Raw genomic sequence first — 144,179 nt, forward strand, 5'->3', positions numbered from 1 at the left:
ACTACTAGTTCTAGTTTTATGATTATACAATAGGCTATATGTTTGTAGTAGTTTCTCCAGATTAGGATTTTCAAATTGAGTATTAAGTATTATATTCCAGCCAAGTTGTTATTTCTCTGTAAAGTTGTTAAAAAATCTTGTAACTAGGATTTTTACTCTCATAATACTGTGAAAATAATTTAGGAAAAGGAATCTGCACATATGAAGAGTAACAAATGCACAAAAACAAACAGATAAGGCAACATGTTCTGCAGAAATCTCTCCCAGATTAGGAATTTCACCTTCACAATAGATCAATATTTTCACCAAAAATTGTTCTTGTTCTGCAAACTTTTTTAAAAGTAGTGTTAAAATAACTTTGTCACACACATTACAAAGAATTTTACAGCAGTTTTTGCCTCAGATTTTCACCTTTATTTTGTTGACACCTGAATTAAAAATAACTGGAAGTTGTGTTAGCTAAAAATAAAACAGTAGATGTGAGGGTTGGGTCGGTTAATCTTTTACTAAAAGGTTTGGTCGGCCCATTAAAAGCAGAAAAATATTTTTATGGAGAGAAGATCTTTGATTAAATAGCCTCAGCTCTGAACACTGAATACTTTGTTGTTTTTGAGAGTCAGGATTGAACTGTAGACGAGATTTTAGATTTTGAAAGAGTGTGGGAAGTGTTTTTGACAAGAATGTTGTTGTGCAGGAATCTAGTCCTTCATCTTTGTCTTTGTCTCTCTGTGCTCTCTTCTTCTTTTTCTCTGACTTTATTTTGTATTTTCTTCTTCCCCTTTTCTCTCATGAGGTTTTCTTCTCTATTGAGACAGAGTGGATTATTCATGAAGTCTCTTTTCTGGGAATCCATCAATCCCATCTTTAATCTGGATTAATCTGGCCACCACTGATATTTACTGCAGTTGTTGTGATGGTGTGATGTTGCCAAAATAGTCACTTTAGGTCTTTTATCTAATTAAAGTGAAAAATGTTATCTTGCACAAGCCGTACATGGTCAACGTTAGATTTTTGGAGTGATTTGTCTTTGTAGACATCTTGTTCTTCAAGTTGTTCTTCAGGCCAAGTTTAAACTTTGTCACACAAACAGCCGTTGGAAGAACAACGTCAGGTATGTCAACCGACTGACCGGACGGAACTCTGCATAGTTATCCACTGTCATCACACACACAATCACTGCCACACACTGAGTCACTACTACAGCAGGTGACAATTAGATCAGCTGATTTACTCGTGTGCAAATGTGTGCTAACATGTAATTATATGTAATTTTAAAAAAAGACTGATTTAACAGCACCAAAGTATAACATCCAGAAAACCAATTATATACAATGACATTTTGACCTAAAATACCAACACATTTTTCAGATTATTTGACCTTTAACATCTTCTAAGGGGGAAAAAACACACACCTATTTTCAATGTTTTTTTAATTTTCTTTTACACTTTTGGAAAATCAGATGTCATTTTGTTAATGAACGGTAGTGAGAGTCATTATCTGTCTTGATCAGTACATGCTGCTTGTTATTAATCATAACGATGTTGAATTTTTCAGTCAGTCAGTCATCATCTACCGCTTTATCCTCCACCAGAGGGTCGCGGGGGGTGCTGTGCCAATCTCAGCTACATCGGGCGATAGGCGGGGTACACCCTGGACAGTTCGCCAGTCCATCGCAGGGCCACACACAGATAGAGACAAACAACCATTCACTCTCACACTCACTCCTATGGTCAATTTGGAGTGTCCAATATACCTATCCCCACATTGCATGTTTTTGGACTGTGGGAGGAAGCCGGAGTACCCGGAGAGAACCCACGCACACACGGGGAGAACATGCAAACTCCATGCAGAAAGGCCCTTGTTCCAACTGGGGCTCGAACCCGGGTCTTCTCGCTGCAAGGCAAGGCGAGAGTGCTAACCACTACACCACCGTGTAGACATTGAGAATCCTCAATGTCTGAAGAAGACTTGAATGGTTTTTTTTATTATTATTACCCATTATTTCCACTAGATGTCAGTATTGTTTGACATCAGAGCAGCTCACACCTGTAACACCAAGTGCATCATTTCGGGGTTTTAAGGATTTCTTTTCAATGTAATTTATTAAAGTAAATTAAATTACATGGAAAATGTATAGAATAATTTTTTTTAATTTTGTAACTATTATCAACTTCTTAGAATACAAAAAGCACTAATAACCCGATGGAAAATACCAAGTGAATGTATGTGTTTAGAGCAATAATAGTATAATAGTAGACATTTGGGTCCGTTACATGACATGAAAGTTATTGAACAAACGACAAATATGTAAAGAATGATTTTTATTTTTTTTAAGTATCTTTATTAATATTTAGGAAAACTGAAACAGTGCTGTTTGAAAGGTGTTATTTTGAAGTTTAATGTCAGTAAAATAAAACATTTGTTTACAGGCCTTTTTAATATACTCAAACAACCATGTTTTGGATTTATTTTAACATGAACAAAACTGATATGTGGATAAATGTGTGTTCATAGTCATCAATTCAGTTTCGTCATTTATAAATAAATCAATAAATTATATATATTTATCTGTTTCCTGAAAAACACTTTTAATGTTGGAACCATTTCATTAACAGTATTCACAAACAGATAGATAACTAACTTTTAATTAACTAAAAGCTACTATTAACTCATGTTGCAAAAAAGTGACTTGTGGTGTGGTGTAAATAAATAAATCAAAGTTAAAAAGGCACCTTTTTTTAATTTAAAATGTGGTAAACACAGGAATTTGATCGCAACGTTGCAGTACCCACTGTGGCCACAAGTGGGCCGCGGCTCTGGGGAGCAGGGCTCCCTATCGTCTTTCTAAGTTGCGTAAAAAACATGGAAAATAACGCACATGTATATAAAAAAACAATACACAAATGGAGTAATGTGAACAAATAAACTGAATAAAAAAATCAACACCGTAATTTTCAGATAATCCCTGCAAACCGGAAGTTTGTCTTTTCTCGACAGGAAGCTGTCAGCAGTGTTTTGTTGCTAGTGGGGACTGTTGTGTTGTGAAAATGGCGACGCCTCGTCGCTCCTCTCAGCAGCAACAGTCGAACACACTGCTGCCCTCCCATCCCCGCAGCTCCTCCATCCCCGGCAGCCCTTCCAGCTCTCCGCCGGCACCCGCCGACGATGCTACTCCGCTTCCCCGGAGAAGCGCGGCGGAGAACACGGCTGACGGCGAGGCAGCCCCGGCCTCTCCCACCACCACCACCTCCACCTCTCCATCTCCGGCCCTCTCCTCCGCGAGCAGCGGCAGCAGCAGTAGTGCTAGCTCCCCGACCACCACCGAGGGTAGCGGGGCAAGCCCTGGCTCTACGCCGGACTCAGGCAGTGGTAACCCGGGCAGCAGCGGTGTAGGTGCTAATGCAAACGGGGCGTTCAGGGAGCTGTTTGAAGCCTGTCGAAACGGGGATGTTTCAAGGGTGAAGAAACTCGTGGATGCGGTGAACGTGAACGCGAAAGACATGGCAGGACGTAAATCGACACCCCTGCATTTCGCAGCAGGTAACATTTACTAAATAAATCTAATTTCATACAAACTAAATTCCTATTTTTCAGGCTGTTTGTTCACTTGTGGTGATGCGTTCAGTGGTTGTGGGAGTAAACAGACAGTAGCGTTTTTTAAAAACACTGCTCACAATATCAACTACAAACTTTTATCACATTAGTGTTTAATTTTCACAATTATCACATTTGCACATTAAAACAGTCACTTTGTTAAACTCAATATCATTAAAAGCAAATTTCATGTTACTGTAAACTTAATAAATGAGATATAAATGCATAACACAGTGTGCAAGGCAGAAAATAAACACGTGAAAGTATTTAAGAGAATGATTAAGGGTTGTACACATCATTTTCAGTTTTAAAAAATATATATGAAGAGAAAACAAATAAGACAATATGCACCTGAAACTTAACAGGTTGTTACATTTTATTTATGTAAATGTTTTCACTTTTATGGCTTTTTTTTAGTTTTATGTTTTCATAAAGGGTGTAGTCGATGGTAGGTAAGTGAAAATGACAGACCTGTCTAAGATTTGTTGTGTTCAGGTAATAATAATAAGAATTGTATTCTTCTAACTGCTCCTTTTTCAATCATTTAAATATATATATATATATATATATATATAAATTTCATATTGTATTACTGGGCACTTTCATGAAAGGAACTAATAAATGATTGAATAAATACTCAAAAAAAAACAAAAAAAAAAGGATAAAGATGATTTGCATTGCATTAGTTGAAAGTTTGCTAGGGATCCCACAGCAAAAAATAACAAATGAGTCACACTCATAAATTGTACTGTCATATTTAATGTATAAATTACACTCAGGGAATCGACTTTTCTAAATACACTTAATGTTAAACAGACACTAGTACATACCTATATATGTATATATTCAATCAGATATTTTGTCTAGAACAGTCAGGTGCCGTTGTAAATGTTTACTTTTTATTCACCCAGTGAAATAAACTGAAATAAGTGCATAAACTTTGCAGAAATATCCATAACTTGTAAATGTAAACATTGCCTTTAGTTTCAGACACAGACAAGGCTTGACTCAAATCAGGAAAGTTTCCGTGGTTATTTAAGGTGATGTTCACTCTCTTCTTTCAGTTTGGGCTGCTTTTAATTCTTTCAACAGTACAGCAAAAAAACAAAAACATACACAGCTGTTTTATATCTCTGGTTTTTCTAATCCTCGGCAGCTTGAACGAGAACAGATCCTCTTAAGTCCCAGGACACGGTTGAAATGAAGAGGGGTGACATGTGACAACACTTTCCATGACAAATGTGACACATTTTTCACAAAATGAGTAGAAAGTAACGACGGAACTCGAGTAAAGTTTTCGAATTTCAACATAAAATAGGAATTAAATGAGACCTGTAAACACGCGTGGTGAATATCTAAATTATTTTAAAGGATGTTTTCTACTTTTTTTCTTCTAAATTAATCAGATCAACTTTTCTTTTTCTCGTGTCTCAGGTTTTGGGCGGAAAGATGTGGTTGACCACTTGCTCCAGACGGGCGCCAATGTGCACGCGCGGGACGACGGGGGTCTGATCCCGCTTCACAATGCCTGCTCCTTCGGTCACTCTGAGGTGAGACTTACTCACTCGACCCCATGTTATCTGTTTGTGTTGTTTACTCTGGATGGATTATTTTGTCACAGTCCCCCCTCCCCCCCCCACTGGGCAGTCCAGACAAAGTAACACACAAACTGTTTGCGTTTCCTGCTTTTGTCAACTTCCTGCTTTGTCAGGTGGTCGATCCTAAACCACAAAGTGTGCAGTCATGGGTAGAGACCACCGTGAGAAGACGTTCCTTTTCATTGCTCTGGTCATCCCCTGATCCTGATGATGATGATGTTTTGGATTATCTGTAACAGATGTGCGGTTGAGGCTTTGTTGTTCTCAGTTTCATGTGTTTGAGAGGTTTTGATTGAGAGCACTTAACGTCATCGTCAGAGAAGTGCACAGCACTAATGTTGCTTTGTGATCACACGGCAACAATTTGCATCACGATGAGAGTGAAAACACTCCGAACTGAAACCAGTCACTCGGCAACTACAAAGCTGAGGTTCTTAAAGTGCTTGTTTGTCTAGTTTTTGGGTTTTTATTTTATTTCTGCAAAGTAGATGCAGTGACCTTGTTCTCAGACAGTGGAAACACTCTGCTGGAAATCGGATAGTTAAATGGACGGTTGAGGTACTGAGCTGTGTTGTTGTTGCAGAATGTCAAGGCTAAGAACTTGCGTTCTCTTTTACGTCCAACAGAATTCTATCCACAGCTTTAAAGCTGTTAATAATAAAATACTTAAAATATGTGTAAAATAACCCTGTTCTCTGACAGTTATCATTGATCAGGCATGTTTGGTCCGTGCCATGGGTCCCTCAGTTACACGTCCACAGGAAGGACACTCACTAATGAGGTTAAGCTGTTTGTTGATGAATAAAAAACAAGAAGTTATGTATGTATTATGTTAAGTTGGGAAAAAAAAGATGGAATTTGTGAGATCTTTTGTGAATTTTTTCCGTCGTTGACTTTATTATTCTTCCTTTGTTTGCCTCATTTACCTGAAAACAGGCTCTGTCAAGCAAGACTATCAGACCTGACTGAGGGAGTGTTTGTGTGTACTGTATACAGTGGCAGCACAGCAGGGGCGGGTGGGGACAAAAAGCATTTAATAGTGATACATAATATACTATACATACATAATAATAACAATAATACAAATCAGATTTTTAAAGCACTTTTCAGGTCACGCAAGGACGCTTTAACAAGGAAACGAAAGAGAGGTGATCAGTAATAAATAGAGCTGAAACAATTACTCGATTATTAATCGATTATTAAATTAATCGTCAACTACTTTGATAATTGATGAACCGGTTTGTGTTTTTTTTTCATTATTGAGTCAAGCTTTCTGATTTTTCAGCTTCTTAAATCTGAATATTTTCTGGTTTCTTTGATCCATGTTACCAAAACATCATTAAAACTGAATAATTTTGGTTTGTGGACAAAACGAGACATTTAAAAATATCGGCATTTTCAGGTTTTAAAAATATTTTTCAACATTTTCTGCCATTTCCTGGACCAAACAAGTAGTCGAGTAATCGAGAGAATAATCAACCGATTAATCGATTATGAAAATTATCGTTAGCTGCAGCCGTAGTAATAAATAAATCAGTTCAATTAAGTAGTACATGTTAAAACTATGGAAATGCCTTGGTCTTGAGTTTGTCTGTCTTGACATAAAAATAAACGTTTTAATCAGCATGAACTCATTCCTTCGTTCGTATTGGACACACACATTGTATTTATATTTAAAAGGTGTACGTACACTACAGATTTAAGATTGGAAAGTTTTGCCTGTAATGCCCAAAATAATCAGATTAATCTTGATTCTTTAAATCAGGTTGCCACAGATTACACACGCTCATGGTTTAGCACCATTTTTGTTGGGTAAAAAGAGTTGTTTTTTTATTCCTTTATCTAAAGTAATGAAATCTCAAAAAGTCAGCTGGATTTCGTCTGTTGGTAGCTATAACCACGGGGATTCACAACATGGCTTACTGTCACTTTGAAGTATATCCAGCCTAGAGAAGAGTAAAAGAACAAGTGAGGTTTTTATAGTTTCTGGTAAATAAAAAGTAAGTTTTACTATTCTTCTTTCTTCCAGGTGGTGTCCTTGTTGCTGTGTCAGGGAGCCGACCCTAACGCTCGAGACAACTGGAACTACACGCCACTGCACGAAGCTGCCATTAAAGGCAAGATAGACGTCTGTATCGGTAGGTGCACAAAAACAATGCGCTCGGTTCATTTTGTGTTTGAAGAATTGCTGTGACGAGAACTGAAATGGAAAACTTGAGTTCTGTGTGTGCAAGGGAAGTACTTGGTTCCTCTCAGATTTGGTTAAACGTGCTTTTAAAGACATAGTATGTAACATTACATAACAATGACCAGACTTTTGTTATATCTTTCGTTTGGTGATGTACTTACATTAGCCAAAACTTTTTTGAAACACTCTTTAAACCTATATATATACATATATATATATATATATATATATATATATATATATATGTGTATATATATATATATATATATATATATATATATATATATGTATATATATATATATATATATATATATATATATATATATATGTGTATATATATATATATATATATATATATATATATATATATATGTATATATATATATATATATATATATATGTATATGTATATGTATATATATATATATATATATATATATATATATATATAACTTCTATTCAAGGTAACAGACTGTTTCACTGTGCCTTTAATTATGCTGCGTTCCATTAACATTGGAAGTCGGGGGTCACAACTGGGTGTTACATCACCTCTGAGTTGACCTTGTTCCTGATAAATTGCTGCCAAAGGTCTCCTGGCAACAATTCCCATGATCCCTTGTGGTTTTTAAAACCAAACTAGTTGTGTTACATACTGTTAATTTAATTTAGGACTTTTCCTCATGTTAAATTCTGCTTTAGTTTTGTATTCTTTTGTGGATTTTATTTAAAAGTCTTAACCCATATTTCTGTATAATCACACAGTATTTTTTTTTAGAAACAATCACAAACCACCCACTATTGTTTCTCATTAAGCTCGAAACAGCAAATAACCCAAGGCCTGCAATCACCGCGTCAGAGTGCTTAATTCTTAAACTCACACGGGGACAAGAGAGCATTGATTTCTCTGTCCTATATTATATGAGCTCCCACCAACTTGGTTTTAAATTAAATAGTGAAACGCCACCGCAGGCTCGGTTAGCAGCGGTCGCAGTTAATCTGAAGAATAGAGGGGATGCTGTGTGTTACTGATCCCCCGAAGTAAAAAAGATGCATCTTGACAGTAAACCCATGCGAGCAGCCTTTTAGGTGATAATCTTCATGATCCTAATAGAACAGCATTGCTCACTTTGACTAATAATAATAATAATAATAATAATGATAGTAGAAATACTGGAGGAAATCTTCACTGATGGTCGCTTTCATGGGGCTTTGAGTGTCGAGAGCAACAGGGAGGAAAAAGTTACATCAGTCACTTTATGTCTGCAGTACCTGCTGCATAATGTCTGGGCCCTGAAGGACCGCACGGCAGCAGGGGGCTTGTTGTTGCTCTGATTATCACCGCACACAAATTTCATCTTGTTATCAACAACTGGAGCAGGGATTGATGTATAAATCATTTTAAATGACATGGAAATTTAGGCCTTTGGTCTTTTTTTAGTTTTGGTTGGTACAATGAGCATATTTAGTGTTTTTTTGACATCCTTTTCACATTAATGGAAATGTCACATAATTATTTTGTGAATTGCGAATGTTGTGTTCCAGCTTTGCTACTAAATCGTACTCACTTGAACTTTTAAATTCACAATACATGGTTACATGTATTTCAGAAGACACCTCCACTCGTCTTCATTTGCGTAATAAGCTTCTGTTTAAAACATAAAATTAGAGGTCGACCTATGTTTATTTATTTATTTTTTTATTTTTTTATTTTTATAACATGAAATTATAACTGACAAAACAAGATTAGATTAATCAATCTAAATTATACATGTTCAAAAGGGGAGTGGGAAGAAATATGGGTTTATTTTTCTTCATCTAATGTTGGATAACTCAGGATATTCACTGGCTTTTGTTTTTGTCCACCATCTGATAACATTTAAATGTTTAATGGTAACATTAATAACTTAAGTTAATTAGTATTTGAACAACATTAATGCTCTTTCTTCCCAATCTACATTTTATTTTGCGTTATATACAGTTCATTCCAATAAAAATAATGGATAAACTGTGTTTTTAATACATGAAATAGGTCATCAAAAATAAAAAAAATAGTTTTGCATGAAAAATAAAGTTTAACCGTCAACATTTATTGGATTTCTGTGAACAAAAATGCATAATTTGTAGTAATTGGCTAATCAGCCCAACCAAATTTTTGGCCTACCTCTACACAAACCTCCATAAAGCAAGACTCTGGCCTAAAGTATGCAAAAAAGGCTTTTTATTAGGTTACAATAACCTTTATTTTAAAGCTATTTTACACGTTTGTGTACATGTGAATAGTGTATTAATTTTATGCTTATAAATCCTCCCACATGTAAACATGTTTCTATGATTGGCACATGTGCTTAAATGCCTCCAGTCAAAGTTATAAACTGCTCTGGTGTCGTAAGATGTTTTGTTTTGAAAATAGCAGGTCATTTTGAGGATGTCTCTGCTTTAAAAACGCTCTCCACAGATGGTGTCTGGGCTTTATTTGTGCTAATGCATCAGTGTTGAGGTGAAGGACGCAGACAAGCATTGACAATACCGTGGCTCTTCTTGGTCCAGTTGTGAGCACAGACCATTAAGCAACACTTTCTCCCCCCAGAAAATACTACTTGAAAACACTTTGTGAAGCAAGAAGTTGATAAATGCGTTTTTACCGTGCGGGTTCAAAAGGTAAATATTTTCAGGACACATTTCCAATTTGTGGCATAATTTGAAAAGCCTGACTCCTTCTCTGCTCCTATACTTCTTTCGCTGCCCTCTGGCACAAATAGAGACTGCAATACACATTTCCACTTATCATTTGTCCAAGTCCTGAATGTGAGCATTGACTGCAGCAATAAGGGTATTTCTCTGATTTGTGATTAGAAAAACAGACTAATATAAGGCAGGCTTTAAGTCCGTATCTTTAATGACTGGCAATTTTGGGCAAGTCTGCCTGTTTAATTTCCATTATATATAGAAAGTATCTGCAGTCATCGGCTGCCAGGAATGCTGGATGTGTCTGAAACATGCTGTTAAATGTGGGTAACAGTCTAGGAATATGTGGCAGAACTACTTGCCTGGACTATAAAATAGCACCGCATTTGAAGATACTCTTCAAAATTAAGAGCCAAAGTTCATTTAGACTTCATCAGGGCATTGACATTATTGATTTGCTGGAAATCAGTACTGGGCTGTCTTGTGCCTACACAGTATATTTAGCTTTGAAAAACTTCCAAAACTTACTTACAAAAACCTCTCAGACAACATTATAGACATCATGAACAGGAGCCTCCTCCAGAGTCAGGGTGGGAAATTCTTTAGAGCGAACTTTAGCGTTCACCCGCAAAACGTTTGAGTCCCCTCCTCAGCTCTCAGACAGCCTCATCTGGCACTTGGAGTAGGGTCATGGAGCCAAAGAGCCATGCAGGGCAGGGCAGGGCTTTCTGAAGCACTTGTGGCATGTTTCCACCAGCTCTACTTGCCTTGCCTCGGCATGGTTAAGTAGCGTTTCCACTAGCATAGTACCTTGTACTAGGGACTTTTTTTCAGCACCTACTGAGGTTCCAAACGCACTGAGAAGGTGCTATGCGTGACGTCGCCAGATTGCCGCCTACTGATTGGTCAGAGTGCCGTCACAGGAAGAAACGTCCGACACAGAAATCAAGCCAAACAGTGCCGAACTGTCGATCAGTTAAAAAGACTTAACAATCCTAAAAACGCGGGTTACTCTCCGAAAATGACCAGGAAAATGTCTAAAATCTCAATATTTAACAGAGTAGTCTGGTGTATTTAGCGACAGCACTGCTGATCGCGGCCGGCGTCACAAACCCCGCCTCTGTTTTTCAGTCCGGTGACTTTGTCAGGTCATGGAGGAAGTACTGAACAATCTTAATTAAGTGATTATAGTGATTTGATTCAGTTACACCGAAAACAACTGCTTTACTAGTCACGCGTGTAAAACGAAACAAAGTCACATGACTCCGCCCACGTAGGTACTTTTTTGTAGTGGAGATGCAACCTAAACTGTGCCGTGCCGAGGGGAGGCGAGGTGGGATCATAGTGGGAAAAGGGCCATTAGAGAACAGTGGGCGTCCCATGGCCAGGGAACTTGTAACCGGAGGGTTGTCAGTTCAAGTCTCCACCAGTTCAAATGGCTGGGGTACCCCTAAGCAAAGTAACCAACCCCAACCCCTAACCTCCTAATTCTAAAGCCTTCTAGTAGAGGATGGCTTAAATGCAGAGACTTAATTTCCCTACGGGGATTACAAAACAAGAACCAGGATGGAAGAGCACATGTTTTGCAAGTGAACTTAAAAAGTTTACGCTTTAAACTTCCGCACCCTTACCCTACGGGGTCTTTGTAGGTTTGTTATGTTTGAGTTGAAACAGAGAAGAAAAACCTGACATAAATGTTTGTCTTGCAAGGAAAACCAATGCGTGTCAGCAAAAAGTCACGTGACCCCCGGTGGCTTATTTATTGGACAGGCGTTTGGTCAACGGTTGTCCTGCCAGTTTGGAGATTTAGCAGCTGGATGAGTCTAAAATGAAGGCTGTCACGACAGCTCAGCATGATGGGATCACCAACAAAAAAAAAAAAAAGATACTTGACCTGTATCTCTTCAGGCTCAAGGTCCAGAGAAAAATCTAATCAACAAACCTTGGGAGAAGAAGATCTTGAAAAATGAGAACATCCATCATTTACAGTTCAGTTTGTAGTTAAACTGTGTTTGTTCCACTTTGTGTTAAGGGTTAGGGTTAGATGAATAAGCCTTTCATCTTCACGTGAAGCCTTCGCCTTCCTCTGTATAGCTATAGTGTTTTAGCTATACTGGCGTTCATGATGACATTCCCACACTGCAAACAGAGGGATGCATGAATTACGTCATGAACAATAAAGTCCAGGCAAAAGTACAACAGCGACATTGTGCTGGTGAAGCGAGGCGGCTGCATACGGTTTGACTACGGCTGGAAATGCCAAAGTGGATTCTACCAATAAAAATAAACATAGTAATTCAGTAGTACTTCACAGTTGTATTTTAGTGGAGATCAATATTTTTTCTTTTCTCGTTTTCTGATCGTTGGATATTGAAAGTGCATGATCCGCGAGTGGAAGACAAAGCAAATAAAGTGTTCTCTAAAGAACTGCCCGACCAGCCCACAACAATATAATTCCTTTATCTTTATTATATAAGAATGAGGTTTTACTTTTGCCGTGTCAGGATCTAAAAACTCTTTGCCCAAGTGTTAACTTGTACAAGAAGATACTACTTAAAAAAATATGAAGATATAAATTCACACCCGGCTAAAAGTAAAAACAGCCTGTTTAATTGCTGTTATGTGCCGCTCTGTGTCATCAGCAGTACTTTGTTTCCTTGATGCAATCAGTTTTTGGTTAATGCTCATTTTTTCCACAGCGAGTCATAAATTACAAATCTGACGGTGTCCTGAAAACTAATCCTGTCCAAAAAAAGGGATCTAGGTTGTCCTGGTATTTAAAGCTGACAAATGGGGGTTTGGTTAATATGAACCAAAATGTCACCATGATGACAAATTTTAGTTAAAGTTTAAGTTAAAGTTAATATTGATGTCAAGAAATTGGAGGGAGCAAAAATGAAAACAAATATTAGATCAAGTGTTTTTTTTTATTTTCATCAAAGAAATATACAGTATATTACTTTTTTGCCATGCCTTTAAATCACAAGTGACAACTGCAGATGAACAAGAAAATAATTGGTCCTTATCGTTTAGTATTTGCGATAGATTTTACTGGGAACCAGGCTTGTATCACACTGATATCTGCGTTGGTAGATTCTCAAAGTGGTATTTAGACAACCCCTTCTCAGACTTCTCGACTGGCGTATGAAAGATTGATGCAGAGCTAAATCATGTTTTTGTTGAGTGGGTGAATAACACGAGGCACAGGTACGCACACACACACACACACACACACACACACACACACACGCGGGGGCATGCATGCACAGCATCCTGAATTTTAAGAAGTGTGCCTGGCTATCTCCGCTTCTCCCGCTGTGTTTCAGCAGGATGGTTCACAGCGAGTCAGAGGGCAATGTGCGCCGAGAACTGTTCGGCAATAACAATAGTGGGGAAGTGAGACGGAGAGGGAGGCAGGTGGAGTGGTGACATTAGTGCCCTCACAAAGAGCTAATTTACAGGAAGAACTGAGCACCAGCTGAGTTTATTATTCAGCTCATACCTGTGGGGTAGTTCATCTCTCCTCTCTCCTCTCCTTTCCTCTCCTCTCCTCTCCTCTCCTCTCCTCTCCTCTGCACCCACTCTTATGTTTTGCTCTCCCTCCCCCTTTTTGCCCTCTACCTCTCCCATCCTCTCTCTGACTCCTCTCTTCTCCCCTCCTCTCCTCACTCATCTTGCTCTCCGCTGCATCGCTCAGTCAGTTGGAGAGGCGAGAGTCTCTCCGCTCGCACTGCCTGCCCGTCTTGCTGCTGCTGCCGCCGCCGCCGCTGCTGCTGCTTGGATTAGTCTCCCCCTTCCTCACTCATTTTTATTTATTTTCTCAGCTCGAGCAAAGGCTTCCCTCCCTTGTTCCGTGGAAGTGGGATGTGTTTTGTAACCGGTCACGTAGCCCTTTTGTAAGGTCCTCTGTTTCTCCGACGCTGTGGTCTCAGCGTTGCTTTTCGCAGCTCCCGTTGTGACATGTCTGTTTACATCAGCAGCATGGCTCGCAGGGCAGGGGCAGCCGGGGGCAGCCAAGGGAGCAGCGCTAGCAACAGAGGAGGAGCAGCTGGAGGAGGAGGAGAGAAATGTGAAGTAGGACTTGGAGGAGGGCTGCCAGTACAGCACGGAGTCAGAATGACCAGAGGAGGAACAGGGGGGATAGCAGAGGAGCAAGTGGGAGAGAAGGGTCCAGGGAGAGCAGTTTATGGAGCAGAATGTGGTTCAGTAGCAGCAGCAGGAGGAGAAGGAGGAGGAGGAGGAGGAGGAGGAGGACTAGGACTTGGAGGAAGTGTGTGTCGAGGAGTTTGTATGTCAGTTCAGGAGCTCAGCTACTGTCTATGTCTACCCTGTTGTTGTACAGTGTTGCTGCAGCATGGAGCCGACCCCAACATCCGCAACACTGACGGCAAGTCCGCGCTGGACCTGGCGGAACCCTCTGCAAAGGCCGTGCTCACAGGTCAGTTTACTGCCTATGTATCTGCCAATCGCTGCACTCACTCCCACGTTTCAGTCTCACAAGACTCTCTCTTTGTGTGTTGCTGTTTGTTGACTCTGTGCTGTTGCAGACTTGTTTGTCTTTGTCTTGTTTTGTTTTTGGGGATGTTGATGATTCACTGTTAGTAGGGTAATTAACAGAATGAATTAACCAACAATGTCTGTTACTTTTCATCTGTGTGTCATTTCTCTGGACCTTGCATACGGTATATTTACGACGTATACCAGCAGAGGGCACACATCAACACAGATCACTAATGTTATCGGCAGATTGGGTCAGAGGGCATGGACGTTAAGCTAGTTGTAGTGGCCTCTAAGCTTATAATTACTTACCTGCATAGCAGGTGTGAAAGTTCGGCCACTTCCTGTTACCGTCTTTGTTTTTTCAACAGATATAGTAACACGAAAGAAGAAATCCTTACCCTAATTCTAACCCCTAACACGTATCTATTTTAATAGAATAACTACTAAAACGATATAGAACCTTTATATATATATTATAGTTTTGTCAGGAAGTAGCCACATGCTGCACACACATGCATAGAACAAATCGGGTTTCAGGCACGGACGTCGTGGTGACAGAGCTGCACGGCCTGATGCTACTGCTTGTAGATCACTACTTTATTATTATTTAAAAAACAAAGAAACTCTAACTCTCCTCTGGACACAAGCGACTTTTTCAAGCAACCTCCTCATTGTTTAATCAGGATCACGTAACTGCTCATTTATGTGCTGCTAATTTGCAATATTTAAAATTTGAAATGAAAAAGACGGGATTTATTGGTACTGACAAATAAGGTTTAAGAAAATAGGCGGAACAATGTCACCGAACCCACCCACCTCAGAATGTTCACATTTCATTCCTTGTTTTTTCACCAGTCGTCCTTTCCTGTACATGTTGGTCACTACTTTTCTGTTTTTTCTCTGACTCTCTGCTTCCGGCTCTGAGTCAGCTCATTGATCAGCTACTCGATAAACGAGCCCCTTACAGTGTTGGCTTTTATGTGCATGTGTTTTATCTTGTTCCATGTTCCAAACATTGACACAGCTAACCTGTTATATTAGCTGTTAGGTTGCCCAAAACTGCAACACTGTACTTTACCATTCCATTCCCTTAGATACAGACTGTGGGAAACACTTCCATCACCATAGCCATCATCAACATTGTCATTATTGTCCCAGTTGGGTTTATCTGAAGGCCTGTTGTAGTGTTTCTGCACATTCTCACTTTCAAAGCTCGATGGATTTTTTTTCATGTCAAAATAAACCTCCTGGCGTTTTTGCTCGTGTTTAAAGAGCAAAAAACGCCAGTAAAACGCAAGAGAATCAAAAGTTCAGCTCATATAAAACTTCTTGTGACCAACACGGGACACTTAAAGTGTGCAGTGAATCTCGGACTAATTTACGGGGTATTTTATTGTTACGAGCTCTTAAAGGCAGCAGGACTCTTTACACCTGTTCATTGGCGGGAGCCACTGGGACTGCTTGTGTTTGCTGCTTTTAATTGAGGAGCTAATTTGAAACATGTCCTTTCTTAGATGAATTATTTTGTGTGTTTTAATTAGACATCTAAACGTACTGAGACAACAACCTGTTTTCTTTTTAGTCTGGTTTTGTTCTTCTTGGCAAATGAGCACTTCTCGTTTTTTATACTGTTCATACACCTCTCTGTAAATGTCTGCTTGGCAGACGACTTACTGAGGGCACCAGTGTGTGCAGTGCTGACTTTGACGTTGTTTGAGTAAGAAATGCAAGAGATACCGGTCGTATCACAACAGAAAAAACCCTGAATAATAAACAGGTGTTGCCCTAGTGTCATATTTAATGTGTATGATTCCTTTTCTGATTTGTAGGAAAAGTTGAGAGACTTGAATTTAATTTGTTTGTTTGGTTTGCATAAAAAAGAGGATTTTTCACATTTAAAAGTCTCGCTCTGTGTTCTCTGTCGTTCACTTTTCCTCTCCGGGCATCAACACTGGCTCTAAATCAGTTTCGCAGCACCACTTCTGTGTTTACACTGGGTTACATCATCAATTCTCCTTGTTTGGCCTGTGCGCTGGATGAGACAGACCTCAAGATACGACACTGCGAGACTGTGCAATGTCAAAACATGAGTGGGGAATCTCACTGCAGCCAGCCGGTGAAGAATTATTGTCCCCGGCTGCAGGAATTGAAATGAGGTTGTTCGGTGCCAGGATTATTGCACTCTGCCGCATGTGTCGCAGTTAGCCCCCCTCACCCTATTCTATCTCAGTATTAGACATGGTACACATTTTGCAGTGTAATTGTCATGGTAGTGCAATTTATGGGCGGTAAAAAATAAAAGATTTAGCTGAGGAGTACTTTAATTGCCCTCATTCTAAATGTGATAGAAAATCAACACGGTGCACTTAATCAAATGTGTGTGTGTGTGTATATATATGTAATGACTCATGGCAGCTAATAGGCGATTTATTAAGTCATATCAGTGCACACAAAACCAGGACTCTGTTAGATTGCCCACTTGAGATGTGCATTATGCCCATTAGAAGGTCACAAAACAATAATCACCGGGAGAAGATGGTGTTTTAAAATGTACAAACTGTGGCAGAAAATTAAAATTTTAATGAGAACGTGAACAATGGTACATTTACAGGAAAGCGATCTCTCTCCCCCGTTTTTAGCATCTGCTGTTTCACACACAGAGGCACCTGCCGATGCATTCGGGTGAAAATTAGCAGTTAACAGGGAAACGAGTCGATCCATAACAGGGGGCTCTCACACTCTCTGCTCTGTCATCAGTCTCTTTCTCTTGCAGTGACTCGTTCTGTTGTTCTGATCCGTGCGGCTCAGATCTGAGTGGTATGCAGATTCTTGTTAGTTTCATGAGTTATGCTTCCAATGACCGGCACTAATCACCTTAAACTATCATCCCGTTACATTGTCTGCTCACCTAGTGCCAACCTGTAATGATATAACTTTCATAAAGACACTTGCCAGTGAGGCAGTTAAATTAGTGATCTCATAAATGCCTGTGTTATTGCCCAAATGGTGCAGTTTAGATTGAAGTGGTGTAGAATTTAAACATTTCTCAGAAACTCCATAAATGCAGTGTCTGTAAAAAGTGTGACTTTGCTCTCCAGTGACACTCTGTGCTAGCTCTTTCTTCCCTGTCCTATATGTTCATTGTACATGATTTAGGGGTTCTGCTCTTTTCCTCATTTCTGCTGCATGCCAGTGCGGCTTTCAGCCTCAGTCTGTGGTGATGGAAGTTTATATTGACCTATAAATTAGCGCGGCTGCTCTGCCACGTCCAACGCACCGCGCCTAGAAACGACTCTGTTCTCCTTTAGCAGCAGATGTGACAAGGAATGGCAGATAATTTGTTTTTACTGAGCCCCAGAAGCCTGTCACGCTGCTCTAATGCGTGAATTTATTTGTTTTTAATTTTTGTTTTCCTGAACATGGTGAACACCTTACTTCCTAGATTTGCCGCTTTACATGCACAGAACCATGAAATCCTGCAGATTACTGCTCTAATTTATTGCAAACATGATACACTATTAATTGCACTACCCCAGGAGGCAGATTCATTTGCATAAATGCATGTAATCAATTGGGAATTTGATTATAAAAAGCCTTTCTAGTCTGATTTACAATGTTTTCTAGAAAAAGGTCTAGTGAAGATGGATAGATTTAATCATTTACATGTATTTTTATAATAATATTAATAATAATAACAATAACAATTATTTTCATAATTGATTGATCGATATGTTGTTTGGTCCATAAAATGATCAAAATAGTTGCCGATTAATCGTTGCTTTAAAAGATTAGGTGACTCGTTGTTCGTTGCAGTCATACTTTTATCCACACTGAACCAGTTTAACCTCCAAATCCAACTTCTGGTCCCTTCATTAATTCATGTCAATCAAACATCTAACAGATTTTTCCAAGGTTCCTGTATCAACGTGAGAGCATTATCAAAAACCCAAAGTATCCCTTAAGCGGGCTGCTAGTAAGTAATTGCAGAAAACATGCAGTAATGATGTGGAAAAAGCCCCAGAACCGCTAACTTGAGAAATGAAAAGGTTCACCACAAGGATTTTTCTTTACATCTGTCTGTCCTGTCATTGGTGATTGATCTCCCTCTGGTTGGAAACCAGTGATTAGGACACTTTCATCAAGTTGTCTATGTCCTTGACGATTATTTCTCTTCTCCCCTCATCTCTCCTTTGTCTACTCCCCTCACTCATCAATTACGCCGCTGTTTAATGAGCTTGCAAGTACAGCACATACTCTATCCGCCCCTCATCCCCTCACACACCAGCCCTGGTGTCACATCATCCGTACTCTTTGTCCTCTTGCCCCCTGCTGTCTCCAATCCATCGCAATCTCTGTAACAATCAGACTCTCCATTTTTTCCCCCTCTCTGACATTTGTGATCTATTCTCCCTCTTTCTCGCTGCTCCTCACTTGAAATGTCTCACTCTGCCTCGAGTTACCTCTTCAAGTCTGTGACAGTAACATATTTCTAGTATCATATTAGTCTGTAAAGTGGTCATGATGAATCACAGACCTTGAGTAACCCTGGAAAATGTTACTTTACCCCCCCCCCCCCCCCATATTTATATATGTAAATAACACTCAGAGCTAAGATATTATCAGCTAATAAATAACCAAGAGACTAACACAATAGATCAATCAGTAGCTCTGGCTGTTATCTCACCATGGATGGTTAGATAACATACCATATTTGCCTTCAGCACACATTGTATAATTTCCTAGCTGTAAACTAACTTTAGATGTGAAAGTCTGAAGAGTCTATAGCTTGGGGACAAATTACAAAGAAGGAAGGAAACAACTGATTATTCATTCCTGTATGCATTATTGTTGCATAATAAAAATGAGAGAGAAACACTGAAGGGAATAAATAGAGACAGATGAGAGACAGGAGTGAGGAGAGAGTCCATTAGCTCCTATTAATTACCTCTAATTGGTATTCACAGACGAGCTGCTTCTGAGCCTCGGAGAGATCAATTCTCTGCCCTGGACTCAAAACACACATGCAACACAACACAACAGCAACACACACATTCTTATTCAGATCTATGTTTTCTAAATGTGTTCCAGATTGCCTGTTTCTTTAGACACCTGTACAACGACTTATTGGTATAAAATATCTAAAGAGCCACTCGGAACAACTCACTGACTCAGTCCTGGTCCTGGGGCTAGGAAACATCTAAAACATGCAGGGCAGTGGGTCCCCAGGACCAGGATTGACAAACCCTGGAGATGGCCACCTGAAGTTCATAGCATCAGAATGGTGAATAATGGACTTGGTGGTTGGACTTTGAACATGGCATGGTTGTTGTTGCCAGATGGGCTGGTGTGAGTATTTTTAGAAACTGGTCAACTTCTGCCTGTGAAGGTTCTCATTCATCCATCACTCGGCACCTGTTAGGATGGACAGGCCACGTCATACGCATGCCAAACAACCGCCTCCCAAAACAAATGCTCTTTGGCTAGCTGACGGAAGGGCAATGCACCCAAGAAGAGCAGAAGAAGAGATACAAAGGCAACCTCAAAACCCACCAGAGAAAGTGCTGCTTCAACCTCAACAACTGGGAGGAGATTGCTCTCAATAGAGATTTGTGGAGTAGAACAGTCCATGAAGGTGTTGTGGATCACCCATACAGCCACCCAAATACTCACAAATGACCAGACCAACCAAAGGAGGACAATCTGACTTGGTTCGAGTGATCACCAATGATGATGACTCATCTTCAGTAGTTAGCTGTAGGCAACTGGACTTGTTTGAGTTAGGTTTGAAGACGTTTCACCTCTCACCTAAGAGGCTTCTTCTGTTCAGAACTGCACTGCAGCGGAACTGAAGAAGCCTCTGGAGTAAGAGGTAAAACATCTTCAAACCTAACTCAAGCAAGTCCAGTTGCCTTCAGCTATCTACTGAAGATGCTAATCTACTGGGATTTTCACACAACTGTGTATAGGGTTTACAGAGAATGGTTTGAGAAAGAGATAATACCCAGTGAGTGCCAGTTCTCTAGGTGAAAATGGTTTGCTGAGCTTGAAGGAGAACGGCCACACTGTTTCAATATGATAAAAATGCGTCAATAAATCAAACATCAACAACAATTAGTTACAACCAAGATATGCAGAAGATCTCCATATGCACAAGCTGAACCTTGAAACAGAGTTTAAGTTAGTTTGAGTGTTAATGAGTTGAAGGAGCCAAAATGGCATCCAGTAATATGAATTTGAATTTGTTGAAATGAAGCTATTAGATCATCTCCTTCGCTATTCTTGACCTTGGTAGCTATTACTCAGCTTTATTTAACATGGTTTATACCGTTGTTCTAGGAGTCCTCTTGGGTGCAGTGGAATTAGCAGAGTTGTCGCTTGAAGGACTGGATGGAAGGTGACTGGACAGAGACTCAGCTGTTGTGTCTTTGTGCTAAATCTGCCCATTCAAGCAACTGCCAGTTTTTATTGTCACATCAGTGGAGGATAATTCCAACATGAGGATACCCTTGTACAGCATTTTTTATCTAAATTGGTATTGACAAAAACTAGACTCCACTATGTTGTGTCTCTTCACCGCTGATGGCAAGAGCCAGAGGCATTATGTTTTCAGCTAGTCTGTCTCTCCAGCCCAATTCTTTTATCTCAGAAACCGCTTGATGGTATATCTTCAAATATCTTTGGCTCTGATATTTCCTTGGACTCCAAGAAGAGCTGATCTTATTTTGGCGGTCAAAGTTCGAGGTAGCCGTGACCTCATTGCTTTCCTGTTGTTGTTGAGGAATGCCTGCAGGGAATTTCATAACTCCCACGATGTCATGTTTTTTTTTTTTTTGTCGTAACTCTGACTCTCATTGGGAAGCAATTTAACAGGGATATCTGATTGCATAAAATCACGAAATGACATCTTATGTCCAAAAGTTAACTGTGATTTCATAATATTCTGTGATTTATGCATTTCTGGACGCTGTTCAGTGCCATTACTCGGGTACAGAAGAGGACATTGTGACCATATTTCTTGCAGCTAGACTCTTGGTGGAGGCTGTAATTCAGGTCGCTGTATAAATTGATTTGCTCTGAGGTCAGATATAAAATTAGGACACCTCTAATGCCACTGTAAAGATAGCCTTCGATTCTTCTGCCTTGTTTTATTCCTTTTGATGTGGTATCACCGACAGATACACATTCGTTATAGGTCAGAAAGTCCAAGGTAATATCTATGTAACCTTTTACTGTACCATTATCTGCTGGTAGACAGATGGTTAAAGGTCCAGGATTCCTCAAACAATGGGACAGTGTTAAAACAGTGGACCTCAGGATTTATGATTGAATTTGAATATAATATATCTTTTACATAAAACCATAGATAAACAGCATTAAATAAACTGGTAAATGTGTTTCATACACAAACAGATTTTTCTCCTGACCTTCTCTTGACAAACCCCGATTACTTTTGCTAAAGCAATAACTCAGATGCACAAGGAAAATCAATGGCTTCATCTTATAAATTCTTCTGAGTGCAGTTTTCACATTTTTCCTCAGCATTAGATGCTGATCAATTGCCTGAACTGAGTAAAGAAAACATTAGTCTTAACTTAATGACCTGTGCGCAGTCAACATTTGGCCACACAGATGGATTTAAACTCGGAGATTTCTGAAATCTCTGGTTTTATCCTCACAGATCGATTTGATCCCTCCACACTCGTTCTACATAAACGTGAGACACTTGCACTGAAAGAGGAGCAAAGCTAATATTGTGTCGACTTGTTTGCACTCCTTGGATTTGGTCATTTTCTGTGTCTTTGTAGATTTTTTCCATTAGTTAGTCATCTTTTTGTATCTATTGGTTGTTGTTTTGGGTCTCTGTTGACATTTAGTGTTTTTTTGTAAGCATCTTGTAATTCTTTGTCGTTTAGTGTCTCTTTGTATCTGTTTTGTGTCTATTTGTAGTTTGTTTTGACTGGGTCGGTTCGTTTTAAATCTCTTTGTAGTAGTTTTGCCTCTCTGCATTTGTTTTGAGTCTTATTGTAGTTGTTTTGAGTCTCTGCAGTTGCTGATAGTCGCCTTTATAGTTTGTTTCTTTTGTTTCTGCGTTTCGGAGTTGTTTTGACTGCCTCTGTAGTTAGTTGTGGTCTCTTTGTAGTTATGGTTGTATCTAGGTCTTAATGGGTTTTAATTCTGCTCATTTTGAATCTCCTTTCAGTCATTTTGAAACTTTTGTGTCCCCTTTCCCACTTTGTCTCTTTCAAAGTCAGTTTAATAGCTGTTTGAACAAGAAGCCTCTGAGTCCTTGGACCTAGGGTCTGTGCTCTTCAGTGAATGCCGCCAGTTCAATTTTGGAACCATTGTCCTCTCCATCGTCTAACATGAAGGCGAAGTGTGGGGAACTTGAATGACGTGCAGCAGAGTTTAACAACTCTTAACAAGCTTTATTTTCAAGAATCTCCCTTGTCGTCTTTCATCCTCAGGATGGTGACGGACAGTGGTAATACGCTGTCACCACTTAAGAAAGTGTGGCAGCAAAGACATGCTGTTATTAAAGGAACGGACAGAGGAAAAAGATACACTGAGCCACTTTTTTTTTATAGTGTCCCTGTCATCTTGTCATGTGTGGAACTGGAACTAATCTGATTTTATTTGCTGTCGGATTGGTGCCTGTGTCCAACCTGTGCCGTAGTGTTCGTGCTTGTACTTCTCAGCTAAATCTTTGAGGAGCTCTTGTTTCCTGGTTTGCTTTTGCTGTGTGACATAAAAGAAAAGTTTTGTAATAAGTGGTACTTGAATAGAAATTGTGTTTGCACGAGTGTCTCCATTTAAAATAAGTGTTCCTGTCATACGGAGTCTTTTAAAGGCATGCTCTCAGCAAGGACTTCCATTTTATTGTAAATAAAGAGGAAAAATAAGCTGTTGCTTTTTAAGAGAAGTCTGTGGTAGGTTAGCAGATTTACAAAGGCTCGCGGAACATGATGGGAGATTTAAGAGGGCGCGAGATAAAGCGAGTCGATGAATGAGAGAGAAAGCTGTTGACTAAAAGAAGCGAGGAGAAATCTAAGGTGTGATGAATGAAGAAATGCAGAGAGTGAAATGGCAGCGATGATAAAGAACTTTTAACTGTGTTGAAGAACTTATAAACTATGGGCAGGATCATTTTTTTCTCTGTGGAGGGCAGCATTGCACCTCTGTTATTATTACTAGGAGAAGACAAACAGTGGGGGAAAGAGTTTGAGAAACAGGAGTAGAAGGCAACTATGATCAGTCTGTAAAATGGCTTCATATGACAGGATCTACAATGATCTTGTACCTGATTGTGTGTGTGTGTGTGTGAGAGAGAGAGAGAGACCTTGTCAGGACCTGCAGTCCTAACAGAGGGGTTGAGTGTGAAAGAATGGAAATGAATTCTGTGTCTGCAAAGCTTAAGTGTGTAGCTTCCATCCCCTTATCAGTGACATGCTTATTGATTACCGTGATGACTACTGTTCGATTGGTTTCCAGTGATGAATGAGCCCGGACCTAATTTTCTTGCAGACACACACACTCACACACACACACTTAAAGATCACTACATGATTGTTTTGCTGTCTTGCAGTCCAAAAGAAAAAGCACAAAATGTCCTCCCACAAGAAGCAAAACAGATTTATTTATTTCCTGTGTCGATGTGTGTTTGTGTTACTGCCACAGACTGCACGATATTTAACTAAAATCTGTCATTTGGGGTCAGTTTGTCCAATTTATGGGTCAGTAGTTGACGTGTGGGTACGAGCTGGGCAACCTGTGGCTATGGTTGAGGTTAGGGTAAGTCCTCAGGAAGTGCACACGAGTATATGTGATGTCCCTAAAAGTGATTTGTGTGTGTATGAGAGCATGTGTGTGTGTGTGTTCCAAGGCTACCTCATCTCCTGAGTCGTTTTCCTGCAGCTGAAATTGCCTTGTTTTCCACATGGCTGCATAGCTCCAAAATACAAAGTTAGTGGAGACAGTTGGCCACTCTGCAAGAGGAGACTGATAGTGTCTGCTAATAGACTTGAATGTTGACTTCCCTACTCACATATGGGGAGGGAGGGAGGGAGGGAGAGAGAGAGAGAGAGAGAGAAATTCTGCTTATACACAATTCTTTGTCAATCACTGATGAAAACAAACAAAAAACAGTAATTGTCAGTTTTACAGTTGTGGAGGAAGATCATCATGACACACAGGAGATGTTGAGTAGTTAGTGTGTTTTTTGTGGACTGCTGAGTATCTGAAGTGACTGTGTTCTGTTGTGTTTCTCCTCTGCCTCTCTTATAAGAAACAGAGTGATATCATCTTTTAATTCACCGCTAACTATGTCTGTTGCTGTTGTTGATTCGTATTTGTGCTTAACAGAGGAGTGAGGGGGAGTGTGTATCATCGGTATCTCTCTATCAAGTGTTTTGTAATGTGTTGTGGCTTTTCAGGCATGCTAACTAGGTTGGCGATACCATCACCAATTAGTATTGTGGTGGTTTTTAATCGTTATCAAGGAAAGATCCTAACAGCCCTCAGGAGTAGCAGTCAGACTCACCCGGACTCTGTTCAGACCTGGTATTAACATCCCTTTATTAAATTATTAAGGTAAAAACGGTGGGTGCCAGGGCTGGGTATTGATTAAAAACAAATTGTATACCATATCAATATCGATACGTCGACTTTAGATACTGAAATCCATTAAAAAATGCAGAACACATTCAGGTAGGTAAAAATGTTTTAGTTTTGTTTTCTGTTCCATTTTTGTGTATGGAAACACACACACACACACACACACACAGACACGTGCATAAGTTGTATCGTGTTAAAGTACAAATGATTCAGCTTGTGGTTTAGAGAAGTACAAACATATAAACACGTCCACATTCTTGTGTTTACTACAAGGAGGGAGGTGGGTTTGTGGCTTGAAAACCACAATTAATCCAGTGCCGTTCTCTTTAGTGCAACCTATAAAGCAATTAATCAGAGTGTAAGTGATGAGTGTGTGTGTGTGAATTTAGCTGAGCCAGTCGGCGAAGGCTCCAATCCCTCTCTTTTTTAATTTCCTTTCACCTCCCATTTATTTGTTTTTCCGCCATTTGATTGGCCTTAGTGTGCAGAGATCCACTTACAACCTCAGCAGTTGTGACCTTGCGTAGGTTAAAAGTGGATCGCTCCGCTGCTGAAACTGTTGACTCGAAGCCAGTAGTTGTTGTTGTTGTTGTTGTTGCATAACAGCGGAAAAAAAACTGCTTCTACATTAAATGATATTTGATTCGAGAGCACAGACGCACAAAGAAACAAGTGGACAGCTGGGCACCGAGGCAACTCATGGTCCGGTCGGCGTCAGTCAACATCATCTGTGCTTGTGCACTTCATACACTCGGTATAGTGAGTGTAATGGCTTTACCAGGTCCTTGCAGAATGCTCAATTTACTTCTATATACAGTGGGTGATTTGTTGACACATGTGCGTGACCCTGGAGTCACATTGTGCAGGTGCTCACGCTACTTCATGCACACACACGCACACACACACACACATGCTCTCAAGCATAAACCATTGAAATTCAAACAGTGATTGCTGGCGTTCACTGCTCTCTGCCAAGTGAGTGACACTAAGACCTACATGCACACAAACAAACGCACGCACACACACACACACACGCGCACACACACACACACACACACACACACACACACACACACACACACACACACACACACACACACACACACACACACACACACACACACACACACACACACACACACACACACACACACACACACACACATATCATCATTCAGGAGGCAGCAAGTCTGTTCTGAGCTTTAACCTGCCCTTGTCTGCTCTGTTTGGAGTCAGCAGGATTGTCTCTGACGCACACACACACACACACACACACACACACACGCAGAAACACAGGTTTGTGAAACGATTCTTCTTAGGACACTACATTGACTTCCATCGGAACAGCTAAAACAAAGCATCCCTAACCTTAACCTACATCTAACCGCAATTCAAATATTAGCCTTAACCCTCCTTGAGGTTTTGTCTCATTTGGACCAGTTTTTTGGTCTCCATGAGGACTCCTGGTCCTGACAGGTTTATCACAAAAAAGGCCCTAAAGAGGACACACACACATTTTTGACCAGCTGTCTTACTAAGGACACTCATAGACATAATGCATCACCTAGCTCCTTACTTTACCTTAACCAGCACAACTAAGTACCCTCAACCTAACCCAAAACCAAACCTAACTCTAAATCTAACCCTGCAACCAGGTCTTAATCCATAAACAGCCTTTTAAAGGTGTGACGGACAGTGAGGCACAGCCTAAGTGTCCTCGCTTCCCCAAAATGTCCTTGCTTTTTATTGTTTGTAAGCCATAATGGTTCTCACAACGACACTGCATATGCAAGTGCGCACACACACAAACACACGTCCTTTGAACACATTCTTTGCCATGGAGGAGCAAAAAGAGCACAACATACTGTATCGCACATTAAAAAAGAAAAGGAAAAAAACAATTATTCACCACTAAAACCAATGATTCCATTAAAGAAGTGGGTGAATCATTTAGAAAATGATCAATAATCAGTTAATTGTTGCAGCCCTAATCATATATTCATTAGGTATGGAAAGGAAATGTGGATTTATGACACAGATTCTACACATGCAGTTGAAAAAGAATAGTTGCGTTTATCCTCCCATTCATTTGAATAGAAGCCTGGTCTCATTAGCCTGAAATATTGGTGATGGTGAAGTGATGAGACTTACCAATAGTTGGGACTTTGGTTATTTCTTTAAGTGTATTTCTCTACCATTATATCATTTTTGTGAAACTATAATTTTTTTGGGGTTCATCAGTTGAGCACATACTGTATGTAATTGGCTTTTATTCCTGGCCTTTAATGGAGGTGTCCTCGAGTGTTAATCAATACTCCCTTGTGCCCCCCGTTTTGCTACAGTGGTCACCGCGTTGTCACTGTGAGGACAATGAGACTGTGTCCGCAATCACTCCGTCAATTGCTCATTCACCACCACTTCCTCTGTAGGTGACAGTTTACTCAATAATGGGCAGTAAATTGAGACCTGAATGGCGTGTGGGTTTCTCGGATAGGTTTGTTTAACGCCCGCCTTCTCGTCCTAGAATGAGAAGAAACAACTTTTGACCATTTTATGTCTAGGGTTTCTGTTTAAAAACAGGGTTTCATCTATCAGCAGAGATGGTAGAAAGCCAGATGACTCATTCAGTAAATAAAATGGGGACCTCAGCGCCACTACGGCGTGACCTACGATCATTAACAATTCACTTTGTTCATTTGAGCTAATTTTATCGTCAATTTCTGTCAATAATGTTGTATCATCCCACCCTTAGTTGGGAAAACTCACACAAGCTTTAAAGGCTTATGTAGGTTGTTGTGTTTGCTTCTTTTCATACATTATATGTTGAAACTAAATACTATTTTTCACTCTTAAATCTCAGAGGTTTGAAAATTGTGAGACATTAGAAGAAAAAAAACAAAAACGTTGATATCTAGAAAACCTTGTGCGGCACAAATGCTCAATATCACTGATCGCTTCACATATTCCAGCAATAATGGATATCAGTAGTCCATGAGCCCAACATCTTGATTTATACCAACAGAGATTAAAGTGTTATGACCTGTTTAAAGTCTGAATGAACTTCAGACAGTGGTAGAAGTAGGAGAGAGTTTCTTGCAACTTTTTCTTTCCCATTTTCTCTGGCATTTTAATGAAATATTAGCTAATGAATCATTCCCAGAAGTAAGATCACAACTAAATGGAGATTAAATATGACAAATATGTTATGCTGAGCAAGCTGATTGCATTGATTAATACTATTTATGATGACACAATCCAGTAGACCACAATGCCTCCATCTGTCATGACAGTAAATGGAAAGAACGATTCTTGTCTCAACACGTGAGAACGACACCATCAAATTCACTTTCCTCATCTCCTTCTCTCTATGATTTTCTGTTTCCCTTTTTTTATCCGCGTTTTTCTTTCTCTCTCTCCGTCTCTCCTTTACTTCTCTCACTCTCTGAGTGACTTTTTCGCCTTCGCCTCCCTAACACCAATTATACTGTGTCAAATCCATGCATGTCAGTTTCCAGATCCCTAATCATCCCTTCTCTCTTTCATCTGCAAATCCTTTGTTCCTCCCTCACCCCCCCTTTCCCTTCCCTGTAACCTTTCTTCTTCGTTCCTCACCCTGCCCCAGCCCTCCGTCTGCTCTGCCCATCATTCTTATCCTACTTTCATTTATCTGTATTACATTTACCTCTCTATCTGCCTTTGATTTTTTTTTTTTTTTTTTTTTTAAATTCCCTATTTCAATTTTATACCTGCCTTCCTCTCTAGCCCCCCGTCTCATATCCAAAACTTCATTGCATAATGTGCTGGCAATTTTTCATAGTGGTTCTCATGTCTGAATTTGCCCTCAAGTCACTCGTCAGTAGAAGTCGCGGCGGTAATCCTCCCAGGACGGACCTTGTCATGCCATTTTTCTGTGAACACTGCACTTACAGCAGTAACCGCAGTAACTGTCTGTCACCCGCGACTCGACATCAAACTCTTAATATTGCAGATAATAGCGATATCATGTTGTATATGTCACTTTCTCCTTGACGAATAACTCTCAAACTTTATATAGCAACAATAGCTGCTTCACAAATGCAGCCTGAAACGAGTGGGTCTGAGGGTAAAGCAATAGCACAACATAATTCATCTAAATTATTGGTTTATTCAAAGTAGAGGCAGTATATGAATCAGTCGTTACTTCATGATAAGCTGTGAATGAAAGGTACATTAACCATTTATGGGCGGTGTTATTTTCAATTTGATTAAAGAAATCCACAGAGTGACATTTTCACCATTACGGTTTCTGATCCATTCCTGAAACTAAGCAAACGATGGCAGGCGAATGTTGTGAAATAAACACTTTGAGATTTGAAGTTGTATAGCGGGTAAAATGTCAGAAAATGTTGAAAAATGTTGATCAGTGTTTCTCAAACCTGGAAATGATGATGTTCTCAAATCTCTTGTTGTGTTTGTGTCCACAAAATATTCACATTTAAGAAGCTGAAAAATCCGAAAGCTTGTTTTAATTATTGCACTCAACACTCAAACCAAACAATAATCGATGAAACACTGCAGCCCTAGTTAGTTTAGACACAGATTACTGATATGGAGCTGAATGGTTTTATGGATGGATGTCGCCTCAGTCTTCTCATCTTGAGGTCTAATGATCGTTAAAGCCTTTTATATGTTTCCTTAATTAATCGTGTAATTGTCACAGTGGTGCTGACGCTGTTTTTAATTGTATTTTTGAATCGTTTTTGAATCTTGTCAGTCATAAGCACGATACAAACCCAGCATGACAAGGTTTTTGCTGACATCATTCGTACAAACAGTGTCGCCTGCCAATAAATGCACCAAAGGAGTCACAGTGGTGACACTATTTGTTGAAAAAATAAACACAAGCAGCCTTGAATTCTCTCTCTCCGTCAGAAAACAAGGGTATGATTAAAACATTGGCATTTTTTGAGTTTTGCCCTTTTCTTTGAAGTGATGGCTCTCTGTTGACCAATCAGCAGACCGCAGTGTGTCCAGCTCCACCCTTAAGGTGCTGGACCACTGTGCTAGGTTCCCTGACAGGAGGATGCTAGAAAACTAGGACATCGTACAATGATTTGTTGGAGACAGCGTTAAATAAATAATAAAATAAATAAATAAATTCATCATTGTTCCACGTTGCATGTCTGAAAAGGCACTTGTGTATAAAGCCACCCATGTCTTGTTTCCCAGGCGGAGAAGACACATATGGAAAGGTGTGACTGTAGTAGCGAGGGGGGCGGGCTAAGAGCGAGAGAGAGCGAGACGGGGAGGAGACAGCGAGGGAGGCAGGGGGAGGGGTTTGTTTATTTCTGTTGTGGTGTTTTTTTTTTTATGGTAACTGCGCCTCCTGAGCCCACAGGGAAAAAAGGAAGGGGGGAGAAAGAGAGAGTGAGAGAGACAAGGACAGAGATGATGGAGGATGAAGGGAGATGGTTAGCAATATGAGCTGCTGCCAAGAGAACAGGAGACCAACACGGCGAGCGAGAGAAGGGATGCACCGACACATGAACGCATAGAGGCAGAGCGCGCGTCCGTCCGCCGCCGCCGCCGCTCACCACCCAAACAATGAACATGCTGTGGTCGCTGCCGGCAACACATCGCCACGGCAACCGGAGCCAGAGGGGTGCGCACTGAGCGAGAATGGCAGAGAGAGGGTGGGGGGAGGAAAGATAGGAAGGATCCATCTACTGGGGAAGATTCCGTCTGTGTGTGTGTGTGTCTGTGTGTGTGTGTGCGCTGTAGTATGTGTGTGTGTGATTGTTCTCTCTGCTCGATGATGTGTGTCTGTGTGTGGTCGGTGTGTGTTAGCGGCCGGCTGTCTGACACTATGATCTTCTGTAACCATCTAGGTGAATACAAGAAGGATGAGCTGCTGGAGGCGGCGAGGTGAGTAACAGACTCTTTGTTTTCATTTCCTTCTTTCCTCCTTTCTTTCTTCCTGCTTTGTCACATCCCCTCATATTTTTTCACCTCTTCACTTCTGTCATCTCATTTTTCCCTGGTTATTTTCCTCTCCTCTGATCCTGTTTTTTTCTCCTTTTCCTCCTTCCCATTTCCTTGTATCTCCTTGTCTCCTTTTCTCTTGTGTCATACTCTTATTTTCCATTTCCTTCTTTCTTCTTTTCTCCCATTGTTGTCTCATATCTTTTTTTCCCATGTGTCCACTTACCTCTTGATTCCTAACTATTCCTCCTTCTTCTCTCATCCACTCACGTTTGCTCCTTGTTTCTCTTCATCTTCTCCCCTTTATTGTTGTTGTTGTTTTTGCTGCTGCTTTTCTTCCTGCTCAGCTTCTCTGGCATTCATTTCCTGTTTTGTTTTTTTTAATCACATTTGACTCCCTCTTTTCTCTTGCGTCTTGGCTTTGATTTTTCTCTTGCATTTTCTCCCTTTTTCCTTCTTACCTTCACTTATTATGCCCTTTCCTTTGCATCCATCTCCTCTTTTCTTCCCTTTTCTTCATTTCCATCTTCTTATTGCTCTTTCATGTATTGTTATTCCTTTCCTCTGTAAACTGTTTTCATGTGAATTCATTATCATGGACACAAAAACGCACATATTTACACAGGTTTATGCAGCTTTTCTTAGAATGGAAGACTCTGCATTGGCTTCCTAGCCTAAACAAAGCCCTATCCCTAACCTTAACCAGAACCACAATTCAAATGTTAGTCTTTTGCATGTATACATGTGTTTTTCTCTGTGTTTACATGCATGTGTGTGTTTTTTTGGATGGAGGTGAGGGGGTTGTTGGCTGTGGAGGCAGTGAGTGCTCAGCCACCCACACACACACACAATCCCAAATGAGAGCTATGATTTTTCCACATGCAAGAGACAGAACACACACACACACACACACACACACACAGGGAAGGAAGCAGCTGGTCCTGTATCACTGTGCTCCAGTGTGTTATGGGGTCAGGAAACTGTTAAAGTGTGAACTGTGAACCCAGTGTGCTGTTCTCACAGCTGAGCCACTGATGGGCTCATCACCAGTGTCATTTATGTCGCATTTGGTCAAATAACTCCCACTCACAGCTTGTGGGATATCGTTATTCCTCTGCTTTATTTGAGGCCCAGATCACTTCCCTGGTATGGCAGGAAAAAAATCAGAGAGCAGAGCTGGTGTAATGCTTTTTCTGCAGGGGCCTTTACACAACAATTTATTATTTACACTTCCCACAGGCATGGGGCATGACAGTAACATTACTGCTCAACGCTCCACTGTATTCTGCAACCAGTCAATGATTAGGTTTTACTCTGAGAGTTGTGTGAATAAGCCAGACTGGTTAAGTAATGGTTATTGTTCAGAGTGATTCAAAAAGACAATTTGAAATCTGATTTAAAGAGCCAGAGTAAAGCCTTCAGACTGATACACATCTGTATTTCAAACCACCTTCAAATGGGGTTTGAATCAGATAGGATTTTTTTTTGCTGCCCAGACTTTCACAAGCATTTTGGTTAAAAACTAACTCAGCAATCTAAATAAATACAGTACTGTGCAAAAGTCTCAGGACACCACCACTTTTGTTGTTTTTATGTCTGTCAAATTCTGTGATCATTGGTACATGGATTGGAATGATGTGACTGAAATTTGGTCTTATATATAAGCAAACCGCCAACTCAGACAACACGTATGTAATTCTCATGTGTTGAACAAACCTGGAGTCATAGACCTTTTTCACAGCAGATATTTCTCAGCATGGAATAGTAGGACAAACACAGGTTTGTCACGCCATTTACTTTGTAATGAGAGTAAGGGTGTGAGGGTAGTTAGAGGGTATTTAGGGTCACACTAAATACTTGACACTTTAACTTGTAGAAGCTGTTTTTTTTTGTTTTTTTGTGCATACATGTTTCCATATTTTCTGTTCCCATAAAGTGATAGAGAAAAAAATCATACCGTATGGTCATTAAAGTATTACTACAATAACAAATATAGTGGCCTAAGACTTTTGCACAACACTGTAGATTATTTCTGGTCGTCTGAACAAGGCCAATGAGTTTAAAGCTGCTAAAATGAATGCTTTGATTGATTTTTGCAGCAGTGGTTTCTGAAACCACACCTGGAAAACAACACTGTTCAGCTTCAGATCTGAACAGGTGAGCAGTTCTCATGTCCAATAAACAAAGCCGAACTAGGGCTGCAGCTTAATATTATTTCCCTTATTAATTTTCAATATGTGTTTCCATTGGTTGATAATGTGTCTGATCCAAAAAAATGTCAGAAAATTGAAAAAGAAAATGTTGATCATTACTTCCTAAAACTAAAAATAAAGACGCCTCAAAGTCGTGTTTTCTTCGCCAACAAAGATTTTCTCTTTTATTATTTCCTTGGTGAAGAAGAGCAAAACCAACCACAAGATTGTTAACATTTAAGAAGATGAAAAATGACTAAATGAGTACTCAAAAAGTTTGCGATTGTTTTAGTAAATGATTAATAATTGATTAATGGATGAGTTGTTGCAGCTCTATGTTGGAGTCCAACTCACTGAACAGAAACATTCCTTAAAAGTGGATTTCCTTGTTTCCCAAACTTCTTCTTTGTGAAATCACTTCAAACTTGCAGCACAATTCACATTATGAATTGAGACAAGAGCTAATTTTGTGTGTGACATTACATCACGCCAAAGACTATATATTGCGTTTCCAATCGATATTGGTTAGATAAAAGAATTGCAACCCCCCATGCATACATGTTTTTTGCATGAATTCTGCAAATTTATTTAGTGACCAAAACAAAACGTCTGTGGGAATGACTGATGTAAAACCAGCAATCTAAAAACCAAAATTGCTGTTGCTGTACCAAATATGTCAAAGTTCAGAAATATTTCCTTTAGGGTTTCCTTTGTGAATACCTGCAACGACTTCAGTCCTCTCAAATTCAATTTCCGTGCCAGATTCCTGCAGTTTCAGCCACTGTTTATTCTCTTTCGTTTACACATTTTCTCCCGAGAGCTCGTAGCCACTCTCCAAAGTTACTGTGTGCATAAATATGCATTCAGGGTGAAGGGATTAGAATGAAGGAGACACCATTATAAGTCAATTTGCCTTCAATAGGGTTGGGGGGGTTTCTTTTATGGTAAAGCAGTTGCGTAATATTGATTTAACACACAGCTTAAGTTATTTATTATTTGTAAAGCTTTGAGATAACATGAAAGTCTGGATTTAAGAAGCAGCTCCTTTTAAAATGATTCACAGAAATGTGTTTTTCTTTCTGTTCACATATTTAAATCCACATGTATTCAGACATGTTTGTGACTGTCTGTCCTTTCTCAACCACTGTGGATGATTTTTATGAGAAAATACCTCACTTTAGAGAAGCTAATCGCAGACGCTAAACTAGCTTCACATTTACGGCTGTTTACTGCCAGTGTTTAATATTATTACTCGTCTTACTGTGTTCACAGTTTCACAAGATTCCCATTAAACTGCATGGAAATGAATCACCTGTGTCCTGGAGTTTTGTGGGAGTGTTTGAACTGATTGGAAGCAAGTCCATGACAACTTGACCAGACATCCATCCGTCTGTTAAACAGACATGTGTGAACATGCATACAATCCCTTCACCCTGTTAAATCCTCACGATGTTTGTTTATGTCAGAAATTAGGCTCTCCTCTTCTTATTGGAAAGAGAAATTGTGAACAGTGGATGTAAAGGTGAAGAGGAGGGTAAAGGTGGACCTGTCTGGATGAGTTGAGAGCGAGAGGCAAATAAGAAAGAGCAGATAATGGTTGCAGGAGAGTTGGAGGAAAAACACAGAAGCACAGGAGGGAGAGATGGACGGCTGAAAACTGTAGAGGATGTGGATGTTATCGAGTGAAAAATCTATAAACAAAGAAAAGGAAGGAGAGGCCCAGCAGAGGAAAACAAAAGTAAAAAAAAAAAGAAAGTGAGAGGGAGCGAAGGGGAACATAGGAGAATGGAAGAATAATCCTTTTCTCTCCATGTGACAGCCTCTTCCTTTACGGCTGTCATGGCGATGATGGGTGGGATTGGATGCTGCCTTGGCAACACTTCCCAGTGGTCATCCACTGCCAGGGCAGCATGTCTGAGAACCAGGAAACACAAATCAACAACATAAACAAAATCTTAACTCCTCGTAGCTAAGCTAAGTGCTCGTGTCTCCATTGGATTCCATGTAGCTTGTTGCTGTCACGTTTAAAAGAAAGCAGACACACACACACACACACACATTTTTTTGATCCATCCCCTAAACCTTTCTTTACATCGCTCTGTTTCTGCAGATGAAATTTCTCAACCCTTCCCCTTCCAGTCTCAAGCTCCTTATCTCATTCTGCCTCATTTTCTCCCCCACACTCTCCTGCTGAGCGACAGTGCTAATCCTCTATGGTGGTGAATGTTTCCTGTGTGTAATAAGTGTGTCTCTTGTGTGTGTGCGTCATAATTTTGCAGGAGTGGGAACGAGGAGAAGTTAATGGCTTTGCTCACTCCGCTCAACGTAAATTGCCACGCGAGTGACGGTCGCAAGGTAAGAGCAGACACAAGCACGTGCACAGGCACAACAACAAGCTTAATGCTATATTTGTTTCACCCCAGGAAAGACAGTAATGTTACAAAACCATTTCTGAATGTGCTTTAAGGCTTTATTTATTTACTTCAATATAAAACAAATGCTGCTGTTGGCAGCTGCAGGCTTGAGTTGAATCAAATAATCTGACCTCTCTCTATACCAGACAGCAGTAGCAGCAGCAGCCTTTTCTGGTTGTCAGTGTCATTAAGATAAACAGCGAAAGACGCAAAGCAATTCAGTAAATGAATTTGCACTCTTGCTGAATAATAGCAAAAACAGTATGTTTCTTTGCCCAGTTACTGTAGCTCAACTATGCCAGTGACTACATTTTTTAATTCTTAATATGCAAGTTCTAGGTAGGAATAGTGTCTCTGCCTCCACTACAGTAGATGGCAATATGCCCCCTTTCACCTTGTCAATATAAAGCATTTTTGGTTGACCATGTGCATCACCTCTCTGCGTCTTTCCAAAGATTTTTCTAACATCATGTAAATGTCACACTCATGGATGGCTCTTTTCTTCTTCCTGAGACAAAAAAAAAGAGTTGAACTGCAAATAATAAGTCTGTTGTTGTTTTTTGTGCCTTTTTCAGTTGATTGGTGAATATATGAAATGGGAAGAGGCTCTGACTTGGGAGAGCTTTTACAAAATAATTAGTTTTGCATAGAGTCAGGCGCAGACAGCAGTTGTCAGAAAGCAGGTTTCTCTCAGTGATTGTTTGCACAGTTATTTTGGAAAGTGCTTTATAAATAACACTTGACAATCGCCAAGGATGGAGTACGGGTTTTTACTTTAAAAGATGACTATAATAACACTGCCCTTTGTACCAAGGCCTTCTCTTTGGGGTTACCCATGAAAAGCTTGGTTGCACACTGACAGAAAATCTAACTTTTATGTACAAGAAACATGAGAACTTGACTAGATGAAAATCAGTAAAACCCTGTCTGCTGTCCACACCCTACACTACTGTAGGCTACACTAATGTGGCTGAATTGCTGGTCATGTAACTTCACACAGACCCAGTTTCCACTATTTAAGTAACAACTTAAAAATTTAAAAGGTTGAATGATTTTTTTTCCCCGAGATTCACATTTTGGGGCAGTCGGTCTAATAGAAATTCAGTTAACTGTGTTCGGAACGAACGGTCATCTTGGAGCAGTTCTCCTGAAACAACCGTGGTGTGAAGGAAAGCCAGGCTAATTAAGAGCCATTCAAGTGTGGATTCATTTCCAGTGGCGTGATGCAAAAACAATTTGGACACTTTTGAGGGCGGTTCATTGAACATGAATGAGTTTCCTGTTGCCGGTCATGTCTTTATTGTGTCGAGTGTTTAATTACCTTTATGCCATACTTGCTCGAATAATAGTAGATCAGCGTAATGACCAGCAAACGCTGTGTTTGCAAGTTAATTCTGATTCTCATTAGGGTGCACAGTGAGACTTTAGGGCATCAGAAAAATGCTGGGCGTGCTTAATGGAATGCTAGGTAACATTAAAAAAGTATAAAAGTACATTGGCCAACAGAGGAAAGTGCTGTATTACATCGCTTTGACTTGGAAAAAAATAAATAAAAAATCTGTGAGCACAGCATCCCTTCACGCATCCTCAGGGAGAGTTGAGCCTCAGGCCGAGCTCTGCTGCTTGTGATTAATCCTTTGGATGGAAGAATAGAAGGAAAATCAAACTACTCTTCCAGGTTTGTGTTTTCCATCTTTGGTTCCTCACATCTTCCGTGCCACTGCCTCCACCTGTCAGGTAGAGAGTTGCAGATCACTGCTCTCCATGGAGGCCCCACAGCTATGGTTGCTACTGGTTAGCTGCAAGCCGAGCACAAATTATGGATCAATGGCTTCATTTGCTAATTTACAAAGGAGACCGCTGCTGGGTCTGTGCATGGAAGCCAGTGTCATTCATGCAGAGCCCACAGCATGTTGAGTTTAGAGAGACATTCAGTGAATGTTGTAAATTTCTAGGATAATTATAAAATGTTTTATAAAAAATCAAAATCACTGCAATTACTCAAGTCGCTGTAGGTGCTGTATTTTTTTAAGCCCAAATGTGTATCAAACTACTGTTTTAGATTAAATATTGTTTCAACAGACTTGGACTTCTCACAGATCTGCACAAATGCCACACAATTATTTAAAATATAAAAATTACCATTCAATCTTATATCACTAATTAGTCAAAAATAATCACAATTAGGTATTTATTCAAAACTGTTCAGCCCTATCAGTCTTTAATTCTGCAAAAACAGAAAAATTTAGGTAATTATTTTGGTCATTGGACAAGTATGGAAACACACTTAAGTTTTTCAATCAGTGCTGTCATTTATTAAACATTATTTAATTTAATATATATATTTATTCCGGGAGTGTCATGAGAGTGATTTGGTTTTTAAATGCTTTTATCACTTTTGGTCTTGCTCTTCATCTAAAGCCCAGACTTGCGACATTGTCGCAGGTTGAGACACTTCAACAAGCCACTCTGTCATGAACAGGTAGTTTAAGTTCAGTGATTGGGTAGTTTACCTGTCATAAAGAAGAGCCTACTGTTTTTTATTTGTTCCTATGACAACTGTGGGAGGCAAAGGGAGCTTTTTAATCAGCACTTTTGGTAAACGCTATGAAGAGGAGGCTCCTCCCTATAATTAAAGGTGCTTCAGTGCGGTGGCGGAAGATGCTCAGCTGCAGCTTGTATCCGTCACATCACCATCGTACCCAGAATTGTGAGGGAACAACCTTTAGGCTATTATCAGTACAGGTGTCTTGCTTGGAACATGGTGGCCCAGAGGGAAAAACGTGTAATCTGAAATTGTGTGGAGATGCTGCGCGGACAAACACGAGAGATCATTGAAAGTTGCTGAAATGTAATGGTTTAAAATGACATGAATGTATCCATGTCTAGGATATGAATAATGTGCTCAGACTATATTTTTCTCTGAAATGACCTCTTCCACACACACACACACACGGGTATATGTGATGCATTACAAATGCTCAGACTGAAAGCAGTCATGCACAGCAGATGGAATGCATTTTCACACCAGTGCCATTTCATCCTCATTATTGTCCCGGAATAATTTAATGGGGTGATGGGGATTTACTTCCCCCCTCTGCTTACAGAAAACCATTGTCACTTCTGCTTAGGAGAACATGCTTCCACATCGTCATTTTTCTTTCTTTGTCATTGTCCAAAGACAAAATCACTGGTCTGGAAAAGCTGTTTTTGTAAATCACATAAACAGATTAGAAAAAAACAGGGTTTGACCCACATATCAGTTAAATGTCCACTGTTTAATATCCATAAATAAGTGTATATTTGCTTTAAAATAAGTACAAGCCTTGTAAAGGTAAGGGGCTTACTGTTTGGAGGCCGTCATCTTAAGCCACCATGTTTCTACGGTGGCCCCTAATGAACAAAACAGCAGAAGCAGAGCTTGAGTTTCCCGTTTTGAAGCAAAAGCATGTCACGGAAATGAAGGACAGTGACATTGTTTGTGGTATGTGAAGGCAACTGTATGAAGAAGTGTTATAATCTACAGTCCCAGTAGTTGTCAGTAAATCTTACACACTGGACCTTTAGGCCACATCTACACGAAACCGGCACGAAAAGTAAACAATCTATTTCTTTGCCATTTTCAAAAACTTCCCCCGCACACATGGCATCATTTCAGGAAATGTCTCCGCCCACACTGATCCCCCCCTAAAACTCACCTGTTTCTATGTGGACAGCCCCTTAATGTAAAAAGAAAAAAAAGAAAAAGTCACAAAATCACCACAAAGACACTTCTTTCAAATATAATCACACACAAGACAGTGTGTGACTTCACTCCTCTGCCACCTCCTCCTCCTCCCCCTCTTTCTTCTTCTCTCTGAATTTAATCTAAAGTGGCACAGGCTCTCGCCTACACCCACAGCCACCCACTGCCCCCCAACCCCCAAAGTCCCGCACAGATCTGGAGCGGCGTACATTTTGATTGCAGAAGCCTTTTTGGTGAATTAAAATGCTCTGCTTGTACACAGCACACACAGGAGGACAGAGAGGGAGCAAAGAAGATGAAGAGAGAGAGGGAGAGAGAGCAAGGGAGAGCATTGAAGTTCTTGGCTGAGAAAAATATGTGGACACCCCCAACCACTTAATTTTGAACTAGAACATTTCCTTCCTTGCAGCTGATTGGAAGGTAATCCACACAACTAGGTTGCTATAATGAGGAAGGCATTTAACCAGCGGATTTGAGGGACTATTTATGTGATTAGGGCTTTGTGGGTGTAATTTTCAGGTGTCCACATACTTTTGGCAATGCAGCGGTTTCAGCTCTGTGCCAGAAAAAGGTCTTTTATTTTTCTTTCACAACCCTATTTTCGAGCTTCTTTCTTTCTTACTGCACTTCTGCGGTACGGGCAGTATGAGCTGTATTGTGTGTGTGTGTGTGTGTGAGAGAGAGAGAGAGAGATGATCAGAAAATTGAGGGCCCGTCAGAGTTGGATATTGTTAGCACATTGGAGTGGAGAACTGCCTCTATTGAAACCTACCGCTTCCTCCCACATACATTTAGCCAAGCGCGCACACACAGGTTTGTGCAGCTCTTCTTTCAGGGACACTGCATTGCCTTCCATTTATTTGGACCTCAGCCTCAACAAAGTGTCATCTCCTTCCTTAACCCTAACTTACTTACCTTTACTCTTTGACCTTGTCCCTCTCCTTTACTCTATTGGCACTATTCTACTCTATAGTTCTAGCACGACTTGACTTGGCTCTACTCCTTTTTTTGCTTTTACATTAGGGATAGGGCCACACGGTGGAGTAGTGGTTAGCACTCTCGCCTTGCAGCGAGAAGACCCGGGTTCGAGCCCCGGTTGGAACAAGGGCCTTTCTGCATGGAGTTTGCATGTTCTCCCCGTGTGTGCGTGGGTTCTCTCCGGGTACTCCGGCTTCCTCCCACAGTCCAAAAACATGCAATGTGGGGATAGGTAAATTGGACACTCCAAATTGACCATAGGAGTGAGTGTGAGAGTGAATGGTTGTTTGTCTCTATCTGTGTGTGGCCCTGCGATGGACTGGCGAACTGTCCAGGGTGTACCCCGCCTATCGCCCGATGTAGCTGAGATTGGCACAGCACCCCCCGCGACCCTCTGGTTGAGGATAAAGTGGTAGATGATGACTGACTGACTGACATTAGGGATAGTATTTGGTACCTGGTACTTCTTTAGTACCTGCTCTGGCGAGATTCCAAGTGAGCTGAGCCGAATATGACGTAGACAGACTGATGGCCCCTGATCGGTCAGAGAGTGTCGTCACAAGAGTCGTGAACACGACATCCGGCAAAGGAATCAAACCGAACAATGCCGAATAGTAGATCAGTTAAAAAGATAAGAAAAAATCCATTTCTAAAATCTCAATATTTATCAGAGGAGTCTGGTGTATTTAGCGACAGCACTGCTGAAAGCCGGCGATTGTGAGCCAAATCACAACTGTGCTCCGTTTTTCCAGGAAGTACTGAACTAGTGTTTTTAATTCACTGATTCTAATGATTCAGTACACACCGAAAAACAACTAATTTGTGTTTGTCGCATGCAAAAAACATTCAAGACATGAAAGACATTCAAGCTGGGTTTTATCGTCCACCCTCACCCTCGCAATCCAAATCTTGACCCTGAACTTAACCAGTTCCTCAGAAATGTGGTCCTGTCTCATTAGGACGAGGTGTTTATGCCAGAAAAAGGTCCAGAAGGGCCGTTCTGTGTGGGCAACACAAGTCATCCTAACTTCAAACTTGTTCCATCCATGCCACACATCTCACATCTCAAACCTTCAAATGGGCCTTTGAATGAAGAGGCAGAAAACGAGTGCAGCCAGCAAATGTCCACACTTGAAAAACCTGCACTTGTGTTCTCTCACACAAACACACCCACACTCGCGGGATGTGGACCGACATGGATGTAGAAATCCATCTTTCCTTCTTCTGTGCTTCGTCTACCCAGCGTCTGTTCTGTAAACCCAGTTTTCTGTTCATCTTTCCCAGAGAAAACATGTCGGTGTTTTTGTCTCTCTGTCGAGCTCCATCTGTTGTAAATCCGTGTTTGCATTTGTTTACGAGCGTATTTGCGAACATTGCGAGCGTTAGATCTATATTTTACCAGCGAGAATCGTGGCACCCACTCGCGTCCTAGCTGGCACGCAAATCAAAGAAAATGACAAGTGGAGAGCAAGACCGAGATTCCGATTCAGAGAGAGGGAGAGAGACACTTCCATTGAAGCCTTGTTTAAATGTTGATTAAGCGATCTTATCCTGCTGAGAGCACCAGGGCAACTGGCATCATTCCCAGCTGCTGGAAAACATGTTTCTCCTAAAGGAAGCTTTTCAGGAGTAGAACACAGAATACTTAGCTTTGAGGAAAACTTGATGTTGAACTTTTCTTTTGGCTTATGACACAGATCCATTGCTATAATAAAGGTCATGAGACAATTTGAAAATTTAACCGGATAATATGTTAGAGTCAAGCTTAGAGGTTGACCACAAACAGGATTTCCTATGGCTGATGCAGATCTTAAGAAATCAGTGCAGCTGATGGTCACCAAATGATGCAGAATTAATTTTTTTTGCTGCTATGTTTGGTTGGTTTTTTGTTTTTCCACCATCTGATAAAAATGCTTGACTTATTTATTTAAAAAGACTTATTTGTCACCCAATTGGCATGTTGTGTCTGCGCTGCAGTGCACTCTTATATTTTAAATAAAAATAATGCGAAAAAAAAACAATGAAATATTCAATACATGTGATCAAAAAACTAACTAAATCATTTTTGGACACAAAAATTTAATTGAGTGACTTGGTAACATATATCCAGTTCCTGAAAATAAAAAATGTCTAACTGACATAAATAAGTGATAATGGCTGATTAATTAAATAAATTAGCCATTTTTAAAAAAAACAAAAAAACAATGAATTACTCAGATTAAATCCATTTTCCTCTAGTAAACATACTTTTACTGTAACCTTTAAAAACATATTTTTCCTTTCACAACCATAACACTAAGGAAATTCCCTCATATTTGATTGTTATTTATGAATGTTTTAATAGCATCAAACCGACTGAACCACAGATTTCTAAGTAACTAGCACCAGCACATGAACAAAAGTGTGCACCAGTAACACAAGCGTTGACTAAAATGTGCCTGCAGCAGCTGGTGTGACCAGAGAGACAGTTGGTAAGCTGTGAAGATTTGCCCTTGGATCAACAAATGACATTCCTATAAACACTTTAAGTTGCCCACAAAATGTTTTTCTACTGTTCAGGATACGTGCTTTTAGACCCCGACCCGCCTCTGTGCTGCCGCTGTATACAGTCAGGTCCGACAGTATTGCTTGACAGTGCACATTTTCAGATGAGGCCGCAGCATATAAATGATGTTACATTGATTCTGTTCACGATGAAACAGAGGCAGCAAAAAAAAAAACAAGCACCTAAGGTTACGTAGTGCATCTTTAATCCCTCATTTGCAGGTGTCCCCAGTGACCCCCTGCTCTTAACAAATGATCCTGGTCTTAACAAAGCCGACTGTACGTGCACAAGGCCGTAAGAGTGAATGTAAATTCTGCATCATAGGGTGTTTTTTTCTTCTTCTTTGCAAATGTAACCCGATGCCCCGCCCGAGAGGCATTACACCTCTGCTCTTTTCAAACACGGAGCGAAAATATCCACAGGCATTTGTTAACCGTTCAGTTGGCAGATGACAAATAGCGTGTGGGAAAGTTTTAATAAACTTCTGTCAGTGACAAATTAAGCGTCTTGCTTCTGTGTAAGCCCACGGCATATTGTTGTCTGAGGAAGATGTATACACTTGCAGCCTGCAGGTTCGCTGCTTGTTTATCACAGGGAATCAGATGTCACAGTCTGTGGTTACCCAAATTAAAAACCTTGAATCAAGTGCTGAATTTGTGATTCATTTGTAGTGTTCTACCACAGAAGAAAGAAGGCAGTTCAGATGTAATTTAATAAATCATTAAGGATTATCTTTTAAGAAATCACATTTTTTTTTTTTAAATACAATAACCTTTCTAATTGTTACCTCTATCTAGACGGTTATGGCTTGATGGGTTTTTAAAAAAAAGGAATATTTACAGGTACATGCCACCAACTGTTATAGGCAAACCTTTAGTTTAATACAGTAAATGAACTGTTTAATTTGGTGAATGCATGTATCTGGACGTGAACCCTGGACCTAGGCTTCGAAGTGTGACTCCTTAGCAACTGAGCTAATAGGGAATGCACACTAAATTTGTTATGGTGGTAAATGTTGGCCGAAATGCCAGGGCCGATTTCCTGTCCCAGACCTTCACTGGCTGTAAGTAATACATTATAAAACTGAACTGAAGCTGCGGGCTGTATAAAATCTGACCGGGTCGGACTGCCTGTTCTATGCCATGCGTTCTCAGTCAATTAAATTCTCATCCTTGCAATAAGAGCGTCCGTCCATCCATCCTCTACTGCTTTATCGTCAACATAAGGGGAGCTGTGCTAATCTCAGTGAACATAGGGCAAAAGGTCAGGTATACCCCGGACAGATCGCCAGTTAGAGACAAACAACCATCCACACTCATAGTCAATTTACCTCATCCCCATATTGCATGTTTTTGAACTGTGGGAGGAAACCCACGCACACACAGGGAGTACATGTTCTGACCAGGTCACAAACCCAGGTCTTCTTGCTGCAAAGGCAAGAGTGCTAACTGTGTGGTCGCTAGTTAATCTTTTGTTGGAATCTTGCTTTTAAATTAAATTGAGATGTAGTAAGGCATATCAAATTACTCACAACACAATTATTTTTAACAATTATGGCTCCATAGAATTGATTAATTGTTGTTTATTTCTCATAACTATCTGGCTCAGTGAGCACTGACATTTCACATTCATATCAGAGTTGCCTCTCTCCGTAACCACACTCTTTCCAACTGTACCAAAGTGTACATTTTCTCTAAAGTCAATTTGTGCTAAAAATGATTGCTGTAGCATAAGTTAAAGCAAATAACTCTTATCAATTTATTTCTGTTGGCTGACTTGTATCCGTTGCTTCCTGGGATGCATCACAGTCTCTCCTTTGCCTCCGTGTGGGAAGCAACATTCAGTCGTAGAGAGCGACTTCACATTCGGCATCACTCTCATGATATACTAATAACAACACAGCTTGCTGCCATAACTATCTCCACCTCCTTTTGTGCTATATTTGGATTGGTGGACTCAATGCTTTACATATGTTTATAATTGGGGATTAGCTCAGCAAGAATTATCACGGCTGCTCAGTGTCACATCAAAAAGCCCACACTGTATGTTGTTCAATATGGTTTAAGGTTTTGACTTGTACACTTTGACATTTTGTATTCTTCTAAAAAGACAGTAGAACCCCTGCTATAAGGATATGGGTTATTTTTCCTGTCAGTCGATATGATATTTAAAAACAAGATGTCCGTCTGAGATAGAAAGTTGTTCCCAAGCAGTGTTTTCCCAATGTCTTGCACACACACACACACTATATATATATATATATATATATATATATATATATATATATATATATTTATTGGGTGAGCTGCTCAGCTTTAAACCTCCCATGGAGCTCTCACCTTTGCCTCTCGTCTGGAGAGCAGAGCAGGGCAGATAAACAGGTGATAGCTGAGATATCACTTCATGTCTCTGTGAGTCTGACTGTGAGTGCACACAGAGAGCTTAGGATGAGACGACTAGCTGTAGGTTATTTATCTTTCAACCTGTTGGCTGGGCTGAACTGTCAGCTGCTTGATGTGTGTGTGAGTGAGTGAGTGAGTGTGTGTTTGTTTGTTTGTGTGTGTGTGTGTGTGTATTCGTGTCTTTGTGAGTTACAGAAAATGTAAAAAATGTAGGTACACTTTCTGGGGCCGTATAAGTGCTCTTTCAGGGTTAGGCACTTTGTTGTGATGGCCAAGGTAAGGGTAAGGGGGCTAGGGGATGCATCATGTCCTCTCTAGGATATCAAAACATGTGTTTGTGTACTTCTGTGTCTCAGGCTGTGCTCACGCGTATGTTTGTCAGGCAAATAGCAGCTAGATTTGATTATTTGAAGGTTAAAGTAATTTACATTACATAAATACAAATAAAGTGTTTCAAAAAAATAAAAAGGCAAACTAAATTAACCAATAAAACCAGATTGATTCTTTTAGTTTTGTTCTGACACTAAATATCTCAGGTACAGAAATCCAAGAGAATATCATCCCTCCAAAATGTTTTATTTCTCAGTGAAAATTGGTGCTTTTCCATGCCGCCTCACATTATAACAATAAAAGTACAGTATGTAATCTCTGCCACTGGGAATATCTCAGTCAAAACAATAACAAAAGACTTGGTTTGACGATGTCGGGAAGCGGCGTAGGATCATGGGAATTGCTGTCTTGTTGTCTCGTTTGCTTCTTTCACTCATCTATTAGTGGAGAGTTCACATAATAAAATGAAAAAAATTAAAGACAACAACACACTGGCTCATTATTTATACCAAACGTTTCTGTCCTCACTCTGACATCTCATAGGGGGTTTGCCTGGAAATAATCGCCGACACGGGTGGTTGATGTCATTAACAGTTGGTTAAAATTAAATAATCTATTACTTTGAGTAGAAACTCAAGTTTCTATTAATTTAAGTAGTGTTGGAAACATTTTGGGTAAAGGTTGCGTTAACCTATCTGGGGTAACTGTTCGTCAAACTCACTATTTTTATAATCAGCCGATTGTCAGCAATGTACTGGAGCAATGAAATGGACGTGCATCTCATTTCCAGTAGATGTAGTTTGTTCTTTTGTCAGGCAGCTGATGGATTGCAAAGAAGCTCTTCACCATTTCTCACAGGTGAAGATATTTATGACCTCGGCGCTCATTCGTTTGCTGATTGATGCTCTCGCCGACGCTGCAGATCACAGTGCTGCCCCTCCAGTTTCCACACTGTGTGTGTGTGTGTGTGAAAGGTTTATATTTTTAGTTTCAGTGCAGGTAGACAGTGAGGGAGCTATTTTTTTTTTTTTTACAGGCCGGCTTGCATGATTTTGCCTGCAAAAATAAATTAAATCGTAAGTCACCGTAATGTTTGTGTTTGAGGAATTCTCCAGAATCTCTGGTGATATCTGTGGTGTTGTGATGAGGTGTCGGGAACCAAATGAAGTGCGGTGTTTTTTAAGGTTCATGTACAATTGAGGGACAACACCAATGACACTATTCCATTCTACACTTCTAGCATTACTCGGCTCGACTCTACACAGTTTGGTATCAAGCACGTTGTTTTCTATTACTATAGTACCTCCTCAACGTGGGCGTTAGCACGGCTGCACAAAACTGTTGTGACGTTATTTTAAACATGACACAAACAAACTAGTGAAGGGCAAAGCAGTTGTGTAAAACAACTGAACTGAAATACGGCTAAACGGGTTGTGATTCGGCTCAAGATCACTGGTCTTCAGCTGTGCTGTCGCTAAATACGCCAGACTAAATACACAGACCCCAGATATTGAGATTTTAGGAATTTTCCTTTGCTAAATTTTGGAGATTAACACATGTTTTCAGGATTTTTAAGTCTTTTTGTTAAACTGATCTACAGTTCGGCATTGTACGGTTTGATTCTTGTGTCGGACGTCATGCTCATGACTCTTCCAGTGACGACAATCTCTGACCAATCAGTGACCGGGAGTCTGTCAACATCACATTTTAGTATCGGCTCAGCTCGTTTGAAGCCTCGCCAGAGCGGTTACTAAAAAAAGACCAGGGACTATCCGCAGCCGAGCCGAGTTGTGCTGGTAGCTTAAAAGTGCCGTAAGCTACAGTGTGGTTCACAGGCTTAGAGGTTAGCTGCTCTGGAAACTGAGGTCATACAGTTAAAGGTCCAGTGTGTGTGATTTAGTGACATCTAATGGTAAGACTGCAGAGGGCAACAAATACTCCCCTGCTCATGCCTTCCTTTTTTAAATTTGTCAAGGAACTACGGTGGCCCTCAAATAACTATATTTCACGACTCTCTCTGCTGTTTTCTTGCATTTTCTGACTTGGTTTATGCATCGAATTATGTGCGCGGAGTCTTTCTACCATTTTTGCGTAGTTAACTTCCATTTCAAAATGTGAAAACATCAACGTAAGATGGTTGCCTCCAAAGCGCAAGCGTCTTTCCTAACATACATGCATATCAAAGCACTAAGGCAATTTATTTATTTAAAACAATGAAACACTTATTCAAAGCCAACAAACAAACCTCAGTGACATGCTTGTATGCATGCAGACACACGTGCGCGCATGAACGCTACATCCATGCCGACAGAGCTACGCAAAATGGCCCAAATTTTACCATTCACCCTCACAGATATATTATGTCTCATTGCTATAGCAACTGCTGACAGCTAGCAGTCACCGTTGTCATGGGAACAACTTGACAGGCTCCTAAGGAGGAGCGAGGGGGGGTGTTTTGGGGGGTTAGAGAAAAATGGAAACAAAAAAGGAACCAACACAGCAGATGATTAAAGACCACATGTGTTTTTAAACGATGAGTTAAAATGCGTGAATCATATTTGACTTCAGGTGACAAGTCGAGTAAACTTTATAATGTGCACCCTTTGAATTTGCAGCCACCATTTAAATGTTGTTTAAATAAAACACAAATGCTATCAAGGAAAGAAAGTATTTTCTTTTCCATCCAAACCTGAACATGCCCCTCCTCCCAGATTCTTGTGCTTCATTTGTTTTTGCTCCCACACTCCTCTCTTTCATCTCCTTCCCCTCCTCCACCTCTCAAAGACGGCTTTTAGATGATTAAAACACAACGCCGAGAGTAATAGAGTATTTTTTATTACTATTGTTCTCTTTCAGCTTGCCTCTCCAGGTGCCGATTGAATCTGTTTGAAATATAGTCCACTAGGTTTCACTTTAGGGCAACATATTTCATTGAGTCTTAGGTGACTTTAAAGAGAGGGAGGAAAAAAAACAATACAAACACAAAGCAGTTGGACAGGTGCAAAACACAAACTACATCTAGTTAATTAACTCGTAACTCCCGTGTAGTGAATGAACAGCCACTCTAAAAAATGAATGGCATTACAAAACCTTGCAGACAGAAAACAAACAAATCAAATAAAGAAAAGAGCAAACCCTCAAATTAATTATTAATTACGACACAATAAAAGCCTCTTTCACGTGAAGATTTGTGAGTATAGCCATGAATTTTAACACCAAGACCATGTGCTTTAAGAAGTGTAGGAGTTTGACCTTCACGTAATGTCTCCAAGGTCATTCTCATTCTTTGGGTCGGCACTGCAATGACACATAATTTTCCGCATATACATATATTTTACGACACTTGTAAGAGACAATACCGGTTACCAACTGTAGGGGGACCCGAGAACAAATCCTACATTGTGTGACTTTAACACCTTTTCCATTGTTTTGGTTGTTTATTTTTCACGCCTGCGTCACCTCGGAGTAAAAATATGAAGTCACAAATGTTATTTCACTTAGTTGAGTTATTTTAGTCTGTGCTATGCTCTCTATCTTATTTGTTTTAAACATGTACTATAAGGCGGGCCACGCGGTTGGTGTAGTGGTTAGAAGACCCAGGCTCGAGCCCCGGTTGGAACAAGGGTCTGTCTGCATGGAGTTTGTTTTCCCCATGTTCCTTCCTTAATATGGGAATTAGGTAAATTGGACACTCTAAATTGAGGTGTGAGTGTGAGAGTGAATGGTTGTTTGTCTATATGTGTGTGTCGCCCTGTGATGGACTGGCGAACTGTCCAGGGTGTACCCCGCCTATCGCCCTATGTCAGCTGAGATTGGCACAGCACCCCCGCGACCCTCTGGTGGAGGATAAAGCGGTAGAAGATGGATGGATGGATGTATTATAAGGCCAAAGGAGGAGTTATTTACATTTACATGACTAAAAAAAAGCCGTTTTGCTTCATAAAATGGCAGCTCAGATACTTTTGATTATTTACACAAATGGCATGTGGGTGCCGAGGTCAGAGGGTCATAATAAAAGTTTCAACTGGAGCTGTTTTTTTATGACTTGACTTTAAATAAGCTTCTGTGGGAAAATGTCAATAGTCGACACACACACACACACACACACACACACACACACACACACACATTGAAGAAAGATATTGACAGATTGAGGAGCTTAAACTACTCAGTCTGACCCTGGCAACATCATCATGGTGATGCAGCAGCGTGTGTGTGTGTAATGGAGAGGCTGAAGTGATGACTCACTGGTAGACAAGATGCACTTAAAGCTATAGTGTTGTTGTTTTTTTTTGTTCTTTTTTTTTTTTTTTTTTTAAATGTGTCACTCTTTATTTATATTCACAATGATTTGCAAGAACAAGAACGTCGACACAGAATTGACAGTGCATAATATGAAGTGAGGGTTGTGACAAACTGAGCACTGTGTACTGTTCCCTGCAACGCTGTTGTCACATTCTGTAAATACGAGTGAACCATCTGTCCTCCCAGCTCTGCCTCGCTGCCTCGCTGCTGCTGCTGCCTCGCTGCTGCTGCCTCGCTGCTGCTGCTGCTGCTGCTGCTGCTGCTGCTGCTGCTGCTGCTGCTGCTGCTGCTGCTGCTGTGATCCACAGCAGATATCGCTGTTAATTTTTCAAGATGTACTCTAAAATCTTGGCAAATGGCACATGGACCAATTATGGACCCTTCATTGCCAATAATTGCGTTTGCTCTCCTGTATAAGCTCACGTTATTTTTCACCTTTGTTCTTTTTTTGAGTGACTTATTGGTTTGTTCTCTTGTACTTTGCCAGAGAATAACCAGGCCGCGTAATTTGTGGTATAATTTTTGTCCCATTGTTGGTCAGTGATGACATTCTTTTTTTTCTTTTTTAAAAAGAACGTTTTTCCTTTCTGTATCATTTTCCTTCATTTTGTACTAAGCCGTTCCCCAATGTAATGGCTAATCCTGATCCAAATAAACTAAAAGAAGAAAATAACTCATGTTGTGAGCTTTATAAGAAAAAATTAGCAATAACACTTATGTCAAAAGTGGTCAAACCTCTGTCGTTAATTCAAACTCTATTTTTGTTGTTGTTCACGGTGACATTGGTAGCAGTTGGCATTGGCAACAATGGTGTGCCACTCTGTAGCCGTCACAACATCTTCACTCTATATTCACACTGAATATTATTTTAATAATGCATGATTCAAAGCAACTGTAGTAGGTTTTTGTGGAGGAACATTGGAGGTTCGGTGTTTTCCTGGAATACAGATTCGCTCCTGTTATGAATGCAGCTCAGCCTGACAATCAGTTCATGGACAATCACACACGTTTTCTTTTTTTCTCTCATACATACAGTTTGAAATGATCTGTACATTAAAGTGCAATTTCTCTACTTTCAGGTGAGTCGGGTTTTCCTCAGCTTAGACAGAACTGTGTGGGAGATTTGACCCTTTTAACAGGGACTGCGTTCAAAACTCTTTTGTCTCTCGGTCTGAGCAGCTGTGTCTTCCTGTGTCACTTTATACTCTGAACTTAAAGCACCGTGTTAAAAAGGGCTAAATCGCCCACACACTTCTGTCTGCGCCAGTGATGACCTGCTCGAGTCAAAGCCGAGACTTGGCACTTTGATGTGTTATCCATTATTCTATTTTAAAGCAAATGCATTAAAGCGCAGAGCCTTAAAAAAACAAAACAAGAAGGTGCAACTGTCCAAATACTGACTGTCTTGACTTTACATGACAAATGGAAATAGGGATTTAATCCTAGTCCTATTCATAATATAATTTCAGTGTCAACACCCTCACTTCATTTCTACTCCAGTATTTTCGCTGAGGTCTTTGCTGAGAGCAAATCACGAAAACAGTGCACGGAGACGTCATAAAGCATTAAGGACTGCAGCTTTTCACCGGTTTTATGGTGGACATGCAGTTCGACTTTGTGACTGTAGAAGAAAAAAAATCCCATTTCTCCTTGAGAAGTCCTGCCTTCCAGAAATATTCCTGTTGCTCAGCGGAAAAAAAAAAACCCAACCCCAAATGTCCAAATGTGTGCTTCCTCCTTGTATACATGACTAGTCATAATGAAATCATGGTGAAAAAGAACATATGGACTAAACATTTACTCTTTTCCCCCCCTCCCTTCTCTCTCTCTCTCTCTCTCTCTCCAGTCCACCCCGCTCCACCTGGCAGCAGGATACAACAGGGTGAGGATAGTTCAGCTGTTACTACAGCATGGAGCAGATGTCCACGCCAAGGACAAGGGGTATGTACGATAAAGGAAAGTGAAATAAAAATGAGATTTTAAAAGGAAGAGAAGTTAAAAAAGAGCCCAGAATTTGAATAAAAGGATGTTGTTCATTATAATTAGCGCTGCAACGAACGATTGTTTCCTGTCGATTATTTTCCTCAATTAATGGAATAATCGTCTGGTCCAGAAGGTGTTGAAAACCTGGATATGACGATGTCTTGTTTTGTCCACAAACCAAAATGAATTTCAATGATTTATTTGTTATATGGAGCAAATAATATATTCACATATAAGAAGCTGAAACATCAAAAACACTCAATCTGATTAATTGAGTAATTGATTCAGCCATAATTATAATATCAAACCAAACTAAAAGACATTTTTGATTGTGAGTGCAATGTTTTTGCCAATTATGGGATGTTTGCTATCAAATTATGTTGTATTATCAACGTCTTTATCGAGTTGAAGACATAAAAATGCGGTGGTGAGATAATGAGTTCTTTTTTTCCCCTCTTGTTTTTGACTCCTCCAGTGGTTTGGTGCCTCTACACAACGCCTGCTCGTATGGACACTATGAAGTTACAGAGCTTCTGCTTAAGGTAAACACTATAACTAAAGTAAAGAATATGAGTATATTTGTGTGATTCAGTTATTACATTAACAAAAAAAAGATAGTCTTTCATCTCAATGGGTATTTTTAGTGTTTCCTTTAAAGTTTTTTTGTTTTTGTTTTTTGAGGGGAAAAAAACAGATGCTCCTGAAAAATCTCCCTGTGCTTTTTTGTGTCCTTTCCTTCTCTACCTGCTTCACGCCGCTCTCTCTCTTCTCCTCCTCCACTGATCCCCGTTTTCTTTTTTCCTTTCAGCATGGAGCGTGCGTTAATGCCATGGATCTGTGGCAGTTCACTCCGCTCCATGAAGCGGCATCTAAAAACCGAGTGGAGGTCTGCTCCCTGCTGCTGAGCCACGGGGCCGACCCGACCCTGCTCAACTGCCACAGCAAGAGCTCCGTGGACATGGCGCCCACTCCTGAGCTGAAGGAGAGACTCACATGTGAGTGTGGCATTTACATAAACAGCAGCCGCTCCGTACGACACCTCTAAATGCGTCATGGTGCTGAATTAATGAAGAGATGATATTTTGTGGAGGGTGTGTTTGCATATGTCGTGGGGGGTGGGTGTGACGATGGGGGGGGGGGGGGGGGGAGAGGGGTTAGTGTAAACTCTCTTGTTGTTTCCTGAAGCAGAAAACAAAGAATTATGAGCGTGAAGCGAGACAGATGCCAGTATCTAATAATCAGCACATTTACATGCTCGGATAAGCTGAGCGGAGCAAATATAAATTCTTTTCCGGGTGTTTGTACAGTTGTTGTCGTGTGTAGCCATGAGTTCAAAAACACAATGGCAGAAGAGAGCAGCGGTCGGCTGGTATGGGTTTTTCTGTGGCCGATCTTTAGAAAACTGTACAATGTAGATTTTGCTGACAGTTAAATTCAAATTTAACGAAGCAACAAATATTTATTGAACGACGAACATGGTTTTTCTCTCCACTCTGCATTTTTCTGTCTGTACTTTAATCCACTTGTGTTTTTGAGAGCAGAATTATGATGTAAACATACATAAATAAGTAATTAATGGTCAATGCCGATCATTTAAAAATGACTAATCGGACGATTTATTATTTGGGTTTACCTCTAAGAATATTAAGAAATCTTATTTGGTTGAATGGTGGCACCTTTGCTTCAGAATGACAGGGTAGAGCCAGTTTTAATGAGCTTTTCGCTTTCAATACCCTTAAATAAATATCGTCTCTTGTTCTATTTTGAAATGAAGTTGATACTTTCATCTTCTTCTTCTTTGTTTCCAAAAATTGACAAAAATGTTCATAAAATCTATTCATCTTTTTCAGGCATTGAATTATTTTAAAAGTAAATGAAACAGATCATTTATGAATGCAACAGAGCAGTTTAGTGAAATGAATTTTCTGTGTTTTTCTTCAGTTAAAGCAAACGCAGTACAGCAAGTCTTTGTCTCTGCCAGGAATCTTTTCACCTGAACCTTCCAATGAGAGAAAGTGGCCTTGAATTTCAGCCTCCTCTTTGCCTTGAATTCATATTTTTTTGTTTTCCCAACAGTAAGAACTGATTTCGTTTGCATCACCTTGACAAAAGTGAAAGGTGTTGAAGGTACCAAACGTGACATTGGAGCGAGTAGAGCGTAACGGTGGCCTCTTAAAGGAATAGTGTGACATTTTAGAAGAAGCAGTTATTTGCTTTTCTGCTATGAGGTTGCCAGGCAACAGCCTTCAAGGCCAGGGCGTGCCTGCTGAGATAGTCTACTATATAGTGTATATTTCTGCAAAACCAAAACTCTACAAAACAATTTGTACACGATGAAAGAAATAGGCTTTTTGCTAAGCTGAACTAACAGTGTCATGGCTCCAACTGAGAGATAAATTAGATAAAAATGTAGGAAGTTTTAAATCTCCACAAAAATGTGAGCCAAAAAGCATGTCCATCTTCTGTTCCTTTAAACCGTGGACTTTAACCTGAAATAAAACACTGCAAATACATCCACACACAACACTCACAGACATGAAAAATACGTTCAGAATAAATTGCTAAGAGGCTTTTTCCAATACACCAACTATTTTCTATGTTGTTCAATTTGTCCCCCCCCCGTCTTAACCAAGAAGATGCGACATCTGTGGTGCCCTTTCCATTTGTCTGAATGTCTGATTATGAATGCATGAACGCCGTTGCTCCGACTCAAAGCAGAATCCTTTTATGCTGCTTAAAATGCTTCTGAAACAAAGTAGTTTGGTAATTTTTTGGTCCTCGAGGGGATAATCAGTTGTTTCCGCTCCGTGTGCTGTTATAATGCACTGGGGGGGAGAAAAAACAAAAAAAACAACAACAACTTTGAAGTAATGTAGGAAAATGTGTCTGTGTCTGTCTGTGTGCTCTCAGATGAGTTCAAGGGCCACTCGCTTCTCCAAGCTGCTCGAGAGGCTGACATGGCAAAAGCTAAGAAGACCCTGGCGCTGGAGATCATCAACTTCAAACACCCACACACACATGAGACCGCGCTGGTGAGATAAACACACAAACACTGCACCGTACTTAACAATGTCCACACACGTGACCATACAAAGACGACATTTCTGTGTCGTAGCATTGCGCAGTGGCATCGCCTCACCCCAAAAGGAAACAGGTGACAGAGCTGCTGCTGAGGAAAGGAGCCAACGTTAATGAAAAGAATAAAGAGTAAGTGTTTACTTTTACATATATGTGTACAAATAACAGTGTAAAACCATGCTTTAAATAATTGTTTATTACCTGAGAAACCAACTCAGACCTATTATCCTTCTTTTTCTTGTGCAGTTTCATGACTCCTCTTCACGTGGCTGCAGAGCGAGCTCATAACGATATTATGGAGGTGCTTCAGAAACACGGTGCAAAGGTAAACTGCCACCATTTATATTTCTTGTAGTATCAATTTATCTCTCTCTCTTTTCTTCCACCTAATCATGATTAAATACTATGATAATCTGTTTTATATATATCTATGTGTCTATATATATATATATATGTATATCTACCCATCCTTCAATTTGTACATCAATCCACTTCTCTACACATGCTTAAATCAAAAGTTTTTATTTAATATACTGTAGGTTTACTGCAGTGCACAGCTCCCATTAATTATTATAATAATTATGATAATTATTTAATTAACTGATTCAATACGCACTAGTTTATATAGAGATACAGCGCCATCTACAGAGGCGGAGTCAGATGTTGGTTTTCTCCTCCGCATGTACAGTATATCAACAGAAAGTAGGGCAGCATGCAACAACAAGAGTCACTTTTCAGTAAAAAAAAAGAAAAAAGTCACTCGTCACGTTGTCATTACCAGAAAAAATTGTGTCTTCTTGAACTTCACCGTGTGATCACTCTGGTACTGACCCGTGTATGTACGCATCATAACTGTAACATGGAGCTGAGTGTGGAACAAAATGTGATTAAATGTCCTCCAATATCCACACTCCACCTACACACTGCCATCTCTAACAATATACCTGTTTATTACACCACTGTAGGCAGTGTTGCGAATCCACTGCTTTATGACTGTATTGATATAATCATTTTTTTTGCTTTAGGTTATTTGTCGGATTAGGTTAAAAACAGACTTTTGTGTCTGTTTTTTAGTGTCTCAAATGATTTGTCCATTCGATTATTTGCATCAATATCTCAATATATGCTGGATGAACTTTAACCACAGCTGAGAAAATTATTAATGTTAAGTATTTAACAATAAACATCATATTTTTCATCAACAATGAGGTTAAATGTTGAAGGAATTCAAAGCTTAAACAAGAATATAATGGTTTTTTCTGTGATTCTCTGTACTTACGTTTAAAAAGTGCCACAGTTTAAGGACCAAAACGAGGATCGTTTCATGAATTAGCACCTAAACGTGTTTGTGTTTTGCAGGTGAACGCCTTGGACACGCTGGGTCAGACGGCGCTGCACCGCGCGGCGCTGGCCGGCCATCTTCAGACCTGCAGGCTGTTGCTAGGATACGGGGCCGACGCCTCGCTGGTATCGCTGCAGGGTTTCACTGCTGCTCAAATGGGGAATGAAGCTGTTCAGCAGATTCTCAACGGTATGCTACCTTGTGTGTGTGTGTGTGTGTGTGTTTGTGGGTGGGTGGGAGAGTGGGCGGTCTGTTGGTGGGCAGATGTACAGGTGTTGTGCTCTGGTTGCTATGCAGCAGCTGGCAGTTAGGAGATCAAACTGGATTGTTTTGTAAAGGTCAATATTGATATTTTCAGACTGGATGGGTGCATATGATTTTTTTTTTTATCACCGTGTTCTGTTGTTCAGGAAACTCAATTGTTCTGCTTACAGTCAAACACGCCATGTGTGTTTTTGAATGAGTGCTAAGTAATCTTTTTAAAAACCTGCAAAGTTTGCGTCATATCAAAACACTGAGCAGTGGCAGATGTAACTACATGTGCAAAAGGAACCTCTGTGTCTTTGTGGAGTGTTTACCTTTGGTGCTCACACGGCACGGATCTGTGCCGCAGGTGCACCCATGGTAATTTGCCATGGGGATAATACACAACTCTATATATGGACATCCTGGGCGTGTTTGTTTATAGGTCACTTATTCAGGCTTTTTTCACATTTTCTTATGTGTTGTTGAGTCAAAGTTATGAGTAATTTTAGATTGTTTTTTTAGTAGTGATATAAAGTCATTAAATTGGACCGTTTTTCTTTTCTTCATAAAACGAGCCAACTGAACTTAGAACTATGACGTGTGTCCAAATTTCACAAATTCAATCCGATTTTAAACATTTTGAGTACTTTTTTGCTCAGGTGTGTTTATATAGTTGGTGAAAATGAAAGAAATTTGATTGACTATGTCGTGCTGAAAAAAGGATATAAGACACTATATGTTGCACATTCTTATACCCTCTGTATATACTGTTCATTTAAACATAGTAATTAAAAAAAACAGCCGAAATGCTCTGTGTCCTAAGGTTTAAGTCACTTTCACATTAATTCATAACTTTTAATAACGTGTGTGCAAAGTTTTTCTAATCCATGACGTTTCTCCATGTTCGTGCGCCGCAGAGAACGTCCCGGTGAGAAACTCCGATGTGGACTACAGACTTCTGGAAGCTGCTAAAGCCGGGGACCTGGACACTGTCAAGGTAATTCACATTGAATTACTGGGGAGTTTTTAAACTTTGTGGTCATTCCTGGTGAAGATAATCCCGATAAACGACATGTTAGAGTCTACAACTGAATCACTAAATACGATTATAAAAATTTTAAAATCTAAAAGTTCAATCTTAAAACAAATCTGTTTTTGGTACAGACACGTTTAAAAGTCTAAATTAGATAGATCAGTTTGCAAGTCACAAGTCGTTCTCCCAACACTCAATGTTGCCTTAATTAAAAAGAAAGAAAATAGACATGAAAGAACAGAACATTTTCTCAGTAGCCTCCATGTGCCTGATGACACCAATCCTGTGAAATAATTAGCTCTGAAGGAGCAGAGATCTTTTTTAAATTGCCTCATTAAGGGTAAGGATTAATGTAGACTCTTATTAAGAGAAAAAACATCTATGAACGTCACCCGGGCTCTGTAATTAAACATGTCACAATGTTGTTGTTAAAAGTGTGAATACTTGTTAATTGTGATGTCAGCAGTGAAGGAGATGATGCCTTATTTTGATGATCATTGACATTGCACCTTAGAGGAGATCTGCTAACATGACTTTTATTTTGAAATTAAAGTGGAAAAAAAAATGTGCTGACCTTTTATGACGGTTCTCGCTGCTCTTATGGAGTCCGACTTTTATTGATTTGCTTTTTAAATGCTAGTCGGATATTTTTTTTTGATTTTCCGTTTGTGAGGGCACACTGGTTTCGTGAAAAAAATAGAAGTAGTCTTTTTCACTTTTTTATTTAGATTTCCACTGAGTGTCAAAAGAAATCAAGGTGTTCGTGATGTCACTGGGATATTGTCAGAACCTGGCAGTGCTAAGTTAGCAGACGTTGACAGAAGCCTTTGGATGTCGGGAGAAAATGTGCACGTCTTCACACACTGACACATCCTCTTCAGCTGGATAACCTCACCTGTCTGTGTTTGTGAGGCTTTGGCAGATCGCTGAGGGATTTCAGGAAAAACAGACAAACATCTCTGCTCTGGCTTTCTGTCAGTCTCTGTCACGGACAGAGACTGACCGTCCTTTGTTCAAATGTTTGAAAGATGGTCACTGGTGACGGCTGTACGTCTTTCTCACAGTAAGAGTTTCTGCGTCGTCAAGGGATAAAAGTCTTTTAAATAAGGACTAGTTTCAGAATCACAATCTTCATTAATCTGTTGATTATGTTCTCGTTGAAACATGACAAATGTTTCCCAAACCAAAAATGTTCAGTTTTAATGATTTCTTTGTTACCTGGAGCAAAGAAAACAGAAAATTTTCACATTTAAGAATTAAAAAACAAACAAACATACAAATCGGTTATCAAAATAGTTGACGATTGTTATTCCTCCACGGCAGCCACTATACAGAGTTTTCTGTCAGTGTTTATCACCTTTTCAAAAATCATGTTCCAACAAATATCAGTTTTTACAATCCAGATATTCCCCCTTCTACACTCACTAATCTGACATGATTTATTATTACACACTGAACAGTGTTGTGATGCCTCTTCTGCGGCTTCACTTGCTCTGGCAGGTTACGAAGCTGAGCTGACGGGCAAGTCCGCAGATTTGTCTCTTTCTTGCTGTCTCATCTACCGTGTAGGTGTTCGTAAACGATACCACTGTTTCGTGTACGATACCGATACCTTTATTAGTCAGATACAGTAATTTTAGACCATTTATGAACTATCATTTCAAAGACACAATTCTCTAACTGTGTAACAAATATTGTTCTCCCAAAAACACGCGCCAACACGACTCAGCTAAAATGCTTCTGCTGAGTTTTATTTACATTGTTAGTTATCTGTCCGATATCCGATCCAGTGATTCTTGATACTGATTCCCATTCCCACTCAGGAGGATGATTTACATTTACTTTTGTCCTCCATTTTCACAGCAAAATTTTAAGTTAAGAAGTCAACCTGCCTTATCAGCGCCCTCTGCTGGCCCACACTTTTTTTTAATTACTTCACACAGTGTGATGGCCTTCAAGGCTGTATATTTTGAACTTGAACGGGTTCTTAAGGTTTGAGTTTTCACTTTCCTCCTATGTTCAAATGGCTTCTTTTTCTAAGCCAAAGATATTCCGTTTATTAGCCTGAATAACAAAAATTCTCACTTCTTTTGTTTATTAGTTAAGCTGTCAGAGACATCGTACAGCTTCTTGGCTGCACCACAGATAGCTCTAAGCTCATTTTTATCTGTTGAACCCCCGGGAAGCAAGCAGAGAACAACATATCTGCAAGAGCAGTCAACAGAATAATAAAAACACTTTTCCTAAAGAGAACATTTTCACAATAAATGTAAAAAACCATATCACAATGTTAAAACGCGACACAGATTCAACTCAACATCCTCTCTGGCTGGAAAAGCTGGAACCAGCAAACGCTGTCATATCCATCTTCATTTCCACTCACTTTGGCACAGATGACACTTTTTAAAGTGTTTTTCTGTGGAAATCCATTTCTCTTAAATTGCAGCTGAGGTGAGAGATAATGGCTGTAGATGGAGGTATGGGTTCACTGCTGAGATATTTCTTTTTTTACTTCCTGTACAGTGGGGTCCTCCTGGTGAGTTGTAGAAAGAAAGAAACTTTAAAATAGAATCTCAACCTGTGTTTTCTTTGCCGGCCTAAATGAAGGTGAAATTGAGTCTGAAAAGTATTGGAGCCGTTATGTGGGCAGCAGGTGTCGGACTCAGTTCAGCATTTTTTTCTCCGCCCTCAGTTATTAACTTCACTATTGTTACTGTTGCTCGCTAAAACCCTTTTCCCATATATTTCATTTCGCTGATGTACTTTTTCATCATACGTCTTGGCAGGTAGTCTCTCTTCTCTTTGTTTTTGTTTCTCTTTCACCGGCTCTGACGCATGTCTTTCTCGTTTGATGTCGTTTTAATGGAAAACAAAGGAATTATTGTTACAATACATAAACATTGGCATATCAAGGACATGATGGTGTATGTAAGACAACATTTTTCGCTGCTCTTTAAAATGAATATAATATATATTGACTGATACAGAAGTGGCCGAAGCTGCATTTTCGTGTGGTGAAAGTTATTTTATCTTATTTTTATGCTAATTCTGTTCATAATTTATTATTTTTACCTCATTTTCTTACTTATTCTGATTTCTTTTTTGCATTTGTTAATTGTTTTCTGTAACAATTCCCTCGTGTTGAAGCAGTAAAGTCCCATATAATCTATTCTTATCTATTCTGATATGATACAAATTATGTTTAAGGCAGGTTCCAGTTAATGCACCTGTTAATGGCACAGCAGCACTAAGCTCAACATAGAGACAATCAAGCATCCACTCTCACTGTCAATTTAGTGTCCAATTTGTCAAATTCCCAAATCTACATGTTTTTGACTGTGAGAGAAAGCTGTCATGCACACACAAGGAGACCATTAACGACCCTAACCACTACACCAACTGTGTGGTGGTTAAATCAAATCAAAATCTTGTAACATGTCCTCGTTGCAGCTCATTAATAAAGAAGACGGAAAAAACATGTATATTAATTGCAACTCTTATCCAGAATTTTACTCTGCCACAGATTTATTTTTGTGTCTTTTTGATCGATTAGCTGTGAAAGCTGAGGCTGGATTTTGATTGATTTTTTTTTTTCATCTTTTGTTTCTCTCTCTCTGTGTCTCTCTCCAGTCGCTGTGTACGGCTCAGAATGTGAATTGCAGAGATCTGGAGGGACGACACTCCACTCCCCTTCACTTTGCTGCTGGATACAACAGAGTGTCGGTGGTCGAGTACCTCCTGCACCATGGCGCCGATGTGCACGCCAAGGACAAAGGGTGCGACAGTCGTAAATAAATGTTAGAAAAATGAGTACAAATGCTGTTTTGAGGCTTCACATTTGTGTGTGTTTTCTTTTTCACTCTTACTCTGCAGTGGTCTGGTTCCCCTCCATAACGCCTGTTCATACGGCCACTATGAGGTGGCAGAGCTGCTGGTCAGACACGGTGCCTCGGTCAACGTGGCAGACTTGTGGAAGTTCACGCCGCTCCATGAAGCTGCCGCAAAGGGCAAATACGAGATCTGCAAACTGCTGCTAAAGGTCAGACTTGCACGGGTCCTGCTCTGTCCTTTTTATTTAACGTTACTATAACTTGAGTTCAGCTGAAACAGTCACAGACGTTTCTGGCGGTCAGTCACATGTCTCTTATGTGTCACATTTGAAGACGGCATCTTGAACTGTGGCATATTTTAAGGCCTTTTCTCATTGAAATTGCCATTTGAATCCAAACAATTAGCACTTTAATTGTTCTGTTTTTGAGGATTCTGTGTCCTATGCATATTTTTTAAATAAGAAAATCCATCTTTTAATAGCTGTAAGTTCTCAACCTTAATATTAGTGTATATAGTACTGTAGTAAAAGGTACAGTTGGTAGAATTTAGGATCATCTCTCAACAGAAATCATTACCTTAAAATCAGGATCACTCATGTGCCACAAAATCCTACAGACTGGTCATTAAGTATTTAGATTTTTTGACTGTCGTGTGGTGCCTCTCCCTCATGTTTTACATCTTTTAACACAGTGAATATTAAAAATTGAAATCATACCACAAACGAAATTGCAAAACTTCACATGTAGACATTAACCTCCCTTTGCGTACACGATTCATCCCGGATCTTGGGTCTTGGGAGTCCACCGTACGGACACATTTAAAAACAATGAGCAAACTGTCTGCGGTCGCTTCTGCATAACTTTGCAGTTCACAGAAAAAACTTCAGTAAACATACACTTTGTCCTCATCTGCACACAGTTTGAGACTTTACCGAGTGTGAGGAGAAACGTGACCCGACTTTTAATGTGGAAAAACATTGACTCAGAAAATAGCAAATATCAGAATGGTTGTTATATAGTGTTAAATCATCACTTTTCTGAACTCAACTGGGGAAACAAGGTTGAAAATATCTAGTGTTTATTAACCTGATGCGCACTTCTCTTTTAGAATTCTGTGTCATGTGTTATTCTCACAGTCAAACGTGTTTGTTTATTTATTTCTAGTCATAAACACCTCCAGACACGGTTGCGTCACAACTGTGTTGTTGCCATATGGGGCTGCATAAATTAATTCAACACTGCTGAATATGCACACACACACAGTCTGGTTTCCATGACTCCAGAGGACATTACATTGACTTACATTCATTTCCTGGACACGTCCTGTAACTATGACTAGCCTTTGATCATCCTAATCATACAACATGTCTTCACCTTAAAATACAATACTTTATTTAACTTTTTGTCCCCATAAGGAAGACGAGTCCCCATAATTGTGTGTGTAATGCACAACACACACAATGTTTGGATTTCTGTCATCGTAAGGACATTTATTGACATAATACTTAACTTTAAACCATGACAAGTACAAGCTATAAACAAAATACAGTCAAACCTAGTACACGTCTGCAGCAGGGAAATTGCTGCTCTATGATGTGATTTAAACTAAATGTACTGATATTGCACAGCTATATTAACATTAAACCAATATTTAAAAGCTTACAAAAATAATAAAAAAACAATAAAAGACAAGATTAAACATTTCAGTAAAAGCAGTCTGTCCAGTGACAAGTAAGAAATGTTCCTGTTTTAGCTCGGCGTCAGTTAAACCTTGCAGTATACAGTCTTCACTGAACTGCCCTGTGAGTCCAGCGCAGCATAATAAAACAAAATGCAAAATGATGACTTGACGACGTTACGCAACCGGAGACCTCACTGAGATTAATGTGGCCTGGGTGGGAAGGTAGTGAAAACCACAGATGTGTTTGCAGTAGCACATTTGAGGCTCGCTGCGATGGGGTTCAAACAAAGCGACGACAGTAACAGTAATGACGCAGTGGGTGTGAGCGGCTGCGGTGAAAGGTGCAGTGGAGCTGCTCAGGATCAAAGTTATCGTTGAGTGAAGTGGGCAGTGTGGAGGAAAGTGGCAGCCCTGGGACACGGGGCAGCTCAGACTAGAGCTGCACAGAACTGAGGAACAAAACGTGCACTAGCTGGTGTGTGGCTGTTGATTGATTTCCCAGAGGCACACACGATTTTGTAAAGCTACAAATTGCAGTGTTTTTTTTTTTGGTACTGAATAAACTGGCAATTCTGAAAAGAAAGCATGAGAAGGAAAAGGGGGCACAACTATTTGTCAAAGTTGTCGACAAAATGTGACAAATTTAAATGTCAGTAATTGTCAGTTATGTCACTGCACGTCTTTTTCACGCTGTGGAGCTGAACGTCGTCTTTTTCACTGAGTGAGTCATCTTGGTTTTTTTTATGTTTTTTTCTTTGCAACACAGCATAATGTCACGCTTGTCTTCTTCTAGGCGGTTTATTGTGAACTCTAAAGGGTTTTAAAGGTGATGTGATTAGTCAGATAATCGTCTCTACGAAGTCTTACTTCATACACTTTGTCTTTTATTTGTTGTCCACATCAAGATGCTAACTGTACAGTATTTTCAGTGCCTTTGTAAATGGTCAGCATGTGCATTCAGTGCATAACCAGTGACACCATCTGTCTCAGCAGCTTTGTTTGTGTTCGTCTAACATAAGGTCAGCGTGACACAATTGATTCTTCATCCTCAGCTGTTCTTTGTTGTTTTCTCTTTTTTTTCCTCCCTTGTTTCATATTATGCAGGGGTTGTTAAACCTCGAGTAGGCAACATTTTTTACGTCTTTTTGAGCAAATATTCTGTAATACCCTTTCAGCATAACAATGCTAATCACGTGATCTGGCTTCTGTATCCACCTCGGGGTGCGTAAGACAGATGGCAATAGCTTCGTCGCGGGCTACATGAATATGGGTAAGGGTTTCCTCTTTCATTTAGTGGTGGGTGACTGTAACTACAACTGTGATAAAACGGCAGCATCGAGTAGTGACAGGGACATCTGTCAACAGTTTTTCTAGCAGTCCTGAATTCTGCACCTTTAACATATAATATGTAACATTAAAATATATAAAAACAAAGAGACTATGTTGAGGAGTTTCTCAAATTAGCCAGAACATTTCCAAATCTCTTTAAATCCATAGAAATCAATATTTCTACTTAATTCACTTCAATTTTGTTTGTATGGCGGCCAAATCACAACATACATTATCTCAAGGCAGAAACTTTTACAATATTATAGAGAGAAGAGAAACCCAACAATTCACACAATGAGCAAAACACTAGGCATCAGTGGAGAGAAAACACTCACAGGAAACTAACAAGGAAGAAATGTGCCTCGACGGGTTGGGGTGAAAGGAAAAAGGCGGGAGAGAAAGGGAAAGAGAGAGAGGCGAGATAGAGACTGAAGAGAGAGATGAGACTCTGGGGCAAACCTTCTTGAGTCACACTGATAGATTTTCCTCGGCAGAGGTGTTGAAGACAACAATTCCCATGGTCCCACGCTGCATCTCAACATCACCAAACTAGGTCTTTTGTCATTGTTATGATTGAGAGTCCCCTAGTGACAGAAATGACAGAAAAGTGTTTTCCTCAGTGTCTCAGTGTGAGAGGCACAGAAGCTGCTTCAGACAAGACTTTTCCCCTGATGTGATTGCTGGTTTGTCTCCTGCAGTGAGATGTCTACAGGCAGCAGTTAGAAGCGCAGACCGCTGACCGATCAGTGCAAGCAGCCACTCCGCTTAAATTGGAGTTCTCATCGTGGCAAATTTCAGCTTGATATTGAGCTCACATATGCCATTTCCTGTGTCCTCTTTTCCCCTTTCACGCATTAGAACACACACACACACACACATATATAGAGACAAAATACATCGTGTTCCTCTACGCTGGTGTTAATCTGCCTTGGCCTCGGGATCTAACTGTTCTATCTTTTTGAATAAACTATTCCAGGATCCTGCTGTAGGTTTTCCTTTGTGTGTTGTCCCTCTCTCTCTCTCTCTCTCTCTCTCTCTCTGTGTCTCTCTCTCTCCCTCTCCCTCTCTCTCTCTGTGTCTCTCCTGTCCTGTCCTGTTTTGTGTTGGCGAGTTTGTGCTGAGCATTAAACTCTTGCTGCTTCTATTCCTAGTGCTCTGATCGTGCGTGCGATATACAAAATGTCCATTAGCATTTTCTTTGCTTGGGAAGAGATAAAAGAATCGGGCTTTGGATCTTGGCTGGACGTCTGGAAGGAGTGCATTGTTGTCTTGTAAGAGACCAACTGTCAGTCGAGCAGGGAGATGTCTTGTTTGGATAATCGGTGGGTGAATTATGGACTTCACTAGAGGACCGCTTTTGTTTGGTCGGCCATGTTGGCTGCCGCTGATCACGTTCAAAACCTTCTCCTGAAAAAAATGGAATCGCAGTATACTGTATCAGACAGTTTTTATGAATGTTTCCTGCCCTAGAATTGTGCTATTTCTACAAACTTGAGGAACAAATACAGTTAAAGTATTGAAGGTTGCGTTTATCAGTGTTTTTTGACTGAAAATACTTTTGAAGCCTTTTGTTAATTTAAAGGCTCATATTTGTGCTGCATCCTGTTTTGAGAGGCTCCATTCATTTTGACCCAGCATTTTATTTATATTTGTCTTACAGCACAAGCCCAACACTTTGTTTTCTACACAGGAAGGATGTATTTATTTTATTCTAAATAGAATAATCTGTTGTACATGTTATGTACCACTGTCTTATTCAGTTTAGATAGATATCAGACTGGCTGACATGTGAAATGCATTGATTTTGTCCTAAGAAATGAATCATTCAGTTTTGGTTTAAGGGAGAGAAGGACATTACAGTTATCTGTATTATTGAATCACAATATTTATTTTCAGTGTCACAATTAAGCAACCAACTGAATCGTAATCATAACACAATAGCATTGTGACAAAAGCAAAACTTGTCTCATTCCTAATATTCTAGACCCTCTCTGATTTTATTTTGAATTGGGAATTACACAGTATGGATTTTATGCAGCAAATAATTTTAACCTGTTAAACTGAGGATTGCATTATACAGTACATTTTCAAGTTGTTCATCTGTTGATGTTGTGAAGCAATTTGTGATGAGAGTTTTTTTGCTCTATAAATAGAAATGCATGGGTGTTAATTATTATTACTGCAAATACACCAGTCAGGCCTCAGATACCTGGTTCTAATGTTGTGGCTAACTGCTTTATTTATTTAGAAGTGCAGTCACACAAATGCAAACAGCATGAGCCCAAACAAATGACACACAGCAGTGACAGACTAGGCTCATGCTCATATTTGTCCATTATTTCTGAAGAAGAAAAACAGATAAATTAAAGAAAGAGATACCATATATACATAAATACATTTTTGATGTATGTGCCGTATCCGTGCCTGTTTTTTTGAGCAGCTCCTTTAGCAAAATATCTGTCACATTTCTACCAAGATCTTTTGAATGTCTTATCCAAACAAAGTCAAAGTTGGCACCGGACACAACGGTGCACTTAGTAAGTCTCCTGCCAAGTTTGAAGCCTGTCATGTGACCTGCGACATCTATTGTTAAAGCCATGTGAGAGATGCACAGCGGAGCTTTTTTCCAGCGGTGGATATTCAGGAGAGCGGTGCCTCATCATCCACATGTTAGACCGTAACCTAGGAGACAAGTGTGCAAATATCTGCTTCCCTTTGCCCGTCTCCAGGGTGTGTGGTGTTTTCCACTTCACTGGATATCCTGTTTTCACCTCTCTCCCTTCCTTTGTCACTCCTGCTGTTCTCCTCTCTGGAGAACTACCTTCATCCTCCTCTTGTTCGTCACTTGTCATCTCGTCTTGAAACTCCCTCACTGGTAATGCACCGACCAGGGACTTTGAGCATTGGTAATTTTTATAGGATTTATGTGGATGGCAGTTTCCGCTGACATTTGGGGTTGTTTATTTCTTTCTCCTTTTTTTGCCTTGACATTTCAAAGGGAAGAACTTTAAGATGGATTAACCTCTGCATTTGTTTTGTACTCCTCCTCTCCGCCTCTCCCCTGACTTCATATTAACCTCTTCCATTCTGGCTTCTTGTTCCCTGCAGCACGGAGCGGACCCCACCAAGAAGAACCGAGATGGGAACACGCCGCTGGACCTGGTGAAGGATGGGGACACTGACATCCAGGACCTGCTCAGAGGAGACGCCGCTCTGCTCGACGCCGCCAAGAAAGGCTGTTTGGCCAGGGTGCAGAAGTTATGCAGCCCTGACAACATCAACTGTCGGGATACGCAGGGACGCAACTCCACTCCGCTGCACCTGGCAGGTAATGTGCGCGAAGAAACACAGTTTATTTTGAGTAGTAACTGGTAAATGAAGTGCAGGTTAAAATAATTGAAGGCCCAGTGTGGAAGAATGAGTGACATCTAATGGTGAGATTGCAGATTCCAGAAATTAGGTTGTTCTTCTTCATTTACTTTGTAAATTTCTGCTCCAAAATTCAAGATACACATTCAGGTTAATGTGGAAACATGGCTGACCGAGATAAAGCAAGGCCCTTAAACTATAGTACATATAAAAGGCTTATGTTAAGGTTAAAAAAAATATATAATATTTCTTAATTTTAAAGCGATTATGCACTTATACAAACATACTTATTGGTAATGTATTCAATTTCTGCCATTAAACCGTCCTAAAAGTTACACTCTTCAACTTTAATAACCACTCAACAAGCCTTCCAATATGATTCACACTCATCCATTCACATACAGCATTTTTCTATCACACATCATTCACACGTTGCCAGGAGCTCGGCCGTTAGAGGCAATTTGCGGTTCAGAGACCTTCTCCGCGAGCAGTTTGACATGCAGACTGGACAAGCCGCCCCCACACCTCCCTGATTATGTAAAGCTCACTTACTAGACACATTAAAATGAAGGATAAAGCCAGAGGCTTTTTTCCATACCGTTTGGCTGAAGTTTGCAGGATTTAAGTGACTTTGGATGTGCTATATGCGCCGGTGCCAATCACTCTGGCTCCTCTGTCTCGGTAAACGCTGGCCTCTTGGGATATTTCGGCTCAGCGCGGTGCCAAGAACAAGGCGTCGAGCAAATCCAGACAGCTAGCAAGTCACGGGGTCAAAAACACTTTGTTCAAAGGCAGACAAGCGCTGGCAATTTAACAATTCATCAGTAATTTTTTAAGACCTAATATAAGGCAATTATAGACATGAGGTTAAGCACACAGGTCACATATGCAAAGAATTGTGGAGCTAACATGCCAGTGCTGTTTTTTTTTTTTTTTTTCTTAACAATGTGACACTGAAGGGAATTCATTGTTATTTTAGGAAGAGATTGATTTTTCTCAGCGTTTGCATCGCAAGTAGATGCATCACTGAACTGCCAGACACAGCTGTGGGTCAATAACATCTCAGTATGTTCCACCGCAGCCCCAAATGTGGCTCTCGCATTCACTGCAGGACCTCACTTCTCCCACTGACATCTTAAAGTATGTGGGGAGCTGTAGTGGCAGAGGCTCACTCTCCTTGTCTTTTTCCATCTTGCGAAACAGTAAAACTCTTTTTTTTTGAACATGTGAGGCCACAGAATGGTTCATCATTTTTAGTAAAAGAGTTTATTAAATGTTGTTTATTTCAGAACCCCTGTTGTTTGGCTGGTCTGAAGCCTTTTTGCAGATATCATAGTAGAGAATCCGCTTCTTAGTTTCACCACCCCAGCCAGTTACTGGTTAACTGTTGACATGGTAACAGTGTCACACTTTTCTAAAACACGATTACAAAGTGCATCACGGTGAGAACAACAAAGTAAAAACAGAGGCACGGTAAAGTATGAGGTAACGAGGCGGGAAAAGAACAGTAATAAAATAAAATAAATGGCTTTAAAAAGATGAATCAATTAAATATGAAAACACTCGGGGGGATAGTTCACGCTGAAAAGGCCATTCATGAATTAAGACCCCTTTAAATGTTCCTGCGTCTTCTGAATCATCCACATCTGGTGGGTAAACTGATTTGATGTTGTCTCCTGAAGCACATTCTTAGCTTCTTTTTTTTATTGATAATTTCTTGAACAGACTTTTCCTTTATATCTTGATAATGTGTGTCTTAATAATAGGATGCCTTGTTCTCTCTCAATATTACCTCCTCTGTTACTGCCTGACTACATTTTTGTTTCTCCTCTTTTTCCCTCTGTGTTTACTGGTCTATCTTTCTTTCTTTATGTCCTGCAACTCAACCCACACTCCTCTCTCTAGCTGGCTACAACAACTTGGAGGTGGCAGAGTATCTGTTGGAACACGGAGCCGACGTGAATGCACAAGACAAAGGAGGGCTGATACCTTTACACAATGCTGCTTCATACGGGGTAAGAAAAGCTCTCACTCTCTCTCTCTCTCTCTCTCTCACACAGACGCACACATACAGTATATGTGTGCGTGCCTTCAGATCAACATTCTGCTTTAATTTCTTCTGATGACTGATTGAGTCAGTATTGATTTAAGCTGAAATATAGTTGATACTACAATAATCTGATCATCTGTTCATTGATGAATTAAGGCTCTGCGTCACTGTTTCTCAGATGTGAGGATTTACTGCTGCCGTTTCAGTTGATATTATAATGTGAAGTAATAAAGTAAAATTTTTCACTGTTTTCTGAATTTTAATACAATGATTAAAACTACAGACTAAATCCAAAGATGATATTAATTTGACTCTGTTTGTTTTGGTGCTAATTCGTGTCTAATCCAACTTTTGTGACTGTTGCCAAGTTTGATCGCTCGTAAATATTTATATTTTGAGATCCATTTCACATAATATTATTTTTTAACTTGTATTTCTTAGCTGATTTATTTATTATTTGTCTGATTTGGAACTAAAAAATTATCACATATTTCCACTTTTTCCCCAATGCAAATGATCACTCTTCTAAATCTCTGTCACTGGTGCTATTACACATCTCTGAAATGGAGCATGTGAACTTCTCCCTTAGTCCGTAGTTGTCTCCCAATCACACGCCACTTGAAACTAGACAGCGTTCGACTTCTAAAGGAGTCAAACGCATGTTTGACAGAAACATGCACCACATTGTGTTTGATGCTAAGACACGAGTTGACAACATACAGTGCAGGGGAAAAGGAGAAAGAAGAGAAAGAGTAAATGCTTTTGTGGGAATACTAGAATCATAATGCCGTTAATAATTCATGCTTCAGAGGATCCAACATTTATTAGCCATGTTTTAGATGTTTAATCATTTTTAAAGGCTTTTTTATCGTTGTGTTTTATCCTTTTTTTCACTCTCATCCCCTTCTTCTTCCTCCTGTCTACCTCCTCCTCACGGTCCAGCATGTGGACATAGCTGCTCTGCTGATCAAGTACAACACGTGTGTCAACGCCACAGACAAGTGGGCGTTTACTCCCCTTCATGAAGCGGCGCAGAAGGGACGGACTCAGCTCTGTGCTCTGTTGTTGGCCCATGGAGCTGATCCCACTATGAAGAACCAGGAAGTACAGACGCCCCTTGACTTAGCAACGGTACAAAAGTTTTTTGTTTTTTTTACACTATTGATGCTCATTTCTTTAGGTATAACCAGCACATGGGAAATCATTAGTTTGACTGATGTACAGTTGGTTATAGAGTTGAAGAGTGGAGACACCATTAGGATAATCTGTAGAAATGTAGATAATGATGTAGGTAGCCTCCCTAACTCCCTGCACCCTAATGAGGCAACCACATACTGGTCTTTGCTTGACAGGTGGTACTTAAGTTAAAGTCCTCCCCAGAAAACAACACATTACTATAAGTGATGGGCATAGGAAGTGAAAGGAATCTTATAATTCTCACAGTGGTGCTCATTTTGCCAACAAAAAAAAATGCTACTCAGCTTCTTTTTCCTTTGTTTTCAGTAGTAATTCATGTAATTAAACAGATAGAGATACTCTGGGGTAGAAGTGAATGGTTTGTCTTCCAACGAGAAGGTCGAATTTCAATCCCCGGCTCCGCACGTGTTCCTGCACTAGACTGATAACTGACTTAAGATTTCTCCAAATTGCTCCTGGTGGCTGTGCCGTCAGCGTGTGAACGGGTATGATACATATGTAAAATGCTCTGAGTGGTCAAGAAGAAGAGGAAAAACGGGAAATACTGTGTGGAAACATAGATCTGATAGCCACATCCGATTATCAAATCTGATCTGTGTCACTCAAGTTTGGTTGGTTTGGGTGCTAGATCAGATATATATCTGATATGCAGCCATGTGACATGAACAAGAATGGTGATATCTGAATCCTTGTGGCTTTTTGCTTATATTTACTGTATATCTTCTAGTTCCTCTAGAGTTAAATCTGACTTAGAAATCCACTGTGATACTTTCTGTTTCTGAATTTTCCCTGTGGGGGATCAGGTGTAAGGCTTCTTTTACATATCTCCTTCTCCGACCTCATCTGGTCTCACAAATATGACCTTTTCTGTCATTGTTGGTGGTGGCTGGATACATGTAAAAGGTGTCTGTTGGCACATGTGCTGTTTGAGAAGACAGTGATGCATGAATCAGATTTGAATTGGATTTGCAGAATGTGGCTGGTCAAGTGAAAGTAGCCAATGACCAAACTGTACAGCATGAAGAATGTAGAAATGCCCACTGTGATGCCTTGTTAGTAGAGGGATTGATCGGGTTATTTGATTTCCTGTCGCATATGAAGTGCAAGTATCTGTCCCTGATCATCGGGACAAAGTGCTGGCATCACAAAATGTTTTTTAGCAATCTGGGGATAAGACTCAGCATTTTTGCTACAGCTGTAAATTAGAACATTTACTCATTAACATACTGTTGTCCAAGTTATTAGCAAATTTTCAGAGCCATGCGGGATCAAAACCTATTTTATGTGGAAAAAAATAATGTTTAAATCATAGAATACATACCATAAACACCTCATCTTGTTTCTCTCATGTGTTGCAGGCTGATGACATCAGAGCATTGCTGATTGATGCCATGCCTCCAGACGCCCTGCCAAGCTGTTTGAAACCACAGGCCACTGTGGTAAGAAACTACAACACTTTAACACTAATGCAACAGAGACAGAGCGAGACAGGTCCTGTTTGACTTCACATCTCTCTCTCTCCCACTCTCAGGTGAGTGCAACTGTAGTGAGCACAGGTGCTACAGGGGGCGTGGTCATCTCTCCCTCTCCGTCCCCATCATGCCTGTCCGCAGCCAGCAGCATAGACAACCTGACCGCGCCCCTTAGTGACATCACAGTCGGGGGAGCCACTGGAATCGCAGACGGAGCATCCGGGTCAGAGAGAAAAGAAGGAGAAAGTATGTTTTCACACGTCCTAAATTAGGCCAAATAAAATGATGTTAAAGTAAACGTGTAACATCTTAACACTGCTGACATCACTGTGTCTGTGCAGCTCTGCTCGACATGACCATCAACCAGTTCTTAAAGAGCCTGGGGCTGGAGCACCTCCGAGACATCTTCCAGCGAGAACAGGTACAAAGACACACTTGTAGATGAGCCGCACCTTAATATTAACAATCACAACTGAATTTTAAGCTTTAAATTATACCATAAACAAAACTTTTTCTAATCGTAAACAGGAAAATAAATGGGGGATTCTCGTGTATGTGGTGGAGGCTAAACTACTCACTCACTTAAAATAGAAGGGCGTCAAGCGTTGCTCTTTTCACTTTGCTTGTGCTGAGAAACGGCAAGCGGCAACACAATCACCAGCTAATCAAATCCTCTTTTTTCATCTCTTGCTGTGACGTCTGCTATGACAATCAGTGCTCTGCTAAACTCTGATACCCGCCTCCACCACCAAAACATTGTCAGACAAGGCCACCGTTAGTGTGTTAAAGCAATAAGTACATGTGCGTCCCACTTAAATCAATGAAGTCGTGAGGAGCGGCCAAAATGTCCTCACAATGATGGTTTTTGAGCAGAAATGTGTCCTGTAGAAACATTTTACTCACGTGTTAAAAAAAATAAAAATACATATCTATATATAAATTACAGGCAGTTGCTAATCTTTGAAAAAGGTGACGCTCATTTCAGGCTGAAAAAAACAACAACTTAAAACTGAAATGCTAAAATAAGGTTTTTATTTACAGTGTATATGTATGAATGAAAAAGGGATATATCACCGAGCAAATAACGCACACAACGACCCTCGTAAAATCCACAGAGGACTGAGGCAGACGCTGTCAATCAGAAACTGGTTCCGCCTTTCAAACAGTAGCCTAGGGTCTGCACCCGCCCACTGCTCCATTGACTCTGAGAGAAGCCGAGCTTCTGTGGAAGTGACGTTTTTGCCGCATTTGTCCAATCACTGTCGAACTCACCGCAGTGAAAATACAAATATTAAAATCACACGAGACGATCCGTCATCCATGATAAACAGCTGATTATGAATGAACTACTGACACGTTCTAGCGCACGTTTAGTATTGAAACATAAATACAACACAGTACATTATTTGACTTCGACATTTTAGAGGAAGCTGAGCTCTTACAGCAATCACCTCTGATATAAAATTAGTTTGAGTGGGACAGAGAAGATGGTGACGCACTGTTGGGCGAGAGCAAGGAATTGATATGAAAAGAGAGGGGGGGTTTGGGGAGAGAGATGAAGAAAATGGAGGGACTCCAGGAGACAGATGGAGAGACAGAAAGAGGATAAGTCCGAGACAGAAATAGAACCTAAAAGGTGACAGCTGGTGAAAGGCTAAGCATAGACAGCAATGTGGGAGAAATGAGGGGGGAGTATCAGTGTGTCTGTGTGTTACATTTATTATTGATCCCCCTAAAGGGAAACAAGTCTTTGTGAATATTCAGATGAAGTGAGATGTAGGTGGGAGTCAGCGGGGGGTCATTGATATTGATATTAGTCATTACAAAGTCCATTTAGTTATTATTTTTATAGTGCCATTGCAAAACCAAAGTTTGGCTTATTATGTGTCTGTAACTAAAGTGAAAACTGAAACAAAAAAAACAAAACAAGTTCTTGTGTTAAATTCTAATTAATGTGACACTAAAGCTATTTCAGCTGTAATATTTAATTACATATCTGCTGTGACTCCATCTCTTCCCTCTGTAAAGCGTCAATGACGACCTCTTAAAGACGTTTACGCTTTAGTGGGGACCAAATCAGCTGAACGTATACAGAATAATAACGTAAACGTGCCACGTGTAGCGAAGCAACATCTTTACCATTTTGTTGGCAGTTAAACGACATACTGTACACAAACATAGAGTCAGTACGTGTATGCACAGTTTAATCGAACTAAGGCCGTATTCCGACTAAGACAGGCAATCGAACCACTGCAAATGTCAGGTGGTGTACGCCTGACTCTAGCAAAGCAAGCTAGCAAACCACAGGCAGTAGAGTAAGGAGTTAGTGTGCAGTTACTTACGAGTAAACGTGGTACGTAAACTGCTGATAAAACAAAACTGCAGGTTTTAATATTGTGACAGCGTTTGAGGAGGAGTCACAGTATATGCTATATATGGCTCTGGTGTGTCATCGAGCCGTATTTTTAGACACGCCTCAACAGAATTATAATTCTTTACTCATTACTTTTTCACATGTTCTCAGTCATTGTTTTGTAACAAGTATAATGTGTGAATCTCTGTGTTTCCTTTACTCAGTTTTCAACATCAAAGCTTAATCAAACAGCACGTTAGTGGAATTATCACACAACGATGGATACAGATGGATGTCTAAGTTGAGGACTATTTAGTGGGGACAGTTTTCTCTGCAGCTTTTTTTTTCTTACAGTGAAGATGAAACTGTAAGATGTCACCTTTAAATATAATGTTTCACACTGGGTTTGAAATGAAAAAGAAATATAAATATATATATATATATAGAGCTTTGTTCCTCAGTATTTAGGACGTGATAATGATTCACACCTGATCACAGCGACACAGAGGGAGGGAGGTAAAGGTTAATGTTTGAAAAATCAGACTTATCTCTGCCTCCAGGACAAATCTCCTCTCTCTTCTCCCTGAACAATCTAACCCTCACACATTTGCATATCAATGTGTTGATTGCCGTCGTCTTCTTCTTCTTTTTCTTCTTCTCCTGCAGCATCTGTTTTCATTTGCCACGTGTTTGTCAGAGCTGTTGTCTTTGTAACAAAGCTTAGGCGACTCAACGATTTATTGATTGTCAGCAAATTGTGATGGCGAGCATAACCTGCTGGTGTCCCAGCGTGTTTCTATGTTTTGTGTCCACATACAGTATGTAGATGTTTAGATGTAGATCTACTCTCTTTTTTTTGACGTTATTGTTGTCTCTGGGCAGATTTCGCTGGACGTGTTGGCAGATATGGGTCACGAGGAGCTGAAAGAGATCGGCATCAACGCGTACGGTCACAGACACAAACTCATCAAGGGCATTGAGAGGCTGCTGGGAGGTCAACAAGGTCAGGAAAACACACACAAAATACACAAATGCATGAATGAATCAATCAATTGTTATGTCAGTGATGTAAATATGAACATATGTGAACAAATCTAAGCCATTTAAAAAAAATAGTAATAATATTTTTTAAAAGGAGCGATCAATACATCACTGACATGAACATTTCAGCAATATTATGACTCAATGCAATGTAAATATGAACAATTATCATTATACAGGAATTTTGAATGTGACAATCACAAGAATTTACACAAATTCAACCAATTATCACTTTAATACTTCAGTATTTTTGCTCAATCACCTGTTTACACTATATGGAAAATAAACTTAGCTAATTTTGCAAATTCATTGCTGCTGCCAAAATAGGCTTTTTTTCGGTCACAAAAACATCCCGCGAAATCTGAATAATCCCAGTTTCATACACAATTCAATAAAACTTACAAACATGAACAACTTAACCAATTTTATATTCTTCTTTAAAATAGCTCTGTATATCAGTAAATAAATCTCTATGTTATTTGGAAACATTGTTCCTGCCATTCTAAATGATATCAGATCCATATATATCCTACATTGTTTACCACACATATAGCTCTTTTAGCTACTGTAGTGTGTTTGTTTTTTACGTAATGATCTTCCTTTTGTTTTGACAAGGTGAGAACTGCAGTTAAAAGTGTACTTTTTATGTATTTCCCCTGCTCTGTGTACCCGCCTGTACACAGACTGTGTCACATAATCAAACATTGAGTTCTGCTCCTGAGTTAATTGTGTTCGTTGTGGTTCGGAAATACTTTAGGGACTGAAAACAACAAACCTTTTATTCACATGATATCGATATACTGAGCGCTTGTTTAATTTATATAAAAGAAAATGATGAAGTGATATGTGTTGTTATTGAATTACTGCCCAGCCCTAGTGCATGGTATAAATCCTAATATGTTGTTTCTAATTTTACCGTTTGTTGATTTTTCTTTAATTACCCCAGCATGGGATCAAATACATTTCTCATCTTTAATTGACACCTCATAATCAGCTTAATTGTATTCAATTAATAGTTAACCTCAAAATAAACATTTTGAAATGTTTGAGCTTCACGATTTAAGTTATCCTGATTATGTAAGAATGTGATATTAAGTAAATCTGTTAATGTGTGAAAAATCTTTGATGGAAAATACAGAAACATAACGTACTAACATACATAACAAATCCAGACATGGTTTTTACTGCGTGAAACTGATTTACATGCGTGTTTGTAGGTGGAAACCCGTACCTGACGTTCCACTGCTCCAGTCAGGGCACCGTGCTGATCGACCTGGCGCCCGACGACAAGGAGTTCCAGTCTGTGGAGGAGGAAGTACGTAAACACACGCGCTCACACTAAAGTTGTGTCATATTTTTAAACATCTGGCTGAGGAGGACACACACCGCGTCTCAGCTCCATGTTAGTCTCACTGAAGGATACTTCAAAGCAACTGTTACCAGTCGTAGCTCTGTCAAACAAATCAAACAAATGCAGGATACTTTATAGACAGGATTTTTAGATTTATTTCATAATTTCACAAAACATAATCTTTAGAAAAATCATTTTCAGCAGCACCAGTTCAGTTTAGTGGCCCTTTCTGTTTAAGGCTGTGTATTATTAATTTAAAGATGAAGAACCAGGCTGCAGTTTTAACGTAATTATGCAAACAGTTTAAAATGATACAGGCAGAGAGTGAGTTTATGACAAACAGAAGCAGCGTTTATTTTTAAGTGTTTGATCCAGTCTTTTTCCCAAAAGTTGCTTTGTGTTTACCCAATGAACATTTAGACACACTACGTGTGATTAATGCATTTTAAAATGTATGCCCCATGTAATGTTGGCCCTTAATTGTGATAATAATAATAACTTATTATAATTTTTCAAATTAGTTTTTCAGTTTTTCAGTTTTTCTTAATATCTTAAAAATGACATAGATAGACAAACTTGTTCATCCTCTTGGGGAAATTCAAGTATCCTGTAGCTCACACTGAATTACTGGCTTAAAAACATTGGATAGGAGGAGACAAGGACAAGAAGTCACTAAAGCCACTAAAAACATGTCACTCTGATACAAGAACATATAGGTTAACCAAATTTTGCCTATGTTTATCAAAATTTCATTTATTTAACGGTTGTCAGTCATTAGGAGAATGAAATAATTGCCTTTTTTTCCAACATTACAGCAAAACTTCATCACTGATCTACTTTTTGCCTTATTGCCTTGATTCAACTTAGCCACAGGCATCACTTTATCTTCCGTATTCAAATCTCATTATAGTTTTTTTTTTAAATTATTATTAAGTGCATATGTCTCTAACACCTGAAACATCAGATAACTTTATAGAATTTAGAGAAAGACAAATTGAAAATGACTGGTGGCTTTTCGGCGAGGTGGTCACTGGTAATCTCTCTGCTCATTTTTCTCTGAGCTCCGGAGGTAAAAAAAAAAATGAGTCAGTCTTTGTTGTTCAGAGAGCTGCTCGAATCACTCACATAATCTTTTAAAAGCTTTGCATGCGTGTGTGTGCGTGCGTACGTTCGATTTTCTCCTGACTGTGTTTTTTCTTCTTCTCTCCTCTCCTCAGCTGCAGAGCACGATCAGAGAACACCGCGATGGAGGCAACGCAGGCGGAGTCTTCAGCCGGTACAACATCATTAAGGTGTGTGAGTCAGTTTCCTCCTTTAATGGCCACAAATAAAGATCTGGATCCTCATTAAAGCTACAACCGTTTGTCAATTCTGAACATGGTGTCCTGTTTGACTTTCGTGAATTGATTTTAATTGTAAATTCCTCAGCAGACGTGACATAAATATTTTCCCTCCCTGCAGATTCAGAAAGTGGTGAATAAGAAGCTGCGGGAGAGATACTCGCACAGGCAAAAGGAGATCGCGGACGAGAATCACAACCACCACAACGAGCGCATGCTCTTTCACGGTAAGTACTTTGACTTTCTGACCAATTTGAGACCAATTGGTTTTTGCGTTTGTTTCGCCGTGCGTTGATCAGCGTGAACATAAATGTGATAAAATCAAGTTAGGGCTCCCTCATCCTATCAACTTTACTCCCAACACCGTCACCATTTTATATCAGTATATCTAAATATGATCGTGTATATGATCTCTTCGTTTTGTATAGACCGTATTAAACCAAGTTACTTATTATCATCACAGCTGTAAATGTAGTGTAATGGAAGCCTTGATGAGACAAAAATTGCATTTACAGCTGTGTACATGTATATATATATATATATATATATATATATATATATACATACATAGATGCATATATATGTATGTATGTATTCAGATTTAAAGAATCAGTTTTGCATGGGGCAAATGTGATGTGTTTTCTGACTTAAAAAATACTGCACCATCTGATTAATTCCAGGTTGGAGTCTCCTGTCGCGGTGCTAAGTATAATTTGTCCAGGACGGTGACAGTAGTTTTCCTCCTCATTAACTTTTCACATCTCCCCTGCAGCTTCAGTCACTTCCTCTTAGTTGACAGGAGCGGAGCGCAGCTCGCTGTTCTGCCTCAAGATTCGGTTGTTCCCGTGTTCTGAGATAAACTCTGCGTCACGCTGCAAATGTTTCCCCTTTCTCGCAGTCTGAGCGTATGCTCGGAACAAACCGCATTAATCATCCGCGTGCCCTTTTTCACTGAGGACACGACTCTCAGGACAGCAGCCCACTGCTGCTTTTAACTTTAAACACTGTAGTGCTCTGAAAATCGGGTTTATTTTATGATTTGTTTTTTTGCCAGGTTCTCCTTTCATCAACGCCATCATCCATAAGGGCTTCGACGAACGCCACGCATACATCGGCGGAATGTTTGGCGCCGGCATCTATTTTGCAGAGAACTCCTCAAAAAGCAATCAGTACGTGTACGGCATTGGCGGAGGCACAGGGTGTCCCACACACAAAGACCGCTCCTGTTACGTGTGTCACAGGTGAGGCGTTGTATTATTATTATTATCATTATTATTATTATTATTATTATTATTATTATGAGTTTAAAGATTAAAACAAAGTTGATCCAGACTCTTGTTTACTGTCTGAAACTTTTATTGCTGCAACGTTTCCGTGCTAGACCTTCCTCAGGCAACAATTTTTGGAAATAAAAAGCTTTTTTTTATAGGCTTAGTATTTTATTTTTATCGCTTATATATTGATAAACATGTTTAATACTTGACATTAATTATGTGATTAAAGCTTTACTTTGATGTCACTGGTGATGACTCACACACTTGCAGTCATAACCTACTTAAGATGGTTTCTTATTTACAAAAATACTTTGCCTGATAAAGTTCGAGCATCAAAACATCACAGCGATAAAGAGTCTTCTTGCTACTTTTTACTTTTTACCACTCAGACAATGAAAACTATCTGAAGGTCCACTCACTGCTCCGTGTTTCCTGCTCTCTCTCTCTCTCTCTCTGTCTCTGTCTCTGTCTCTGTCTCTGTCTCTCTGTCTCTGTGTTTACAGGCAGATGCTGTTCTGCAGAGTGACGCTGGGCAAGTCCTTTCTTCAGTTCAGTGCCATGAAAATGGCACACGCACCTCCTGGACATCACTCTGTCATCGGTCGACCCAGCGTTAACGGACTGGCGTATGCGGAGTACGTCATCTACAGAGGGGAACAGGTCAGTGAAGCACGCACGCACTCGGACAACAAACAACAAACAACAAATAAATAAATATACAATATACAAATATATACAATATACAGCCTCCGTCTGTCTTGACCAAGTAGCAACCGGTCGTGACTCCCATTTTGCATTCAGGCCGACGCCACGTTGATATTTTGCAACCAGAATTCAGTAGCCATTACCTGCAACTAGGCTCGTACCAGCTGTGAATCACTTTCTGGTGTCCACTCATGTGCCGAGCTCCATCATCTGTTTTCCTACTGATAATATGTCCTCTTGAAGAGGAGATGAAACTAGTGATTGAGACCGTTAACTCCTCAGGAAGATGTTAACTAATGTGATAAATCAAGTAAAAGGAACGCTCATTTTCCTGTAGACTTCCATTCAAGCGGAGTACTTGCTGTGTCACCCCCTGGTGGCCATTCAATCTATTTTTACTTCAGGAAGAACCTGGAAGACTATGTCCATTGTCTCGCCGGGTGGCACGAGATCTAAACACCATTATACTGAGAAACGCAGAGAATGTTGTGGCTAAATTCTGATTATATGATTATACAGTTTCAAATTGTTCAACATCTGTGTTCCATAATTTCAACACTTCAAATCTTGTTTTTGTTTTCCAGGCTTACCCAGAATACTTGATCACATACCAGATAGTGAAGCCGGAGACTGTGGCCGTACCTGCTGCCACGGCGGAGCAGAAGTCCTAAGGTACAGACTGTTGTGGACTTAAAGAGGACTAAAACTGGACGAGCGGGTGTTTGTATCAAAGCCTCCACAGAACACAAGACGCGACGGCCAGTGGAAAATCCCAGGAAAGAGTTGGACCCGTGTGTACGGAGAAAGACGAGACGATGGGGTGTCTTTGAGATTTTGGGGTATGAAACATGCAGAATCCAGAGCAAAAAAAAAATCCATACAGTTTAGTTTGTCTAATTAATTGGATCTATTTTTTTGCGGGAGAAAATGCAAACGGCTGGATCAATGTGTCTGGAAGTGATCCAGTAAGCTTAATTTTAAATTTGCCGGCTTGTGGCTTGATCTTTAAAACAATTAAGGAGAGCAGTTACAACCCGGACCACAGTCCAAAGCAAAAAAACAACAGCAGCCCCGACTTTTCAGTGCTCGCGCGTGCGTGCGTGTGTTTTCTACTCCCAGATTTTAATGTGTTGTCTTGATGTCGTGTCCTCTTTTGGCTTTGTGCATCATCGACAGCAGCACAACAACGCAACACCCCTAGGCTGCTTCCAGAAACAGCAGTTGTCAGAGCGAGAGAGAGAGAATAGAAATCCAGCATTTTCTCCTCCAGCTTCTCACATTTTCATCTACACACAAACAACAACAACAACAGAACACTCGTGTGTGAGTGTGTGTTCACGTCCTGTCCTCTGCAAACACACAGGGAACAATGTAATGAGCCTGAGCGAGAAGAAGTAAAAGAGATTTTCTGTGGACAAATGAGTCAGTAAGCAGAAAAATAAACAGGAGACCCACAGTGACAATCCACTGCTGACTGTGGACTTTTCCACTACAGTTCACTACCAGGACCATTTTTACAGTCAACTCATAACCAAACATGTGACGACAAACATGGACATAAGCAAGCAAGCAGCAAACCACAGCAGCCGAGTGTGATCAACTCAGGCACCTGTCGATCAAGCCATCCTTTCCTCAACACACCACGCAGAGCCTTAAATTAATGCTTCACGGAAGATTTCTGTCCATATACACGTTAGGGCTGCAACTAATCACTCATTTCATTATAGATTAATCTGAAGATTATTATTTCAATTTGCCATTTTAGTTGTTTCGTCCGCACAATGTCAGAGAATTTGTTTTTCCCCCAGACATCGAAATGGTGTTGTCCTCAAATAACCAGAGAAACCATAAGTGTTCACTTTTAAAATGGTACAGTAGGCAGGGGTTGTTGTCAGTGACCTTTCAGCCTCGAGCGCGAACGACCGCACCTGCTCTCTCCGTTTACAGCCTCGCAACGTGTGATATGTAGCAACGTGGACCGGTTCTGGAACAGTCACGGGTTCTGAGAGAGAGAGACGACACCTTTTCTGGATACGAGAAAGGAAATCACACCATTTAAACCTCGACAGTCGAGAGTACCAGAGATGGAGACACTGCCTCAGGTCTGAGATGAGTGAGCTCAGGTCAGGGAGCAGTGGTCCAAAAACATTCATTCATTCATCAATTTTCTGCCTCTTTATCCACCACATGAGGGTCTTGGGAGGCTGGAGTCAGTCTCAGCTGACACAGGGTGAACAGTAGAGTTCACTTAGGACAGGTCACCAGTTCACCGCAGGGTCAACACACAGAGCCAGACGACCTTTAACTCTCACATTCACACCTGGGACCCTGAGGAAAACCAACATGCAAACTCCACACAAAACTGGGATTCAAACCGGTGACCTACTTGCTGTGAGGCAACAGTGCTAGCCACTCCTTCACCGTGTGGTCCTCCATCCCAAAACATGAGTTGCATTATAATTTGCAGTTTAAACTCAGCATTCAGTTACTTATCGAGTCTAAGCGAGTTATGCTTTTATTTTGAAAGGGGCACTTATTTACGCACAGTGAATCGTTTCTGCCACTAGAGGGCACTCCTTGTTTAATGACATCAGGAAGCAGCGAAGAAATCATGGGATCTGTTGTCTCGTTTGCTTCCCCTGAACACGCGGTACACAGCATTAACTAGTTGTGATTGATTAGTGAGAGGTAAACTCACTAACTAGTTACTACCGGACGTTTTCTTCCCCACTCTGGCGTTTAACATGGCGGGTTACGATAAAGCGGATTTAAAGACTCGAACGTTAATATTCAGTGAAATATATAGCATTAGCTTCATTTTCTGTAGATATTTTTTTTATACACAAATGTTACATACTGTGTCTTTAAACCCTCAAATGAATCATCAGTACAGTTGCAGTTTGATTTAATATCTGAATTAAATGTACTTAAATTTGTCGTTGCAGCTCTAACTTTACAACAAAGAATGTGAACAAAGGTTCAACTCTAACTCTGGTGGTCGCTGCTTGTTTCAGGTCAGCTCATAGGGAAAAGAAAAACCACACCAAATCCAGAACCAGAACCAGGGACCAGACTTATGTAGTTACAAGAAATGATTGATAAAGATATGTATTGTGTTATTATTGTAATCGTAATCCTCGCCTCCTCAGTGCAGCTCAAACATTCACATTTCTCTTCTCTTCCACATGAATCTGTTACACCTTGTGTTTTTCATCTTGTAAAGCTGCCTTTCCTTCTCCTCTCGAAACGTTGATGCCCCCTAGTGGCGCAACGGAGGAGCTGCAGTATTGAGTTATCTCTATATCGATATATACACATACACTACTATTTATTTCTGTTTTTATTTGATTTGTCTTTATTTTCTCTCGCCGACTTTATTCCATTCAGTTTACATTCATCTTTTAAGAAAAATGTGAAGTGAGATATTTACTTAACCAGAAACCTGCAGCTCGACTGAAGTGGGCAAAACTCATCTGTTGTACATAAACGTTTCCTTTTATATGAAGAGATATAGATATATATCTATATATGTATATATATAGATATATATCTGTAGGAATCATGTACGACAGACGGCAGAAAGCACTGTGGTATGTAAAAGCTTCAGCTGATGATTTTAACTACTCTGACCATGTTTTTCTTTTCCGTTACTAGTTTATTTTTATTTATGATTATTGTTTTTTTTTGTTTTTTGTTTTTTTTAATTAACAACACTGTAAAACTTACACGGGACCACGTACGCATTTCATTTCTTTTACTGTTTTAAAGAGCGTTGAAAGGTTGAATGAAAATTCCTTGAAAAGTGCAGGCGAAACGGAGAAGAAAGTGGCCTTAAAAAGTTTATTTATATATATATATATATATATATATATATATATTTAAAAAAAAGACATTGCCTTTAATTCATCTGGAAACTCGTGACATGATTGTGCTTAGATTAACGAGAGTGAGGGGGGGGGGGGTAACAGACTAGAGATTGGCGAAGCTGCTTTGACTTTTTAATTTCTTTTCACCCTGCACTTCGGAGGGTGAAATGAAGTCGACACGGGTTCAAACAAACTGTTTAACACTTTGAACCCGAGCCTTAAGTGAACAAAAGTTGTCCGTCCGCTCTAAATATCTGCTAAAATTAGCGATTATATAAACTGTTTTTCAAAGCCGTCTGCCTTTTTTTTCCCCTCTTCCTCCTCCTCCTCTTCCTCCTCCTCCCTCTCAGCTCTGCAGCCCACGCTGCAGATTTAATATTTCATTCCATTAACGACAAAAACGATAACAATTATTTCTGCTCCCTTCGCTTGTCAACAAAGTAGCAAGTGATTCCTTTTTGGGAGGGAGAAATGAAGAGGAAATGAATTAATAACTGGGAAATGAAATGAATAATTAGACAGAACAACAACTGATGACTAAAGCAGAATTGAGGGAGGGGGTGTAAAAAAAAAAAAAAAGCTAATAAGCTTGAAATTATATTGTAATAATGAGACATTTTCAAAGGGAAAAAGTGAAAGAGTTGCAGCTCGGGGACACAGTGTGTCCATGCGGCGTTTCCCCGTGTAATTTATGTTTTTAATGGCATTTAACAGAACGATGAAAGCTCAATTTACAACAGTCAGATTGTGGAGTTTGAAAACTTTTCTCTGTTTATTGAAGTCTAAGTCTTTTGGACTTAGTTTGAAAAAACCTCTTGCGTCATCGTCGCTGAGGTCAGCGGTGCATTATCGTTTAAATTTACATTTTAAAAACTACACTGTATATAAACTAACACCCGATGGGCTCTTTTTACGGATGATTTTCTGTTTACTTTTCTTGTTTGTCACTAATTTCATTTTTTTTTTGTATGTGATGAAATTGAAACGTGTTTCAGCCACTCGGTCTCTTCTCTACTCTACTCATGTGTGTGTTGAGGGGTCAGAGGTCAGGCGGGGGGAGGAGGGTCATCTTTTTGTGAATAAGAGTGTGAGCAGGTTTGTTTGTGTCACATTGTGACCTGCCTTCTACATTTTCTCACCTGTTACATTTGACCTGTTGTTGTACAGATGGTTGTACAGAGCTAATGTGGAACTGAAACTCCTCACACTTGTACAGAAAACAAAAAAAAACCTTAATAAAACAACTTAAAGCATCTGTTTTGTTGTACTTGAAGTCTTGTGGTCACTAAGTAACTTTTACTCTCTTACATCTGGATGTTTTTGACGCAGTTTTTTTCTCTGAGCAGGTTTACTGACCTTAAGAAGAAAATCTTGATTAACAGAGGGCAGCCATCTTGTGTCACCATGTTTCTACAGTAGCCTATAAGGAAAAACACGCCAAAAGTCAACTTTATTTAAGAAAATACATTAAAATAATCGTATTTATGATGATTTTTGACATCATTTAAAAAAAAAGTGTTTGTTTTGATATGGAACGATGCACACATCACGATATAAATATACAAAAAACATACAGAAATAAGTGACCAGCTGTCACTCACCCAGTGTCCACTCATGTGCTGTGTTTTTTTTTTCCATTTCCCACTAAATGTGAATAATAATTTACAAAACTGACGTCACGGTCGACTGAAAAAGACCCGAAAACTATTGATTGAGATGATTAATTCTACAGGGAAATAGGCAGAAGTTTACAGAAGCATCGACTTCCAGTTAAGTTGACTAGTTCCATGGTTCTTAAACTGTGGTACATGAGCTTCCTCTGGTGGTACTTGGAGGAAAATCAGAAATACTGAAATAGTATGTCATGAAAAAACGTCATGCCTTCAAGTCAATGTCTGGTGGACAAAGCTATTTGACAAACATTAAGAAAGAGTCTTAGTTTTTAAGTGTTTTACAAAGATAGTTTACAAAGATCTGAACATCCATGTGCTTTTCAATGTCAAACACAACCAGCTATTCATCTTGAAGTTGTTTGCTTTTCTTTTCGTCATTGTCTTGTGTAACTGAAAATGTGGGTGAATAATCAATAATAATATTGATATAATATAATGAATAATTTTGAGACCCGACCAGAAATCATCAGCACATGAAAACTAAGTCAAGTGTAGTCCTTTAGTCACCTACAAGGGCCCGCACAATGCTGCTTGCAGCTATTGTTAATTTAAGACACTATTAACAGTCACCATTTACATATACTAAATGAGTGTTTTAAATGATTGAGGATGTAGCTTTTAACAGTTACATTTAAGTCACACTTCACTCATTAACTGTCCAGCGACAAACCATCTTCATTTATTGCATTTAGCGGCCGAGCAAAGGCTTTTTATGTTGACATAAAAAAGGGCATTTATTTTCCCATCTGACATTAGAGAAGGCCGTTAAGCATCTTCAGTACAACCTGTTTCCCTGTTGTGTTCTATTGATCTTCTGTTTGTGCCAAGAGATAAACGGGCTACGAGTGTGAAATCGTTTCGCAGCGAAGACAATTTATGCTCAGAAACTTCTGAGATGAGATTCACCAGGGCCCAAACACTGACGACGTGAGAAACAGCAGGATCATCGATATCTGCAGACAAGGAGAGCGCTAATCAAAGTGAGAAAAAAAACCTGTCTCATTTCACCCCGAAAGAGTTCATTTTATCAGTATATTGTTTCAGATAAATGGCATGAAGAGAAAGCAGGACATTGTCTTCTGATTCATAAACAAAAATGTGTGTATAATTATTTGATCATTTTTGTGGAACATTTTTTTGTGACATGACTAAAGTGCAATTACTACCACAATTAAAAGAAACCTTCAATGTTGGGTACATTAGTTCATTATTACTTCATTACTTCATAACTAATTCATGAATTACGTCTTAATTAATTTGCCATTTATGAGTGTTGTTGATTTTGAATAATTAAAACTTTTAAAATGTGAAAATATTCTCTTTTTAGTTATTCTTATTATTATTATTATTATTATTCCTCAAAGTAAATCGCGTTTTTGAGGCCCTGAACATATCCCAAACTCACCAATTTTTGCAACCGAATCAGACCTGGTGAAAAATTACGTATATTAGTGGTTCAGGGAATGTGCATCAAAAAATGAAAGTGGGCGGAGCTAAAAACTGACGCAAAAAACTCCTATTAGGTCATCTGATGTTGGGTCATCTGATGTTGGGTCATCTGATGTTGGGTACAATTTTTTACGTGTTGCCATGGCAACAATGCAAAGTAGAATTTTTTCGACAAAAAAACAAACTGTCTCAACTTCGCGAATCCTGGTCCAAACGTGACCAAACTTGCTAGGATCGATGATAGTCTGGCCCAGACGTCTGTATGAAAATATTCAATTTCCGAAACAGTGCCCCCTTGTGACGGCAGACAATACTACCTTTGTTATTTGAACAACTCCTACAGCTTTTGGGCGATCACCTTCAAACCTGGCAAGGTCACTGTGGACAAGTTGACGAGCTTAAGTTGCTGAAAGTTTTATAAAATGTCGCATGGCGTACGAGATAGGGGCGCCAAATTTGACGAAAAAATAGTGAAAATTTAACATGAAATCACAGTGTAGTATGTTGCCCAAAATTTGACAAAAAAGTCATACTTTGTTATGACAAATAAGTGAGTCTGTCGTCCACAATTTGACACAAAAGTCATAGGTTAGTATGTCGTCCAAAATTTTACAAAAATGTCATACTTAAGCATGTCGTCCAAAATTTGACAAAAAAGTCATAGGTTAGTTTGTTGTCCAAAATTTTCCAAAAAAATGTTACGGCTGCACCGATAAGGGAGCCTGTCTGCTTGCCAATTCTGTGTGCTAATTGTCCTCAGGAGAGTTGACGTCCCGGATTGGTGGCTGCTGACCCCGCCCATGGAGAGGATTGGCTCTTCAGGAGGATCCATGATATTTGAACCAGGGACAGCCAGCGCTCTCCCTCTTTCCCTCGCCTCAACCAGCCCCTTTTGTTCAAACCTACTTGTTATGAGTAATCTTGTGCGTAGTAGGGGTGGGCTACCATTTCTTTTGATCCTGTTTTCTCCTGTTTATGTTAGCTTATAAAGATTAGAATTTTGTTTTGGTTTTGCATAGGAGTAGGGTTTTGTTTGATACTTAAGAAACGCTTTGTTTGTTGTTTTGGCCTTGGTCCACCCTGAAGCTACAGTATTTTCGTTCGTTTTGTAAACAGTGTAAATAGTCTATAATAAATATAATTTTTGTCATCTACCTCTTCGCTTTGTGGCTGCTTGAGACCTGGGAGTGGAAACCAACCTTTCATGTTATGCCCACCGACCCCATAGTATGTCTTCCAAAATCACCCCAAAAAGTCATAGTATAGTATGTCGTACAAAATCACCCAAAAAAAAGTCATAGGTTAGTATGTCGTCCAAAATTACCCAAAAAAGTCATAGTATAGTATGTCGTCCAAAATTACCCAAAAAAGTCATAGTATAGTATGTCGTCCAAAATTACCCAAAAAGTCATAGTATAGTATGTCGTCCAAAATCACCCCAAAAAAGTCATAGTATAGTTTGTCGTCCAAAATGTGACAAAATTTTTATAATATAGTATGTCGTCCAAAATCACCCAAAAAAATCCTAGTTTAGTATGTCGTCCAAAATGTGACAAAAAACTCATAGTATAGTATGTCGTCCAAATTATGAAAAAAAAGTCATAGTATAGTATGTCGTCCAAAATGTGACAAAAAAGTCATAGTATAGTATGTCGTCCAAAATGTGACAAAAAAGACATAGTATAGTATGTCGTCCAAAATCACCCAAATAAGTCATAGTAAAGTATGTCGTCCAAAATCACCCAAATAAGTCATAGTATAGTATGTCGTCCAAAATGTGACAAAAAAGACATAGTATAGTATGTCGTCCAAATTATGAAAAAAAAGTCATAGTATAGTATGTCGTCCAAAATGTGACAAAAAAGACATAGTATAGTATGTCGTCCAAAATGTGACAAAAAAGTCATAGTATAGTATGTCGTCCAAAATGTGACAAAAAAGACATAGTATAGTATGTCGTCCAAAATCACCCAAATAAGTCATAGTAAAGTATGTCGTCCAAAATCACCCAAATAAGTCATAGTATAGTATGTCGTCCAAAATCACCCAAAAAAGTCATCGTATAGTATGTCGTCCAAAATGTCTTAAAAATAGTCATAGTATAGTATGTCGTCCAAAATGTGACAAAAAAGTCATAGTATAGTATGTCGTCCAAAATGTGACAAAAATGTCATAGTATAGTATGTCGTCCAAAATGTGACAAAAATGTCATAGTATAGTATGTCGTCCAAAATGTGACAAAAAAGTCATAGGTTAGTATGTCGTCCAAAATGTGACAAAAAAGTCATAGTATAATATGTCGTCCAAAATGTGACAAAAATGTCATAGTATAGTATGTCGTCCAAAATGTGACAAAAAAGTCATAGTATAGTATGTCGTCCAAAATGTGACAAAAATGTCATAGTATAGTATGTTGTCCAAAATGTGACAAAAAAGTCATAGTATAGTATGTCGTCCAAAATGTGACAAAAATGTCATAGGTTAGTATGTCGTCCAAAATGTGACAAAAAAGTCATAGTATAGTATGTCGTCCAAAATGTGACAAAAAAGTCATAGTATAGTATGTCGTCCAAAATGTGACAAAAAAGTCATAGTATAGTATGTCGTCCAAAATGTGACAAAAATGTCATAGTATAGTATGTCGTCCAAAATGTGACAAAAAATGTCATAGTATAGTATGTCGTCCAAAATGTGACAAAAATGTCATAGTATAGTATGTCGTCCAAAATGTGACAAAAAAGTCATAGGTTAGTATGTCGTCCAAAATGTGACAAAAAAGTCATAGTATAGTATGTCGTACAAAATGTGACAAAAAAGTCATAGGTTAGTATGTCGTCCAAAATGTGACAAAAAAGTCATAGTATAGTATGTCGTCCAAAATGTGACAAATAAGTCATAGTATAGTATGTCGTCCAAAATGTGACAAAAAAGTCATAGTATAGTATGTCGTCCAAAATGTGACAAAAAAGTCATAGTATAGTATGTCGTCCAAAATGTGACAAAAAAGTCATAGTATAGTATGTCGTCCAAAATGTGACAAAAATGTCATAGGTTAGTATGTCGTCCAAAATGTGACAAAAAAGTCATAGTATAGTATGTCGTCCAAAATGTGACAAAAAAGTCATAGTATAGTATGTCGTCCAAAATGTGACAAAAATGTCATAGGTTAGTATGTCGTCCAAAATGTGACAAAAAAGTCATAGTATAGTATGTCGTCCAAAATGTGACAAAAAAGTCATAGTATAGTATGTCGTCCAAAATGTGACAAAAAAGACATAGTATAGTATGTCGTCCAAAATCCCCCAAATAAGTCATAGTAAAGTATGTCGTCCAAAATCACCCAAATAAGTCATAGTATAGTATGTCGTCCAAAATCACCCAAATAAGTCATAGTATAGTATGTCGTCCAAATTATGAAAAAAAAGTCATAGTATAGTATGTCGTCCAAAATGTGACAAAAAAGACATAGTATAGTATGTCGTCCAAAATGTGACAAAAAAGTCATAGTATAGTATGTCGTCCAAAATGTGACAAAAAAGACATAGTATAGTATGTCGTCCAAAATGTGACAAAAATGTCATAGTATAGTATGTCGTCCAAAATGTGACAAAAAATGTCATAGTATAGTATGTCGTCCAAAATGTGACAAAAAAGACATAGTATAGTATGTCGTCCAAAATCACCCAAATAAGTCATAGTAAAGTATGTCGTCCAAAATCACCCAAATAAGTCATAGTATAGTATGTCGTCCAAAATCACCCAAAAAAGTCATCGTATAGTATGTCGTCCAAAATGTCTTAAAAATAGTCATAGTATAGTATGTCGTCCAAAATGTGACAAAAAAGTCATAGTATAGTATGTCGTCCAAAATGTGACAAAAATGTCATAGTATAGTATGTCGTCCAAAATGTGACAAAAATGTCATAGTATAGTATGTCGTCCAAAATGTGACAAAAAAATCATAGGTTAGTATGTCGTCCAAAATGTGACAAAAAAGTCATAGTATAGTATGTCGTCCAAAATGTGACAAAAAAGTCATAGTATAGTATGTCGTCCAAAATGTGACAAAAAAGTCATAGTATAGTATGTCGTCCAAAATGTGACAAAAATGTCATAGTATAGTATGTCGTCCAAAATGTGACAAAAAAGTCATAGTATAGTATGTCGTCCAAAATGTGACAAAAAAGTCATAGGTTAGTATGTCGTCCAAAATGTGACAAAAAAGTCATAGTATAGTATGTCGTCCAAAATGTGACAAAAAAGTCATAGTATAGTATGTCGTCCAAAATGTGACAAAAATGTCATAGTATAGTATGTCGTCCAAAATGTGACAAAAAATGTCATAGTATAGTATGTCGTCCAAAATGTGACAAAAAAGTCATAGTATAGTATGTCGTCCAAAATGTGACAAAAAATGTCATAGTATAGTATGTCGTCCAAAATGTGACAAAAAAGTCATAGTATAGTATGTCGTCCAAAATGTGACAAAAATGTCATAGTATAGTATGTCGTCCAAAATGTGACAAAAAAGTCATAGTATAGTATGTCGTCCAAAATGTGACAAAAATGTCATAGTATAGTCAGTCATCATCTACCGCTTTATCCTCAACCAGAGGGTCGCGGGGGGTGCTGTGCCAATCTCAGCTACATCGGGCGATAGGCGGGGTACACCCTGGACAGTTCGCCAGTCCATCGCAGGGCCACACACACAGATAGAGACAAACAACCATTCACTCTCACATTCACTCCTATGGTCAATTTGGAGTGTCCAATTTACCTATCCCCACATTGCATGTTTTTGGACTGTGGGAGGAAGCCGGAGAACCCGGAGAGAACCCACGCACACACGGGGAGAACATGCAAACTCCATGCAGAAAGGCCCTTGTTCCAACCGGGGCTTGAACCCGGGTCTTCTCGCTGCAAGGCGAGAGTGCTAACCACTACACCACCGTGTGGCCCGTCATAGTATAGTATGTCGTCCAAAATGTGACAAAAAATGTCATAGTATAGTATGTCGTCCAAAATGTGACAAAAATGTCATAGTATAGTATGTCGTCCAAAATGTGACAAAAAAGTCATAGGTTAAGTATGTCGTCCAAAATGTGACAAAAAAGTCATAGTATAGTATGTCGTCCAAAATGTGACAAAAAAGTCATAGGTTAGTATGTCGTCCAAAATGTGACAAAAAAGTCATAGTATAGTATGTCGTCCAAAATGTGACAAATAAGTCATAGTATAGTATGTCGTCCAAAATGTGACAAAAAAGTCATAGGTTAGTATGTCGTCCAAAATGTGACAAAAAAGTCATAGTATAGTATGTCGTCCAAAATGTGACAAATAAGTCATAGTATAGTATGTCGTCCAAAATGTGACAAAAAAGTCATAGTATAGTATGTCGTCCAAAATGTGACAAAAAAGTCATAGTATAGTATGTCGTCCAAAATGTGACAAAAAAGTCATAGTATAGTATGTCGTCCAAAATGTGACAAAAATGTCATAGGTTAGTATGTCGTCCAAAATGTGACAAAAAAGTCATAGTATAGTATGTCGTCCAAAATGTGACAAAAAAGTCATAGTATAGTATGTCGTCCAAAATGTGACAAAAATGTCATAGTATAGTATGTCGTCCAAAATGTGACAAAAAAGTCATAGTATAGTATGTCGTCCAAAATGTGACAAAAAAGTCATAGTATAGTATGTCGTCCAAAATGTGACAAAAAAGACATAGTATAGTATGTCGTCCAAAATCCCCCAAATAAGTCATAGTAAAGTATGTCGTCCAAAATCACCCAAATAAGTCATAGTATAGTATGTCGTCCAAAATCACCCAAATAAGTCATAGTATAGTATGTCGTCCAAATTATGAAAAAAAAGTCATAGTATAGTATGTCGTCCAAAATGTGACAAAAAAGACATAGTATAGTATGTCGTCCAAAATGTGACAAAAAAGTCATAGTATAGTATGTCGTCCAAAATGTGACAAAAAAGACATAGTATAGTATGTCGTCCAAAATGTGACAAAAATGTCATAGTATAGTATGTCGTCCTAAATGTGACAAAAAATGTCATAGTATAGTATGTCGTCCAAAATGTGACAAAAAAGACATAGTATAGTATGTCGTCCAAAATCACCCAAATAAGTCATAGTAAAGTATGTCGTCCAAAATCACCCAAATAAGTCATAGTATAGTATGTCGTCCAAAATCACCCAAAAAAGTCATCGTATAGTATGTCGTCCAAAATGTCTTAAAAATAGTCATAGTATAGTATGTCGTCCAAAATGTGACAAAAAAGTCATAGTATAGTATGTCGTCCAAAATGTGACAAAAATGTCATAGTATAGTATGTCGTCCAAAATGTGACAAAAATGTCATAGTATAGTATGTCGTCCAAAATGTGACAAAAATGTCATAGTATAGTATGTCGTCCAAAATGTGACAAAAAAGTCATAGTATAGTATGTCGTCCAAAATGTGACAAAAAAGTCATAGGTTAGTATGTCGTCCAAAATGTGACAAAAAAGTCATAGTATAGTATGTCGTCCAAAATGTGACAAAAAAGTCATAGTATAGTATGTCGTCCAAAATGTGACAAAAAAGTCATAGTATAGTATGTCGTCCAAAATGTGACAAAAATGTCATAGTATAGTATGTCGTCCAAAATGTGACAAAAAATGTCATAGTATAGTATGTCGTCCAAAATGTGACAAAAAAGTCATAGTATAGTATGTCGTCCAAAATGTGAAGAAAAAATGTCATAGTATAGTATGTCGTCCAAAATGTGACAAAAATGTCATAGTATAGTATGTCGTCCAAAATGTGACAAAAAAGTCATAGTATAGTATGTCGTCCAAAATGTGACAAAAATGTCATAGTATAGTATGTCGTCCAAAATGTGACAAAAAAGTCATAGTATAGTATGTCGTCCAAAATGTGACAAAAATGTCATAGTATAGTATGTCGTCCAAAATGTGACAAAAAATGTCATAGTATAGTATGTCGTCCAAAATGTGACAAAAATGTCATAGTATAGTATGTCGTCCAAAATGTGACAAAAAAGTCATAGGTTAGTATGTCGTCCAAAATGTGACAAAAAAGTCATAGTATAGTATGTCGTCCAAAATGTGACAAAAAAGTCATAGGTTAGTATGTCGTCCAAAATGTGACAAAAAAGTCATAGTATAGTATGTCGTCCAAAATGTGACAAATAAGTCATAGTATAGTATGTCGTCCAAAATGTGACAAAAAAGTCATAGTATAGTATGTCGTCCAAAATGTGACAAAAAAGTCATAGGTTAGTATGTCGTCCAAAATGTGACAAAAAAGTCATAGTATTGTATGTCGTCCAAAATGTGACAAAAAAGTCATAGTATAGTATGTCGTCCAAAATGTGACAAAAAAGTCATAGTATAGTATGTCGTCCAAAATGTGACAAAAATGTCATAGTATAGTATGTCGTCCAAAATGTGACAAAAATGTCATAGTATAGTATGTCGTCCAAAATGTGACAAAAAATGTCATAGTATAGTATGTCGTCCAAAATGTGACAAAAATGTCATAGTATAGTATGTCGTCCAAAATGTGACAAAAAATGTCATAGTATAGTATGTCGTCCAAAATGTGACAAAAATGTCATAGTATAGTATGTCGTCCAAAATGTGACAAAAAAGTCATAGTATAGTATGTCGTCCAAAATGTGACAAAAAAGTCATAGTATAGTATGTCGTCCAAAATGGGACAAAAATGTCATAGTATAGTATGTCGTCCAAAATGTGACAAAAAATGTCATAGTATAGTATGTCGTCCAAAATGTGACAAAAATGTCATAGTATAGTATGTCGTCCAAAATGTGACAAAAAATGTCATAGTATAGTATGTCGTCCAAAATGTGACAAAAATGTCATAGTATAGTATGTCGTCCAAAATGTGACAAAAAAGTCATAGTATAGTATGTCGTCCAAAATGTGACAAAAAAGTCATAGTATAGTATGTCGTCCAAAATGTGACAAAAAATGTCATAGTATAGTATGTCGTCCAAAATGTGACAAAAATGTCATAGTATAGTATGTCGTCCAAAATGTGACAAAAAATGTCATAGTATAGTATGTCGTCCAAAATGTGACAAAAAAGTCATAGTATAGTATGTCGTCCAAAATGTGACAAAAAAGTCATAGTATAGTATGTCGTCCAAAATGTGACAAAAAAGTCATAGTATAGTATGTCGTCCAAAATGTGACAAAAATGTCATAGTATAGTATGTCGTCCAAAATGTGACAAAAATGTCATAGTATAGTATGTCGTCCAAAATGTGACAAAAAATGTCATAGTATAGTATGTCGTCCAAAATGTGACAAAAATGTCATAGTATAGTATGTCGTCCAAAATGTGACAAAAAATGTCATAGTATAGTATGTCGTCCAAAATGTGACAAAAATGTCATAGTATAGTATGTCGTCCAAAATGTGACAAAAAAGTCGTCCAAAATGTGACAAAAAAGTCATAGTATAGTATGTCGTCCAAAATGTGACAAAAAAGTCATAGTATAGTATGTCGTCCAAAATGGGACAAAAATGTCATAGTATAGTATGTCGTCCAAAATGTGACAAAATGTCATAGTATAGTATGTCGTCCAAAATGTGACAAAAAATGTCATAGTATAGTATGTCGTCCAAAATGTGACAAAAATGTCATAGTATAGTATGTCGTCCAAAATGTGACAAAAAATGTCATAGTATAGTATGTCGTCCAAAATGTGACAAAAATGTCATAGTATAGTATGTTGTCCATAATGACCCCAAAAATAGAAAGAAAAAGGCTTTGTTTTAACCAGGGCTCCAACCCAGGACTTCTTGTTCTAAAGGCAAATTTTCGTCCAAAATTTGACAAAAAAGTCATATATTTAGTATGTGGTCCAAAGTTTGACAAAAAAGTCATACTTTAGTATGTCGTCCAAAATTTGACAAAAAAGTAGTGCTGGGCAAATGATACCGAGGCTTTGGAGCTTGTGTTGCTCTTCTGGAAGCGGAGTGTTTGGAAACATTGTGTGTGAGTAAAACACTTAACACAAACCCGATCTTTCTTTTTTTTTTGCCAACATTCTTTTTATTGTTTTTCACAACATAAAGAAATACAATCACATGTATTGAACAAACATGTCAACCGCACCCCATCCCATCCCAATTGTTCCAATTTTTGGTTGGGGAACTAAATAGTTATAGTCCATTATATAGGAGTAAACAACAACAAAAAACAACAAACATTACTGTATAATTGAATATTACAGAGGGCCACTGTTCACACGTCTCCAGGTTCTTCCATCACATGTGGCAAATCTGTTCGTGATATATAAGAAATAAAAGGGTCCCAGATGTGATGGAAATGATGCTCTTGTTGTTTTAGTGTGAAGGTGATTTTCTCTAAGGGCAGAGTGGTAGATAGCTCAGTAAACCACCTGCTGATTCCTGGTCTTCTGGTATTTTTCCAGGATAGAGCTATTATTCTTTTTGCAATTAATATACTCAAATCTATAAATAATCGTTTATTTTTTTTTATTTTCAAATTCTCTGGGTACAAACCTAATATAAACAGCTGTGGGATTAAAGGTAGTTGAATATGTAAAATATTTTGAATATATTGTTTTACTTCTTGCCAGAATTTTTGTATGTCTGTACATTGCCAAATACAATGGAAAAATGTCCCCTTTTCCCTCTCACATTTGATACAAATATCAGGAATAGCACTATTATATTTATTTAGCTTTTCTGGAGTTATATACGATCGCATCAACCAATTATATTGCAGTAATTTTAGGCGGGTGTTAGTAGTTCTTGATTGTGCTTTAGCACATGCCTCTTCCCACTCAACCACCGAGATGTTTTCCTGTAGATCCTCTCTCCATGCCCCCAGCCGTCCCATAGATGTTTCTGTACATCCATCCACCAGACATTTATACATTTTGGAAATTAGTCCCCTCCCTAAACAATTCGTATTCATTAGTTTCTCTATAACAGACATTTCAGGGATATCTAATGTTTGATTTTGTTGTGTTCTAATGAAATTTTTTAACTGTAGATATTTGAAAAAATGATTACGGGGTATATGAAATTTATCAACTATTTCTTCAAATGACATCAGCACCTTTTGCACATTGTACAGATCTCCTATTTTCCCCAGCCCCTTCATGACCCAAGATTTAAATCCCCCGTCTGCTTTTCCTGGTGGGAAGGAGTCATTCCTCCATATTGGGCTGAAGACAGAGAGAGAGGACGTTTCTTTAAGATATTTTTTAACTTGATGCCACACTACAATCATGTTTTTCACAATAGGATTTTTTGTAGTCTTTTTAAGGATTTTAGTGCTTGCTGAATACAGGTATGTAGGGAGGGGCAGACTTAGCTGGAGTTCCTCCATTTCTTTCCAGAAAGGAGCATCTCTTTCTGTGAAGTAGAATAGCAATGTTCTCAGTTGTGCTGCCCAATAGTACCAGAGTGGGTTGGGACATTTCAGTCCCCCTCTGTCAAAAGGTAAGTACAGTAGTGATAGTCGTGTTCGGGGACGTTTATTATTCCACAAAAATCTGATAAACAATCTTTTTAGTTGAGTGAACAGGTTACTTGGAGGAGGAAGTGGAAGATTTTGAAACAGATACAACAGTTTAGGCAGTATATTCATTTTAAGGATATTTATTTTACCTATTAGTGATATTGGTATATGTGTCCACCTATCCAGTAATTTTGAAATTTCTTGCATTAATGGTTCATAATTACATGCTATAATATGTTTAAGTTTTGGGACAATTTGGATACCCAAGTATGTGAAGCAATCCACAATTTTAAATTGAGTAGCTACATTAGGAGGGTTTTTACTTTCTAGTTGGTTTAGAAACATAATTGATGATTTGGATTTGTTTAATTTATATCCTGAGATTTTTCCAAATATATTGATGAGTTCTAATAATTCAGGAATGGATGTTTCCATCTTTTTCAGAAAAATTATTATGTCATCCGCAAATAGAGCTAGACGGTGCTCCTGTTGCCCAACTAATATGCCTGTTATGTTTTGGTGCATTCGTATAGCTATTGCCAGTGGTTCTATAGACATTATAAACAGCAAAGGAGATAAGGGATCTCCTTGCCTACATCCTCTTTGTATTTTAAAAGATCTGGATATATTACGATTAGTTATGATTTCAGCATATGGTTCTGTATAAAGTAGTTTTATCCACTTATTAAAATTTTCTCCAAAACCAAAACGTGTAAGGATCTCAAATAAATAGGACCATTCCACTCTGTCAAACGCTTTTTCCGCGTCTAATGACAGTAATGCTGTATCTGCTGCCCCCTTTTCTTCAAACAATATATTTAGTATTCTCCTAACATTATAGAAGCCTTGCCTATTTTTTACAAAGCCATTTTGATCTTTGTCAATAATATTTGGAATAATTTTCTCAAGTCTCCTGGCTATTATCTTACTCAAAATTTTTAAATCCACATTTAAAAGACTGATTGGCCTAAAATTTTCACAATTGTTATTTGGTTTGCCAGGTTTTGGCAACAAAGTGATTAGAGCTCCTCTTAAGGATACTGGGAGAATTCCATTTCGAAAAGATTCCATGAACATTTCTAATAGTGGTGGCATAAGTCTATGTTTAAACATTTTATAAATTTCAATAGGTATCCCATCTGGCCCTGGGGTTTTCCCTCCTTTGATATTGTCAAGGGCAACAGATAATTCCATTAAAGTTATATCTTTTTCTAGTTCTTCTTTAATTTCTTCTGATATTCTGGGAATATGAATATGATCCAAAAAATTATTTAGTTCTAAAGTATTTAAACCTATTTCTGAGGTATACAGATTTTCAAAAAAATTCTTGAAGGTTTCATTTATTTCAATTGGGTCCACAATAGTTTCATTATTACCATTTTTCAATGAAGTTATTAGCCTTTCATTCTGCATTTGCTTGATGCGCCATGCTAGCACCCTGCCAGGTTTTTCACCTTGGTCATAGAATGTCTGTTTAAGTCGTAGTAGACCTGATAAAGCTTTTGTTGAAGATATTTCATTATATTGCGTTCTTAGTAGAAGTAGTTCTTGGTGAGTACCTTGAGATCCTGATTGATAGTATTCTTCTTCTAATTTCTTTATTTTTGTTTCTAGTGATTTTGTCTTCTTATACGTTTCCTTAGCTTTAGAGCTAGTGATATTAATTATTTGTCCTCTAATAAATGCCTTAAATGCTTCCCATCTGATACTTCCTGAGGTCTCTGTTGTATTTGTTTCAAAATAAAATTTAATCTGCTCGTCAAGAAAGGTAACAAAGCCTGTATCCGCAAGCCATTTCGTTTTAAATCTCCATTTAGGACGATCACAAGTCAATTTGGGATCACAGTAGATTAAAGAGTTTGGGGCATGGTCTGACAGGAGTATTGCATCATAGGAAACCTTCTTAATTTTACATTTTAGTATTGCTGAAATCAGGAAGAAGTCTATACGGGAATATGACTGATGTGTACTAGAAAAGCATGAGTATTTTTTATCATTGGGATTGTCTTCCCTCCACACATCGATCAAATTCATTTCTTTCATGAAATAATGAATGACACTCCTGCTTCCCGAATGTGATCGATCCATTCCTGAACTTTTGTCTTTCCAAGGGTCTAATGTACAATTAAAGTCGCCCGCCATAATACAAGCACCAGGTAAAGAAGCAATAATTAGAAATAAGTCTTGAAAAAATTTTGGCTCATCTGTATTTGGGGCATAAATATTTACCAGAATTAATTGTTCCCTGAGAATTTTCCCTTGAATAATCAGGTACCGTCCTGCCTTGTCCCTAATAACTTTGTGAATCTGTAAAGGAATAGAATCATGAACCAAGATCATGACACCCCTTGCCTGAGAGGTGAAGGGGGCTGACAAAATGTTTCCTTTCCACCTCCTCCTCACTTTGAGTTCATCTCCAAGTGTTAAGTGAGTTTCTTGAAGAAATACTATGTTAGATTGTAATACTTTAATCCTGTTCATAACTTGTTTGACCTTTTTTGTTTTTTGTAGCCCTCTGCAATTCCAAGATGTAATTTTAACCTTTAGTTCAACAGACATTGAGATAAATGACTTTGAGTTTCCCCAACATTTTAAGTAATTTCAGCCCAAATACAGAGGGAAAGAAACCAAGAACAAAACACTTTCCCCTGGCCATTAACATACACCTGAGAGTCATTCCTCCAGGTGCCCTCCCACCCCCTTCAAATATTGGACCTCCAGAAAGCAAAAAGCTGGTCCACACAATGTGAGGAACAGTATAGCTATGCTGATGCATAATAATAATAGTCAAAATAATTTAAGAGGAAAAAAAAAAAAAAGAAACTGAATATACCTAACTGCTCTGCTACTATCATTCAGATAATTGTTTTAGAGCAACCCAACAAATGAAAAACATACCGATATGTGGTCTCCTGAATTAAGTAATATATATTAAATAAATCGTTTCTTATCGATAGACAGGTGAGGCAGGGAACTCAGAACAGTGTATCTAATTAAACAATTTTAACTTTGCCCTCCACTTCTGTCTCTACAAATACAGGATAACAGAGTAATGTATCAACAGCGGCTTAATTTGCATGTCTTATGGTCCTCTACTCCTCAGTACCTCAGTGCTGTTCCTTATCCGACTGGATTTTCTTAATAAAATGTTCGGCTTCGTCTGCGTTGTTGAAGATGTGGGAGCGATCGTTGTAGGTCACTATAAGCCGGGCCGGAGGGATCATGCCGTACCGGAGCCCAAGTGATCGTAGTTGTCGCCTCGCCTCCTCAAACTCCTTCATCTTCTTGTGCGTCTCCGCTGTCATGTCATTGTAGAATCTCACCGGCTGGTTTTTGTAGAGGATCTGCCGTTTTGCCCTGGCCGCTCTCATCACCGCTTCCTTATCCTTATAATTCAAGAACTTCATTATAATGGTCCTCGATGCAGAATTAGACCCATGTTGTCGTTTTGGCCCAAGCCTGTGTGCTCTTTCCACCGTGATTGTCCCCCGGAGCGGAGTCAGCTCCAGCGCCTCCGGTATCCAGCTCTCCAGGAAGCCACAGGTGTCTACACCTTCTGCGCCCTCAGGTAAATTAACAAGCCTTACATTGGAGCGACGTGACCGGGTCTCCAGGTCCAGTACTTTCTCTTCGAGGTCTTTATTTTTCCTCTCTAGATTTTTCACCTTCTCTTGTAGCTCAGTTGTATCATCTTCTGTTGTCGAAATCCTCGCCTCTGCCTGTGTGACTCTTCGTGAGCAGTCTGTCAAGTCCTTCTTCACATTCTCGATGGCGGTGAGAATACCATCAAATTTGGATGAGAACTCAGACTTCATGTTGTTAATAGCCGTTAGTATAGTTGTCAAAGTGGTACCGGACTCCTCGTTGGTAGTAATATCCGCCTCCGACTGCTTCTGGCAGTCAACGCTAGTGGTGGCGCCAGTGTCCGCGGTAGGATCCATGTTGCTAGCAGTTAGCTTATCTTTAGCGGTTGACGTTGCAAAGTTGGTCAGGCTGGATTGATGTATCTGGCCACGATTCGTCTTCTTAGGTGGCATCGGTATTATTTTTTAGTACTGGTGTAGTTGTCGGGCCGTTTGATTCATACGAATTTTGCTTTTGGAAAGGATTTTAAGGATTTGAGTAGCAGAGCAGTCTTACACGCGTCTCATCAGCATGCCGCCATGACCGGAAGCCCAACCCGATCTTTCTAAGTTCAAATACCATGGTCATTTGCAAAGTAGGACGGATATCTTACCCTGTTATGGACATGTAGTACAGTTTCTAAATAAAGCTTAAAGTTTAAATAATCTCTTAACCAACATTAAACCCTTCATATCATTTAGATTTATTCATTGAGTTAATCTGGGATGTTTTACAGTAAGGACGAGTATGAATAAACGAATGTATGAATGACCACACAGTCTTTTCTCAACTTTTATTGCTGACATGGGATTGAAACAGTGTCAGTGCTTCAGTCGTGCTCTTGAGAGGTTGCTATGGCTTCAGTTGTCCACCAGATGTCAGCGTCACTGAAGCGTTGAAGCTTAGAATCTCTTTGGACACAATTGTGAGGAAAGCCTGAGTGTTTCACAAGGCTTTCACTTGCCCACCACCACTGAAAACCCTGAGAAATCTGTCATCTGCAGTTTGTTTCACACACACACACACACACACACACACACACACACACCAGGATCCTGATTGGCTGCTGTTTTAAACAACATTCATCCACTTCCCCTGATCTCTCTCGTGGAACTGTTTTAGAATGAAGTATTACTAATTCATAACCCCACCACCAGATGGCACTGCACGCCTACATTGCTTTTTGAAAAAGAGCATGAAAAAACGAGACACTTCGAATTTTTACTTGCTATTTTACTGCTATTTTTAAAATCACATTTAAGATCATTTATGTCAGATGTTTTTATGTATATATACACATATATATATATATATGTTCTAAATCATTTAAAACACAACCATACAGTGCTTTTCTTTTTGTGTAGTGAATTTTCTTTCTAACCCTAACTCATTTACATTAGATTAGGACATGTGTTGTGGATATTGTGTCCACCTGCCTTATTTTAGATCAAATAAATGAATGTTGTTATTAATGTTTTTTTTTTCCCCACACCAAATTATTGCATTAAATCAGTAATCTGAAACAGGTTTAAAATGGTTTAAGAAATAATCCTTGTGCTTATAGTAAAAACTTATAAGCATTTTATTTGGTTTGCTTATAGTTCAAATGCTGAAAAATAACATTAAACATTTATCATGTTTTTAATTCATATTTAAAAACTGTATTTTTTTGTATGTGCTTTCTCTCTTTAAATGTTATTTCAAGGGAAAATAATTAAAGGAAATTGTTATAGTTTTTTAGACAAGTTCATTTCAACACATAAAATCAAACAAGCGCGACTTCATTAAGAATGTTGTTTATTCAACAGTGGATTTTCAGTAATAAATAAATGCACAGATCATTCATTCCACATTAAAATTGAGGGAAACATTGTTTTTTTCTGTGTAGGTTTTTTCTTTCTTTAAATATATAAATGTCCCAAGTGGATTGATTTGATATTGCCATGACGGGTAAAAAACAGCTTTGACCCGACAGAGACACAGACAGACAGATCACGACCATGAGTACAAAGTATTGCGTCTCTCTCTCTCTCTACAAGGACAAAATGTCTCTATGCAAAGTCTAATCGGTCGAACATCACCATGATGTGCAAATCAATCATAAATTATAAATACAGTATTGCGTCACTTCAAAGTGCTACAGAGATACAGTTGGTCGTCGAAAAACAACAAACAAACCTCCAAAAACAGAGGAATTAAAAAAACTGGTTTGTTTTGATTTAGAAAAAACCCTGTTGTGTTTACGTGTGTGTGTGTTTGTTTGTTTGTTTAGAATCGGGTATAAAAGCGTCCGCAGTTTAGACTTTGTGCCTTTGGACGTCTAGCACAGCAGAGGAAAAAAAAAAACCTGATGTTCGAGCGGCGCGACCTCCAGGAAAAGGTCACACACGTGTTGTGATTTCTGTGATTTCATGATGCTTGGGGAGGGGGAGCTGTGAACACATGAATGCATGAATGGTCTTAAAGGTGCAGATGCTAAATGAAAGCTACATTATGTTGGAAAGGTGAGGTGACGTGAATGTCTTACACACTGTACCTTTAATATTAATCATTCTGGAACGACACTAGGCTGGATTATCAGAAAAAGATGAATAAGTATTGCAGTCCGAATCCATAATCCCGCAGGATTATCAACATTTATGTATTTAAATGGACCTGAGTCTTTATTCTCGTGATTTCTTACCTCAAGTAAAATGCTGTGTGTGTGGATGTGAGTGGATTTTATTATTACAATATTTTTCCTTAAATTATAGCATTCAGCAAACTGTGTCCTAGCAGTAAAGACATAAAAAAAAAACAAATAATAATAATAATACGTCCACGAAATCTCCCCCTTTATCATGTCAAGGCACAAACATCTTAAGGGACCGTGTGCTGCTGGTGGAGCACATTTTAACTCATTATTAAAGAAAAAGTGTCCGTAATTATGTGAGAAAGCTGCAAAATTAAAGGTTTTAAAGGTCCAGTGTGTTGGTATGAGTGTGCAACTGCTTTAAAGTATGAATTTAGTTTCTATAATGTTTAGATTAAGCGTATTTGTTGTTGCTTTTTTAAGGCAACAGAGGCGGCCATTTTGTGGATGTTTCCACAGCAGTGTGCAGATCTGGCATGTGAAGGCCACCGTAGTTCCCTGATGTGAGTCCTCCACTTATTGCAATCAGGCGTCTCAATAATTCGACGTCACTGACACTTAGGTTTTGTATATATATATATATCTATGTCTATATATAGACATAGATATATATATATATATATATATACAGTAAATATAAAAAAAGGGTGATGAACACATGATTTTGAATGAGTTAAAACGTTACCAGCATGGTCCTTTTAGTGTTAACTGTCTTCCTGTGTCAGCGTGTGCTCTGAAACTAATTTTGTTACTTTTTCCTTACAAGCCCTTTCATCCAGAAATTGTATTATTATTATTATTATTATTATTATTATGGGATGTAGCATCATAGTAGGGTTTCCCCCAGTCTATTTAAAAAAAGGTGGGGCGCCCGGGCCTGTATTTGGCATCTTGTTTGATTTATTCAACCTCTTCAGTGAAAAGATGAGGACCAGGAGGTGAAGAGAAGATGAGAGGCAGAGACGAGAAGAGGAGGAGGAGGAATATAAAAGGATGAAAAGGAGATGAGGTGGGGGGGAGAGGAAGAGGACGTGGGAAAGACAGGAAGCTCCGGTGGTGTCGTCGGCCGAGCACCTGTCACTGAAGAGGCTCCTGCTTTCTATCTGTTTTTTTCCATCTATCTCTTTTGTCCGGCAACAGGAGGGGGGGGGGAGAGCGGGTCCTTAAAATTCCTCCTTCCTTCCTTCCTGTGTCCATCTCCTCTCCTAAAGACCTGCCGTCTCCATAGCAACAGACCCTGCCTTCATACTGAGCTTATTCAGTTGGTAAGTCATGAATGTGTGTGTGTGTGTGTGTTGGGGAGAGAGAGAGAAAAGTGTTTGCTGCTGCTTGTGTCTCTCTGTGTTTGTGTCTCTGTGCGTTTTGTTGTTGTTGTTGTCGTTTTAAGAAAAGAAGAGGGTGTGTCTTCAGTAAACGTCAGTCCAACACTCCGCCTGAGCTCCATTTTGACTGAAAAAGAAGTTCCTTTTTATTTTTTCTTTAGCCACTTCTTGTTTTTCTCCCGCAGCAAAGAGCGTCCTCCGCTTCAGACTCCAGGTCGGCTCAGTGCTGACCCTGACCTGACCCCGGTCACCTGCACCTGGTCCAGCTCGGCGTCCAGGATTGAGAATGATGACCTGAGCGACGCACAGTGCCAGTCCATGTCCTGCGACATCTATGACTCTTTATTTTGGCTTATTTCGAGTCCACGTCGCTTAGTTTTAAAGTGAAAATTAATAATAATAAAAACATTTTTTAACTCTGTCCTCCACGACCTGGAAGTCCCTAAAGCCACTTCATTTTTGGTCAGTTTGAAGAAATCATTGTGTCAAAATGGAAGGAGCGTTGAGTAGTTTCTGAACTTTCCTTTTTCAGTCTGAGTTCTTGAATCAGGCACCATGTGGACGCTCACGTCCACGCCCTGGAAGCATGTACTCACTTTTCTTTCAGTCTGTGCTCAAAGAAGTTTGTCGGGCGTTTGTCGGGCTGCGACCGGACGACCATCAGCAGCCCGGCGAGGTCGTGATGGGGTTGTGGTTCAGGTACGCCGGGTTCACCACAGACACGGGGAAGCTGAAAATGAACGGCGAGGTGGGCGTGGCCGTCGCCGAGTTGGTGGCCGCCACGGACTTGGGCCCGAGGAGCGGGCTCGCCGTGGCGGCCGCCTCCGCCGCGCAGGAGGTGGCGAGGAGCTGCGACTCGAACTGCAGCAGCTGACCCATGAAGCTGAAGTTGGGGGAGATGATGCTGCGACGGCGGCGCACGAACTCGAAGGCCTCGTCCAGACGCACGCGCTTCCTCTTCATCAGGTACGCCAGGCAGATGGTGGCGGAGCGCGAGATCCCGGCCTGACAGTGGACCAACACTCGTCCACTGGAGTCCCGGACTGAGTCTGAGTGGAGACAGAGAGAAGGACAGAGAGGTCAGAGGTTTGCATGGACGAAAACTCTACATTCAGATTATATTATTTTACTGTATATAAGGGTGGGAAAAATTGCAATACATTGTGAAACATTGTCTCTTTTCCACTGAAAAAATAACACAGAAAATTAAATACAGTATTTTCGACATTAGGAATTGAATTCTGAGGAGACAAAATTTTTATGCTGAATGTAAATTGTTTGTGTGCTTGTGCTTCTTAAAATCACTTATAATATATTTAAGATAATTCTTATTTTTAACTTTTATCCTGCCTGTCTTCAATTAAATGATATAAAAAAAATGTACACTTTTATTTTTTTATGTGAGATATTTTCTTTTTTGTAACAGTTCGAATGTTTGAGATATTAAAAAAAATATCCTAAACACAAACTGTTGCCTTGAAGGCCTGAATTTATTGCAAACTATTTTGATTATGTCTTAAATGTGAATGTTTCCTTGTGTCTTTGCTCCACATACAGTAACAAAGACATTTTGTATTTTCATAATTCCCAGTTTTTGGGAAACACCAATCGAGAGGTTTCAACATTTTCTAGACCGATTCATTTGTCTATTATTATTTGTCTATGTAGAAAATAATGTTTAGTTGCAGTCCTATTGCCAAATTGGATTTATTTCTTTAAAGATTTTAGTTCCTGTATGTGCTTCCTCTCTTTAAATTTGAGCTTCTGTGTTTGGATGAAGAACAGTGTTTCCGTTTTTCTTTTCTTTACAGCCACAAATGATTCTGATTATAGACGAACGCATGTACAGATGTACAGCGACACCTCAGACTCTTGTCACTTCCGCTCCTTCACACTTTGATGCCTCACCCTCTCGTCTCACTAACTTCACCTCAAAGTGAGAAAATCACATTTAAACGGAAACAACAAGTGCAGAAGTGCAGAAGAAAAAAAAAAGAGTCATCAACCTCTTTTTTCACACTTCCTCCTCTGTCCCTTCTTTTTTTTGTAACGCCTCGTCTTAACTTTGTCACCGGATTTGAATAAAAATTTGATGAAAGCGTCGACTGTAACCGCAGTTTCTGAACATCCTCGTGTCCTGGAGCATGTGTGAATGTGTGTGTGTGTGTGTGTGTGGATGACAGGAAATGAGAAGCACGCACACTCTGTACTGTATGTACATTAACGTCAGGGAAATTCCGATCCAATTTTACAACATGGCCGCCACGAAATAACAGCATTAATGAGTGAATTAGACAAGATGGAAGAATGTTGACTGTCATTTCTCTGCGAGCGAAGATGCTTGATTGCTGGCAGTCACCCCCCCCCCCCCCCGCTGTCTCTTTATGTCTCTCTCTGTGTATTCAGATGTCTCTCGCTCATCTCTCTCTGTCTCTCACATACACGCAAACACAGATTTCAGGTAACTCACAACACCACAGTGTCTGTTTTCACCCGTTAACAGTGGATGAGTCAGACTCTGGTCCCACAGCAGCTAACTGTGACGCATACCAGTACCCACACACACACACACATATGCAAAGCAAAAGCAAAGCTCACTGAACATATCTAAATCGGTCCAGTACAGGAATAATTGCAACCATTTTTGTTTGCCTCAGACTGTTTGTTGTGGATTAATCGGCTCCGTTTCTTTTCTCTCCGTCGTCTCTAAAGTTGGCTGCGACGTGAGTGGATATTTACACGAGGAGAAGAAGCGATGTGTGTTTGTTTAACAACGCGATGATAATAATAAAACTGGACAACAGTGTTTGTTCGGGAGTCTAAAAAAAAAGAAAGGGGTGTCGCAGGTCCGCCCACAAAGCAGCTGCGTGTCCACGTCTGTGATTAGTCACAGAGAAATCAATCTGCAATGGTTTTATTCATCGTGCAATGATTAATGATTGATATTTAATAGTTTACTTCACAAGTTCTCAAACTGTATTTGACTGAATTACTCACTGGAAAAAACCCACACATCACACCTGACAGCTCATTTACATCAACACCACTCGAAACCTCAGACTGCTCTTCATTCATTCACTCTAATATCTATATTTATATTATTTGCTGATATTCTGTAGGAGCTAAAACCTTAGTTTAATTCATATTTCTGATTTTTTCATTGATAAATTCACCTCACCACAATGAGGGTGAGTTCGCCACTTTACACTCTTAATATCCTTTATAGATCTTAGTTTTTGTATCATAGTATTCATTTTCATCTTCTTACATTTTGTCAGTGATCATTTTCTTTAATAAATTGCATAAACTTAAATGGACTTCAAGATTACTTTTGTTTTCGGTTCAGGGCCAACTCATCCTCATCGCGGCGTTTTCATTTATAGATTTATAGTTGTTCGTAAACATTTACAAACTTATCCTGAAACACACAAACGATTTCCGACGTACGACCCTGCACCTAGGTCAATGAATATACTACAATAAGTTAAGTTGTCTGGGTGTTTTAAGACTTTAAAATTAAAACTACGTTTTTTTTTGTAATGACATCATTATTTCGGTACGTGAATTCCACTGTAGTTACAATCTGCAGTCTCACCACTAGGTGTCACTAATCCTTACACAGCGGACCTTTAAAACTGAGTGCTTGTACAAAAAAAAATGAAAAACAACAAAAGAACAAATGACGTGACCTAAAAACAAACAAACACTGACCTATGAACTCTATGGCCTCCAGGAACCAGCAGCTGATGTCCTCTTTATGGTTGTCCTCCACGGGGATGCACTTGTACTGGTACGCGCCCTCAAAGTGGTTGGGACAGTCGGCCGACACGTTGAGCAGCGCCGAGATCCCGTTGGCGTCCAGCACTTCCTTCTTGGAGGCGTGGAGGGCGCTGCCGAGGTAGAGGAAGGGCAGGATCTCCACTGGGCCTCCCTGGAGAGAAGAACAGATGGGAGGAAGAGGAGGGTCGATGATTAATTATCTCTTTATTAGTATTATTATTATTATCATCATCATCAACCATGAGGGCGACAGATAAGCTGTTTCCGAGGCAGTTTCTTAGCCTCAGCTCATGTTTTACAGCTCACACGTCATAAGACAAAAGAATTCTGTCGCAGGCCAGACGACCTCGGCGTACTGTAAAGCGCGACCTCACCTGAATATTTTCTTAATCACATTACATCCTCGCTACTCATCAGACACGGTGTGGCTCATTATCTGTGACGTTAATGCACAGCGATTGGATTAAGGCCATTTGTTTCGAGGCCAGTTTTGTGTCCCGAGTTATTTCCACTTATGGAAACATAAATCACTGAGGGAGCGCTGACCGCTCTGAACCTGCTCCGTACACTGACTCCACACTTTTATGAGCAGCTGATTTTAGCTGAGTTTCCTCAGAAAGTCACTTCTACTTAAATTAAGAGCATGAATTTGACCTAGAAAAATGTTTTAATGTGTTTTTAGGCTGCAACGACCGATGTATTAAATGATAAATGATCAGTAAATTAAAGTTAAGTGATAAATTGTTAAGACTGTAAATGTCTTCTTTTTCACTTTGTGAAAATGTTCATTTTGACAATGTTTTAGACTGTATATAAACAAATTGATATAGTCCTTGTGTTTTCCTCCTGAAGTCCACCAAGAAATAAGAATATACTAAATAACCACTAGGGGGTGACTCTGATGATTGCAAAAATGACTAATTTGAATGGAAGTCAAATGCAAAATGAGCTTCTACTTCTTACAATTTTGTAAAAATTATGTTCCCATTTGGCGGAAAATAGACGATAAAGAACGGCACATATGAGTGGACACCAGTGTCCAGTGGTATTGTCCAATAAGAGTCTGGCTGCAAGTGAGTATTTGGTCTAAATGTATTGATTTATAGCATTTAAATGTCTGCGCCTATACGATGTGGTTTATTGAAGCTGTAGCAGATAAATCCCCATTTTTTAACATGTTTTCAACACACATTTGAGCCAATATTTGTTCATTTAAATCCACACGTCAACACATGATGTGACGTAACAGTAAAAGCACTGTTTGGATGTGAGAGGTCAGGATGTTGACAGGTCTATATCCGGCAGTGAGACCTATTGACGGGGGGGCGGTTTCTGTTTATGTCACTGCCGCTGATGACCTCGCTACTGACACAGCGTCAGGAAACGATCGATGCTGCTAAAATATGTAACGTGAAGGGGGGGAGGGTGGGGGATTAAGGGAGGGGGGAGGAAATACATTTAACTCGTTTTTTAGCCAGTCCATTACATCAATGCTACCTCCGGAAGCTACAGTATTCCTAGATATAGCTCCGACCTGACAGCGTGGCCCGGAAACATCCCGTTCCCTTAAAGGACACACACACACACACACACACACACACACACACACACACACACACACACACACACACAAAGGGCTCAATTGTCCCTGTCTCACTCCTCATGCTTCCTAGACGGAATTTAAACCCCAAACGTCACGTGACTTGAAGCACTTGCATAAAATCACCAGACTCAAGCAGCAGCAACACAACGAAGATATCCAGGTCACAGGAAGTGACAAGCATGTGAAGTGTAACTGCTCACAGCAGGAAAGTCACAGGTGTGAATAGTGAAATGAATGACGGCTGAGTTCCATTTCGCTTCCTCAGTTTTACACTGTCACACAAACGTGAACTAAACGCAGCTCTTGTTAACAGCTGTGATGCTCCTGCTACAAAATGGCTGCTGAGCAAAGAGGAGCTGCCATGAGATATTTGTTTAATTTTAAAATACATGTGTTTCTTTCTTTTTCATTCATTTTTGAATTAACCAAATGAGAGTGAGTGTCTGTTGTTCTCTGCAGCAGTGTGACCTCGACACTGAAGAGGCTTTTGAACGCATCAAAGTCAACAGTCGAGTTCCGTTGCAAAGCAAACAGCCTGCAGTGTTTGCACTCAGGAAACTCAGTAACCTGCACCGAGACGTGCTTAAACAATCAAATATCATCATCACAATCATTTTATAGCTTGTGATCATTTATTTATGCGTTACAAGGATACACAATAGTCACAAAAGCAGGGTTTTGGTTGTTTTTTCATTCATTTTAATCTAATGATGCACATTCAGAACTATTTTAACACACGTGTTTGTCTGTACCTGGTCGTGGTGCGGCGTCCCACATGACGAGCAGGCAGAGTCAATGCTGGACTGGCTGGTGAACGTCGGCAACTGTTTGGTCTTTAAACAAAACTCTGGGTATTCTGAGAAAAAACGGTCGTATCCGCCTGGAGAAACACAAACAAACAAACAGAGACATCGTGATTAAACAGGACGAGGAAAAGCCCTGTGATGTTAGAGTGAAACGTGAACAAGGGCTGCGACTAAGCAAATATGTTCCTTGGTGAATCGATTTCTTGTTTGGGCCATAAAATGTAGGTTGTTTGTTTCACAAACCTCAAAATTATGATGCGTTTTTGTTATACGGAGCATAAAAAAACAGAAAATGCTCACATTTAAGAAGAAACAGCAATTAATTTGTTGCAGTCCTATAAATTTATGCATAATAATTTTATACAGATGCTCCGAGACCACATATAGCATGTACACAAAAGTAGAGGACAAAAAAAGCATTGTGTCCTCCACATTGACAGGGATTTTTTCGTGCACCTCCAATGAATTTGACACAAAGTCGAAGTCAAAGGGACTCCTGACGACGTTCTCCGCCTTGTGTCAACGGCGGAGGATTTGGAACCCGCCAGATTAACAGGGCGGAAACGTCATCTTCATAAGCTTCACACATAAATCATTATACTGTATCTGTGTTCTTCCAGGGCACCTGCGTCATTAGGATGCACAAAAATACAAAAATAAGTAAATAAATAAATAAAAAGAGTGAGGCAAAGCTTGCAACAGCTTTGGTTTTGCAGATTTCCTGCAGTCTAAAAATAGCGGTGCTGATTTCAGAGGTTTTTTCCCCCGAAGTGGAGACAGTGTCTGAAATGACCGTGTGTGTGTGTGTGTGTGTCCTCCTGTAAGTCCCTCCGGTTAGAAGTGGTTCCATCCACACATCAGCATTACCTCATTCACTCAGCTCACGGCCAGTGTGTGCGTGTGTGTTTGTGCGTTTACTGTAAAACAAAATAATGTACAAAATGAAAAAAACGGAGCAGGAAACTCCAATCTCTGAATTATAAACTAATGAGCATCTTAAAAAAAACAACAGACAATATTGACTGTTTTTTATGGAGGTTGTGAAATATAATATAGATTGTGGTCCAAAAATATAACGAGCCCTGACCTACATAGGTCTGTGGCGGCATATTCTTAGACCCAATGGTGAATTTAGGAGCATTTATTAACAATTGTGCCATTATTATAAACTCCTTTTTGTCCTTTAAATCATATACGTATGAATAAATTACAATTATAACAGAAATATATATATTTTTTTAGTTACAGGGACATGTCGTACTATTTATTTGTCTTTTATTGACAGCTATCTATTTATTTATTTAACATCCATCTATCTACAATCATACATAATAAATCAGATTTCTTAAATGATTTTTTTAAGAGACTTAATAAGTAAAGTATAGATGACAATATTTGTATTGTAGGCAGATTATTTCTACAGGAGGTTGAATCTAAGAAGAAAAATTTACATTTTTATTCCGGTTAAACTCCTTATTTTCCACTTATTTATTATAATTTCTAATCTTCCTTATATGGTCTAAAATTATTGTGGAATAAAAAGTAAAATTGTAATATCACTGTATATTTCAGTTATTTAGTGGATTATATTTAAATGTAAAGTCCACATCAGCGTATGTGACAAGCTGTGGATGAATGAATAAAGGCTGAATGGATGAATGTTTACCTTTCAGTAGATAGATGCGTGTACCGGAGCAGTCCCCGCACAGCGCGTTGAGCACCACGGTCAGCGTGCTGTCCGGCTTCACCGAGTCCGCGTCCGGCGTCCTCTCGTCGTACAGAACCACGGCGGAGAACATGCCGGAGCGCAGGCGGCTGCGCGCCTCCTCGTCCCCGGCCAGGATCTGGTCCAGGCTCAGCACGGAGCCCTTCGCTCTGCGGCGCACGATGGTGTTGCAGCGGGCGTTGACTGCTGCGCGGATGTGTCCGGCGCTGAACGCGAGGAAGGAGCGGCAGTCGAGCAGCAGACACTTGGCGCTGTCGTCCTTCAGGAGCCGCTTGAGCACCGTGCACTCCATCTCACTCAGGTCCTCCATCGCTCTCTGTTTGTGTTTCTGTCTCTGTGAGTGTCCACCTGCTCTCCAAACCCGAATGATGGAAGAAAAGAAGACGCACGGTTCCTGTGCTGGATTCCTCCTCTGCGCCTTTCTCTCCTCTATCCGCGCAACACCGCGCGCAGAGTAACCGCACTGCTCATTGTGACGCACAGTCCGATCACCTCTCTCTCTCTGAGTATTTCTCCTCAGGATTGTTTCTCACTTTTTTTTCTCTTCCCCTTTTTTTATGAATGGGTGATACCGCGTCACAGCGGAGGTGACGTCAACAGATGGCAGCCAATCAGAGAGAGTCAGGTTTCCCGTCCCATTTCCTCCTCTAGTTCATTCATAAAAAAACCCAAAAAAACCACACACATCAATGAGAGAGGAGGTGATGTGGATACAGATTAAAGTGAGCACTGCTGCTATGAAATATCACATGGATATATAATTTATCCAAGTATAGATTAAAAATCCCTTTTACTACAGTCACCAGACACAATGGAAATTAATAAAAGAGGGTACAATATTAAGAAGGATCACAAAGAAATGTAATAATATTTTCATTTAAGAGCTGCAACTTACAATTATTTTCATAATCGATTGATTGGTCGATTATTTTCTACTTGTTTGGTCCATAAAATGACAGAATATCTTAACATAGTGCAGTTTTTATGATTGTTTTTTTTTGTCACGGAACAATGAAACCAGGAAATATTCACATATAAGACGCTAAAATGTATGTTATCTTAACTCTAAAACTGAATAATCGATTATCAAAATAGTTGACTATTAATTTAATTGATTAATGGAATAATCATTGCAGCACTACATCCTGTAAAACTGATTCAAAGTTCCCAAATTTAAAGAGTTTGAGGTCATTTTCTAATCTATTCCAACAAACCTTCTTTGCACGTTCACTTGTACAATATCATTTGAGCACAGGGCTTAATTATTTTAGTTTTCATAATGAACACAGATGCATAGGAATCAGCAGCAGTGGACTTGTCCTGTGGGTAAATTAAATAGCAAGTAAATAAATAAATATCTTTCACAGGTAAATTAAAATGTTAAAACAGCTACGACCCAGAGTGTGATATCACACATAGCAGCTTTGTTTTGTTTATGTTCATTTTTATGCTTGGCACATTTGTTTATACAAGTATTGGTCCAGTAGTTTTTTTTAATTATGTATTTTGAATTTTAATTAATTTAATTAGTCATGTCTGTGCCTCAGTCCAGAAACTGCAAAAACAAAACCAAATGAAATAACTTATATGAATATAAAACAATATCACAACGATAAAAAGAAAGGTAAAAGAACGAAGATCGTAGTTTATCTCAGCCCTCTAGTGGCCACAAATCACAAATTTATCTTTAAGGTCAATTTATTTTTGCATTTTAAATGAAATAAGTGCACAAAAAAGATCTGATTTTATATGTTAGCTTTGATGTAAATATGTAATGGTGGTGGAATGTGTTAATTAAACCCTGTTACCTGCAGGTGGGCGTGTCTTCAGTGCGTACGCACATGGACATAAATCTGCGTATGTATACGTCTGATTCGGCATCCGTCTGTGCCAGTGTATGAGTGTGTGTTGTGTGTGTGTGTGTGTGTGGAGGCGTGTAAACCTACAAGCGGAAATGTAATTTGCATTTTCTGATCACGCTGCAGTAGCGAGCGTGCTCAGGTATTTGCATGTTGATCTCATTTCCATGGTAACGAGCAGAGAGAGAGAGAAAAAATGAAATGCAACACCCTGACACAGACGGGAGCCGGAGATGAAAGAGAACCAAGCATAAACAGAGTAAAAACACGGATCTTTTTAAATAATCAGTGTCAGAAACACATGTATTATGAACGTGTGAAAGGCTGCGTGTACTGTATGAGCACATGAGGAGACAACACACGTGCATGTGGTGCATGTGCGTTTGTTAGGGCCTTTGTTCACATGCATGTGGATCTTCTGTGATGCGGTGGTTGATTTATCTTTCATGAAGATGTAACTGCATGTAAAACAAAGTATGATTTGACAGTGACACATGTACGCAGACGATCAGTGTCAGAGGGAACGTGTGCAATGCAATGTAAACACATGGTGCAGTAAAAAAATATAAAAAATAGACTAGTATTCAGACAGTTTAGAGTGATAATGAAGTAATTGTGTAGTAAAAATAGACAAAATAGACAAGTATACAAACAGTTTAGAGTGAAAATGAAGTAATTATTCTCTGTATTACATGAAAACCTAATTTTTTTGGTACAAATGTTTGTATTTTTACTGAATACTGTCCGTCTTAGTCCATGCATGGATGTATAGACACAAGACAAACAGTGAAAATGAAGTAATTATTCTCTGTATTACATGAAAACCTAATTTTTTTGGTACAAATGTTTGTATTTTTACTGAATACTGTCCGTCTTAGTCCATGCATGGATGTATAGACACAAGACAAAGACAGTGCAGATAAAAAAGATGACATGGGTGGGGTTGTATGATCATGTAAGAAAGAACCCACTTTTTTACTACCAGCCCCAAACAATCCCTCGTACAGACGGGATGATGAGGATGATGATGCTGCTGCCGTAGCAACAAGGGAGTGGGGAGTGGTATGAGAAGGTGGAGACAGCAGGCTGGGGGGTGGGGGTGCTGCGAGGGGATTGGCCGGGAAGAGACTCTGTGCTGATGTCATACTTCCCTCTCTCTGCTCTCTCACCCCCCTCATCCATCCATCCATTCATTCATCCCCTCACACCCCTCGCCTGAATGCCGTCATCCATCAATACAGTGGTGGAGCAGTGTATGAAAGAGGGAGGGAGGGAGATTTGTGCGTGGACATTTTTTTTTAAATGTGTTTATTTACAGGCACTGTGCACATATTTTACACCGTCAACTTACAACTGTGTACATACACTGAGCAGAGACATAAAGGGGAATATTAATGTAAATAAAGAGGATAGACAATAAGTGCAAAGACAGACTGAAGGCAACACCACCACCACCACCAGCAGCAGCAGCAGCAGCAGCAGCAGCAGCAGCAGCAGCAGCAGCAGCAGCAGCAGCAGCAGCAGCAGCAGCAGCAGCAGCAGCAGCAGCAGCAGCAGCAGCAGCGACCATATTTCACGAGCATGGCTTGGCAATTAAAATAGATTGTATATAAAGGAGATTGTGGTTGTGTCCCTTTCATACTCACAGAGTGGTTGCAGAGTGAAGTGTCCTCGAGCAAAAACACTGGTATAGAGGCCTAACTGATGATACTCGGTGTGAGTACCGGTCAAAATCACTTGATTTAATTATCAGAGAAAGAAATGAAAACGAGAGAGAGGCGGCTGCGAATGATTTCCATGCAGTTTTTTCGTTGTTAAATGGCTGATTAAAAGTACTTGGTAAATGCATCAGCACAAATGCCTGATTAAGAAGAGGTAAAAGAATGCATCACACTGATATCAGTACTGCCCGGGAATTCAAGGTTGTACTGTCAAGTGTCAATGTCAGACACAATAAAGTGCTATGAATAAATGAATGAATGAATGAATGCCACAAATGTCTTCCACGCAGAAATCAGCACAAATGTGGAGTTGAGGATATGAACGATTTGTGGTATCTGTGTCAGACACAAAGACATATCTCAAATCTCCCCATCACGTTTCCAAAAACGACCCCTTTTAAAACAACAATCTGCATCCCTCTGTGTCTAAGCAATAGTGGTCCACAGGGTACGATAACACAACCACCAAAACACCATAAAAAAACAACACATGCAGAATATGAATGAGTGTGTGTGTGACACACTCTAAATCTGCCCCCCTCTCTAATCTCATAATCCAGTGGTTGAACTGAGTGCTGCTATGTTGAAGGCCAGAAACAGCGTGAGACGAAATGAAGAGGAAGATTATGACTCTGTAGAAAACAGATCCATGATTTCTCAAGTATTTTTTATATGATGTATTTTGTGCATTTCACAAAGAAAATACAACACTGGGATTCGTCTATTCCGTCTTTTTTCTCAAATTAAACATTTATCACGGTTGAAAATGATCATTTAATCTTTTTTTTTTTTTTTTAATCCTCTTTAAACTTTAAAATGCAGTTTGAGAGACAAATGCCTTTGTTTGTCCAGTGCTGTTTGTTGAGACTGTCTGGGTTAATGAGTAATAAAAACTGCAGGTCAACAGCTGCTTATCCCCCATTTCAATAGGTCAACTTTCAACACACAGATAGAGGGGCACTGCACTGAAACCATTCATGTTTAGCTCTCAAATGCAAACCTAATGATCCTGAAGCAGCACGTAAACTGCCAGCGCATACACCCACCCCACATGCCTTATTGTCTGTTTACTTCCACTCATCATTGTGAACGTGAGCTGCAAGCTCTTTATTTGGTCGTTACGCTGCTTCCTTCCTTCTCAGTCAAGTGTAAATAATTCACCGCTAAGCGATGACATCTGACTCTTCAGCCTGTGGAGAATATCATTTATTTAGAAAAATTGGTTGTGAAAGTTTCGTACATGCTTTTCCATGACAAATTTAAAAAAATCTGAAAAATGAAGAAGTGCCTCTTTTAAGAGATGTGAAAGTCCAGTTGCCTATATCTAAAATCGCAAAAGACGGAGATGGACGGAACCTTTTTCGTCCATACTTTGGGTACATTTCGTCCGTCATTGTGCGCCAAGCAGAGGAGCTTACGATGGCAGACCAAATGGAGCAATACCATGGGAAATTGTGGGGGTAGTATAGAGCCACTAGTTCAATCCATCAGGAAAACGACAAAAAGGCAACCTAATGTTGCAGTGAAACCACTGTAAAACATGCTACCAGAGCTTGCTGGTTTATCCCTGACGACTAGCACCAGACAAGTGCCAGACACTGGTGGTTTTATTGGAGGGTTTATCCAGTAAAACAAGTTAAATATTGAAAATGTCTCTCCACACCAATGTGTAATAATCCCCATTTAGTATAACGTCTTACATTCCACCGCCACAAAACCTGCTTGAGTTTCAGTCTATTTTGGATCAAGCACAATAAAATAACCCCTAAATGGTTGCTATGTTTGTTGTTGCCTGCAACTTGGTACTCGGAAGTATTGCGTAATTGTCCATACTAACACAAAAGACGCATGGATAGTGACGGAGATAACGTTTGGGACGGACAAATGTAAAAGGGACAAAAATGGAGTATAACTGGGCCTTTAAGATCACAAGAACAACGTTGCTATAGCTAGCAACAGTAGCTAGCATGCTAGTGACAGAGGTAAAAATAGTCAAACTTTTCCTAATACAAATAAAACAATTCTGGACTCTAAATGGCTAAAAAGGCACAGAAACACTGATAGAGGATAAGTCAGCAATAGCAATGGCAGCTAGCATGAGGGTAACGCTATAGAAATGCAAAGAAAGCAGTCCATTGGGAAATGAACTCAATGAACCCTCTTTTACAATAACTTACTATCCTATTATACTATTTACTTCTTTGGACAGATCCAGACAAGTGTTTCCAGTCTTCAAAGCTGATTAAACATTGTAAGGCAGAACCTGTTTTTACTCGGCAATACTGTTGGTGGGAGACAAGCTACCAGCTCCTATCTCTGTGAAACACTTCAGTCTGTCAAACACTCAAATAAAATACACCTCGTTTCTCATTCAAATCTTGCTGTGTGTTATTTGAATAGTCAAAGCAGCACGGGATGAAGATGTGAGCTCATCGTCAAAGCTATTCATGATGTATCTATAACCCAGCGACAACATTCAAACATTCACACTTTGACAAATATTGTTTCTGAGTTAATAAAAACAGGAACAAATTCATAATCCTCGCCTCGTGGAAGCTAAGGTTTTCAAAGTATCGTCCTCTCGGTCACACGGCTTTGGAATGAGCCTGAATGTAGTGCAGTCTGGGTAATGTAATGTCCACAGGCTGGTGCCGTGGGCATGACGGAGACAGGTGATGGTACACAGTCATCATACTTGGATGACGTGTTGACATTAAAACATTGCTCAGCAGCAGTTTGCATCATTTACTGTTCACACAAAGTTTGGTCACGGCAGACACTGGCACACACCATGAGTGATCTACATGCCTCTGTGGAAAATGTGACTCTGGAAGGAAGGAACGAGCAGCTGACAATAAACGCAAACTGAGCCAGCTGACATATGGCAACGCACAATTGCCTGCACTTTGTTTTTCCTCCTTTCTGAGCTCTTCACCCTCCATTAGCACGAGGATCACTTAGTTATCAAGCTTGTTAGTCTGTCTCTTCATTAACATGGCAAACTGACACTGAGTGTCATAGGCCTTGTTTAGACTGCGGCCCAAATCAGATTTGTAAGCATATCCGGTCAGAATCTGATCTTCCTGACCACATGTTCACAATATAAATTACAAGTAATCCGATTTGATCAGAGTGTGTCCATATTGACATCCATGTGTCTAGTCTTCCACATGGATTTGTATAGTTACAGGCCAAATAATGATATGGTGTCAAAAGCTTTTATTCTGAAAAAAACACAAACCCTATTCAGCTGAATTGAAGCATTGCATGAACCGTCATCTGGCAAAAATAGGACTGACGGAACAATGAGGGTGCCGATACGCGACACAAACAGAGTCAGTGGAAGCTGACACACTAACTTAAGTGGACACTTCCGATGCCCCAACGGAGATGCTACGCTATGGATACACATTCAGTGGTATCCTGAGGGAAGGCACTTTAAAAAAATAAGCGACTCAGATTGAAAAAGATCTGTAAAAACATGATCGGAATCACATTTGAAACCACCTACGTGGGGTTTGAATCCGCTTTGGAAAAAAAATCGAATGTCATGTGTATTTTGAGCTGTTCAGACTGCCCAAAAAAATGCTTAAAATTACGATTTGGGATGCAGTCTAAACAAGGCCGTACAGTGTCTCCAAAATACTCCCCTTTTATGTTCTTTTTTATTATATATTATATTTGTCAACATCAGTGTGGCATTCATTAGCAAATTTGACCAAAAATGCACACAAAATGTACTCAGTCCACTGGAATGCATTGGATTTTCTAAGGTTTTAAATACCAGCACAACCAATTACATTTACTGCAGGAGAATAATGAGTTCACTCATCCAGTTCTAGTGTTAGTTGCACGAGCTGCTGCGTTTTGTTCACACAAAGAGTTTGTCTTCTTGTAAAAGGGGAACAGGAAGTGTTGTGTTTGTGACATAGAGACACTTAACTGTTTATTTTGCTGTGTGGCTGCTCGAATCTGTACACACATGTGCCTACAATACAGACACGCTGCTCATGCATCCAGCGCGAACCTAACCTCACATTAAAAACACTAAATTAAAATGTTCCGCTTGATCAGAGCAAACATTTAATGTAAACATAACTTTAACATGTATTATCATTGTTATGATAGTACACCCGAGAGAAGACATTTAATGAGGTATCTAAGCTCTTCTCAGTGTTTGTGAATGAATGACTATGAACACATGAACACCGGCAGCCAGGAGGATTATCTGTAGGTCAAATAGTGTGTGCGAGAGATTAAAGATAGAAAACAGACTGTGGAATCCTTTTCCACATCTGTACACATAAACACACACTCAGCTTATTGCTTTATATTTTTCTATTGCAACCATCACTGTGGAAGAGGTGACTCTGACTTGACACACACACACATTGACGTCATCAATCTGTCATTTTGTTTTTTGTTTTTTTGGTTGAGAAACTGTGACAGATCCAGGAACTCTGGTTCCTAAGGCAACGGAAGGGCAAATATGATTGGTGACAACAGGTTTAGACAGACACACAAACACACACATATATACATACTCATCTCACAACATGCTCAGAGCACACAATGAGGAGGTCTCACTCTGTCCTGTGTCTATTTCCCCTTGAAAAATAACATGAGGGGCAGCTGAAAACTGACAGGGGGGGTTTTCACGGGGCAGGAGATGAGTGTGTGTGTGTGTGGGGGGGGCAAACAGGAAGTGGAGGCTCCTTGTTAATGTAACATGGTCACGTCTAAGTGATTGAATTTCCTCTTTGTGTGTGAGTGAGAGAGAGTCTCGTGAGTCGACTGGTCAACTGTTTGACAGGCAACATGGCTCGAGTTACACGGACAAAACATTTCCCCTCCTCGCCTCCTCCGTGCTCGCTACAGACACAACGACACTGGAGGTGTGATAAGTCTTTGCAGCTGAATCCCAGAATCACATGATGAACTTGGTCAACACTTGACAAGACTCTCTCTCTTCCCACAGTGCCTCCAACTCGCATGTCAAACTCAGCAGGAACAAAACACTGCCCAGATGACAACGTGTCTGCTGCGAGAAAAATAATGACGACACTCACATATTTGTACCATTTAACTTTAAATATTTGGCCTTGGCTTTAAGGCAACAAAATGACTGACGCATTCCTCGACAGGTCATGTTTCTGGCAGCGCTGCTAAAATGCCGCTGACTTAAGCGGCCTAGTTCACCTAGATTTTGTGACCTTATAGTCACATGACAAAGCAAGCTATTGTTTGTGCATTCTGGTGAGGTGAAATACAACTGTTTTTGACCACTGTGACGCACAAATACTACAAATAATTTCTGTTTTTGCTCAGATTATTCCAGCATATTATCTAAAAAGGGTAAAGAGTCCTTGTAGGCCATCTGCAGTCCAGACAGAAATAACCCAGAGTGCCTCAAATACTGTCACCTCTGCTCTCTAAATAAAGGTCAAAACTGCTTCTCTGCCGTCATAGATTACAGCAATGTCACATTGTCTTCTAATCACTGTCTCATTGGGGTTTATCCAGTTCTATAATCTGTTTTTTTTTGCTATAATCACTTCCAAACAGACCACAAAATATCATTATATTCTAAATGTGGGAGTCGACTCACATTTACTGGACCTTTTTTAAAGATGACCATTATCTGTTGAAGCTGGAAGCCACATGAATAACCCCCATTTAGTAAAGAGCCATTTTGGACAGTATTTAAAGGGGCTGAGTTGTGAGATTCAGGATATGATATGAATTTAAAGGACAGACCACATTCTGGGAACCAAAGATATTCTGAATGATTTTATTTATTTTTAAGCGGGCTGTACTGTGTTATCCATATCAAATGTTTCCAACTAATGAGGCCAGGCCTCGTCCTCGCTGCAGGGGAAATACCGTCTCCTCCTTCAAAATCTGTCCCATGAATGAAGCTCTATATCTGACAATATCACACTTTAAAAATGGCAGTGAATAATGTGGCTTCCAGGAAACACTTAATCACATTCTGGGTCATATGACCCATCCTCACTGCACTTCAAGTTCACTTTCTTTATCATTATTCAGAAAATATTGTAGTGGTCAGTCTTTTAAAGGTCTGGTGAGTCACATTTAGGTTAGGTTTATTAGCAGAAATTGAATATACATGTACAAGGGAATTATTACTTCAAAAACAATTTTTTATTTTTTATTTACTTTGTATTTTTAGCCCTCATTTTGTGCTGCCATGTTTCTACAACAGCCCAAACCAATAAATTAGCCAAAGTGTGCATTCCGTGTGTTAAAACAGAAACTTTTACTATGCCAACATAGAAAAACAACATAATTTATTGTATGTGAAGGCCACCATATCCCCCGTTTGTTACAATCTGCTGTTTTACCACTATATGTCACTAGTTCTTGAACACTGGGCCTTATTTTGCTCATTATTTCTGCAGATCCTAAAACAATCTCAGCCGCAGAAGGAGGATAAAACACTTGAGAAAGGTCCAAACTCCTACTCAGTCAAATCAGCCAAACACCGACCTATTCTTCACTCACTAGAATGTGTGTGTTTTCTCTTTGGGAGTGAAGTGTGTGTCAGGACTGAGAGAGTTTCGCTCTGTTTCCCAATGTTCTAACTGTCGTTGCCATCTCTAATTGTGAAAAGACAAATATTTCCTCCCACACTCCCACTGGGATGAGTTCTGCAAGAAAAAAAAAAGAACCCAAACAGCACGGATGATTCAAAGAGTGGAGATAACACTCAAACTCCAGAAATTGAAGAAAAAAAATCAATGTGGAACAATTTCTGACTAAAACGTTTACAGCAATCTGTCCAAATCCTATAAATATCATGATCAAAATAGAAAAAGTGGATATTTATACAAATATATATGTATTTCTGATATAAGGATTTACACACTTTTGCTGGGAATTAACTTCTTGTCCACTCCTATCAGGTATTTTGTTAAATTAATACATTTAAACAGATCCACTCATCATTATAGCATGCTCATATAATCCCATGTCTCTGTGTTTTACCACCGCACAATCATCCCCACTCTTATCTGCAGAGAGTGCATTATTTATCTCATAGTACGTCGATAAAGATCACATAAATATGACAATTCTGTATTTAAAGCTATACAAAAAAGCGTAACCATGAGCCGTTTGAACTGAATGAGCAGCTCACAGTATACGGTCTGTCTGTGGTGGTATAGGAGTGACAGAAGTGGCCTGACCTCTTAATTCAAACTATGTGAGCACGGCTAAAGCTGAAGAAAGGAAACAAAACCTGCTATTGTGTTGTCTGTATATCTCAAGTGTGTTCGGAAAGCCACGCTTTCCTCACAGCAGAGGATAAACATACTTCTCACTGAGCTCTGTAACACCAGGCAAACGGCACCGATTTAGAGTAAGAATGCGGCGTGACTGGACGGCGGCCTGGTTTGACGGCTTTTTCGCTCTCGCTCTGTGGACGTATGTGACAGAGACTCGATAAAATGTTTGTTTTGTTTTTTTTTTTACTGTTTTTACTGCAGAGTTGAGTGGAGTCGTGAACCTCACAGCTGCGGCCGCGTCCTGAAATTTCGGGTTTATGACATGCAGTATGTGCATGTCGTAAAAGTGTTGTGAAATTAAAAGGGGATTTATAAAACAACATAAAACAGTTCATGAATACATTGGTTCTCCAGACTACGGTTGACAACCTTTCCGTTAAATAACGATATGTTCCGTATTAATAAATAATAAAAAAAGATGTGTTCTGTACAGAACAGATCCAACAGAAACACACTTTGTTCTGACACCATGACCGAAAAAATACAGATTAGTCCACTAATGAAGATTAGAGAAGCGATTTTATCGGCACAATATCGGAAAATGGGATATCGGCAGATCATGGTGTGTTTGCCTATATCTGATAGTCGGCTAAATAGGCTGCTACCTCCTTGACTTCTATGCTGGCGCCCTATTTATTTATTTAATTTATTTGGTCAATGAAGAAAATGTATACCTACATCTGCTGCGATTTGAGCATTATGTTAATTTCCCTACAGATGAGCCTAAATAACCTCTGCAGTTGGTCGCAGGTAAAAAAAGTACATATATATATCGGTTATTTGCCCAAGCACTCCTGATATACCGGCATATCCAAGATTGCGTGATTTGTATGAGGGAACATAAAATCCTCCTCTTGCTGTCGGACAAGATCTCTCCAAAACAATTTGAGATATAAAACTCACTATAGACTATAAATGCTTAAAGGACGTGATGAAAGAAGAGTAAAAAGAGAGATACATAAAGTTAAGTGCAGAAGTATACAGGCCATACCAAGAAGATCCTTAATCAGAACAACATATTTCTGTCATTAGGGTCCATAAAACACCAGTGTCCACAGTGAAATAATGTTTTGCAGCTCATTCCATGTCCATGGTGCATAGGAGAAAGCAGTTTTACCAAATTCCAAGTTCAATCTAGGAAATTTGTAGTCCGATTCACTGTGTATCGCGGCAACGGAGACGTGGCGAGATGTAAAGGTGAAAGAACAGGAGGAAACTGCTCAAGTGAAAAAAAGAAGATTGCAAAAATACAATACAAATATCACATTGATTTTTAAACTAATATTTGGTAGCTAGAAAGTTACATACGTAGAAATAATGTGAAACATAGTTAAAGTGCAGTAAATCAGGAACGGGGGGTGTAATGTGTGAGAATGGGATTTTAATTATTCCCCTTCCTAATTTTCTTATCAGGAAATTGGCAAACTCAACTCAAAAAAGCTCAATCATTAACTTAATGTCTGTGCTACAGAAAGTCTGAGTCAAGCTAAATTTAGTTCTAATTTTTGCCTTTTTCATGCAATTTTTTACAAATAATTTCAAAACATGTCAAGTTTAAGGAAAGCGAGGAGCGGCTCCGACGAACAGCTGTTACTAACAGTTGTTAAATGTCAGCCTTTACATCATGTTTCCCACTGAACATTTCCTCTCTCCTCCCTTCACAAACACACCTTCTTTCCTCTCTTATGACCTCTCCCCTCCTCTCATTCCTTCCATACGTCCTCCCTCTCATCTTCCTCCCCCCTCCTCCCCCCTCCTCCTCCTGTTCCAACTCTTCCTCCCAAACGTCACTGGAGACGGAGCCGTGACGGCTCTGCCTGGCAGCTAAAAACAGGTCAAGTGTTGTTCCGTCCGTGAGGCTGAAATTAACGACCGCCATCCACAAGACAGAAGAGAGAGGGGGGGGCGGAGATTGAGGGGAGTGATACTGTATAAGAGACAGAGGAAGAGGGGAAAGTGGTTGGGAGTGTTTAAAACAAACGTTGACAGCTTGCCCTGAAATGTGCGTATAGAGCGAGTGACTTATTTTAGTGTCAGACGGACGATTGAAGGAGGCACTGAAGACTAAAATAAGACGCGTTTGTTTTACTTGTAACGTAAATGATTTCTGTTTTTTGAAGTAATATATCGTGATTCAAGAGCTTTAACTGTGACAGCTGTTTCCCTACATATACTTACTCTTATTGTTTTCAGCAGGAAGCTGACAATGGCATAAACAGTCATTTGAAGTTATCGTAAAGTTACTTTTTACGGAAATAAAGGAGCACAAAGATTCACACACAAGTGTCTAAATTTAGAAAGGAAGCACTAGGGCTGCAACTAACTATTATTTTCTAAATCGATCAATCTGTTGATTATTTTCTCGATTGGTCGAGTATTTGTTTGGTTCATAAAATGTCAGAAAACATTCACATTAAAGCTGGAAAATCACAGAAACTAGAAAATATTTACATTAAAGAAGCAACCACAACTCTTTTACATATAGAAACAGCTCTTTTGAGGATGGCAGTGGTTAAAACAAGTTTTTTTTTGCTCCATGTAACAAAGTAATCATTAAAACTGATTCATTTTTGGTTTGGGGACAAAATAAGGCATTTGAGAACATCATCATCATTCCCAGGTTTGCTACAATGTAATGTAATGTAATTTATTTTTCAAGACCGGGACAATGCACAATAAAACATTAATCTTGTCCAACAAGAGAATATGCATTGTGCCAGGTTGTAGCAGATTGCTATTTTCCAACTGAAATCCCTGGGCAGGTTGATAGAATAGTACATAAAAACATAATAATAACAACAACATACACAATATAAAATTACAGAACAAAGGACGTGGAAGAAGATTCAACATGACCACTAAGATTTAAGGATCTAAAAGAAAGTAAGGTTATGGCGTTACCAAATGTGAAGATTTATTTGATTAGCTTTCTTTACTGAGCATCATCAATGTTATTATCTCCTGTCATTGCATTATATAACATAAGCACATAATGCAGGCTTGTTATTTAGTTATAAAAACTGAAATATACCTTGATACACTAAAACGGTGCCTGTCAGGTTATATCAACTTATAAACAACTTTCCGCTCTGGAACATGACTTTATAGATTTTGAGCCACGTCCGCTGCAGCTTCCCTAACAAGTCGCTGAATGATACTCGACTGCAAACTGAAAGTCAACAGATGTTGTAACAGAACACGGGTGACCACCTCTTCGCTTCTGTCACACACTTTTACATCAGACGCTAACAGGCCCGCTCAGTGCAACAAATGACTACATACTTATATTTGACGGAGCGCTCAGCTGCAGAGAGCTCCCCGCTGAATGTGAGCAGCGGCGTGCACTTTCAGCAGCAGAGGGAAGATAAATGAGACAATTAAACAGCGCTTGATGGCACCTCAGTGACTAATGGCTTTTTTCCTTCCTGCCTGTCTGAGCACAGACAAACACGGTAGTAAGCAGCGAGGAGTGTGAGCGTGCGTGCCGCGGACTGCCTGTGTGTTCACGCGAGTGTTTCTGTGGGGGCGTTTCTGAGGTTTTGTTGCAGGAATTTTGTGCTGCCAGATACTCTAACACTTGCTCACATGCACATAATTAGACTAAGGAATAAACCTGCTGATTTATTCATAAGAGAGGCAGCACATGCTAAACAAAACCACTGTACCAAAAGTGAGATCATTTTCAATCACACAGAAACACACGTGTTACCGCGACACAACGTGTGTGTGGTGCAGATACTGTATTTTGCTGAGCTCATAAAAGCATTCGCAGATTCCCAGCTGCACAACTTATCATAAATGTATCATCACTGAGAAATCAACATGTGTCATATACATATCAAAAATACTCCTGGGACTGCAAGAAGTATAGATTATTCCTCATATAAGTTTTGTTTAGTCACCAACGTATCATTAACATAGATAAATGTTTCTGTATCATGTTTTCCCCACTAATTTTATGATATTAAAATTAGCACACTTTACTCAAATCTCTATCTTAAAAATGTAACTTGTCATCAGATTTCATATTCATTTATTTTAAAAAATTCAGTAGTAAGGCAAGGTAAGGTAAGAGTAGAACATGTTTTTAAGGGGAGGGGGACACTTTTGCAAGCAAAGGATCACTTTTTGACTATTTGCAACAAATTATAGCTGCAAATTCAAAGGTTCCGTTTGTAAATTCAAAACATTTTGTTTGTAAATTTAAAACGTTTCTTTGCAAATTCAAAGGTTTTCTTTGCAATATCACAAGTCATATCGTCATCTCATTACTCAACAATGTTATCACAGACCGATCACATGTTTTCCTAATGTCGTGCAGACCTAGTAGATCCATTTTAGGCCAGTGTGCTCGTCACAGCATGGCTTCTATTTGAACTCAGATTACAGACTCTCTGGAGGTCAGGTTAGTAAACAAGAGGTTTGAGTGTTTTGCTTTGACTCTTTTCATAATATTTAACTGAATAAAGTTCAAGACAAAGTTTAAATGAAAGTTTTGACTTTACTACCTTTGTTTTGAAAAGGGCTACACAAATACAAATGTACCAAGTCTTGTTTACAGTGACTAGTGTCTCTGTCTCTGTGTGTCCCAGCATGTGTGGCTGGGGGTTTCCTGTCCTTACTTCCTGTTGTATACCCTGTTAAAGGCCCAACAGTCCACTGAGAGTGGACAGTCATGTGGTAATTAGCTCTAGTCATTAAAACTAACCCCAGGCTTTGTTCTACCATCTGGATGCATTGTCCTACCTCCTGATACACATAGTGTGTGTGTGTGTGTGTGTGTGTGTGTGTGTGTGTGTGTGTGTGTCAGTGTGACTGACATGATGCGTCTCATGAGCCCCAAACGGAAAAAGATGACCACACATGTAGCCTGTGGTTACAACCTCCAATTTAAAGACGTAATCTGGCGGACATGCTGGACGTCTTTGGAAGTCCATGACTAAAGCTGTGTTTCCACCAAGAGGGCGTGTGCACTTCAGCTTAATCATTTGCCACCATGGGATGCGTAGGCTTTAGATGTACACACTAAAACGACTGGTTTAAGCAGGACGACTGAAAGACTAGGGATCACACATCTAACGACCGCACCTGATGAGGGATCACTGAAAACAGCGACACTTTTGATATTACCGCTACTTCCTGTCGTCTTCTGGCACTAATTTCTTGCACCCCACCTACTCTTTTTCATCGGCTGTTGGCAACATGTGCGGTGGCTCCCTGCAGCTTTCGAAAGAAAATCGTTTAAAGTGAATATTTAGAGATTTAAGTGCTAGAATGTTTCATCAACTAAAAATATGTGTCACGTACCTCGTCTACATCGAGTGCGATATTTAAAAACCTCCCCAAACCTGACAAACTTGGGCTTACCAATCCTAACACTAAAATTAAGTCATGTGTACATGAAAAAACACTTTTGGATACACATACTTCTCAAGCATGAACTACATAATACTGTTTTATTTATTTCAAAATGGGTCACTTTTTATTGTATACAATTTCCACAAATAATGGAAGTGTGTGTTTTAGTGAGTGTTATCCTTAGTTAACAGGTAAAACAGCTATGAAGTGTCAATAGTTTGCAAACTATAGTTCTTTTATACCTGTATATATATATATATATATATATATATATATATACACATATACGTATATAAAACTTATTATACATAGTGTTATCATCGTTTTATGCCTAAAATAGGTTTTGTGGCTGCAGATGAACTATGGCGAGGGGTCAAAAATGCCTCTTCTGATTCTGGGGGTGCACTACATGTCTGCGTCCAGATTTGGCTCAAAAACATGTTTGATTGACTGCAACTGAGTTTTGGGTCTTTTTACTCTGATACGCTAACAGATTTCTGTGCCAACTAGCCAGGCCGAATGTCCCCTAACTAGAGCTGACTATGGGACTATTGTAGGGAAAAAAAATCAGCTTTAGTTTGACATTACACCAATGTAGCCAACAACACTATAAAGCACTGACATTATCAACACAACCGGCCTTAAATCCTCATCAGAGACATTACATTTTTTTTTTTTTTTCTTCAATTCACTCCTGTAAACACCTAGAAATAACGATTATCTATTGACTAATCAATAGAATGCAGCTTGTCGAGCTCCAACCTTTTCGGTGCTGGACAACTATGGTAGGTACCTCAACAGAAGAGCTCAATTTTCACCAAGTGGTACAGTTTGATACGTTATTATTGTTGGCATAACGTACCAAACATGACAATAAATTTAACAAATGGTGGACAAAACCAGAGGAAATTCAATTGCAACACTTTTTTTCAGGCAATTTCTATCACACATTTAAAAGTGTTGTGAGATAAATCAGACTTCAGCCATACTGGGTGAACGGACGTGTGTAATACTCCGTTTATCTAGCTGCCAATGTGACCAAATCTCAGACAAGCGGAATAAAATAAACAGATGCACATTCACAAGCGTGAAGTCACTGAGGCATTGTTTAAAACGGCACGGTGTCAGGTGATTGCTACGTTTTAAAATATGTGAAGGAGAAGCACATAGTCGGTTTTTAGTGTGGAATGTAGCAAATGTGCCGCGTGAAATTGCTGATCTGTCCGTCAGGTGGCTTAAAGGTCTCCGGTTGAATTCCTGAATATTGCTGAATGAAATCAGTGTTTAAACGGTGACGTGTGCACAAGCAGATAACCAGTATGTTGTTTTCAGTGGTTGAACAATACTTAAACAATGATGTTTATGAAGATTAAGAGAACCAGCTGCTGGTCGTAGCCTTATGCAGTTTTTGAGGAACAGTTTCTTATTTTGAAGGCTCAGTAAGAGATCAAATAAGTTAACGTCCTTCAAAAATGATCAATGCCAATCATAATATATAGCAATAATATTATCATGATACAAAATTCCACCATTTAGCCAAAAGGATAATAGTCAATAATTATAATCCATCGTTCAATGCCTAAAACTTTCAATATGCTTTAGAAAATAATACATATTTTGGTTTATTGTACGTGTCTTCAAATGCTAAATATGACAGTAACCTATGAGTGTGTATCAGAGGCTCTGAAATACCAATAAAATGCATAAAACAGAGTCCATGCTTGAGCAAAGAAGGTTTCAGTGCAAGTTGTGTTCGCCTGTCGAAAACTGTTTGCGAGTAGAAGCATCAGCTAATGGACAAGTGAGGGGAGAGAAGTGAGTCATACCACTCACTTCACAAGAACCCCATTTTCTGCCAGATTCTGTGTGATTTATGTCTGCGAGTGTGTGTGGGAGAGAGAAACAGAGAAATATGCATGCCTGCAGCGTGGTTCAGTGTGTGTGTGTGTGTAGGGACTATAGCTGTGTGTGTGCAGAAGAGAAAGAACAGTAGGTTTGTTGAGCAGCTCTCTGCAGGACAAAAGCGTCTCTGAGACACACGACTATGGAAGTGATTATGTGGACAGCACACAGCAGTTTAAGTCACATTTTATTCGTGCTACACTCAACAGGATTTATCCAAACCCTATACGTATACCCTATATTTTTTTTGTTGCAATTTCACTATATATTTTGTATGCATATGGTACATATTTGTGTTTAAGTGGTGATTATTAAGAGTCCATGCAGAGCCTATGTGGACAACCCTAGTGACAACCAGTCGTGACATCATCCATAAGATTCTGAACACCCATTTTGAAGCCTTCAGAATTCAATTTGGCCAACATCAGAATCAGAATCCGGTTTATATCCAGGTATAGCTTACAAAATATGAGGACTTTGTTGCGGTTGAGCAAAAAAACAAATTAATTATATTAGAACAAGAGAAAATTGGACGATACCAGCTGTACTTTTTTGTCTATATTCCAGTGGAAATAGTGGAAAATAATTTAAAAATCGACACAATCTTCTATTAAAAAAGACCCAAAACTATCAATTGAGACTATTAACTGCGCAAGAAAATGTTTACTGACATTATAAAGTATAAGTCCATTCAAACCAAGTTCTTTTTGTAAGCAGTAAGGCTACACAATGTATTATTACTTCATGGTTGCATTTTTTTATATATGGGTCTCTAGTTTAAATCTACTTCAACGTAGATTTAAACCTGACTGAGTGCTGAATGCGCATACTTTACAGTCCAATTGGTTACGTGCTCTTGTTTTGGAAAAAAGAGACATAAAACCTAACCCTAACCCAAAACATGAATGAATGAAAATATATTAAATGAACCCTCCGAAAATGTTACTCACTGGACCTTAAAGCTACAATGTGAGTAACAGCAATTAGAAAAATTCTGTTTTATTTTAGCAGCTAACACTTAATAACTACATTAATCACAGTAGCAGTGGCAGTGGATTCCAACCATTTTGGCTCAGAATCTCAGTTTCATTGTGACTGTTCAAGTGTTTAACATGATTAACCAAAAAGGGATTTTTCTTTCTCAGACAGTGTCATATTTAGGGTTTTGTGTCTGGCATTTCAAAAGAAAACCCCCCACAATATTTATCCCCCGTTTTTACATACCTTTGATGATGTGGTGATTCCTCAAATTGTTCTATGCGGGAAACCTTGTGTCATAGCTCCACCAGAATTCTTAGCAAAGTGAATATGGTGAAGGCTCAGACCTTGAGAAAAGGAATCAGGAACATTCTGAATATTTTAGCTTTAGATTTCATGAGATAAAACAAGTGCAGATGCTTCAATAAAACACTCACTTTTTCTTCTTTGTCTTTTTTTTTTTTTTGAGCAGTTTTTACTGAAAACATGACACACACAGACAGGCTGATACAACAACAGCAATATTGCACGAGCTCTCAAAAACATCTCATGAAGTTTTTACACTGACTCACACAGCCAAAAATGCATTTATGAACGATAAACACAAAACATACACAACGGAATATCGACTACACAATTATATCAATAAATAAGCAATTAAAATTCATCAGGGTAAATGACTGCCACCGAGTCTTAATTCGGCGGTGATTCATGAGCTCAATAATTATTCAAGTTACCAAAATTATTTAAAAATGTAGGTGTGAGCTCTAAAATGCCTCCTGGCATAATTTACATGCGATTCAGATGGCATGTGTATCACTGCCAAGTGAATGCATTTAAAAATAACCAGGTTAGCGCACGTGTGTGTGTGTGTGTGTGTGTGTGTGTCTGTGTGTCTGTGTGTGTGTCAGCGAGGCAGAGACTTGCATACTAAAGGGAGGCAAGTCAGTGTCGGTATGACGAACTGTTGCTAAGCAGTGGTGGTTGCTAGGTGGCGGATAGAGAGGAGGGGGGGAGACAGGTTTGCAGTCCGTGATGGAATCTGAGGGCTTACCTCTGTGTGTGTGTGTGTGTGTTCTCCTTGATTTATTTGTGTGGTGCAAAAAAGAAGAAAAAAAGAAGCAATTTCTAGCGTCTAAACGCAGCAGCAGCTTTGGAGGTATATCAATTTGTTCTCACAAAAGGAAAATGATGTATATCAATTCAGCTGATGTATGAGACAAGTTAACTGCATTCATGTTTAACGAGCCAAACACTTCTGTTTTTCCTTAATCTTTTTAAGCTGGAATATATGACTCATTAAAAAGAATGGCACTGTCTTACTGTGTCATGTTTAACAATAGAAGAATGAGTCATTTACTTTTGTCTCGCACTCGTCCAGGATTGTGTTATACGCAGCAGCAGCAGCAGCAGCAGCAGCAGCATTTTTGTTTCACATTCATATATGCTGTATTTTTAATTTATTATTTATAATCTATATGCAGGTGTAATCACTAAGAAAAAGAAATACGGCGTATCCCTAGCTGGTGTCACTCTCGTCAGATCTGGTCTGATCCAGTCGCGTGAAAGACACGGTGGGGGGGTCGGTGGGACGAGACACAGGCAGCCATTTGTACTCAAGGTCCTGTGATGGAGGGTCCAAACACCAGTCGTAGTGCTTTAACAGATACATGCACACGTCCTGGCAGTGACACACACACAAACACACACACACGCACACGCACACGCACACACACACACGCACACAGAGGAATTAACTTTACTTGACAGAGTTAAGAGCAGTGTGGGGGTGCGGGGGTGTGGATGATTTCCTAATTTTACAGCAAAAACAAAAATGTTAAAACTAGCAGGCACTTGGCAGAGTGAGAGCATCCGCCAACGCTGAAGAATAGGTCTCCAACTTGCAAAGCTACAGCCTCCGTAACACTTGCTCTGTTTGCCGTTTTACCAGATTTGAAAATAGCAAAAAACCTTCAAGCAGCAAAGCTGAAACAGAACATTGGGTTCTTTGTACACAGTTGTACACAGTTGTACACAGTGATGGCTCTTTATGTACATGTTCACTGACTGTTTGTCAATCATTTTTCAAAAGTGTGCTGGGTTTATTCAGTCCTACAGTCAAAATAATGTTAAAATACATACTTTTGTAATGTAATTTAGCTTCAAATTACCCTTAATTTCAAAAAGGAGTTTTGCAGATTGTTACATCCATGTGTATTGATTATTATGGACAATTTATAGGTTATTTTGCATCAGAGTTTAAACCGTGGCTATGTTATTCTTGAGTTTGGGAGTAGCTGCTGTATATCTGCATCAAAATCACCATTTATTCTACTTATTACGAGACAACTAGGTGCATCCAGAGCTCAGGCGGCTGGTGATTTCACAGCCAACGCCCATCGTTGACTGATAATCCACCACTGATCATTCCTCAGTAACCAGCCAGTTACTTGCCCCACCCCCCCCAACCCTGCACTTTATGAATGGAGATTTTTCCCTGATAGAGGGGGAGGAGCAGGACAGAGATGAAGGAGGAGGAGGTAATGGAGGAATGATGATGATGATGGTGGGGGTGCGGAGGATGGAGAATGGGGGAATGATGAAGCGAGGAGGCGATGAGTCACATCTCTGACCCTGAGCCCTGCAGTCTACTTTTTACTCTGGTCACGCCCTCCACACTGTGTGTGTGTGTGTGTATTTTTTAGCATAAACACTGACCTTGCCAGGACCAGTAATCCTCATGGAGACCAAAACATGGTCTGAATGAGGCAGAACCTCATTTCTGAGGCCCTTTAGTTTAGGGCTGATATTTGGATTGTGGTTGGGGTTAGTAATTCAGTGGTTGTGGTTAATTTTAGGGACAGTGCTTCATTTAGGCAGTCCAAATGAGTGGAAGTCAGTGCAGTGTCCTTTAAAGGATAGTAGCGTGGATTTGTGTGTGTGGTCAGCTTACTGAGAGCCAATCAGACACACTTTAAAGAACAACTGGCCCTGGTCTTTCAGCCACAGCAGAGCAGGTTACAGTGAAGGATGAGGTTCAGTGTGTACATCATTAGTGGGAAATGAACCTTAACGGTGTGATGGATAGTGTGTGTGTATACTTCTTGCACAACGTGCCACAGTGGTCAGTGTGTATGTGCAGCATAAACAGCATATATAATGCTCACACGTTTACTGTTTTCTTGACATAAGGTAAAAAAAAAAGGGCTGGGGTTGACTTCTGATTTAATTTACCCACCACTGTGTCGGTGTGAATGTGAATAATGTAATGTGGTAATGTAATGTAATGTAATTTATCACATGTTACATTGGCAAGCAACAAATAACAGAGTTAATCTGCTGGAATATGAAATCAAATGTAGTTTGCAGCAGATTTAACACGTTTACAGCACCTTTACAGTGTCTAATTAAGCATTTGTATTTAAACTATGTAAATATGAGCTGATTTACTTTAAGATTCTTCTTGATTCAAAAATACAAATATCAGAAATGATTACTTTAAGTCGTGTCAGACAACATATTTTTAGCACTGTTGATGAATAATTTCATTACAACCTTTCAAATAGTATTACCAAGCAATCTGAGAGAGAACTCAGACTCCTACAACTCTTCTGGGTGCCTTCTATTGGCTGCTCCACTGTGCTTCTTTGCAGGCCAATTTTGTTTGGTTATATAATAAAATTGTCTGACGTAAACAGAGTCAACAAACAAAAAAAAGAATGTGACATTACAATAATGTGTTCACCTTGGGTCGTACACTACATATATGACGCATGTGTATTCGTCTTTCCTCAAGGTCAAAGAAGAGAGTCATAACCCCAAAACATACTTACTAAAAACCAACGATTTCATCTCATACCAAGTTTTCTATCAATCATCTCTGCTGCAGCTTTAAAGGTCCAGTGTAGACGGGTATGTACAAATGTTATAATACACTTATATAAATGCTTTTGTTTCATAGTTTTATAATTTGTCTTTTAAATGTACCTTTTCTAGGTTTTTTATAGCAGCACAAATGGATAAACCATGTACTCTGCACTTTGCAGAGGATGCTTGTTATGTAAAGAGGACGAATGTTACATGACTATAACCCTATAACCTATTTTTTAAACTGATTAAATAATGGTTGTAAGCATTGATGGGAACCTCATTAGATAATGGACAACTTGAAGAATGCAGCTTGACGCACTTAGTGACATTGGTATCTTTTCTGGTATGTGAAGGCCACCGAGGTTCCCTGACATGATTAAGAAAGGGAGGGGCGAGCATAACTTTAATCTGTAATTTCACAATTACACGTCACTAATTCTTACGGTGCCTGCTTGGAACCTGCTTGAAATTTCACCCGCAATATAGCTTCCCCACCCATTATAAATGGGGAATAAAAACATCCATGTGAAAATGATTACTCATTGTCCACTTGGAGAGCGGGGGCATGAAAGTCCACATTATTCTATTCATGCCACTTCCTGGACAATAAAAAAAAACACAAGCAGCCATTAAGAATAAGTAATCCAGTTTTAAATAATGAGATATAATTGTCCTGCAGGACAACAAGTGGGGCTGAATGAGGAGAGAGCAGATCATTAAACCACTGTGGACATTTTACCTGAGCTCCAATCACACAGGACTGTGTATGAGTGCGCAATGAGTGCGTTTTTTATAACCTCTTTAGGACCTTTTCTAAACACTGATCTTGTCAGGACCAGTAGTCCTCATAAGCCTTGTTTCCACCGAATGGAAGAGTTTGGTTCGGTATAGTACGGTACTTTTTTTTCCCTATTTGTTCCATTCTTTGGCACCAGAGTAAAATGGTATGGTATGATCAGTCAGCTGATTGAGCGACAGAAAAATGTCACTTCCTTGCCATTGGTGTACATATCCGGTGGAAGTTGAGGCAAACGCCTGCAGTCTCATGAAAAATGGAGCTGCTCGTTCCGTCAGTTGTCAGTGTCAGTTGTCGTCGGACTGTACCATTCCAAATTGTACTGTACAAAACAGAACCACACCATGATGGAAACCCAGCTATAGAGACCAAAAACCTGGTCCTTAAGTGGCAGAACCTGATTTTTGAGGAACTGGTTAGGTTAAGAACTAAGATTTGAGATGTTGTTAAGGTTAAGGTAAAGGTTAGGCATCAACTGGTTTTAGTTAAGATTAGGGATAACACTGTGTACACATGAAAAGAAGTCAGTGCAAGTCATCAAAAGGACGGATGCACCAACCTGTGTGTGTGTGTGTGTGTGTGTGTGTGCACTGGACTGAGTCATCCCTCCCCTGTTGCTTTTTGGATAGCGTGCAGATACCCTCCTCCATATTATGTGTGTATATGCATGTCTTGCCGTTTTGGCTCTAAACACTGTGATGGGCAGACTGTGCCGTCTTAGCGATCAACCACAGTGGGTTAAACACTTCACCGGCTCTGACTCAACGGATGACTATGTAGCCTGTCGTCTCAAAATAAAACAGAATTACATTTGTGCATGAAGTGTTTGTGGAAAACAGGCTTCGTGGTGAAAATCGGTTAGATACACAACATTCAGACGTGGTGTTTACACCTGCTCTGAAAGATCTGGTCCCAGCAGCACTAAGTACAACCTGTCACACCTGGCATTTAAATGCGTCCTGTATTTGCCTCCTGTATGTGCCCATGTGTGATTGGATGAGGCTTCACTCGCTCTGTATTCAAATACACACTGATGTCATGTCTGTATGAAGTTGTTAATGAGTCTGCTCTTAATGTGTTGCTTTGCATATTGAGATAAGAGATAAGAGTGCAGGTGCACCACACGGTTTAAATTCTTTCGGAGCCTTTGGTGTCATTAACTGTGTACCAAAGGTAAATATAGAAATATAAAATATAATATTCCTTTGCCATTCTCTTGTGTATTTGCTTTAACATTTTAAAATGTCTGAGGGTGTTTGTATACTGTTGCATTTTTAACCGCCTTTTTAAGTCCACAGTGAAACTGCTGCAGGTCAGACAACATCAGCAGAGGAAGTGGTTTCTATCCTGAGGGACGACGGCATTCATGCATGCACAGGAATGTGGCCACATGTGTCCTCAAACCACCTTCCTAATGTGGTTTTTGTAATCAGATCTGAAGACGCAGTACCGGGTGCTATTGCAGATGTTATTTCTAGGTCTGAAAGGAGTCAGAGGAATCTTTTAAACAGAAACTGTCCGGTCAAAGTTTAGCAACTGTAACGAGGCACGATAAGAGCCTCTTAAATTAAACAGTGCCTCCTCTCTGATGAAGGCTCTTAACATTAGCATACCTGCCTAACTAGGTTACTTTAATAACCTAAGCAGCATCAGGCCAGGGCCAAGGAGCATTTTATTAGCGAAATTGGTGGGGTGGCAAGTTTAAAAAAAGCCTTCTTTGTAAAAGAACACATGACATTAAAGTCACTAAGATAGTAAGTGGCAGCAGTGTCACTGATCTTCTGCGTCATGTGCATCACTGAGAGTGTACGTCTGCTGTGGAGCAAAATTACCATAATAATACATTTTGTTTTTATTCCTCTGTACTCAACCGCATGCCAGGACTCTATAGCACGAACCAGTGCATAAATGGTGCTGCCAATATTTCACAATAACAAAAAAAATCGAGTTTAAGGACTAAAACGTACAGAAAGTGTTGCGTTTGTACCATTTTAGACAGATATTTTTAAAAACTCTGACTAAGGATACATTTTTACTCTTCAGCGCAAGCGGAAAAAAAGGCAGGATATCTATTAACAAGAGGCGAGTCTCTTGTGGGCAGTGTGGCTGCTCTAATCCAATAACATAGGTACATTAATGAAAAACAAGATGTTATGCAACACAAGTGCGCTGCTCCCGTGTATGGTGTCAAACTATTTCTTTACGGGGACCCACTTTTTTGACCCACAACTTGATTTTAGGCATGTTATTTCAAACATGAACACATAAATCTGGGAAATGGGAAATTGTTTAGGAGATATCTGTGGATCCGAACCCAGCCTTTGAGAATCACTTAATTATAATTATTAATAAATATACACAAGTTTAGACTGTGATTAATGAAAATCAGAGGGAATCCTTTAAACTCTTCCCCAAAAGACTTCCAGGTTAAACCTTGGGGATCCCCCAGCTGTGGCTGCAGCGGTTGTTTTCAGGCTTGTTCCACACCTGCACTCCCCAGTGTCACGACTCGCACACCTGTTTCCAGAGAAAACACCCCCTACATGGGAAATAAATCTCTCTCCTTCTTGTAGCCACACCTCTCTCATCTTCTGATGCCTTACATAGGCTGTGCATGTATGTGTGTGTGTCTGTTTCTGTCGATGTATCTCATGAGATGTGCGATGGTGGCTATGGTGAATGTCACCGTGGGGAAGGGCAGGTGGTTTAAACACAACAATCTGTATCTGGACTCTGTTCTCACACTGCCACACACACACACACACACACACACACACACACACACACAGGCAGGCAGGCAGGCAAGCCTTTCATCATTCCCATGAGCGCTGCTCTATATACTGAATGGTTGGGGGATGGTTCACCTCTCTCTACTGGTTTCTCTCTCATCAAATACTGCAGCAGGTTCTCCACTTGCTGTCTAAATCTCAGTTGCTCAAAATAAAAATACAATCAGAGCTGAGGCAGCTCAGAACGTGGATTACACCTCAGTGTCTGTTTCTATGCCTACAAAGAAAATGTACTGACTGCAACAGAAAGTCATGGATACAGAAAGAACCACAGTATGTATTTACTCTCGGTCTGTTTGTGTGCGGCAGTGTTATGAAGAGTCACCTTGAGGAAGACGTCAGCAAGTTTAGACCCGATGCAGCTCCTGGGCCCACTGCCGAAAGAACACAGTAGATGCTCCTGGCCTGCATTCCTGCATATGCAAAAACAAAGTTGCATGGTTTTGTCACAGATGACTACAAATACATGAGAAATAACAACAATTTTTCTTCAAATCAGGGAACTCGTGCCAGTCTTGTAAGGTTGGTTGATGGTTGTTCACTGAGCAGAATAATCATGTCTCTGTTTTGGTGAATGAAATAAAACTGACAAAGAATCAGGGCGTTCACACGCATGACATCACATAATGATCAGAACATTATAAGGCATGGTGGCATGCTTAGTGCTGCCAGATAGACTGCTCAGAATCACGAATAACCATCTCTAGGGTTTACGGAGGATGGTCCAAAAAAGAGTTAACAGCCAATGAGTGACAGTTCTCTGGAAGAAAATGCCGTGCTGATGTCACAGGATGTCTAGATGGAAAGGAAACAACAAAAGTATGCAGAAGACCTTTTTAGGTGTCCTGTGTACCTAATAAAGTGGCCTGTCAGACCATTAATGAATGCAGATGCTGGATGTCGTGTCTAAAAGACGTTCACAGACTTCTATTTTACCACTTTTAAACATCCAGTGTGAAACATTTAGGATGTTGCTGTTGCTCAATAAAGTTAAAATCTCCTTTCAAGGTTTTCAGTGAAAGGTAGAGCGCATTTGACCTCTGACCTCAGTGTTGTATTAAATGACCCGGACGTTGCACAAAAACAATAACACCGGGGCCCATGAGTGACATCTTTGGAATCTTCCAGTGTAAACGGTTTTCAAAAATACATTTTTGAATAAATAAATGAAGGGATGTTGGTTCCACGCCAGCAGGTTTGTCAACAGCCTGCTGATGCAGATCATCTCTCTCTCTTTTTCCTCTCACCACTAATGCATCCTGTCTTCCTGAAACCTGAGCTCTGATTAAAGACACACAGGAAGCATTAGCCGCGTGTACAGTCTGGGTCCGGTGTGTGTGTGTGTGTGTGTGTGTGTGTGTGAGTGTGTGAGATTTAAAGACACAAAGAGAGAAAGGAGAATATGAGTGTTCTCTGCAGCATCTGTCTAATGCTTTTATGTACTCTTAGGTCCACCCTGAGACGGTGAGACTGGTAGCACATAATGCAGTCTTGTAAGTCTTACCAAGCATTTCAGCATGACATTATCATATCAAATATGCTGAGTGCGATAGGAAGTGAATCAGGCGGTAGTAGAACATTTTTACAGCATAAGTGTTTTCTTCCTCTACAACGTGTAATGAGTGAGCCGTGTGAAGTGCTTTCACTGTGCAGACGGGATGTTTTTTTTTTTCCTCTTTGGTAACGGAAGAAAACATTTTTAAATTATCTAATACATCCATGGTCAAATTCAAGTTTTACAGTGTTGTACTCATGAGTGGCAAAAAATAGACCTGACTACTAACAAGTATGGATTTTTCTAGTTTTATTAGTCAAAAAGCAGACAGCATAATTGCTAAAACGCTTATGGTTGGTGTTTTTGGCGGAGAATTTAAAACGGTCTGGTGTTCTGATAAAGTAGTAGTGAACTAGTAGCAGATTCCATGATCAATAAAAGCCTAATGAGTGAGCTTTAATCTTAATATATGTAGCTATAGGTGTTCTCCTTGCTCATTAGTTTGCTACCTGACTAAACATGATGAGACTGAATGCTTATTTGTCTATATTGGTAGGGTAAAGCTTGCTCATTTTACCTGCAAATATTTGCCTCCCTCCACAGATATTTGTATTATTAATGAATTAACCCATCTGTATTAATTACATTTTATTGTTATTTTCAATGTTGTATTACCTTATTAGAATGCTGTAATTATTATTTTATACATGTGCAAAAGCAACCTGAATGAACCAGGTGTGTCAATGAGTTGACAGAAGTATAGGGACTGTAATGACGTATTCAAATATATATACTACTTCTACACTTCTTGGAAGACTTTCCTTAAGATTTTGAAGTGAATTTTTCTAGGGGAATGTGTGCTTCATATATGAGGTCAGACACTGATGTCGGACGAGTTCCAGTTCATCCCAAAGGTGCTCGATGGGGGTTGAGGTCAGGTCAGTCAAGTTTGTCCACACCAGACAAGTCAAACCATGTCTTTACAGTCATTGCTTTGAGCACTGGGGGCACAGTCATGATGGAATAGAAAAGGGTCTTCCTCAAACTGTAGCATTGTCCAAAATGTCTCGGTATGATGATTAAGATTGTCCTTCATTGGAGATAAGAGATAAGCCTGATTGGAACACCTGAATAAAATGCTGGTGTGGCCAAATACTTTTGTCCATATAGTGTATTTCATGCAATCAGCTGGTTCACTGAAACTAAGAGGAGGATCACTTCCTGTTTTTATATTTAAAAGTAGCAACACAAACCTGCCACAGTCCCTCTGCTTTTTATCCCTTTCTGATTCACTTATCTAAAGCCAGAGTCTGTGCGGTGTTTGGCTGACAGGATGTTAACTTGCTGGCTTTGTTATTTGCTTTAAGTGGAAAAACACACACACACACACACAAACACACAATATATAATTGTATATAGAGAGAGACACTGTACACAATGTATTGCAACAGAAACACACACACACAAATAAACGACGTTGTTAAATGGTAGTTACTGTAGGTGGGCTTGTTATGAAAGAGGACTGCTGTCGTTAAATTAAACAGCCAGGTGGCAAACAGAGGAGCCGGGCAACTATCAAGGCTGACAGGAAAAGTAGTCTCCAGGAAGACTGACAGATGGAGACGCAGAGGAAGAAGAAGCAGGGAGGAGGAGAGAAACAGAGAAACAGACTGGAAGATAAAGGGAAGGATGGAAAGGAGACACAGCGAACACACACACACACAGCGATAATTAAATCAACCTGAGGCAAATTCAGCAGCTTGAGCAGTAGTTAAGAGACAAAACTGGTGAACACACACACACACACACACATCCTGTGCGACTGCCACACTTGAGAAAATTGGACCAACGGTTACTTCTCCAGTTACCTGTTTGTCCCTCAACGAAACAAAAAAAAATAATGGATTTTATTTTCATGAAATGGACTTTTGAGGGCACACAGTGTTGAACAATAATGGCCCCAAAGGTTATCCCGGAAAACACGACAAACACTTTTAAACCAGCTGATATCGACAATGACGCTGATAAAGGATTTTAGATTTAGAGGTAAAATTGTGGATGTAATGTAAAAAAAAAAACCTCAAAAACCTGAATGAATATACTATATATTGAACCTGTTTTACATTTCATCGAGGGCTGCGACGAACTATAATTCTTATAATACATGAATCTATTGAGTATTCTCTTGATCAATCCACTCGATTTGTCAAAATTTGGTAGATAAAATGGTAGATAACGCCTAGAATGGTTGCTCACAATAGATCAGATGCAAACCATTAGCAGGGGATTGTCTACAAATCACTACATGATGTGGTGAATCAGTCAGCTGGTTATTTTTCCTGATATATGAACGTATGAT

General features: G+C 39.4%; 2 protein-coding genes across 3 annotated transcripts; one reads left to right on the forward strand and one right to left on the reverse strand.

The window, feature by feature from the left end:
- The first annotated feature begins 3,003 nt into the window (after positions 1-3,003).
- On the forward strand, positions 3,004-85,845 carry LOC131445906 (poly [ADP-ribose] polymerase tankyrase-1). 2 transcript variants are annotated; one of them, XM_058616657.1, is made up of 29 exons: positions 3,004-3,541; positions 5,030-5,145; positions 7,223-7,331; positions 14,410-14,505; positions 31,046-31,082; positions 35,611-35,686; positions 51,897-51,991; positions 52,509-52,575; positions 52,842-53,028; positions 54,944-55,065; positions 55,149-55,240; positions 55,358-55,436; positions 56,471-56,642; positions 57,617-57,696; positions 61,363-61,508; positions 61,606-61,771; positions 67,681-67,900; positions 69,847-69,956; positions 70,934-71,122; positions 72,547-72,627; positions 72,720-72,906; positions 73,002-73,081; positions 75,896-76,016; positions 77,272-77,369; positions 78,623-78,697; positions 78,867-78,972; positions 79,800-79,986; positions 80,523-80,679; positions 81,309-85,845. In XM_058616657.1, exons 1-29 carry the CDS (start codon positions 3,049-3,051, stop codon positions 81,393-81,395), a joined length of 3,831 nt encoding a protein of 1,276 aa, XP_058472640.1. In that variant the 5' UTR covers positions 3,004-3,048; the 3' UTR covers positions 81,396-85,845. The 2 variants fall into 2 exon arrangements, with proteins under 2 accessions (XP_058472640.1, XP_058472641.1); XM_058616658.1 differs by lacking the exons at positions 3,004-3,541; positions 5,030-5,145; positions 7,223-7,331; positions 14,410-14,505 and adding an exon at positions 30,560-30,819.
- A 19,541-nt stretch (positions 85,846-105,386) lies between these two features.
- Positions 105,387-134,369, reverse strand: dusp4 (dual specificity phosphatase 4). The gene is made up of 6 exons (XM_058616664.1): positions 133,308-134,369; positions 133,117-133,217; positions 113,686-114,392; positions 111,966-112,093; positions 109,542-109,761; positions 105,387-106,879 (listed from the first exon to the last, which is right to left on the reverse strand). The coding sequence occupies exons 3-6, from the start codon at positions 114,053-114,055 to the stop codon at positions 106,491-106,493; spliced, it is 1,107 nt and encodes a 368-aa protein (XP_058472647.1). The 5' UTR covers positions 114,056-114,392; positions 133,117-133,217; positions 133,308-134,369; the 3' UTR covers positions 105,387-106,490.
- Between the last annotated feature and the right edge of the window lie 9,810 nt (positions 134,370-144,179).

This window comes from Solea solea, chromosome 19, assembly GCF_958295425.1.
Source record: "Solea solea chromosome 19, fSolSol10.1, whole genome shotgun sequence".
Taxonomy (NCBI): Eukaryota; Metazoa; Chordata; class Actinopteri; order Pleuronectiformes; family Soleidae; genus Solea; species Solea solea.

Coding starts and splice junctions, on each gene's coding strand:
- LOC131445906 (XM_058616657.1), top strand. CDS start 3,049: ATGGCGACGCCTCGTCGCTCCTCTCAGCAGCAACAGTCGAACACACTG. Junction 5,146..7,222: donor GCTCCTTCGGTCACTCTGAG/GTGAGACTTACT, acceptor TCTTTCTTCCAG/GTGGTGTCCTTGTTGCTGTG. Junction 72,907..73,001: donor AGAGAGAAAAGAAGGAGAAA/GTATGTTTTCAC, acceptor GTGTCTGTGCAG/CTCTGCTCGACATGACCATC.
- dusp4 (XM_058616664.1), bottom strand. CDS start 114,055: ATGGAGGACCTGAGTGAGATGGAGTGCACGGTGCTCAAGCGGCTCCTG. Junction 112,094..113,685: donor ACGCATCTATCTACTGAAAG/GTAAACATTCAT, acceptor GTGTTTCTCCAG/GCGGATACGACCGTTTTTTC. Junction 106,880..109,541: donor GGAGGCCATAGAGTTCATAG/GTCAGTGTTTGT, acceptor GTCTCCACTCAG/ACTCAGTCCGGGACTCCAGT.